This window comes from Mustela nivalis (genome assembly GCF_964662115.1).
Source record: "Mustela nivalis genome assembly, chromosome: 8".
Lineage (NCBI taxonomy): Eukaryota > Metazoa > Chordata > Mammalia > Carnivora > Mustelidae > Mustela > Mustela nivalis.
In genome coordinates, this window is record NC_139027.1 from 1940521 (window position 1) to 2084699 (window position 144179).

Below are 144179 nucleotides of genomic sequence, written 5' to 3' on the forward strand. Positions count from 1 at the left end.
AACGGCTGGCTCTCCCTTCGCATTCTGGGAAACTATAGCAAGTTTCTTACTACAGTCAGATGGCCAAATATCTCAGAGCTTCGGCTTGAAGTCAAGCCTTCAAACTCTAGTTTCTGTGTGCTCTCGGCGATAGCAGGAGCGATCTGTGGGCAAGGCTGAAACCCAATGAGCACGAAGGTCTTAGCAGGGGTGTCCGCAAACCACATCAGCAAATAGAGTCAGAGGCAGAGCTTTCAGCAGCGAATGTCTCACTGATGGCCACCGTCATGTTATTTCTGCTTTCGGAAACGTGTATCACTCTTACTTCATCTTTCCCAATAACTGGGTTTATTTATTCCGTAGGTGGAAATGAGAGAAACCAGCCCAAGTGACAGTCATGTTGGAGAACCTCTGGGGTAGAGAGACCGTCTGGAACCCCATAGGGAAGGGGTAAGAGGTTAGACAGGCTCATTCTACGTATGTCACTTCCCAGTGCTGAGAAATTGCATCAAGAGGTTGCACATAAATGCCGAACGGCCAGGGAGATAAGAGAGGCCCCTGGGGTATTCTGCATATTAAACCCCTCGTCAACGACAACCGTTTACTGATGTGTGTGAAATGTGTTGGAGCTGGAAAGGGCTGTTAAAGTTAGTGTCAAGTCTTATTATTATAAAATTCCAGGAGGGCTTTGCCAGAACATGTGCCTGTGACATTCCATTTTTTCTTCAGTGAATACTGTATTTTTAATAAAAAATTTTAACTCCCCTCAATAAGGATAATATTATTACTACTTAGCAAAAACATTGGAGAACAGCTTCCTTTGAGCCAATTGTGTCAGTGCAGACACTTGAGGGATCTGCATCTCAAACGGGGGGAGCTCAGCTGGTCTTCCCTGCCATCACTCACCTAATAACACAAACGCTTTACTTGTGAACTGAGGTATAACTTGGAATTGGCCAGTATTTCATACAACATGCAATGATCCCATCAGTTCACACTCTGGATATAATTTGCTGTTTGAAAAGGAAATATTCTTGTGTGGCTCACCTCCTGCCTCACCAAACAGTGCACCCATCTCATGCAATTCTTAACATTTTGAATTTTATTGTCTACATTGATTATTACAAACTTCAAAAGAAGTTGCATGTAGAGAAAGGAGACCTCTCCTACACTGTTGGTGGGAATGCAAGCTGGGGCAGCCACTCTGCAAAACAGCATGGACATTCCTCAAAATGTTGAAAATAGAGCTACCCTATGAGCCAGCAATTGTACGACTTGGTATTTACACTAAAGATACAAATGTAGTGATCCAAAGGGGCATTTGCACCCGAATGTTTATAGCAACAATGTCCACAATAGCCAAACTACGGAAAGAACCTAGATGCCCATCCACAGATGAATGGATAAAGAAGATGTGGTGTAGATACACAATGGAATACTATGCAGCCATCAAAAGAAATGAAATCTTGCCATTTGTGACAGTGTGGATGGAACTAGAGGGTATCATGCTTAGCGAAATAAGTCAAGCAGAGAAAGACAACTATCATATGATCTCCCTGATATGAGGAAGGGGAGATGCAATGTGGAGGGCTTGGGGGTAGGAAAAGAATAAATGAAGCAAGATGGGATCAGGAGGGAGACAAACCATAAGAGACTCTTAATCTCAGGAAACAAACTGAGGGCTGCTGGGGGGAGGGGTAGGGAGGGGGTGATTGGGTTATGGACATTGGGGAGGAGGGTATGTGCTATGGTGAGTGCTGTGAAGTGTGTAAACCTGGTGATTCACAGACCTGTACCCCTGGGGCTAATAATACATTATATGTTTATAAAAAATAAAAAAAAATAAAAAAATAAATAAAATGTAAAAGTTCAAAAAAAAAAAAGTCACATGTAAAGTCTGGCTCTCAGGATAAACACTGAGTTCATCATGTTGAGATCCAGCGGCAGGTCCCTAAAAGCCCAGAATAGATCCGCCTTTGGAATGTTTCACAGATCGAAGGCAGGTGGGTATCGAGGAACAGGTCGGAGAGATGTGCATTTGTGTCCCCTGACAAGTGACTTCTCACAGAGTTATGGAGTTTCACCATTTTCTGGGACAGTCACAGCGATGCTGGCTTCTGAGTTGACCTGAGCATGTTGCTGAAGTCACGGTGGATGACTGAGGAAGGGAGCGGGCTGGCCGCGTTGTTCCCCGTCGCCTCTAGGAAACCCAGGAGCTATGCTGGCCGGGACCTTTCTGAGCGTTTGTCTTCAGCTCTGGGTCTCCTGGACCCACTTTCGCTGGTCCTCTGCCACATCCCTCTAGGTTTTCTAATGGCAAAGGGGCACCTGCATCTCCTCTGAATGCCTCGTGATACAAACACACAACCTGGGCAGTGACCAAGTGGACAACGTTGCTGGATGCTTCCGTTGTTTATACAGTTCCCGGCTGGACTCACAACCATGGGTTCACGGTCCCAGAGCTGAGCAAAGATAAACTCCTCTTAGGAAATCACAGAAATATTTTATTTGATTCCCTTTATCAATTTGTTTTCCGTTCTAGTCTGCCAAGAGGCTAAGGGTGCTTCCGAAGTCCACATGTAATTGTGTTATAAGAACCCAAGGAGGAAATGAGCGCGGGGGGGTGGGGGTGGGGAGAGAATTGCAGCGAAGTCACCGTAAGGGCAGCGTCTACGTGACGGGGCTTTTCCATCCCCAGGCTGTCATCATTGTTTTTAAGTCCATGTTAGTCACAGAGGAGGAAAGCCATGGCCACACAGTCACACTTCTTAATGGCAGGTGCTGGTGTCAGACACAGCAAAGAGGACGCTGACAAGCGCTCTGGACGGCCTGCTTCTCTCTTCCCACGAGTCAGCTCCTGTGAACTGCCTCTCTTGTCCTTTCCTCTTCTTGTTTTGGCTTTTAAGCAAGCCTCTCATCTAGTTGCATCCCCTTTCCAGTGCAAGGACATCCACTCTACCCGTTCAGCGCTAAGGTAAGCTCACTCCTTGCACGGAGCCCTCCGCTGTGGGCAATACGGTGCTCCCAGTACAGGAGCTGGGCCAGAAAGGGGCTCTTAGACTCTTCGTGTTTTGGTCCTTGCAGTGCACCCATCTTTCTGGCCTTGGTGGCTAGGGTTTCATCCTCAAGTGAAGACAGTAGACCGTAAGGGTGAGTCTATGTCCAGCACATTATCTATATCTGAGCTCATCTAGGGTGGGCGAACAGTAGACTCGAAAATGTGTCATGGCACCAACACAATAGAAGCTTGTTTCTTGCTCGTAAATGCCGCGTGCTGTCATCTAGGAGCCGCCGTGGACGGAGGGTTTCCCATCTTCAATGTGGGGCTTCCCTGTTTGCTCTGGGTCATCTGCCTTCCACCTTCCCTAGAGGACAAACGAGCGTGTCAAGGGAGGGTTCTGGGCTGTTCTTAGAGGCTACGTTCAGAAGACAGGCACACGCACCACTTTCACACGCAGTCTGGGGCTCGGAGTGAGTCACGTGGCTTACCGAGCCGGTAGACAGATGGGGACAGAGCCTGCCTGCGGCCAGAAGGAGGGGGAGGGCACGGCCCTGCCGAGGGCTGGGGGTCTCCGCCACCGAGGGCTGGGGGTCTCCGCCACCGAGGGCTGGGGGTCTCCGCCACCGAGGGCTGGGGGTCTCCGCCACCGAGGGCTGGAGGTCTCCGCCACCGTGTTTCCCAGGTTTGTGATGAAGAGTCGCTGAGTCAACAGTGGCAACACTTAGAAACACTCTGGTAGAAGTAGAAACACTTGGAAACACTCCGAAACACTCCGGTAAAGGTAGGACTCGGTAAAGGTTCGCTCTCACTCTGTTAGTAGGAGAGTGATGTGCCCAGTGTTTGAAGATAAAAATTTTCTTCTGGCAGATGAGGAAACGGGCTCTGAGAGATCGAAACCCTCATTTCAGGCACTGGTAAGAGACGGACTTGGGGCTGGGCCCATGGTCTTTTTCACAAAGCAGAGGATGACTGTGGAGTTGACCTTTCAGTAGTGCTTGCTATGAAGTTACTCCTTTCAGAGCCTGGAGGACCACGAAGAAGAAAAAATCAAACCGCCACCTGCTGTGAAAAGTAAATCTCAGAATATTTTTATTTACTTTCCAGTAAAAGGGGGGGAATATTTATTTATGGGAACACGGAAGGAGGCTTAGAGACCTATTGTCTGTCTCCGAGTTTGAGGGGAAGAGCCATGTTCTGACATCGCAGCGCACGGGCCGAGCACTCTGACCCTTGGCCGCCGCTCTCGGCTCTGTAATGTGGGTTGTGCCGACCCTGAGCGTCTCAACAAAAACACAGCGAACATTTCTCTGATCTTGGACACGCAGCCCTGCTTTCCTCCCACTTTAGGGTGACCTCCGTGTTCACGCGCACATGCCCTGGGGCCCGGTTCCTCAGGACCCTGCGCGGGCTGCCCCGGTGCGGAGAGTGCGCAGGCCGCGGCGCGGGGTACCGGCTCCTCCCGGTCAGGCCCTCGGGTACACTCCTCTCATAGTCTGGTTTTTTTTTTCCTAACCCTTTTTTTAGGAACAACTGTCTCTATTGCATTTTAGATGTGTATTATCATACCAAGTTCTCGGGGTGTTCGCTTGTTGGCGAGGAGACGCGTGTCACCCGATCCAGCTGACCACGGGCGAGGCCTGCTTGGCCTGGTCTTTCGGGCACGTGGGGTTTGGCCGCGCTCTGCTTGGCGGGGCCGCCGGCTTCCTGTCGGGCAGCCCGGTCCGCGAGGCTGTGACTCGGAGGGGCGGCGGAGCAGCCAGGTCTGCCGTGGCCCAGGGGCCCGGCCCCCGCGAGCCGAGGGGAGGTCGCCGGCCCCGTTCGCGGGACACCAGGGCCCCAACACGGGTCAGGAGCGCTGTGCGGCCTCTTCGTCTGTGGCGTTTCTCCGTGGCCCTTGCCGGGGGGGCTCGGCGACCTGCTGTGACCCTGCGGACACTGGGGGTCACGGATCGGTGGCGTCCCTCGCGCCGCTCTGTGAGAGCCGAGGCCGGGCCGGTCCAGGGAATTTATTTGAATCAGGGAAGACTGAGTTCGGAGCCTCCCAGAAAGCACGTTTCCTTTCCTAGAGTCGGTTTTAAAGAAAGAAAACGAAGTCTTGCTCGGGTCGGGGTGAACGCTGGACCTTCCCCGGTGGGCCGGGCTGTCTCCCGCGCCACACGCGAGGTCAGGGGAGGTCGGCGCGGAGCGCGGGGCCACGGGGCGGGCTGTCCCGCGTCCGGCTTCCCCTCCGGGCCGCCGGTCAGGCCCAGCTCCAGCCCCCGACGGTGAGCAGGCTGCAGGGCGCGCGGCCAGACGCGGCCCTGGGTCGTGCCCGCTGCGGAGCCCCGGCTAGAGCGCCGCCGGGTCTGCGGGTCGTGACAGCTCCGGGGCCTTTCCCTGCGGTTTTTAGTCCCACGGTTCATTATTGGAAGATACATTTATCAAGCATCGTTTACGTGATTCCCTGATTATACGCACCAATAGAGCATATTTGTAAGTAGCAAATAGAATCATAATCTGATAAATTTGATCAGAAAAAGTTTACCCTTAAAGATACTTATGTAAAAAAAAAAGAGGCAGAAATTTAAAAAAAAAAAAAAAAAAAAAAAGAATTCCTTCTACAGGCCCGAAAACTAAGCTGCTTGTGGAGAAATTATACCCACTTTACAGATGAGGAAACTGAGGCTCAGTGCAGTTTGCTGACCTGGTCATGACCACACAGGAAAGGAGCCAGACCCAAACACGTGTGCGTGTGACGCCCACGTGAGTCCCGGGTCCCCCTCCCCAGCACACATCCCTCCCGCTCCCGGACAGCCCGCGATCCCCTGTTGCCGCTGCCCCCACCCCCACGGAGCTGGACCCTCAGCTTCTCCGGCCTGGTCTTCGGAAACAAGTCAGGGGCTGATTCAGCGGACAGTCTCGTTGGGAACGCAGCTGCACTCAGAGCACTAAGCACAGGCAGTTTAGTTGCCCAGAGACGTGGATTTTTGGCCAGTGGGTATCATGAGAATTTTTGCCCTGTAGCATGTCATACAGTAGGAGATGTGCATGCTGGGGTAATACATAATACCTGATTTCAGGTTTTTTCCAACGTAGTAACAATCACTGACTACATTGTCCCCACACCTAAGTCCGCCTGTGGGTGTACATGTGTCCGTTCACCATCCGGCTTCCTGTCTCCTGCTCCTTTTTAGCTCCCTCTCTACCCGGGTGTCTGTCTGTCTGCCTGCCTGTCTGCCTAATCATCTACCGATCCATCATCATCTCTCTACCTATTGTCTATCTGTCCCTCGTGTGTCTCTCATCTCTCTGATGCTTTAAGCCTCCCAAGGGCAGTATTGCCAAGAGAGACGGGATAGACCTGTTGTCACTGCCGCTGCCTTGCCCCCTTCACTCAGGCTCCGGGCTTTTAACCAGCCCCGACATTATGAGAACTGATTTTGCCATTGATTGGACCATAAGTGCTTAAAGACCAGGGTTTCACTCAACATTGAATTGCTTGGGTTCTAGGGCACCTGGGTGGCTCCGTGGGTGAAGTGTCTGCCTTCGGCTCAGGTCATGATCTCAGGGTCCTGGGATGGAGCCCTGCACTGGGCTCCCTGCTCTGTGGGGAGCTGATTCTGCTTCTCCCTTTGTGCCCCCCCCCACTTGTGCTCTTTCTCTCTCTCATATAAATAGATAAAGAAACAAAATCTTAAAAAAAAAAAAGCTTGGGTGCTTCTCCACATCCACATAGACAACAGTGAAGGAAATGGAAAGCGTATTTTTTTTTTTAAAAGATTTTATTTATTTATTTGACAGAGAGAGATCACAAGTAGGCAGAGAGGCAGGCAGAGAGAGAGGGGGAAGCAGGCTTCCCACCAAGCAGAGAGCCTGATGTGGGGCTCGATCCCAGGACCCTGAGATCATGACCTGAGCCGAAGGCAGAGGCTTTAACCCACTGAGCCACCCAGATACCCTTGGAAAATGTATTTTTAAACAGATCGCTGGGCTTTGAAATTGCTCGCTTGAGGAGCTGCTCCCAGTAAGTCTGGGTCTCTGACGATTAGGCAAGGAGGCCCAAGTGCATCCCAATTCCAGCTGAGCCCAACCTCACGCACTAAGGCCGCACTCCTCCTATTGGTTTTCAAGGCCTCGAATTTCACGGCCCCAAGCTTCTAGTCAGGCTTGATTTCGCAGCGACCGAGTTCATTTGGCAGAGGCCCACAGCCCCTCCGTTAAGAGCCTCCCCCAGCGAGACAGCGCAGGTGTCCAGAGCCTCACCTCCTCGACCAGACGTCCGCACAGGCACCTGGTCTCTGGTTTAAGCATGATTGGCGGCCGTCTGAGGTCCACACTCAGACACCAGGGGCCCCCCAGCCCCAGGAGGAAGCCCTGGTGGAGAGTCAGAGCCAGAGACGGGCGATCGTGCTCTGTGAGAAGCCTCACCAGACGGCTGCACAGTCTCGGAAGATGATGGAAAACCAAGCCCCTGACGCCGGGCTGGGCGGTCAGCCTCTCAAGGCAGATGGCCTGTGAGTCGGGTCCTGGAGGACGGAGGAGTGTGTGAGACGGGGGACAGCAAGCTGCCGGCTGGGGTGGTAGGGTCCGAGCTCGTGAGGTCCTGCGGTTCTGGGGCCGGGGCGCGGGCGGTGGAGGTGTGTGAGACGGGCAGGTGTGGGGCGCCAGACCAGGGGCCCAGCTGGGGTCTCCCCCGGGACGAAGGAGTTGGGAGTTTTCTGTGTGATGGGCTATCTAGAGGTGTCAGGAAGCCACGTGATAAAATGTATTTTGAAAGACATCTCGGGCGTTCGTCTGAGGATGAATTCAGAAACTAAACATTGTGGGCGGTTGGGATGGGGAGGAAGAGGTGAGACGATGAAGCGGTGGTGAGCGCGCAACGGAGGGGACCAGGGGACGCCCCTGAAGGACAGAGACCGGGCTGATGCTCGGGTGTGGGACGGGGCCCAGGAGCGGCGCTGGCCTTCCTCGCGGGGCGCCGGTGGGAGGCAGTTGCTCTTGGGCTTTGAGTATGGGGTTTGGAGAAGGCAGTTTGGGAGGACGTGGAGAGGTTGTCTCGTGTGGACGAGTTGAGCTTGAGGGACTGGCAGGCCCTTCCCATGACACCGCCCTGAGCGCCGTGATGGGAGCCCAGGGGAGGCTCGGCTGCCCGCTGAGAGACAGGGTCGTCCGTGTGAGACAGCAGACATGCCTCCATATGAAGTCGCAGCTGCCCTGCTCTGCCCCCCTGCTCACACCCCTGCCTCCCTTGGACCCTGGCCTCACCTCCCTTGCTCTGGCTTCCCCGCCCCACCTTGCCTGGTCAGTGTGCCTCTGCCTGCATCCGTGTGAGGCTTCTTCAGGTCTCCACACCCGGGATACCTTCCCAGACTCCAGCCCATCCCAAGGGCTCCTTAATCTTCCGTGTTGACATTGCTAATGTGCACTATCGTGATGGCCCCTTCATTCTCTCTTGAAAGCCTTGGGATTTAGGCTCAAACCCCAGAGCCAAAGCCTGGGTTTCTTCTCTTCTGTGTTAGGATTCGTCACGGCTGGTTCCCGAGCCTCTTCTACCTGTAGGTTGCTTGTCAGCCAAGTGGGGACAGGCAGCCCCTTCTCTTCTCAGTTGTTATGGGAACCAAGGGGAGCAGCGGTCACATGCGCTGCCCAATGGCAAGTACATGGTGAGCCCGTATTTAGTATTAGCTCGTATTTGTATTTTCCCCAATACTTAGACGTTCGTATTCTCAAGGATTAAAAAGAACATAGTCCAGATGATAACCGAAAGATTCCTGGTGCCTTTTATGTTGGGATGTTTTCTTCATAGAGATAAGCATTTCCCGAGTGCGCTCTGGTCTCAACTGGAATCTAAGGACATGTCCTCACATCGAGCTTTTCCCCGAAAAGTTGACTGTCTTTGGGGATTGAGGGCATGGAGATGCCACACGGCAACAGTATAACAACCCGTGATTAAAATACCTTCAGCCGCTCTGGGAGGGTGGCTTGTCCTCGAGCCCGTGTGCTGAGTTTTCTACCCTCCTGGGGGAGGAAGGGCGATGCCACTGTGCCGTGGGGTCGGTGACAGCGGGCGCGACACACGGTCGGCCGTGGTACCTGTCCAGCCCACTCTTAGTTCCGGCTGTAGGAGAGTGGCCGGGTGCAGAGGAACTACGGGGACCTCCATGATTTCACTTATGATGGTTAAACTGAGGAGCATTCTTTGAGTTCCTCACAACTGCAAGTCTCATCTTGCAGATAAATAAGGCTTCTTGTTGCTTTAGGAAGGCTCCGGGAGACACGTGTGGTCTCTTGCTTGGGGCCCAGCATCCATCCGGCGAGGCCAGGCACAGAGAGGTGGTCAGTCAGAGCCAGCGATGGGGCACAGGGAGCCAGGACGCCAGGAGCCCACACAGAGCAGCTGCTGCTGTGTTCATGGGTTATTAAAACCCTAATAGCATGCAGCATGGCCCGTTTTACTTGGAGGAGGCTGTACTTTCATCCAGCGACATTAATGCAATTATGCCTTTACAAAAGGGCTGTTCACTTAGGAGCTGTAGCAGCCCATGTTGCAAAGAAGGGGACTTATTCTGACACGCAGGCATGGTGTTATCTTGAACCGAATAAAAAAAAAAAATCAATGCAATTTGTGCTTAGGCTAGGCGATCTCTCCCGTTGTCATGGCTACACCTTAAGGTATCGATTGATCCTAAGAGATCCTTGACTCTGAAGGGGCCTGGCAAAGGTGGGAGTATTCTGTTCAGCAGAAGATAAACAGTCCCCAGGATGCAGCTGACTCTAAGAACAGAGTAAATTCTATGAACCCATGGTCCCCTGCCCACCGCTACTACACCCTTCCTGAGTGACGACTTGGAACAGGTGTCAGACCATCTTCAGGCCCAGGGGAGCCTGCAACAGGCTTCGTCGTGTGACAGCAGCGTGAGCTTGGGGAACACCCTAGAAAGGAATCAGAGACAAATACATAAATGGAATCGTGTTCACTGTGAGTCAGGAAGGAAATGGGCAACCATCACGTCTTACCTCCATGGGGGAAGCCAGCAGCTCAGAAGATGAACTGACAAAAAGGAAACGTTCTTAGAGTTTTTAAAAATACACGTGTAGAAACAGCGGTAGCTGTGGGATCTGTGAATTCTGATTTGTTTTTAATGTAGGTGTCCTCAAACTGATGCTTCTTGCCGGGATGCTTTTCAGCTGGTTGAATGCAGTGTAACGTTTCCATCAATAAAGGCCCTGCTAGTCTGATTGCCCAGAGTTTAGGATGCCACCGACATTGGTTGTTTCCAGTCCGTTATTAGCACGGATTCAGATGCGGTTGCAGACCGGAGACCAAGGGAAATGAACGTGATTTCAGGGGAAACTGATCCTGACTGAGAGGAGCTGGAATGACAGGGAATCTCGTGGAAAGCTGGCAGGAAACCTCTCTCCAACCTTGGCTCTGCAGCAAGGGTCTGACCCCTCCCCAAGTCCCACGGCTTCTAGAGCATTCTGTGCCTTTTAGAAAGCAGTTTCTGCCCCATGGTTTGCAAATTTTGCAAAGTAAAATTTCAAGGGAACAACAGACAAGACAGAAGACAGACCCCCCACCCCTCATTTGAAATAAAGAGTAGGGCTCATTCTGAGTCTTTAACAGATCTTACCTAACTATCATCAATATAGGCAAGTTCACACAAACTTGGGTTAGCCTTTTGGCTGGGTTCAGCTGCCTGCAGTGAGGAGTTTCAGTTTTCAATAAGAAATATTTGTGCAAAAGTCGCTTTAGACTCAACATCGGACGCCAGTAGAAAGTACAGGAGCTGGGGTCTTTCCATCTTCTGCTTAGTGCCCTGCGCCCGGTTTTTACCATGTGAGGTTGAAGGGTTTTTGTGTCCATTTTACAGATGTGGTGCTAGGGACTGACTGTTTCTCCCCCAAATTTCTAACACAATGGGAAGATATTAGGACGTGGGGCCTGTGGAGTTGATTAGGTTTACGTGGGGTCGTGAGGGTGCAGCCCCGAGGTGGGTTAGTGCCCTTGTAAGACGCTACGGGACAGACGGCTTTCTCTGTGGCATGCAAGGACAGCCGAATCAGTCAGCACCTTGATCTTGGAGTTCCAGCCTCCAGTCTGTGGGAAAGAAGCATCTGCACATCTAGCCCTTCTCGTAGGCTGCTGAGAGACCCAAGTCCCAGAGAACTAGTATGACTCTGTCTTTCACTGGCCCCCAGATGGTTGCCTTGGCTCCCATTAAATTCCGAGTCCATACTCTCTCACCATGATTACAGAAACCCTTACAGACCTAGGGGGCCACCCTAATTATTAATTGTGCAGCAAATACTGTTTCACACCAACCATCTAGATACACACGTCATGACTAGAAGGTCACATTTGTATTTCTGTGGTCCTGGAGAACCCGCAGAGTCCTACACCAGGCACATTGCCCTGCGGCTGAGTGTGCTGTGGTCACTGAGGAAAGCTGGCGGTTGGGGTTCAGCTGGTTGCAGAGATCCAGACAGGAGGGCATTCCTGGTGTCTCCCAGGCCACGTGTTCCACAGGAGAAAGTAGAGTCTGTAGTTCAAGCTCCTTTTTAGAGAAATGTGAGTGGGGTCTAGAACTTTAATGGAGCTGGTATGACCGGGAAGTTGCCAGTTGATGGGCAAAACAGAGACAGCCACTCTTTGTTTTTACTCTTGAATATAAATAAAAATCACTCTTGAAACCAGGTGGCTCACACAGTCTGGTTCCTAAAAGCAGACTGTTTTCTCCAGTGGCTCCAACAGTCTACGTCCTGGGAGTAAATATTTTATATTTGGTTTCAGTTTTTTTTTTTTTTTTTTTTTAAAGGCTGCCTCAGCATTGACGGGCAGCTTCTTTAAAATCCAGACAGCAAGCAAACAAAGCTAAGAAGCCCATCTCGGAATGCTGCCCGTGTCCTGGGCACGGCACAGGCAGGCGGCACCTGCTCCCGGGCACTGGTGGTTACAGGACACGTGAGCCAAGATGCTGCACGTTAGTCGGGAAGCCCTAGGAGGGGTCCAAGCGCCAGCGTAGGAGCACACGCACATCTTCGTGACCTGCCGGGAGTCTGTCTGATGTCGCTGTGTGTTCTCTTCTCTGTGCCTTTGACTGTTTCTGCGTCTCTAGACTCCTGCCGGGAAATTACGCTGCTCCTGGTCCGGGAGGCCCTGGCAGGCTCCTCTGGCTCTCAGGCAGCCCAGTCATCATCATTCTTACCTTATAACAGTACCAGCCTTACTGTTTTCCAAGATTTGTCCCATTCACGAATTCACTGGGGCTTCACTCTTTCAAGAAGGGCCAGAGTGAGTGGAATGGTCATTGTTTTAGCGACCAAGCAGCTGGAGCTCAGAAGGTGCACACGGACTCACCCAGGTTAATTTGGGTTTGTAGGGGGTGGATTGAGGACTGGAATCCAGGTGTTCTGCCTGGTGCAGCGTGTTTTTGCTGCTGTGTCACCGCCACTGTGGCTAAGAATGGAGATTTCACTTTGTGGCCTAATTTCTGTTGGGTCTGTAGAACTTTCCCTGATTGTGGGTGGGGCTTGCATAGAGGGGTCTATGTGCCGGCTGAGAAACAGGAGATTTGGAATTGGTTGAAACTGGACATCTATGTGATTCTTTTCTTGGGGGATATGCTCAAATTTCTATGTGCTTTACTTCATAGTCTATAAGAAGTGAACACTTCTTCGTGCGCTTATACCGAGGACCCTAAATGAGGGAAATCCTGCCAAATACTCACCCTTGTGCTTGGGATGAAGTTAAAGGTCAGGGCATTGTGAAATGCACCTTTGAGCCTCAACCTTGGTCCTGAGGCTTCCTGAGTGTGACCAGACCCTCTCCCAGGACACGGAGCAGGTAGAGTCCCAGGTCCCCTGAATCAGTTCAACACATGCAAAGAAAATAATTAACATGTTTTTATTTACCTCAAATAGAAATCTCTGGTGTGGTTCCTTGTGGCTAACTCTTCATCTCTCTATCCTAAATGTTGCCTTAATTAAGCTCGCTGCAGAACTTTTGCACTTTTCTATGAAATTAGAATGAACAAATAAAAGTGCAGATTCTAATGAGCACTTCCTGCAAATTAAAGAGATCCCTCTTCCCCTTGCTGAAAGAAAGGCTGGGAAAAAAAACAAGGATCTTTGAAATGTAGTTTTCCTTTTCAGCGTGGAGTGATATTCTTGGCAAGCGTGTTGCTGCAGACGACAGACACAGCCATAGGCCAACGTGTCCTGCATCCGTCGGCGTGATGGAGGGACCCCTTGGAGGAGTAGCTATAGTCACTGAAAGCAAAGAAAAAATTCTTGCAATAAACATTTTTTATAGGAAGTTATGCATGGGTACATTTGTTAAGCTGTTTTAAATAACTCTGGCACTTCATAAAAATGGGATTTGAGGGAACGCTGAAGTTTCATTTCAGGGGATGGTAACATCTGCATTTGTTGAATGATTTATGTCTGTGACATTAACTGCGCATTATCGAGAAAACGCTGTTTGACCTCAGGCAAGCTGGCGTGAGACATGGGCTTGTTCCAGGTTGAAATTTCTCTCTTAAATTTTTCATGAAATTCTCCCGGCAGGGTCACTGTGGGGTTCTGAAATATCCTCGGCCTCAGAAGGGCTCCCACTCAGCCCTCAGAAAAGTGTTTTTTTTTTTTTTTATTAACACCCCTCCCCCACGCTCTCATGCCTTGGAATAATATAGAATGGGGTTAGGTCCATCCATTGTAAAATTGTCATTTTCCCACCAAAGCAACATTATATGAAACACTTAATTATTCATCACTAATGCCTGTCCTGGTGTAATATTGGCCTCACTCATTTTGAAAGCAGCGACCCAGCTTTTCCTCCTTGAAGGCTGATGGCCCTTCTCATGAGATTTCTTAAGTGCGACACAGTTCACGCGTCCTTGGGCCCCCTCCCCCCAATACTTCGGCAAGTAAAATCCACGCTGTGCACGCTGGGCTCTCGTGTGGCCGTGCTCTGTGGGGACAAGAAACCCTTCCAGTGGCTGTGGGAGGGAAGGCAGACTTCGGGAACGAAGAGTTTTTTGAAAGACAGTCAACTTGGTGATGCTGCAAGCCATGTATTTTTAAATGGGACAAGCGTCTTGATTTTAAATAAATATTGTACTTGTGTATGCACCTGTTTATGGACTTGGAATGATGGCCGTGGCCCGCAGCAGGGGTCGCCCGCCTGCACGGGGACACAGTACTCTGGAGGCCAGCCCTGTGGTCCCCAGTATTTGCAGTCCAGGGCTCCCAGTGGGAGCACGGGACCTCGCTGGCACCCTTCTGAACGCGACACTGACTCTCATGCTGCTCACAGAGGGGCCTTACGCGCCCTCTTACAGCTTGGAAGACATGGCTGAGCCCGCATGGAACGGATCAGGTGTCCGGAGAATGGCTTTCCTACCCCAGCCGAGGCCACGCTCCAATCTGGGGGGCAGAGCCGCTGGAGGGAGTGTGTGGATCCACTTGGGGAGAAATCAAGAACCTCCATTACCACGAGCTCCGTGATTCTGGGGGCGCCGTCCCGGAGGACCCACAGCCCCTCCGGGCGGACTCCGGTCCCGGCCTCACTGCTGTCCTGGCTGTCCCTCTGCCGCGCCCAAGCCCACCTCTGTCAGCTTCCCGGGCAGAAGCAAGTGTCCCCGCAGCCCTCACACCCGCTTCTGGGAAGCTCGTCACCAGGGTCAGAAGGATCCATGTGGGTTTTGGAAAATTCTTGTGGCTCCCCAGATTACCGGAAAACAAAACAGAAAACCTCCTATGAGGGAAAAATGTTTATGTTTGGGTTCATTTTAAAGGAATGTTTCCCCAGTTTCTGTTTAACTTGGGTTGTTTTCTTTTAAGCCACGCATCATAGTGATTTGCGTGGGTTTAGTTGGATGATTACCAAGTCCCCCTTTTTTGGATTCTGACTGGATTATGATTTAGGTGCTCTGTGTTTTGGGTTGAATTGTGTTGCTCCCAAATTCATACATTGAAGTTCTAACCTGCAGAGTCTCAGATGTGACTATCTTTGAGAATAGGGTCTGTAAAGAGGCGATTAAGACAAGATGAGTCACTGGGAGAGCCTGGCGTCCTCTGCGGAGAGGAGCTGAGCACACACACGCGCAGCGGGACGACCCTGTGAGGACACTGGGAGAAGGCGGCCATCTCCACATGGAGGAGGAGGCCTCAGCGGACACCAGCCCTGTGGACAGCTTGATCTTGGACATCCAGACCCCAGAGCTAAGGGCAGGTAAACCCCCGCCGTTCAAGTCTCCTGTCCGTGGCGTTCGTGATGGTACCCATACTTTGTTACCTAACACCTTCTATTCTTTTCCTTTTCATCATAAAAAGTCAAATGTGTGCTTTGATGAGTTCTGACAAATACCTACACGCATATCCATGTAATCAGATATAACTACGGAACACTTCGCGACCCCAGGATGTTCCCTCGCGCCCCTTCCGGCCTCTTCCCACCCCTCAGCCGACCGTGGGATCATGGACCAGCCTCGTCGTCGTGAGCTTCGGAGGGCAGAGAAGTGCAAGAATCAGCTGGGATGCTGGTCGCCCTCCTGTCCCCGTCAGCTCGGGTAGGTCCGCTTCGGGCACTTTGTGGCTCTGTTATCAGGGACAGTCACCTTTGGGAACATTTGTCTTCCTTGAGAATCAACCTTTTATTCACTGTGATTTTTCTCTCCTTACCTCTGTGTCCTTGCCTTGAGTCTCTTCTGACGGACGGAGACGCGCGTCCCTGAGATTTCTCTGGACACAATTTGCTTGTCCATGTTCCCTTCTTCACTTTTAGCCCGTCTGTTCCTTGGCGCTGACGGTGGGTCACTTAGAGCTGCCCGTGGTTGGTTCTTGCTTTTTGAGCGTGTGAAAGTTGATGCCTTTTCACTGGGATTAGTCCGTTTACACGTTAGATAATGATCTGTATAGTTTGTGGTAAATCTACCAGTGTGCTGCTTGTTATGGATTTTCCCCACCTCTTCTTTTGTGTGTGTTTTATTTTGCTTCTCTATTCCTTCTGTCTCCCTTTTCTTGGGTCATACATTTATTTTTGATATCTTGTGCTAAGTCAGCTACTGCTCTCAGACTATAATTCCTTGCGCTGTATTTTTAGTGTTGCTCTAAGAAATGTAATATTCATCTTTTTAAAAAAAATATTTTATTTATTTATTTAGAGAGAATGCAAGTGGGGGGAGGGGTAGAGAGCGAAAAGGAGAGAGATTGGATCTCAAGCTGGCTGCACTGAGGGCCCAGAGCTTGATGCAGGGCTCCATCCCACGACCCTGAGATCAAGACCTGAGCCAAAATCAAGAACCAGATGTTTAACTGACTGAGCCATCCAGGTTCCCCCGGTATTTGTCTCTAAGTTCTTACGTCTGTTTAGCTTCTATATTGTACTACAAGGTGTGAGGACTGACACTACCCGACTTCAAGACTTAATGAAGAGTAACCCTCATGAAACCCTTATGACCCATCACAGTCATCAGGACATGTCGTGTCGCTGAGAGAGGAGACAACAGATCCGTGCAGCAGCATACAGAGCCCAAAACGCACTCATTTCTTGAGGCAACGGGTCTCTGAGAAAGGAGCAAAGACAGTGTTTTCAGCGAAGAGTGCCGGACCAACTGGGCGTCCGCCAGAAGGAAAACACATTAAACACCGACCTTACCGCCCCCACGGGCGTTAACGCAGCATAGAGCACAGACCCAAATGTCAATGCAAAACAGCGAAGCTCTTAGAAGACAACATACAGAAATCCTAGACGATTTGGGGTGTGGCGACAACTTTTCAGATGTAACACCAAAGGCACGATCCATGAGAGAAATACCGGGTGAGCTGTTCTTCATAAAAATCAAAATATTCTGCTCTGCAAAAGCACCGTCAGGTGAGTAAGCAGACAGGCCATGGGCTGGTAGGAAGTACGAGCAAAAGACACACCTGAGAAAGGACTGTTCTCTAACACACGCAAAGAACACCCAACTCTTGGCAGTGAGAAGGCAAACCCCTTTAAAGAGACCTGAGCAGACGCCTCACCACAGAAGATGGACAGATGGCGAGTGAGCCCAGGAAAAAGTCTCGTCAAAGGTCATTGGGGAGATGGGAATTAGAACGTTAATGACGTATCACTACGCATCTATTGGAATGGCCAAAATCCAAAACACGGACGACAGCAGATGTTGGCAAGGATGCGGAGCCACAGGAAACTTCATCCGCCGCTGGGGGAGTGCAACGCTGGCGGCCACTGTGGAAGACAGTTTGACGACCTTTTGGAAAACCAAATATACTCTTATCCCATGTCCCAGCAACCATGCTCCTTGGTGTTTGCCAAAAAGAGGAGAAAACTTATGTCTGTGCAAAAACCTGCACACAAATGTGTACAGCAGCTTTATTCATCATTGCCGAAGCTTGGAAGCAACCATGATGTCCTGGGGTGGGTGATGGATGAACAAACCTGGTCCATCCGACAGTGGACTGTTACACAGGACTGAAAAGGCAGGAGCAATAAGCCATGGGAAGATGCAGAGAAGTCTTGAACGCACACTGCTAAGTGAGGGAAGCCAATCTGAAAAGGCTACAAAGTGTATGATTCCAACCCTACGATGTTCTGAAAAAGGAGACTGTGGAGTTCATGGGGGGGACGGGGTGGGGGAGTGGGTGGGGGCAGTGACCCGTTGTGCATGATGTCATCGTGGTGGACACACATCGTGTTCATGGGCCCAACCCCAGAATGGGCAAAGCTGGAAATGGCCGCTATCATCAGCTCTGGAGTCTGGATGATTACGGTGCCTCAAGCTAGGTTCGTGATGTAACAATGTCCCACTCGGGGCGCTGCTGATGGGGAGAGGCCGGGACACATGGGGGCAGTGGGTATGTGGGAACTCTCTGGACCTTCCTCTCAATTTTGCTGTGACCCTAAAACTGTCCTAAAAATATAGCATCTTTAAAAAAGAAGAGTGTGTGGTCTTCTGCGAAGTTTGCCCTATTGTAGGAAATGAGGCTCCCTTGTCCTGTGCCCGTTTCCTCTCCTGCCTCTGATGTTATCCTTTATGCAGCTCACCTGGATCTCAACTCTGGTCCATCCCCCTCTCCACTGAGTGCGTGTGTGAGTGTGTGTGTGTACTCTGCGGACAACAAAACCTTCTTTGCTCCAAGCTCCTATCCTGCTGAGAAGAGCACTCATGTTTCTCACAGTCCTACTGGAGACCAGGCACTTAGTAATCTTCACAATAATCTTATAAAGTGGGTGCATGAGTGAACTGGGACTCAGAGGACCTCAGTCTTCCTGCAGGGTACACAGCAGGAGGCTGGTAGGCTGTGAATTAGAGCCCAGTCCTGCATCATGCAGGAGGACACGCTGTCTCTAGTACCCAAGGCTCTACTCCCCGGAGTGGGGGCAGGACTGGCTTGGAGGAAACACAATACCTCTCGTAATTCAGCATTTGTAGCAGAAATTATTTCCATTAGTGCTCCGAGTTGGTGAGTGACGTTCATACGTGATTAAAGACTGATCCTGCCACAGCAGGAAAGGTCAGTCAGGACACCGGTGGTTGCGTCCCTTAGTCGAGCATTGGGCCCTTAGTGGCGTTTTTCAGGGAAAGCACCACCAGGCTGGGTGGGCAGGGCAAGAGCCTGTTCTTCCCCTGGCAGGCCAGAGGGGCTGTCCGCTGGTGGGGAGGAGCATACCTCCTCCTTCAACAGGACCATCTGTCCATGCCCAGGGAATCTAGGGGTGCTCATCGGGACTGTTCTGAGCACCTTCAGGGACTGAGGCATTTTATGCAGATTCTCTCATTTTTGTGTAACCCTTATGACCCATCGTTGAAGTGACGGAGTCATCGACTTACCCGGTAAAGGAAGACAGGGAGGCTGTGAGGGTCGGAGCCTGGACTCAAGCCCATCTAGATGCGATACCCAGTGCCGGACCACGGCTCTGTCATCAACAGGAGTGTCCCCGGCGTTTTGTCCTGAACAACTCTGCCCTGAGGTTCCGAGAGGAGTTCCTGTAACTGAATAGCCCCGACTGTGACACCGTGGGAAGCTCTGGGATGATTTCTGCCATGTCCTGCCACGACCTAACAATCCACTGTTGGAGACACGTCCACGGCAGGAAGATACGTGTCGTCCAAACTGCACGGGGTGTGCGGGGCTGTCCTGGGAACGCAGGGACCAGCGCAGAGGAAGGACAGACCCCGCCTCCAGGTCAGGCCTCTGAAACCTAACCGGTTTGTCACACAGTGTGAAGAGAGAGGGACGCCCTTGCTTCGCAGGGGGAGCCCTGGGTTCAGAGCAACACCCTCCTCCCGCCCTGGCCTTCAAGCCTCCATCCTCAGGAATGACATGTGAGTCCTGGCCGCGTGCCCAGACTTCCTGGCCGGACGCCTCCGCCTGCCCCTCCCCATCCGCACGGACGTGCTACACTCTGGGGCGAGTCAGGATGGTCCGATCGTACCCGTTTCCCTGTCTACGAGCCACCGAGAACGCTGTGAGCGCCAGGGTCACCTTTCATCCCATGAGCCAGGACCTCTGGGGCCAGGAACAGGGCTGGCTCGTGGGCATGTGCCCTGCGTGGTCCTCGGATAGGGCTGTGCTCACACAACTCTAGTTGGTTTAGTGCCCCAAGGTCGCCCTCTTGAGCTTCTTAATGACTCCTGGTCAGGAGCGGGCGTTGCCATTCTGTGCCAGAATCCAGGTAGCCCGTCCTTGGCAGACCCTCAACTCTGAACCATGTCTTGCCCCCAACTTCGCACGTCTCTCCGACGTGCCCTCTGGAACCCAGAACTGTCTGAAGAAGCTCTTACGGCTTCACCCTTTCTCTGACTGTCCTCCTGTGTGCCCTGCCTTCTCTTCGAAGACCCTGCTTCCCTCCTTCTTAGCTGATTTCTCTTCCAGGCTCTTCCATGTTTACTTGGAAGCATAGTCCCTCCCAGCCTACACTGGCCTGTCCCCAGGCAACACGGAAGGCCGTGCCCAACAGGGAACGTGGCTCCTGGAAAGCAAGCCGCCGTGCTGGTAACGTGTGCTGTAAATCCAAGACCACTAGCTTCGGTGGGCTCTCCGTGCGGCCCGGCAAAGCGCTCTGTTGTTCGTTTGGGAGCTTACCTCTCTTCTGCGCGGGGCTCCCGGTCAGTCCTTTCCCTTCCTGCTCCAGCCGCTCACTCTCAGCTGGTGACCGAGCTTTCCACGGCGATGACAGCACCGCGAGTGGAGGGGACTCCCTTAGTCTTAACCACCAGAGCTGCACGCCCGCCAGCACCGGTGTCCACGCTGCCTGCCTTCCCACAGTCGACGCCTCTGCTCTCCGTGCTGACCCCTCCTCTCCCTGGACCTCTCCTCTGCCCTCCCGTGCGGTCCAGGACTCGGCTGCAGTGTGTTCTCCATCCTTCGCCTCGTGGGCGCTTCCCTCCGCACGGGGTCCCCTCGGCCGACGTGGCGTCATTTCTCCCATCCTCCTCTCCTGCCTCCTCGTCCTCCTCCTCCTTCCACAACACCACACGCGGACACGCCTGTCCGTGCGCTCCTTGTCCGTCTCATCTCCGAAGCTCTGTCTGGACCACCAACACCCTTCGTGCTGCTGATCCTTGGGTCAGCCCCGAGCCTTGACTTGGGCGGTTCTTCTTCCTTCCCTGAAGCTCTCTCTTCACCCGCTGTGAGGGTTCTCCTTCAACGTCACCGCCACTGCCGCTCCGACCCTGCTGGCTGTCGTCTCCCAGAAGTCCCAGGGCAGGAGCCCGCAGGACCCCACCAGGTGGCCTCTGCCCCTGCATGTTTCCCAGGGCTTTGGCTTTCCATGCTGTTTTGGGCCCCGCACAGCAGACAGGCGGCAGAGGGGTGTGACCCTGAGTGCTTCGGGAGATGGAGGCTATAGGGCTGCTGGCATGTTGAGTGTGGGCCCAGAGAGAAAGGGGAACAGAGCACAGCAGTGGGTCACGGTCACTGACAGCACTCAGTGGTCATCTGCTGAGTGGACACGCGGGGCCCGACCACACCCCTCCTCTGGCTGCTGTCTAGACGCCTGCTCTTCTACCAGGCGGCCCAAGGGGCCCTTTCAAGCTGTGTCCCTCCTCTGTGCACAACTCTGCGAATGCCCCCATGTCCTTCCCGTGAACGCTGGTGCTTGGCATCGCCTGCAGGAGCCCGAGCAGCCCCGGCCTCTCGTGGCCTCCTGCTCTGTGCGCTGGGGCTCCCGGTCTGCACGCCGAGGGGCTCCCTGCTCTCCTCAAACAGGCGGTCCCCAGGGCCGGGCCAGGTGTGTCTGTGCGCAGGCGTCTGCTGGCTCCTGCCTCCGTTGCCGCGGCTCTCGGTGCCGCCGACACAACGCCGGAGGCTCGTGACGGTCCCTGCTTCTCCTCCATGGTTTGTCGCCTCCGCGGCCCTTGCCACCATCCGAGACTCTGCATTCTGTTAATTGGTGTTGTCCGTCCCCGCACTAGAACGTGAGCTGCTCTTAAGGGTGAGGGGTCTTCATCCCTACGGTCTACGATAGAGCCTGGTCTATCCATATTTACTTAAAAAAACGGGAAAAAAGCCCAAAGGCTCTTGGGTATGCACGATCCATGCCAAGCCCATGTGCCAAATGTACGTGCTTAGCTCCTAGGGAAGCTGCTTTTGGCCTCTGCTCTAATGTAAAGGTTTTTGAATCTTGAATGAACGTAATGGTTCGATTTCTGGCCTCGGCAGCCCAAAGCTCACTGGATGAGGCGGGACCGCGCGGGCCTCGGTGCACCGGCGAATGCCCTCCCCCACCCATGGCCCGGTGCTGGGGGCGCCAAGCGCTCCAGGAGCCATGCCCAGCAGTGCCACCGGCCGAGCTGTGGCCGGGCACGAGCCGCCCATGCGGCCCGCCAGCAAGTGTGGGGACGAGGGCGCTGACCTGTGGTGGTGGCTCTGAGGAGGGCAGCCGGGGTCCGCAGGAGAGGAGCGCACGGATCCCAAGTGTTCCCTCGGAGGAGGCGATCCCGTGCGGAACACGTGCGGAGAGATTTCCGTCATGGTTAATCAAAAACACTATTTTATTCATTTCTCTGAGAGCAAGAGTGGGGAGGGGCAGTGGGAGAGGGAGAAGCAGGCTCTCCTCTGAGCAGGGAGCCCAGGTGGGACTCGACCCCAGGACCCCAAGATTGTTACCTGAGCTGAAGGCAGACACTCAGCCGACCGAGCCCCGCAGGCGCCCCCGGAAGGGGATTTTGTAAGTCCCTTTGCTTTTGTCACGTGTGAGCTGCGTGGCAGTAAGTGAGCTAACGGCTCGCAGTGACGCAGCCCTCGCTGGCCTCAGCGCATCCCGGGAGCCCCGCGGGCTGCCCGCCACGTGGGTTCACCCAGGCGCCCCTCGAAGGCTTCCTGCTGGAGCCTGAGCCCCCCGGCCTCCTCCTCCTCCCTGCTGGCTGCCGGGGCAGCTGTTGGAAACGGGTCAGGCCTCGACCCCAGCGCAGCTTTGCTCCCAGCCCAAGGCCGTAGCTCCTTCCGTGCGTCTGTTCCAGCCACTCCCTTTCCTCCAGCACGCGGGGCCGGGCCCGGGGAGCTTCCAGACTCCACGTCAGGGGGAGCTGGAGTCGGCGCGGACCCTCCCTCCCCGCGCCTGCCCGTTCTAGCAGCGCAGACCCTGGACACCTCGCAGGGCAAGCGGGAGCCCCGCCCTGGGGGCCTTCGGAAACTCCGTCCTCACGTCCGTCCACCGGCTTCTCGTGTTCGTCCTTCAGACACGGATCGGGTCCCTCCTCTGCGTGGCTGAGCAGAGGGCGGCCGCCGGGGTCGAAGCTTCACGAGTGGGCACGTGGGGCCCGGTCTTCACGCGTGTGCAGGGGAGCCGGGCAGGGAGGCCGGCCGTGATGCTTCCCGGGGAAGAAAGAGGCCCGTGGGGCTCTGGGTGAGGAAGGCTGGGCCCCGCTTGGAAGGAGGCGACGTAGAACACGCTCGGGGGTTACTCCCGTCGGTGGAGTCGGGGACACTTGTCCCTTTGAGGCGCAGCATCAGCTTTTCCTCCTTTCGCACGGGAACGGGTTCGTCACGGGCCGACACGCGTTAGGCTGTGATGGGGATGGTCCTGCCTCACTCCCGTGGGGGCATCAGCAGCTGGTGAAGTTCCTGCTGTTTTCTGGAGGCTCACTTGCACTGGGAGCCCCGAGCCACCACTTCAAAAGCTCAGCTCCCCCAAAGTTGCCATGCTGTGAGGGAGCTCAGGCCCAGGAGAGGGGCCACACGCGGGGGCTCTGGCCCAGCGCCGGCTGAGGTCCCGGCCCACAGCAGCATTCGTGGCCTCTGGGCTTTCCCAGCTCCAGGTGTGGCCACCCCCCAGGCCCGAGTGTCCGTAGCCGAGGCCCCACGCATCACGGAGCAGACAGCGGCCCCCTCCCACGGCCTCCTGTAACCCTTGACCGAAGCACCCCCGAGCAGCAGACAGTGGCTGTCGTAGTTCTGACATCTGGGGCTCCCCTGCACAGGGTAGTAACTTGGTCACACGGCTCTGATGGGGGAGGAGGAGGAGGAAGGAGCTGGACAAGTACACTGACATCGCTTAGGAGGTCTCTTGGGTGCCAAGACCAGAAATTTGGATTTTATTCTGTCGACCAACGGTTGGCAAACATTTTCTGTGAAGGGCCATACGGTAAATATTGTAAGCTTTGTGGGCCATATCCAGCCTCTGTTGCATTTTCTTCTTCTTCTTTTTATTTATTTTTTTACAATCCTACAAAAATGTAAAACCATTTTTAGCTCAGGATCATATAAACACAGGCAGCTGGCCAGATCCGGGCTTCAGACTATAGTGTGCCAGCCCTGCACAGGCAATGAGCAGCCAAAGGGGTTTTCAAATGAACGAGTAAATGAATCTGACTTTAAACATAACATCAACCACCGTGGACGCACTAATTCCAGATGTTATAAGAGAAATACATGGATGCATCAGTGTGTTTGCAGACGCCAGAGCTGGATACAAGCTGATCTCTGCTGTGTTCAGAACTGAGGCACGGATGCATCCCAAGAAGCAGGTGAAGGATCCTGGACACGAGCAGCGGTTTCTTGTGGCGAGAGGACCCTGGGACACGTGTGGGAAGATTCTGAAATCCTACTATCTGAATAATTGATGTGTTTATAATGATTTCTCAAATAGCCTTTATCAGAAGCTTTATGTGAGATTAAGAATCTTGGATGCTGGCATTCTCTTTCTGCTCTAGGACATTCTGAAGATGGAGATGTGTCATCTCTCTGTTGTTTTTCAACTGAAATATTTTGAAATAAACAATGATCCCAGCAGTTTTATATCATGCCATCTGTGCACGATAAAACCTTGTCAGGAGCTGCGAACTACACCGGGCAGTGGTTTTGGGATCCTTTGTCATGTCCTGCAGTGGAGGAAGGGGGCCGAGTGCACTTCCAGAAGTCAACAATACGACACATGCGACGTTTCTTCTCAGGAAACACCAAGGGTGCATTCACTACCTGCCTGTCCATGAAAGGTGCGTGTCAAGGCTGCCAAAATGCACCCAACACAACCGTCCTTTGTGATCTCAGTTTTATTCTGGGAAGGAGTTTTTGCTTTGTAGATGTTCATTCCACTTAATTTTACCTCCACCCACCTGAGACACACAGCACTCAAATGTGAGGTAGGAATTTCAGGTCACATGGTCGCTCCAGGGAGATGCAGCAAAAGACAGATTAAAAAATACATATGGCGGCTTCGGCAAGTCGTTCACACATCTAAGCCTTAGAGGCTCTGTCTGTACTCTGGGAGCCGCTACACGCACAGTTAGCGGGTAGCAGAGAAACCGTGTTCGGCTCCTCCATTAGCATCGCTCTTTCCTGGTTCCAGGAGTTTTGTGACACAGGATACTATTTACACGCTGTTGGTGGCCACGCGGAATCTCAGCATCCCGGCTTTGTGTCGTGCCGAACTACAAGAAAAGGTAAAGCAGGTGGGAACAACATAGTGAGAGACATCAAGAGAAATATCCTTTACAACTGTACAAAAACGATTCACTTCACAGCTCATGAGAAGCGGTGGTTAATTTCTCACAGAAGTTAAGTTTCTTTTGGCCAAGTCGATTAAAATAATACTTTTCTTGGTAGAATTTTCTGGTTGTAATTATAAGTTTCTTAAGTACCTTCTTCTGAATTGAGCCAAAGCCAAGCAGATCCCAAGTCTCATAAGACATTTTACTTGGTTTTGTAGAACCATATTATTTGCTGATGGGAGGACTTGGGATGCTCATTTTCAGCCTTAAATGGAGCCGAAGCCGCTGGGGTTCATTTTGCCGACCTCTGTGCCTTCTGTTCTTTCCCTGTGTGTCCTAGCTTCTCTCCAGTGAGGGACTATCCTGCCGCCTCCGGACAGCACAGAGATTTTTACCTCACGCCTGGCTTTCTCCAATGCCGTTGGTCCTTTCATAAGACCAGAGGATCTGTGATTGAGCCAACAGATGGAATCAGGCTCATCTCTTAAATTATTTATAATTCCTATTAATTCTCTGTCTCTCTTTCTCTAGAATGAGTGATAGAGTTAAAAGACTCAGTCGGATGGCACAGATCAAACAGGCACCAGCATGTGGAGGTCAACACTTCAACCTCCATTCTGGTTTGCCTGGCTTTCGAGCACACCCTACCAATCTTTAGTGTGTGCGAGGTGAGCGCTCAACCTCTCTGTGGTTCTGTTTCCTTATGGTTAAGACAAGGATGTTGACAGCCATCCAAAATCCCAGAGCGCTGCATCCAGAGTCAAGTTAAGGAAAATGCCACTGCCTCAGAGCCATACCTGACACGTGAAAGACACTTGCCATGTTTACCACAATCCTACAAAGGATTCTAGTAAGTGGCACTCAGTATATTATGAGCCTCGGTGGACAATATTTCTAGATCCATCAGAGGAGAGACAACATAAAAATGTTCATTATAAAGTTTTAAAATTGCAGAACATTCTCATGGATATTTTCCTTTGCTTCAAATTAAAAAAATATAAACCTGTAATGACTGGAAATCTGGTACATGTTTGGATTGTAAATCTAGATATTTGCGTTGATCTACTAGACAGTTTAAGAGAGTAATCTGTATGAGTTAGGAACACAAAGTGATTATTAGAACTGTTGTGCATTCTTCACAATAACATGTGACTGACTTGTTAGTCACATGTCAGTCAGCCCAGTGACTGACTTTCCAAGACAGTGGTAGAGTCCTCAGTACCTATTTCATTTTTCCAAGTCTTCACCACACTATGTTTTCTTTAACAAGAATTATGTTTCTCACTGTAAAATGTGTGTTGAGAAAGTTAGAAAGTATTAAGTGTCTGGTCTCAGCAGCCTGCTTGTGAGGTTCTAGTGTAATGCTAAGATAGCCAGCACAGTTTTGAGTTAAGAAGTACCCCTCTCGAGGGGCACTTGGGTGGCTCAGTTGTTAAGCATCTGCCTTTGGCTCAGGTCATGATCCCGGGGTCCTGGGATCGAGCCCTGCATCGGGCTCCCTGCTCAGTGGGAGGCCTGCTTCTCTTTCTCCCACTCCTCCAGCTTGTGTTCCTTCTCTTGCTGTGTCTCTCTCTCAAATAAATAAATAGAATCTTTAAAAAAATGAAGTACCACTTTCGAGATGTTACAGTTGTAGAGAATGATTACAGACAGTTTGCAGAAAGGTCCATGATTGTGTCCAGGTTGTGTGTGTGTGTGTGTGTGTGTGTGCGCGCGCGCGCATAGGGAACAGTAAAAAGATGAAAAAGTGCTGGAAAATAGGGAAGATCCCGAACAGAGAAAGAGAATCTGTTCATTGCAGACCCGATCCAACCATGGAGGAGTCCGCAGGTAAACGGTCTGTCCATCCGTCACCCTGGGCTAGGGTGATGCAGGCAGCTCGGGACGCAGAGAGGGAAGGCTAATCCTATAGAGCACGAAGCATTTACAGCGGCCAGGACAATGGCAGCACAGTGAGAAGGAAGGAGTCCTCTGAGGGGTAGGTGAAGAGGGGCCGGCATTTTTTGAGCATCACTGAAGAGAAGCAAACTCTCCTTGGTAATTCCATCGGCGTAGACTCAGCACACACGATGAGACTTATTTTCTGGAAATAAAAGTCAGTCCTGACACAGGAAAGGCGCAAGAAAAGCCTGGGGTGGTGGTGATGGCCACACAGAGCTGCAGCGGCACAGAGAGAAAGCGATTCAGGGAGGACCAGAGCAGAGACCGTTATCACACCTGAGTGTTTTTTTAAAAAACAGTTCCCTATCGGGGATGGGATTGAAAGTTAATCTTGAAACCCAGCTGAGTACCACTCGTCATGCGCATGCTGTCGTGCCGAACGTACCGAGTATGTTCCTTATGTAGGTTCAGCCGTTTTTATCTTTCCATCTCCACGAAACCCCAGCTTACACCGTAACTCAAGGAACCGGAGTTAGGTAAGCTGACGGTTACCTACTGCTGTGTCACAAAGTGCCCCCAGTTTAGGGACTTGAAACAGCACATATATTGTCCCAGTTTCTGTGGGCCTTTTGCTTCACAATCTCCCACAAGTCTGCCATCAGGACGTTGGCCAGGGACTCACCGGGAGCTCGGCTAGGGAAGGATCTGCACGTGCTCACTCCTTACCTTCCCCAGGGCCGTGGGACCGGGGCCGCGGCTCCTCTCCTTGCTGGCTGTGTTTCTTGTTATGGGACCTCCCAGCATGGCAGGGGCCTCGTGAAAGCCAGTGTGGGGGAGGGGAGAGAGAGGTCTGTGGACAAGGCAGAAGTCACCGTCTTTTGTAACCTTGGCATGGGACCACGCCCCCTCAGCAGTGCTGGTTCTCCGTGGCAATGGCTGTGTGGGAGGTGGGCATCATGGGGCCGTCATAGGACCAGCTGAGCCGCACCATTTAACCTTGGCAGTCAAAGTGTCATGAGAGAGAGTAAGACCAGGAGGGGCGTCCTGCCCAGAGTGTCACTCTGAAGGTGAAGCTCTTGCCTGTGGGAAGACGGTCCCTGCACGCCTGCTTGGGCTCCTGGATTCCAGGAGACAGAGGAACTTTGTGCAAAGAGTGTGAGAGTCTCAGGAGGGCTGCCGAAATCATAGATGCTTCCTTTTTAACCTCAAGGATTTTTGTGACGGTAGCAGCCACCCTTGAACCAAGGGCAGCTGTTAGCATGGCTGCAAAGTCCGCCAAGGCCCGGGCTTGCCCTCTGTTCCCCGGACTCCTGAGGTGCTCCCTCGGGGGGTGGCCGCTCTGGACAGTCCTCAGGTCCTAGGATGGGTCCTGCAGCGCCTTCCTCTCCCACCGACACTTCACTTGCTCGGCAAATCGCACTCACGTCCCAGTCATCAGCTTCAAGGTTGCTTCCTCCGGAAGATCGTCCCTCCACTGCAGCCGGGGGTCTGGGCGTCTCCTCTGTGGGCTTCCAGTGCCTTGGGCCTCACCCATATGCTCCAGCTTCTCCTCCTCCTTCCTCCTCTTACTGTTGCTAAGCCTGGTGCCATTGCTACTACTCTTCTTACCGCTGTTGCTGCTCCTGCCACGACGGCGTCCCCGAGCCGAGTGACCCCCACCTCGGAGAACGCAGCCCCGAGGCCCCTGGGAAGCTTGGGGAGAAGAAGAAAGTAGGAGCGAGAGGACAAAGATGAAGGGGACCTCGCAGACCGCACCCTTCAGGTCCAGTGACCAGCAACTCTAGCGGTGGCCACGAGAGGGCAGTGCCAGCCCACATACTGCTGCTGCGGCGGCCGGTGCTCCTGCGGCCGTTACTCCTCCTCCTCCCACTGCTGTTACTCGGGTATTACCACCGCTACTGCTGGTGCTCCTGCTGTTCCTGGGCGGCCACTACGGTCACTGTTGCCACCACGCCTATGACTAGGCTGCCACTGCTATCATTATTGCGACTCGACTAGCAGTACCACTGCTGGCGCTGCTGTGCCAGGGCTACAGCTGTGGCTCCTGTTGCTCTTGCCACTACTCCTGTTTCCACCGGGGCTGCTGCTCTCACTACTGGCTATTCCTACTACCACTGCGGCCACCACTATTACTACTCCTTACCACGGCTGCTGCTACTATTACTGCCTTACCACGGCTGCTGCTACTATCACTCCTCCTCCTCCTATTACCACTGATACTACTCCTATTACTATTCCTACTCTCCTGTTCCATGGCTGCTGCTGCTATCACTATGACTACTACTCCTGTTACCGCTGCTGCCGCTAGTATCACTCTTGCTACTGCTCCTGTTACCACTGCTGCTACTACTATTACTTTTACGTTGCTACTCCTCCTATTTCTCGTACTGCTATCACTATTACTTTGCAACTGCTACTGCTACTGCTTTGGCCGTGGGTCCTGTTCACCACCTCACTATTACCACTATCTTCTAGTATTTACGGAACATCAAAGGAAGGTGCTTGGTTGGTACTTTACATATTGGCTTACTTAACCTTCTTTCAAATTTCAAAGGTAGTCATTAATATTTAAAAACATTTTTTCCTTTCCAGAGAGGAAGGAAAGAAGCACAGAGACACTGAAAAGTGGTCTTATGTCCTGCAGCAAGTGTTTGTTTGCCTTCTATGTTCTCTTCTGGATTGGAAGCTCCAGGAGTTCAAGCCCCTTATTTGTTTGTTTGGGTACATCTCGAATCGAACGCAGTGCTCGACATAGACACGGTGATTATTGTTGAACAAATCAGAGGGAAAAATCAGAGTCCCTTGTGCACAAGTCTTCCCCACTTGGTGGCTCAGTGTCTGGTTTCCAAAAGACAATAACTCCATCTGTGCCTGGTGCGTGACCTGTGCATCGAGTGGCTGTGAGGACTCCTGATGCACCAGGCATGCTCATTCAGGGCTGCCATCTTTATTCTATGAACTGGACTGTGCGGTTTTGAGAGGCGTGCCCTCCGGATGCTCCCGAGCACAGCAACCCTGGTGACACAGGGAAATGGAGGTGGAAGGTCTCGGACACCTAGTGAGCGCAGCACTCAGCAACACAGGACTTCAGTGCAGTCTGACAGATGACCCCTTGTCTTGTCATGTGCAAGTCCGAGTGAAGCTCGCTGTGCTGGTGGGAGGGAGAGAGGAGATTGTAGGTGTAGGGGGTGGTGGAAGCCTGGAGAGCCCTCTTGTGGAAGACGCAGTGGTGTTCAGGACTTGGGGGCAGAACGGATCTTCCAGGCTCTTTACTAGCCCGGAGTCCGCAGACTTCCCTGGGCAGTTTCCAGTCCCTGGAGAACCAGGCTTTCCTTTGAATGCAGGAGGACTCGGTGCTTGTCGGTTGCCTTCTCTCTGCATTCCGTGATCTTTACCTTGAACGAGCAATGGTAGGCCACCAGGAAGTGTTTCTGGCTCTCACCTATGTTTCTGGCTTTATAATAAACCTGAAAAGTATCCATGTTCCCCCAAATTCAAGTTACGGGGACTTGAAGCATGTTTCCTGTGGTTACCCTTTAGACCCCAAAACTTGTCATTTGTCTGATCACGTACTGCTCACCTTGGAGTCGGTGAAGTAGGGCATTGTCGAGTGCTGCTTGGAAAGGCAGTGTTTTCATTCTTTGCAACAATAGTGGCTTCAAAGGCTCCTCCAGGCTCTCTCAGCATGACCCTCCTGCCCCACTGCCTGAATCCAACGTTGCTTTACAAGGGCTCCCCCACCACCTCCTGTCACAGATGTCCCCAGGTTCTCTGCCGTCTATTGTTGAACTCGCTGGCTGGAGGCCCTTGGTTGGTGACTTTGCCCTTTTACAAATAATGGAGCCATGTTTTCAGCTCTCCGGTCCCACATGAGTCTACTGAACTTTTCAAAATGTCAGAGAGAAAGAGAGGGAGGGAGAGAGTCCGTCACTGGCTAACTTTCCCCTTCTTTAACATTCGGATGCTCACTATCAGCACTGAAAGTTTGTCTTCTCCAAACTGACTAGTCTTTACGATGCTGGAGTAGACTTGTCTCATGGTGTATCTGCCTTCTTCTAGGTCTTCTTTCTCCTGCCCAAGATGGGTAACAGCCTCTCTGACTTAATGGGAGGTCAGCAACAGGGTGGGCCCCTGTCCCTGTGGTTACACTAACCCCATGCTCCCGAGGCCGACTTGGCGCTGGCCTCACCTGCACCTGGGATTTAGGATTGCGAGTGAAGTGGGAGAGTGCAGACCTTTCCTATGCTGTGTTGTCAGTAAGCAATGGACTGGACCCCCAGCGAACACCCCAGATCCCAAATGTTTGTCTGGAATTTGCAAGTTACTGTGTTATTTATGCTTTTTAATAAAACTGTCTTTGCCATGTTGAGGCTACACAAAATAATTTTGGCACATGAAATTCTGTGTTGACTTCATTTTTAGAGTGTGGGTTAATTGGGGGCTGGATTTAATCATAAACTTTGTTTCATTCACTTCTATCCTCCTTTGATTTTATTTGCGGTGCTGTACACGTCTACATCTAGTGTGATTATTGATATGGTTTGATTTGTTCCATCTTATTATCACTTGTTTTTTATTTTGGGGGGGTTTCATCTGATTTTCATCCCACTGCTAGCCTTTTCCTACTAACTTTTGGGTTAATCAAATATATTTTGTATTCCATATAAAATTCATTTAAATCTGTGGGTTTTTTGGGGCATTGTTTTAGTGTTTGCTGTATGGGTTACAATATGTATCTTCAGCACTGTCTCCTTCGATTTAATATCAAATTACTTGATTTAAATTTAGAAAACTAGCTCATTTTTGTCAAATTTATATTTAAGAATTTTATTATTTTAAGTCTACTGTAAATGATTTTTTCACATTTTATTTTCCCCTTTTTGTTGAGAGAATGAAAAATAATATTTCTTTTTGCAGAGGAACTTCATACCTGTGGTCTTATTCGTTCTTGTAGCTGTTCTGGAGATTCTTTTCCTACACAGATGATTGCGGCAGCTATGAATAAAGACTGTCAGTCCTCTCTTTCCATGGGTTACTTTTTCTTGTCTTATTTCACTAGCCAGGAATCCTCAATACAACTTTGGCATTAGTGTTAGAATACATCGTGTGGCTACAAGCATTATTACCCTCAAAACACTGTTTTAATTTTTGCCTTTAGCAGTAATATGCCTTCTAAATAAATTATGAGAAAAGAAAACATATTTACAGTCTTCTGTATGTGTTGAAATATCTGCCGGTTCTGGCTGAAACTCTTTATTCCTTTGTGTAGGTTCATCCAGCCGTTGATCTGGCATTATTTCCTTGAGGCTTGACAAACTTCCCTTTAGTATTTTTATAGTTTAGGTCTGTTGGTGAAAAATCTCACTTTTCTTTTTTACCTGATATGTCTTTTTAAAATTCTCATTTTTTTTAAAATCTTTTTTTTTTTTTTAAGATTTTATTTATTTGTCAGAGAGAGAGAGCGAGCACAGGCAGACAGAGAGGCAGGCAGAGGCAGAGGGAGAAGCAGGCTCCCTGCGGAGCAAGGAGCCCGATGTGGGACTCGATCCCAGGATGCTGGGATCATGACCTGAGCTGAAGGTAGCTGCTTAACCAACTGAGCCACCCAGGCGTCCCTAAAATTCTCATTTTTAAAGGATATTTTCTACTGGGTATAGATTTCTCGGTTGCTTTTTTCCTTTTAGCACCTAATATATACAGTTTTTATGGACTCCCTGGCTCCTTCCATTTCTGATGAGATGGCAGCTGTCATCTCTCTCATCCTCCCCCCCCTCCGTGTGTGATGGGTTGTTTTCAGCTAAGTCCATCTGAGATTTTCTCTTTAACTTCAGGTTTTTGCAAGTTTATGGTTTAGCAGGATTTATGATAGGCTTAATTGTGGTTTTCTTCTTGTTTATCCTGTTTGGGTTTTATTGAGTTTCTTGGATCTATGATTGATCCTTATCACCATATTTGGAAATTCTTTAAATACTTTATTTTCTGCCCCCTTCTCTTTTCTTCCCATTCTTGGACTGCAATTACACATACGTTCACTACTTGGCATTCTCTCACACTTTACTAAGACTGCTAATCTCTAATTTGATATTAACCCTGTTTCTCTCTCTTGCGTTCAGATTGTATTCTACCTGTTGGCCTTTTTCCTGCTGCCTCCAGCCTGCTCATTAATGTCTCATTTCAGAGATTCTGTTCTTCACTTTAGAGATTCAGTTTCATTTCCACATTCATTTATTCCTTATGAGCATATTTTCCTTTAAGTCCTTCAGTGTATTTATAAGAGCAGCTCTGGAGTTCCTCTCTGCTCTTTTCAACAGCTGGGGCATCTTCCGTGTCGTTTCTGTTGAACTTTTTTTGGTCTTGAGTTTTGGGTCTCATTTTTCTTTCTTTCTTTTTTTTTTGGTTTGTTTGTTTTTCAGACAAGAACAAGCGATTTTGTTCATTGCAACCTGAATGTTAAGAAAGACATGAGGTAGATACTCTGTATTTATGTTCCATGGAAGCATTATGAATTTGTCCCGGGAGGCAGTGACCATGTCTGAATCCGAGCTAACTTGTGTCTCTCCTGTAGTTGAGTTTCACACTCAGTTCCTTCTGCTTGTAGCTGCTATGTCTTCTGTGGGGGCCTTCAGGGACATCCTCCTTCCTGTGTGAATCTAGCAGTCCACGGACAATTTGGGCAGAATTTATATGCAGATTTTGGTCTTCACTCTCCATGGCTCTCTCTCTTCCAGGAGTCACTTAAACTTTCCGGACTCTCTGCCCTGGCCACATGTAGATGGGAGAGCTGCAAATTCATGATGTCATCATTGCTTTCCTGTGTTTCAAGAATAGACCTCCTGCCTGCTTCTGAAGTATTTTGCCTAGGTTTTATAGTTGTTCTCTGTGGTTTAGTCCAACGAATCTACTCTTCTCTGCTATTGGAAGCTGAGATGCTTCAAAGATTAAGTTCTTGGTATTACATTATTCATATTACACTGTTCCAAAGGTATAATTATCACCGTTGACATCATTATCATCAACTTTATTATTTAATTAAACTTGGAAAGGACTGTTTGATGCCTCTATATTTAACACATCAATGAGCTGTAGCAATACTAGTGTCACTTACTTGACTCATTGTGGTCAGCTGAATGGGGCCTTCCAGAGATGTCCATGTCAAAACCCCCAGAACTTATGAATCTATCACCTTACATGATGGAAGACACTTCCTAGCTGTGATTAAGTTAAGGGTCATGAGATGGGGACGTTTTCTTGGACTATCCTGGTGCACCCAGTGTGGTTACAAGTGTCCTTATAAGAGAGGCAGGGGGGTCAGAGTGGGGAATGTGACAATTAACTCAAGGGAAACAGGATTGGAAACAGAACATGCTCTTTCTGGTTCTGAAGATGGAGGAAGGAGCTCTGAGCCAGCGAAAGCAGGCAGCCTTTAGAAGCTAGAAAATACAAGGAAGCAGATCTCTCCTAGACCCTCCAGAAGGAACACAGCCTTGCAGACACACTGATTTTAGCCAAGTGAGGCCTATTTTTAACTTTTGACTTCCCAAACCATAAGATAACAAGTCTGTGTTGTTTTAAGCCACAAAATATGTCTTAATTTGTTATGACAGCTCTAGCAAACTAGAGACGTGAGATGGAACCCTGCCTCAGGCTCTGCACTGGGTATGGAATCTGCTTGAGATTCTCCCTCTCCCCCTCTCCCTCTGCCCCTCTCCGCCACCCATGTGCATGTCCTCTCTCAATCATTCTTTCTACCCCTCTTCCCTAAAAACAAAACAAAACAAAACAAAACAAAAAAACCCAAACCAAAAACAAACAAACAACTTTCAGAGTTAGGGACTGCTATAGTAATCTGGTTCAAGCTCCTCTTACAGAAGACCATGAGAAGTAAATAGCAGCAGATGAACTTTTAATCTCATGCACTAGTTAGTTCTTAATGGGGCGAGGAGGCATTTGGGAGCATCTGGAGGGGTTTTTGGTGGTCACTTTGGAGCAGGTGCAGCTGATGTCTGGTGAGCGGAGGCCAGGGACACTGCTGAATGTGCTACCGTGCCAAGACAGCCTCCGTGTGAAAGAGCAATCCAGCCCAGGTGTCACTGGTGTTGAGGCTGCTCTAAGGGCTGTCCAACCGCTAAGCAGCAGGGGAAGGATTTGAGTCTGTAGTAACACTGCTGCATAGTGACTTTCTAAGGAGGTTAATTACCATGGCCAGGGAACTTGGGTTCAGAGTTTCTAGTGACTACATGGGAAGCCCACGCGATACGTAACGGAATCATCTAACACTTCGTTTTTGCTAGGCTGTGAGCCCTGGGGGTGGGCGGTCAAAGCCGCATGGTGCTGGCTTTCCAGCACCTGGCATCCAGCACAGCACAGAGTCGGTCCTTTTCTGACTGTTTATTGAGTTAATACGGGAGTCATTGAGTGATTCTTCTGTCCCCCTAAAGTTGGTACTAAGGACAACCCTTGGTCTAATATCCGGAGGAAACTACTTGGTCAAGCACACAGCTTCTCCCTGGATGACCAAATGTGCACCCTCCCCTGTCCTCCGAGGATCCAGGGCTGTAAGATAAGTGCACAGCTTTGCTCTTTGCAGAGCAGGTCCCGTGTGCTCTTCAGCTCGGACGGCTGTTTCCTCCCGAGCAGTACACTCACCTCGGCCACCTCACGTCTTCTGAGTCTTGTAATTCCTGGCAGCTGTTTCAAAGGACAGCCACCGCGCCAGTGGCCATTTCTCTGTGCACTGGGCCTTTTGATGACCTTCCCTGGTGCTCCGCAGTGGGGTCTGCGTTGTCATTGTCCTATCTCCATCTGGTAAAGAATCTCTTGTGCAGAGGTGTTTCCTTAATTGGCATTTTTGCACCGGGGTGGGGGGGGCTTGGGAAGTGGGTGGCCCCGCCCCCTTGTTCACTACTGTTTCCTCCTGACCCCTGGCTGCCCGTCCAAGGCTCTTCACCCCTCTGCTGTTGGCGTTTGTCTGATTCAGAGCCCTTGGAGCTCACAGTTCTCTGAGAAACAGTTTTTACCACCCGGGAGCCCACATATTATCCAAGCTGTAGCTGAGGCATTTTAGCCCATTAGACAAATAAATGCTTTTGTGGACAAGGAGGAGAATGAGATCATACACGAGCCCCCCCCCTCCAGATGCTCTCTCATTAGGAAAAAAAACCCTCAGGAGTGTGGAGCCCCACACTGGCCTGGCAGAGCTGGCCACGACGTTGGACAGAAAGTGATTTTCTTGCTGGACTCTGGGTTCGTTCACCCATCGACACCCATTGCTGTGTGGGCCGTGATGAGAACCGGCGTGGTCGAGCTGGTCAAGGGAAAGGATTCGTAAACTGCAGCTGTTTCTTTCGGGGGAAACCTCTTGGTGTTTAGATCCTGTTGTTTCCTCAAGAGCTGCTGTCTGCACCACAGAAGCTCCCACCCTGGAGCCCAGGTGCCGTGTTACAAGTGGATCCCACACCTCCCCAGGGGCGGCGGGAAGCGCCCCTTCTCCTCCCTTGCCCGGCCTGGAGCAGTTCAGACTCCGGTATGTGTGCAAGCCCCGTGGAGGGAGCAGGGCGAGGTATGCGCTTGTTTCGGAAGGATCCAAATGCGGTAGAAAAGTTTCCGGTGGGCGAGCCCCTTCCTTCTGGTACGGGGTCCAGCACCACTGCTCTGTCTCCCCCCGGCTCCCACGCCCCCGGACTGGCTCGCACCCCTTCCTGTGGGGATCACTGAAGCACGGGTAGCTTGCTCCCCTGCACCCCGTCTGAGCTCCTGCTCTGCTGGAGTGTAGGCTGCTCCCTGCTTCAGCACGGTCAGAGTTGCAACCTCTGGGTCAACCTGTTTTGGGGGCACTGAGTTAAGATTTAACATAAAAACTATAGATGTAAATGCAGATATCCCTTCCGGCTGCGTAAGTGTCTTTATCTCTTGGAAAGCAGGGAGGAGACTAGGATGCGAGACCCTTTAAGGGGACAGACAGGGGACTCCACAAACAGAGCTTGTGAGGCATGTGCGGGGACCTGACCTGCCCACGCTCGCTCGGGAACGATCCGCTGCTGAACGTGTCCGATTGCGGGTTCCCGTGCCTACTCCTGGCGTGGAGGCGGTGGGTAGGATTCCCGGCCGTCCGCGCGACACTGCTGATGGGGAGACTGTGCTGGAGTCTATGTGGAGCCGGTGCCCGTGGAGGAGAGAGGCAGCGGGAGGACAGTGCAGCTGCGGAGAAGGGAGACCCTGGTGGGGCCGGTCCAAGATGCTTCGTAAGCTTCCTGTCTTGGTGATGAAGATAACTTGGAATGTTTGGCAGAACTCATGGCATAGCATAGGCATCAATGCTATTTGCTGAACCAGGAATGGGAAATACCTGGTGTGTGCATTGCCGCTTCTATTTCTTGGTACTTTTAAAGCATTTGTTTTTGAGTTTCTTTCTTTTAAACTACTTAACTCATTGTCTATACCCTCTTTGGTGGGTGTTCATCTCCTGGGTCATTTCTTGTCCAGTACAGGAGGTCTCATCTTCCCAGAGGAGTTTTAGAAGCTCTTCTCTCCTGGAATGGCCATGCAATGGATTTTGGAAGCAAAAATCATGGACAGACTGCAGGCGGTGACTCTAGCTTTGATACACTTATACCGGGAATATTATTGACACAGTCACCAAGCTCTGAGAGTGACTGTCCAGGCAGATTCTGAAGTTAGATCCATTATTGGTTTAGTAAATTTTGTTGAGATCTAAGCCACCTTAGGCATTCTAGAAAGAAGAGGAAGATTCTTTTGGATAAAAGGAGCTTTGAAGAGACTGTAGGAGAAAAGGATTTTTCCCCCAAAGGAAATGCTGGACGTATGAAAGGAGGAGTTGGTGCCAGTAGGAAAATGTAAAAAAAAAAAAAAGTATATAACAAAATTAAAGCAAAGCATGAGGAAGAACAGAATAGAAAATGCAAAAGAAATTGTTCGAGGTGATGTAGGATGGAAGTGTTGGGCTCTGCTCTCATAGGAAGAGCAGGAACACCGTACGTGACCCCACGAGCACCTCTGTCTACAGAGATGCCAAAGGGACATGCCTGTTTGGGAAGCACGTGCTCCAGGAGGCAGAAATCACTCATTCATTCTTTTCCTTTTAAAAATTTTAATTATTAAATTTTTCCTATATCTATAAAGTATTTTTATCCCCAGGGGTTCAGGTCTGTGAGTCGCCCGGTTTACCCATTTCACAGCATCACCGTAGCACACTCCGTCCCCGCAGTCATTCACTCTTCTCTTCCCCTCACTCTTCCTTCACGCGCCCTGTCAGCCTGCTCGCTGTCAGCCTGCTCTCGTTTTCGCCCATAGAGCTCTTCACTTTTTCTTCTTCTTCTTCTTTTTTTTTTTAGATTTATTTATTTGTATTTGGGGGGGGCAGGGACAGAGGGAGAGAATCTCAGGCAGACTCCCCTCTGAGCTCAGCCCAGTGCAGGGCTGCCTTCCACACCCTGAGATCGTGACCGGAGCAGAGACCACGTGGCTGACGCTCCGGCAACGAGTCCCCAGGCGCCCCTGGGCTTTTCACTACTAAGAAGACTTATAGAACCCGTTCGTTTACTGTGGCTGCTGTCAGGCTCTCCCCAAGCAGAGACAAGAGGACAGTCCCCCCTCCTGTCTTACTAGTGAGTATACCTGCTTCTTCTAGGACAGAAACACGGAGTGAATGCGTGAGCACCCTTCACATCCAGGAAAGAACTAGAAACACGGGTGTGGATCTCTGACCTGGAGCTTCTCTGCTTTAGGGGCATCCAGTAAACACGCCAACCTGAACAACACTGGGGGTACCCTCCAAGGGTTGCAGACCAAAGCTCTGGGGTCAGACGGGTGCAATTTCAAATCTAACCCCAGCTCCAACACTTACAAACTGGGTGAACTTGGTCGAGTGCACAGGCTGCTTAAAGCTCAGGCACAGGTCCGAAGGATGGGGCTATAGTTTCTACTTTGGAGGGGGAGGGGGGGTGTAAGGATAGAGCAATGTAAGATTAACAGTGTAAAAAAGCGACGATAGGACAGGCAGATAGCAGCACTGCCCAGGTGACCCGAGCTTTGACCTGGCTGATAAAGGGACGCGTGAACACGGCGCAGGCACACGCACTGACCGTGGCTGGCCGCACCCGCGTCCTTGCTGCATTCTGAGAGCATCTCCAAATGGTTCCGTTCAGAGGAAGCCCCATTTTGCAGACTGATGTAAAGTGGGAGTGGAAATAGCGTGTACCCTCACGCACGGGATCCGTCTTGTCTGGGGTGTGCGGACCCTTGAGCAAACTTCTCTGTGGCACCTCGAACAAGCCACGTGCCCTGATGACAGAGCTATGATTAGTTTTCCTTCAGTGATGTATTACCTCGTCGCCTGCTGGCACGCTGCCAGGCTGGCTGACGTTATCTGGGCAGAGAGGGCAGCTCTGCTGTCGGCAGACGCTGGTCGGCAGATGCTGGCTGGGCTCACACCGCCTGCCCACCAGGGCCGTGCTGGTTCCCGATGAGGGAGCCGGGTGTCAGAGCTGTTCCATCTCCAACAGCAAGCTGGTCTTTCAACAAATTAGATGTGAGGATGGAGGACCTGAGCTTTGGGAATAGTGGGGTTCTGCGGCTGATTTGGTCTATAACTGCACTTTCTTGTGTTTCCACCTAGAAGCTGCTGTGATAGACACATTTTCTTTTTTGAAATTCAAAATAAAACCAAAATGTGTTCTACCCAAGACATTTTTAGTTTCTTAGAATGCATATGCATTTTAGGAGAAATCACATCCATTTTAGATTCATGTACCCTGAAATCACTACTGTTTTTTGAGAGTTCCCTTTATAGCCTTAAGAGCGGTGAGTTTATAACCTTCTCCTTTCCTTCCTGTAAACACAGTACCACCATTGTCCAGCGAGCCCCATCCAGGAGGGAACTTCGGGCCGTGTGTTCTGACTAGAGACACATCCAGTCTACCCGGAGAGCAACCCCGAGGACACTGTGCCCCAGCTCGGCCACTTCCGCGCGCACGGCTCCAGCCACCTCGCTGTCCGCACAGCGCAGGCCCACAGGGCCGTCCACTCCTCTCCTGGGACACGTTCACAGCTTCTCCTTCAGATCCCTAGTCCTCAGATGTCCTCAGCTGTCCTCCTGCTGGACTCCGAGCTCGCTTCTGTCACTTCGTTCCCTTCCCTTTCCCTCAGTTCCTCTTCCTACCCACCCCCGCCCCCACAAAGCTGCTCTGGCTCTGGTTCTCCAGGTCTGATGGGGGATCTGTAAAGGCCACTAGGAGCCTCCGGGGGGAGAGGTCACGGCCCACTACAGCGACTGTGCACAGGAGGGATGGGGACCACGTGTTCCACATTTAAACTAAAACATCAGCGGAGGTCTGCAGTGCGGACCCTCGCTGTTCACCTTTGATGGACGTGACGTGCCTCTTTCATGTCTGCAAGGTGACGATGTACAAACAGAAGCCCCTTGCATAAATGGGCACTTTCACACTTTCCTAATTAGAGTGTAACTTGGTTATTGTTGTAAAGCCGTTTAGTGGTATGTTTCAGGAGCAGTAATTTGACTTCTGGGAACGCACCCTGAGGGCATCATCTAAATTCTTCCAATTCGCTAGCTGTCTGAGCCCAGGACTGGTCAGGACCCACTCTCCAAGGCCAGCCTTCATTCAAGTCGCAGCTCCAGCAAGGGTGAGGTGTGCAACCCTGGAAAGTCATTAATGAACTCCTGCCTCCGTTTCCTCCTCCGTAGAACGGGCACAGCCGTAATGGGGATCGTGTCCCGGAGCAGGTGAGAGCACGCGGACACGTCGCGTGGGGATGGCACGCAGAGGTGCTCAGGGACTGTGGGCTGCCACTCTCGGCCATCTGTCTTTGCTTCAGTTTCCGTATCTGGAGAATAGGAGGAGCAACAGTTTTTCCCCAGCAAGACTGCTGTGGAGGTTCAGTCAGATGCTGGGAGGAAAGCGTGCTGTGCAGCACGGAGCAAACACGGTCCGTGGGCTTAGCTCTGACGTCTGGCAAAAGGTTTGATGAACAAAAGCACTTATCGCTGTCCTGATAGTGCACTTCTTTGTTTTTTTTTTTTTTTTAATATTTTATTTATTTATTTGAGAGAGAGAGCGAGCACGAGAGGGGAGCAGGTCAGAGGGAGACGCAGACCCCCGCTGAGCAGGGAGCCCGATGCGGGGCTCGATCCCGGGACTCTGGGACCATGGCCTGAGCCGAAGGCAGACGCTTAACCCACTGAGCCACCCAGGTGCCCGGATAATGTACTTCTGAAGGCAGAAACAAAACAAAAGACATGTCGTGAAATCTGACCATTTTATTTGCTTGTCATTTAGAAGGTAAAATGCTGTTTGAAAGGAGTTTTTGATCGGGAAAAGGTATTCTGAGTTATGAGGCTGCCTGCGTGGCTTCGTCCCTCAAGCCTCCGAACCTTCCTCTCGCCGCAGGTCATGAGTGGGATCGAGGCTGCGTCCAGCTTGACGCTCAGCACAAGGTCTGTTTGCGACTCTCGCCCTCCCCTTGCCTCCCCCTGCTATCTCTCTTTCTAAAACAAACACGTAAATCTTAAAGAAAAAAAAAGACAAGTCTGAAGTCATCATCTGAAGAAAGTCTATCCACAGGGGCCCCAGGTCTGGAAAAATACGGCAGTGGGTTTATGAGAGCTTGCCTTCCTGTGGTGGGATCAAGCATCTAATTTTTATTTTTTATATTTTAATATTTTTAAATAAAATTTTTATAATGAGAAAGTATCAGTTTTGGATACCAGGGGTGGGGTAACTCCTTGACAAAAGATATTTAAAAATTTGTTAAGCCTAGGTTTTTAAAAAAATATTTCTCTTCCGTAGAGGTCATTTGACAGCAGTACGGTAATGGGAAGAACCAGGGGTTAGTCGTTTTATGACGACTGCCTGGTCAAGTTCAGTAGCACCTGAGGGCGTTGTCGGACCCCCGGGTGCGGCACACTTGCCCACGCGCACACGATGGAAATTTGATAATTTATTAAGCACAAAGACTGGCACGCATACACGCAACACTTATTTATTAAATAAGTAATTGTGTTAAAAATGAGATTTGTCATTGAAATGAGGTTTAAGCGCCATAACGTTACCCAAGACCGTGAGAGAAAGGACGCCCACAAGTCCGGTCAGAGCCCAGGCATCCTGGGGTCTGCGACTCCTGGAAACGAGGCTTCTCTACGTCGTGTCGCACGTGTATGCTGAGTGTACGCAGGGAGTATTTCAGTGTGTCCTCTCTCTCTCTCTCGAATTCCAAGCAGTATGCATGAAGGACAGTGAGGATTCGCACCAGCCGAATGTGGGTGTGCAGGTAGTTAGAAAGGCTTATGTACTTATTTTTATTTGAGAGAGAGACAGAGAGAGAGAGTGCAAGTGGAGAGGGGGCGGACCGAGAGAGAATCACAAGCAGCCTCCGTGGGAGCCCAGAGCCCGACGCGGGGCTCTACTTCACAAGCCTGAGGTCATGACCTGAGCCGAAATCAAGTCGGATGCTTCACTGACTGAGCCCCCAGGAGACCCTAGTTCGTACATCCGACAGGGAGGGAATCTCTTTTTCCCCTGTTGTGGCCAGAATGAAGATCGGAGCCTCTACGAGACCCGAGTGGCAGACAGCCCTGCCTCGCTCTCCGTCTCACCTCTCCTGCCCGTCGGCCCCTCTCACCCCCGCAGCTGTGGTCCTGGCCTGTAACAGTTCCAGACAGAGCCCTGCCCTCTCCTGCCGCACCTGCGGGCCCATCCAGGTGCCTCTGCGCAACTCTCCTTCCCCTGCGCCCAGTCCTGTCCCTGCTCCTCTGATGGCCACGCCCACACTCAGAACTCGGCTCAGGTGTTACCTTCTTGGAGTCCAGGCCCCATGGCCTGGTCTGGGCCTGCTTCCCATCTCATGTGCTCTTGGAGAACTGGGTGTTCTTCCTTTTGGGATGTTCATCTCCCTTTGTAGTGAAGAGTCAACGAGACTGATTCACGATGAATGCCTTTGTGTCCCACTGTGGTCTGTCTCCTCCATGGGAGCACACAGAATCATTTATTTTTGGTGCCTTGAACATTGTGGATGCTCACCACGTATTTGTTGAATAAATGAAGAGCTGCTGAAGAAATCGATTCAAGAGTCAACATGCATTCACCGACAGAAGAAGAGGCGACAAGGATGTCTGCGTAATACTTAAAAGTTTTCCCTTCACTGAGGTTCCACCCTCTGGGATAACTGAGGAGAGCAGTGATGATGAATTTGAGGTTTGATGACCAAGGCAGGACAAGGTAGGGAAGGTGAGTAACTTTCCCAAGTGCTCTTCAGCCATGGAGCTCACCGGAGAACCTGGAGCTGTGGAGGGGACGTGTCTGAGAGAGCAGGTCTAAGCCCTGGGTGGGCCTGGCACACAAGAGGCCATGCGGTTTAGGGGGTCCGCGTTTATTTTCTTTCATCCCATGTAGCTTAATCAGTGAACTCTCTGGCACTGCCTTACTTCTGATCTTCCCACGAGAAGACCAGCCAAAAGCTGGAGTAAGAGGAAGGACTTGGCCTTCAGAAAGAGAAGCCCCAGGCGCCCATCAGTCTGTAGGCTCCTGTCCAGCAAACCAGAACTCAACGTGGGGTCTTCATCAAAGACCCCACCTGATCATAACACAGTATTTTACTTTCTATTGTCACTGTCTTTTGTGGGTGTTTCTTTCCTTTGGAGTCTTAGGTACAGACTGTTGTCCTGTTAGGGAAGATTTGGGTGTTCCTGTGTCTGGAGGCAACTGTCATCTCCAGGCTGTTGTAACAGTGCTCTGCGCTATGGTTCTTTCCAGCACAAGCTCTTCACAGTAATGGTCTCTTCTGAGCGTACGGGATTTTCCAGTTCCTCAGGACTTTTCCTCAGGCTTCCTGGTTGTATCTCTAGCTCCTTGCAGAGTGACTGATACACGTAGTGGGTGTTTGCTGGATGGACTAACTCAATGAAGGGACGAATAAGCCTTTGCAGTAAGTCCCGTGGTTGCTACGTCTGTTGGACAGGCATCTGGGGAAACAAGTTTCCAAAATACCAAACGACGTTCTCGAAGATACATTCTAGGTAAAGGAAAGACTTCTGGTTCCTGGTTCAATGTTATTTCCGTAAGTGTGCTATTATGAGAGTCATACCTGAGTAGCTTTTTTGGTAACAATGACTTACGTTAATTTTTTAAACAGCTTCGAGGTATAATTTACATGTGCAGCCTTACAATTCAAAGATTTTTTTGTGAATTTATAGAGATGTGCAACAACCATCATCACCACCCAGTTTTGGAACAGTTCCGTGGCACTGTGAAGGTGCCTGCCATCCTGCTGCCACTAAACCCCCAACTCCCAGTCCAGGCAATCATTCACCCTCTGTCTCAGGAGACTTGCTTTTCATCATACACATGGAACTGTGCAATATGCAGTACTCGGTGTCTAGCCTCTTCTTAGGCTCATCCATACCGTTGTTCGTTACTCTTTATTGTTGAGTACTTTTCACTGACAAGCTGCATCATGTTCACTATTCACGAATTACTGGGTGTTTGGCTGGATTCCAGTTTTCGGCTGTATGGGCAAGCTACTGTGAATATTTGCATACGTGTCATTTTGTGGATGTGTGTTTTCATGTCTCTTGGTTAAGTATGTAGGAGTGAATTACTGTGCTATGATAAATTTATGTTTATTTTGTTAAGAAATTGATGCACTGTTTTTCAAAGTTGCTGTACCATTTTGTGCTCTCAATAATAATTAAAGCCATTCTGGTGAATGTGTTGTGGTACTGTGTGCGTGTGTGTGTGTGTGTGTGTGTGTGTGTGTGTGTGGTGTTTCTTTTTGTAGTCTTTTGCTTCTTTGGAAGAAGACAGAACAATTATTTAAATCTTATTTATGTATTTATTATATATTTGTTCACTTATTTTCTCTGCTTACTATCATTCACAATTTTATAGACAGTAATACATTTACACCATGTTGGATTTAACTACAGTTAAATCTGTTAAGTCCTCTGAAAAGTTATTTAACAGATTTTCAGGAAATTAAATCTTAGGCTTTTGAAAACAAGTCTGGTTTAATATACTCCATTTTCATGGAGCTTTTTTTTTAATGGCAGTGTAATTAATATACAGTGTTATATTAGTTTCAGGTCTACAATATAAAGAGTCGGCATTTCTGTACATTTCTCAGTGCTCATGACGATAAGGATACTCTTAGTCCCCTTTATTTATTTCTTCCCTCCCCTCTGGCAATCGCCAGTTTGTTCTCTGTATTTAAGAGCTGATTTTTGTTTGTCTTTTTTATCTTTGTTTGTTCTGTTTCTTAAATTCCACATTCAAGTGAAATCATATGGTATTTTTCTTTCTCTGAATGGCTTACTTCACTGTGCATTTACACACTTACTCCATCCACGTTGTTGAAAATGGCAAGATCTCATTCTTTTTTACGGCCGAGTAATACTCCATTACATATTTTTATACACAGATATATACTTCTAAGCATTTGTGATATAGGTTTCTAAGCATTTGGGATATATACCTATCACATCTTCTTTACCCATTCACTTATCGATGGACACTTGAACTGCTTCCATAATTTGGCTATTGTAAATAATGCTCAGTAAACATAGGGGTACATATCTCATTTTGGATTAGTGTTTTCATTTCCTTTGCATAAGTATCCAGTAGTGCAATTGTTGTATCACATGGTGGTTCTATGTTTGGATTTTGAGGATGCTTCAGACTGTCTTCCATGGTGGCTGCACCAGTCTACCAACCTTGCATGAGTCTTCCTTTTTCTCTACGCTCTTGTCAATACTTGTTAATTGTCTTGTTGATTCCAGTCATTCTGACAGGTATAAGATAATACCTCATTGTGCTTTTGATTTGCATTTCCCTCATGATTAATGATGTTGAGCACCTTTGATGTGAATATCTGTTGGCCGTTTGTGGATCTTCACTATGGTTTTAATGTGTTTCTCTCATGACTAATAATGTTGATGCTCTATTTTTGTACTTATTCACCAGTCTTTGATTGTCTTTGTTGAACTGTTTACCCAAATATTTTGACTTTTTTTATTGGGTTGTTTTATTATTATTTTTTAATTTTATTTTTGGATTGTTTTATTATTGACTTAAAGTGTTCATTATATATTCTGAGTCCAAATGTTTTTTTAAAGATTTTATTTTTTATTTGAGAAAGTGAGAGAGAGCAAGAGCATGAGCAGTGGTGAGGGGCAGAGGGAGAAGCAGACTCCCCACTGAGCAGGGAGTCCAATGTGGGGATCAATCCCAGGACCTCAGGACCATGTCTTGAGCCAAAGGCAGACACTTAACCAACTGAGCCACCCAGGTGTCCTTGGGTACAAATCTTTTATCAGATATATGATTTGCAGTCATTTTCTCCCAGGTTTCTCCCACAATTTTTAAAATTGTGTCTTCAAAAGTAGTTAGCCTAGTTAGAGATTTACATATTTTAATCTTTCCTAAAAGCCAATTTGTTCAACGTATTTTTTTAAATTGTTTTCTTTTTTAAAGATTTTATTTATTTACTTGACACAGAGAAAGAGAGATCACAAGTAGGAAGAGAGGCAGGTGCGGGGGGGAGCAGGCTCCCCATGGAGCAGAGAGCCTGATGTGGGGCTTGATCCCAGAACCCTGAGATCATGATCTGAGCCGAAGGCAGCCAGGTGCCCCAGTTTGCCCCAGTTTTCTTCTTTTTCACTTTGCATAATTTTTCACTTGATATTTTTAATTTATCTTTTGCTTGATTTGGGTTTAATTTTCTCTTATTTTGCTTGTTTCTCAAGGTTGAAGCTTAGAATATTGATTTGAGACCTTATTATCTAAATAGGTATTTAAAGACATGAATCTCCCTTTAATTACTGCTTTGAAATTATCTTGTAGATTTTGATATGTTGTGTTTTTGCTTTCATCAATTGAACATCTTTTTTAAGTTTCCTTTTAAATTTCTTTTTAAATGCATGTTGCTTAATTTCTAAACATTTGGGATGCCCCAAATTTCTTTCTTTTTGTAGATTTCTAATTTAACTTTGCTGTGGTCTCAGAACACTAATTGAATGATTTTAGTTCTCTTAAATTTACTGACAATTTTAATTAAATTAGCATATGATTTGTCCTGGAGAACATTCCGCATGCTCTTGCAAAGTATGTGTATTCTGTTGTTCTTGAGTAGAGTGTTTTCTAAATTTCAGTTTAATGGAGTTGGTTGATAGTGTAAGTCACCCTCTGTCTCCTTGCTGATTTTTTTCTATAGTTCTTCTTTCAGTTATTTAGGAAGAGGTATAAACTCCAACTATAATTGTTGAGTTGTTCAATGCTTCATTCAGTTTTTCCAATTTTGGTTTAATGTATTTTGGTGGTGTATTGTTAGATGCATAGACATTGATAATTTTTATGTCTTTTAATATACTGATTCTATCATTAAGAACTTTCCTTTTTTCTCTCGTGATGTTTCTTGTCTTAAATTCTGTCTGATATTATCTCTTATGATTAAGGTTTACATGAAACATATAACATATATTTTTCCATCTTTTTACTTTCAACCTCTTTGTGTCTTTGAAATCAACATTTGCCTCTTATAGTTAACGTATAGTTACATTTTGTTTTTTAAATGAGTCTGCCAATCTCTGCCTTTCGGTTGAAGTGTTTAGTCCATTTATGTTTTTTGTAACTATTGATAGGATTATATTTATGTCTGCTGTTTGCACTTTCTTTTCAGGTTTTATTTATTTATTTTTTTTGGGTTCCTCTGATCCTCATTTACTGCCATCTTATTTTGTGTTAAGCACATACTTTTTAGTTTACCATTTTGATTCATTTCTTTGTTATGTTTTAAAGTTGTATTTCTAATGATTGCTTTAGGAATATAATATACATCATATAGTAGAACAATTCAGATTAATGGGGCCTTAAATCCAGAACTCTGCTTTAATGTAGCTACATTCTTTGTCCCTCCTTTGTGCTATTATTGCCATATATATTTTATCTGAATACATTATATAAGTAATACCACACTGTTATAATTATATGACCAATCTGATGTCTTTAAAAGAAGTTAAGAGAAGATAGGTATTTATAGAGACTTTTATACAAAACTTCTCATTTATCATTTCTAATTCTTTTAATTTTTTTTTCCCAATGGATTCAAGTTACCATCTTATGTCATTTCTTTTCAGCCTGGAAGGCTGTCTTTAATGTTTCTTACAAGGCATGTCTGCTGTCACATGGGAACTTTAATTGGGAACGTCTTTATTTCACTTTCACTTTTGAAGGATAACTTCACACAATATAGAATTATTGGTTAATATTTGTCTTTAAGCACTTTGAGATGTAACCCCATAATGTTCTGCCTTCCCTTGTCTCAGTTGAGAAATTAGTCTTTCATTGTATCAGTATTTCTGTGGCTGTGATGAAGCATTTTTCCCTGTATGCTTTTGAAATTTTTCTTTTTGTTTTGGCTCTCCACAGTTAGTGATGTGTCTAGATGTGGATGTCTTTGTGTTTTACTACACGGAATTCAGTGAAACTCTCGGATCTGCATATGAGTGTTTTCCACCAAATATGGAATGATTCCAGCCCTATTTCATTATATTTCTTCTTTTTTCCCACTGTTGACTCCTACTGGATCTCTCTGTTACATATGCTGGTGGGCTTGGTGTTGCCCCACAGGCATCTTTCTTCATTTTCTTCAAACCTTTACCTTTACTCTATTGTTCAGATTGGATTCTTTCTATTGATCCTTCTTTATTCATGGATTTTTTCTTTTACCAACTTCTGTCCACTAGTTGAGCTACCAGCAAAATTTCTATTTCAGTTATTGTATTTTATGATTTCAGAATTTCTGTTGGTTATTTTTTATTGTTCCTCTGTCTTTATTGAGGTTCCCATTTGTGGAAACCATTTTTGTCATATTTTTATTTAAGTCTTCAAACACAGTTTCCATCATTCTTTGGATATTTTTAACCACTTTGAGTTTTTGTCTGCTAAATTCAACATCTGGGCCCACTCACAGTTTCTACTGACTCCTTCCTCCTCTACTCCTGAATATGGGTCATGCTTCCTTGTTTTTGCAAGTCTTGTAATTTTTTATTGAAAACTGCACATTTTAGATGATAAATTGTTGCAACTCTAAATTTGTCCCCCCAGGATTATTTTTGTTGTTGCTCATTTTGCTTTTGATTGATTTATAGTAACTTGCCTCCACTCAATCTCCCGTATCTCTCTTTCCTATGACGGGGAGCTGGTGAGAACTTTGCTTATTTTGTTTTCAATTCTGATTTTTATTTTTGGTCTGGCTTACCAGAAATCACTCCTGAGTCTCCATAGTTTATTTTTCAGCTGGTAATTTCTTGAAGTTTGTGCTCAAAATCTTTGTGTGCCAATGAAGTTTCTTCCCTCTGTGTGCTGTGCATAGTCTGAAGAGCACATATAATGCTTAGGTGAGCTTTTTCCTTCTGAGATCTCCTGGGCTCCACTGAGCTAGTAGGTGGGGTGAACGCAGCCTCAGGTAGGCAAAACAGGCTCCCATGGCTGTAGTTCAAAATTCAGTCATTTTTTAATAAGTAAACCATTTGCCATGTGTTACTTGTTTTTGGTCAGTATTGAGAGATCTCAAAATGGTTGGTTTTGATATTTTTGTCCATTTTAATATTTGTTTTACTGGGAAGAGGATTTTCTGACCTTTTGACTTTGACAGAACTTCAAGTCCATTCCTAAATTTTATCTATTTTTATAAGGTATATTAGTATGGGTATTGTAGACAGAAAAAAAGTCAAAATTAATAAGTTACTCTAGAGAAAAGAATATATTTTATTTTATCCAGTGTCTTCTAATTGTCTTTAGCTTCACTCTATGTCATTTTTCTTTTTATAGGAGGGACACTCCAGTGCAGATGCTTTTTTCCTTAGGAATGCTCTGAGTCCTAGAACATATATGACAAGAAAAGAGCTGGGGCGCCTGGGTGGCTCAGTGGGTTAAGCCGCTGCCTTTGGCTCAGGTCGTGATCTCAGGGTCCTGGGATCGAGTCCCACATCGGGCTCTCTGTTCAGCAGAGGGCCTGCTTCCCTTCCTCTCTCTGCCTGCCTCTCTGCCTACTTGTGATCTCTCTCTGTCAAATAAATAAATAAAATCTTAAAAAAAAAAAGAAAAGAGCTGAAGTAATGTGCTAATATGCTGTGGGAGCTCCTTACATTCCATCAGCATAAACCACTCTTAACTTCCTTTAGGCGTGAACAAGAAATCAACAGGAATTTGACACAAAAGAAACCTTATTATACTTTCTGCTTCAGTGTCATCAGAGCTCTGATGGCAAAGCTAAAGCTGTGAGTATCTTTTCCTTTAGTTTTAATCTTAATTTACACCGCTATATGAGAGGTTTATGAGCAAATCATCTTGAAGTGCTTGAAAAGTGTGCAGGCTGAACGTTCTAAGACACAGGTTTTCTCACTGTTACCCCTTCCCCGTCTCAGCTCATGAGAGGTGTTCAACTGGTGAACTACTGGGAGAAGTGTGTGGGTGTGGGACCGCAGACACATGCACACAAAATGAACGGCATTTCACAAACAAGGGGTCTCATTAAACAGTCATCTTTGCAACACTCACTTTCTAAGGTAATCTAATTTTCTGATGAAAGGGGGATCATTTAAATTGACCTGATCTGTCTTTCAACTCCTTGTCAGAATCCATCCTGGGGACCCAATTTCCTGGTTCAGCAGGGTGCATTTGTGCATGGCCAATGCCACAGCAGCCCTGGACAAAGGACGGCGACAAGAGACGCGCAGGTGGTTATAATAGCTTCAATTAGAGCAAACAGGGGCGGCTGGGCAGTTCACAAGCTCACATCAGCTCAGCCAAGTTCTGGCTCTCAGTCTCTTTTACTTGACAGTAAGAATATTGAGAGCTCATGTAGGGGCCATTTAGGTAAAGGGAAGTTTATGCCCACTGTTGAGGTTTTTAACATCTGAGCTGTGCTGGCATTCACTCCTCCGAGAAACCAGAGGGTCTGAGTGCACCTTCTAATCAAATAAACAATTGTTCTGGTCTGAATGCACGTTCTAATCCAATAAACAGTTGTTCTTTCTCACTCCCTCTGCCACTCTCCCTTCCCCTCTTTCTCATTTCTTTTTTCCTTCTTTCCTTCCTTCCTTCCTTTCTTCCTTCCTTCCTCTTGGAATATTCTTTTCTTTACAAACAATTAGCTTTTGATGATTGTGATTGCAGACTGTCTTTTGTCAGTGACTCATTATTGCCATTGGGTGACATTTTTATTCCCTTGTTGAGAAAACCTGGGGAAAAAGCGGTTCCTTTCTGCTATACAAATCTTTGTAGCATAGGTATTAAAAATAAAAAAGAGACCAGAAAGGAACTGTGGTGAGCAGGAAGCTAGGATTCTGTCTAATCCGCAAGAATTGCAGCAGTCATTTGCCAATTAAAGTCAAATGTAAGTTTCAGATATATAAAATGTTGAGCAATGGGGAAAAAGAGCATTTTATTTCAAGCAACTTTTATTCCTTTCTTAATGTTTTTTTTCCACATTAAAACTGTCTTAAAAAAACTTGTAGGGAAACCTTTTATTTCAGCATGTTTAATAAGGAAGAAAAGAGCTTGAGAATGAAGCATTCATTCATGGAGGTTTAGTTAATTAAGCAGAACAAAGCAGTCACAGTTGGCGGGGGAAAAAGGACTTAATGGGTGAACTAGCAGTGCATGAGCAAGAGCATTTTGCCCAAAGTCAGAGATATAGGTGCTGTTTTGCAAACCCCACGCTAGGAAGTGCATCTTGAGTGTGCGTACATGTGAACAGGTGAGCTGGGTTTGTAGCAGGCACTGTGTAAATTGAGTCTTGTTAATCTTAGCAATACTCAGGGGGAGGCAGGTAGTTGGTAAACACCCTTATCCCTCCCCCTGATGGTGGGAGCACCACATGCAGGGAGGGGTCAAGAGATTTGCCCAAGGTCACACAGGAAGTTAATTAGCAAGCTCAAAATAGTACCTGTGTCCCAGTCCAGCTTTCTTTCAAGCAGACCTTGTTGTTCTGTCTCTCCTCTCGGGTGTCTCAGCTTTTAACGGTGTTCCAGTGCTTGCTGCTAATTAGTAATTTCAGGAGCCCCTTCTCTACAGGAGGCTTAGATACTGAATAGGCATGGGAGCCAGTTAGGGTTTTTATTACCTCGGAAGCCTTCTAGCCTCTGAACAAGTATGTAGAAAGGTATTTGGCAGCCTGATGAAGATATATTGGTTTACATTGTTTTTCAGAGATAATTTCGAAGCAGATGCTTCCCTCCAAGCTAGGGGGTAGGTGGGGAGGGGCTTGGTAAAGGACGTGCAGAAGGATCAACAATCACTGTGTTTTAAAGAGAGGGCTGCAGACTCGCTGATTATTTCTGGGTATCCTGGGGACCGACCCAGGATTTATTCATTCCTACGCACATGGGATTCTTTTACCTGTGGTGGTGGGTGCCTGAGCCCTTTCAGATGAAGATGAGGTGTAAGGGAGATAAATATGTCTGTGCAAAACCCAACACAAGCCCTTTGCAAATCATTACCTCATTTTAATTTCTGTGAATGGCACCAGATTTCTTTCAATCCCCCAGGCCTAAAACCCCAGGAACCAGATGTCCTGCATCTACAAAGTGTTGCACAGTCTTTTCTGGTCTCCTTGGCTGCCCCAGCAGGGCCCAGGCTATTGTGGCCTCCTGCCTGGGCTGCTGCTGGCTCTCTCCTCCAGCCGTCCTGCTGGGCCCTGACCCACCATGTCCTGGAAGCCCAGTGTGCTTATGCCTCAGCCCGGCTCATATGCTGTGCATGCTGCCCTTTGATGACTAACTCCAGAACAATGCATTCCACTGACTGACAAAACCTTGAACGTGCCTCCACCTGTTTTTCTGTTTCTGTACCTTAATTATAGGACACTTGGTCCTCAAACATCATTGTCATCACCAGCATCCTTGTAACAGCTATGTTTTTTTTTTTTTAAAAGCTATTCATTTGTGCAAATCACTGTTTTTAGCTCTAAAGTATATAATCCTATTTAATCTTTGCAGTGGGTGCCATCTGAGACTCCACTTCCTTGATCAGACTTTGTGCTGTAAACTAGCCATTAGTAACTTTGCCTCTTTCATGCCATCATGGCACTTTTTGGTAATTCTAATGAGGCAATTATAATCTCTGTTGTAACTTTTTGTATTCTTTTTTTAAAAAATAAAGATTTTATTTATATTTGACAGGGAGAGAGAAAGCACAAGCAGGGGGAGCATTAAAGGGAGATGCAGGCTCACTGTTGAGCAGGGAGCCAGGTGCGGGGCTCGATCCCAGGACCCTGAGATCAGGACCTAAGCTGAAGTCAGACGCTTAACCTACTGAGCCACTCAGGTACCCCCAACTTCTTGTATTCTTATCCATTTCCTGCTTATGAGCTGTGAACACCCTCATTCACTGAGAAAGAAAATATTGCAAAGTAGAGGGTAGCATGGATGCAGCTGGGAATGCAGACACTGTACAAAAAGTTGTTCTTTTACCACATTTTCAGTGTTTTTATTTTTTTCTATGAACAACTCAGCTAAAAGCTTTGCTAAAGTCAAAGAGATTATATTTGTTGATTTTCTTGTGTTAATCCAACTCCTTTTACATAGAAGATTAAATTGGTATCAGGAGTCTTGCTAAATAATTTTGTTGAGTTAGAGAGTTTCTGAGTTCTCAGAAGTAGACTTTAAAATATCATATTCTTTTTTTTAAGTTTTTTAGTTTTATTTTAGGTTTTTTAAAAAATTTATTTTCAGCGTAACAGTATTCATTGTTTTTGCACCACACCCAGTGCTCTATGCAATCTGTGCCCTCCATAATACCCACCAAGTGGTTCCTCCAACCTCCCACACCCCGCCCCTTCAAAACCCTCAGATTGTTTTTCAGAGTCCATAGTCTCTCATGGTTCACCTCCCCTTCCAATTTCCCTCAACTCTGTTCTCCTCTCCATCTCCCCTTGTCCTCTATGCTATTTGTTATGCTCCACAAATAAGTGAAACCATATGATAATTGACTCTCTCTGCTTGACTTATTCCACTCAGCATAATCTCCTCCAGTCCCGTCCATGTTGCTACAAAAGTTGGGTATTTGTCCTTTCTGATGGAGGCATCATACTCCATAGTGTGTATGGACCACATCTTCCTTATCCATTCATCCATTGAAGGGCATCTTGGTTCTTTCCACAGTTTGGTGACCGTGGCCATTGCTGCTAAGAACATTGGGGTACAGATGACCGTTCTTTTCATGGCATCTGTATCTTTGGGGTAAATACCCAGGAGTGCAATTGCAGGGTCATAGGGAAGCTCTATTTTTAATTTCTTGAGGAATCTCTACACTGTTCTTCAAAGAGGCTGCACCAACTTGCATTCCCACCAACAGTGGAAGAGGGTTCCCCTTTCTCCATATCCCCTTCAACACATGTTGTTTCCTGTCTTGCTAATTTTGGCCATTCTAACTGGTGTGAGGTGGTATCTCAATGTGGTTTTAATTTGAATCTCCCTGATGGCTAGTGATGATGAACATTTTTTCATGTGTCTGATAGCTATTTGTAGAGCTAAAGGATCTGTACTAGAGAAACTATAGAACACTCATGAAAGAAATTGAAGAAGACACAAAGAGATGGAAGACCATTCCATGCTCTTGGATCGGCAGAATAAACATTGTTAAAATGTCTATACTGCCTAGGGCAATCTATGCTTTTAACGCCATTCCGATCAAAAGTCCACTGGTATTTTTCAAAGAACTGGAGCAAATAATCCAAAAATTTGTATGGAATCAGAAGAGACCCAGAATCGCTAAGGATATGTTGAAAAACAAAAATAAAACTTGGGGGCATCATGTTACCTGATTTCAAGCTTTATTAGAAAGCCGTGATCACCAAGACAGCATGGTACTGGCATAAAAACAGACACATAGACCAGCGGAGCAAAGTAGAGAGCCCAGATATAGACCCTCAACTCTATGGTCAAATAATCTTCAACAAAATAGGAAAAAATATACAGTGGAAAAAAGACAGTCTCTTCAATAAATGGTGCTGGGAAAACTGGACAGCTATATGTAGAAGAATGAAACTCGACCATTCTCTTACACTGTACACAAAGATAAACCCAAAATGGATAAAAGACCTCAACATGAGACAGGAATCCATCAGAATCCTAGGGGAGACAGTAATCTCTTCAATATCAGCCACAGCAACTTCTTTCAAGATATGTCTCCAAAGGCAAAGGAAACAAAAGCGAAAATGAACTTTTGAGACTTCATCAAAATCAAAAGCTTCTGCACAGCAAAGGAAACAGTCAAGAAAACAAAGAGGCAACCCACAGAATGGGAGAAGATATTTGTAAATGACAGTACAGACAAAAGGTTGATATCCAGGATCTATAAAGAACTCAAACTCAACACACACAAAATAGTTAATCATATCAAAACATGGGCAGAAGATATGAACAGACACTTCTCCAATGAAAATATCATATTCTTAATATCTATTACATGGCTTTTTTTTTTTTTTTTTGCAATAGTAGTTGATGTTCCTTGTCATGATGTTGAAGTTTTGCAAGATTTTAAAATAGATGAAGTTATATGTGGTGGAGTTGAAGACACATTTTGCATTATTTTTCTTTGATAACCATCTAAAATAACTTTTTTTTTTCCTAGAGAGAGAGATAGTGCAAGCAGGGAGGAGGGAGTGGGAGAGAATCCCAGTCAGACTCCATGCTGAGCATGGAGCCCAAGGTGGGGCTCAATCTAACAACACTCAGATCATGTCCTGAGCTGAAATCAAGAGTCAATCACCTAATGGACTGAGCCCCCCAGCTGGCCCCTAAAATAACTTTTGTGTGCCTCGGCCCTGCTAGTCTCCAGGATTATAGCACGGAATGACCAAAGATCCCAGACCTGCCCTCATGGAGCTGGTATTATATTCACCTACATTTACCACTACCCCAGAATAGGTGAGTAGAGAATGTTGAGACTTTTCAGAGAGTCTACTAAGACAGACTTGACCATATCTTGTGCTTATAATTTTACCAGTCAGAAGCCAATGGGTGAGCCCCAAGGTAACGAGTCCTTTCATCTACTGCTCCCTACCTCATCCCCTGGCCCAAATGTAAAGGGCTCCCTAGTGCCAGGTGGTCCCTCTATGACCTATAAATGCTCCTCAATCAGCAAACTCCTTGTCATCTTCAACCTCTTTACCAATGCCCCTCCACCTCTTTGCCTTAAACAAATCCTGGTCTCCCCTTAGGATTCCCTCTGTGCCTCCAAGATACTAGCTGTTGTTTCATACCTGCACACCTCAGGATGGGAAGTGGGGGTTAAATCGTCTTTGCTCCCATTATAGAATTTCTTGGTAGACCTGCTTTCCATTCTGTGCAATGACTTTGTTGACAGTCCCTTCAAAAGTCCCATCCTCCTGGCAACCTATGCTTTCAGCATGTAACTTGCAATGTTTCAGAGAAAATCCAGGCCACTAACTGCCAGCTCCTACAACTTACTGTCATATGCAACCGTTCTTTCTTCATTTTCCTGCTGATGTACTACTAAAGGAAGTAATTCTACTCTGAATATTCAGAGTTATTCCCTTCATCTCTACATTAGATCATGTTCCTTTTGGCTTCTGAAGAACATTACACTGGTGTCCTCTACCTTGGGAATAATCAGCTTTCTCTGTCAAGGGTGTCTATTTATTAATATTTGAGTGTGCTCATGTTACCTTGACCTCCCAATCCTCAGACTCACTCTTTTTCTCTTACTGCCCCTTCTCTGCAGCCTGCCTCTCTGACCATATTGCTAGGTCTAGTAGATACACATATATTTTCTCCCCATGTTCTTTGATAAACTAGTGGCATTGGACAATGCTTGGCTACTCCATCACCTTTCCACCTGGTTCGCTGACTGTCCTCCCACCTTTATGCCATATTTTTGCAGGGTCCTTTTCAGGGTCAGCCTACTCGGTGAGGCCACTACAGGTGAAAATCCTCAAGGCTTGTCTTAAGCCCTTCCATCTTTGATTACACAGTATCTTCTTTGGCAAATTCATGTATGCTAAAACTACACTTAAACTTTATATATCTTTGACTCCTAATTTATGTCCTTCTGGATTTCCTCTTTGAGCTGGAGAGATGTGGCTATCCACTGGACCTCTCTGTCCAGATTTATCAAAGTGAAAGTGTCCAAGCCCGTGCTCATTGTTCACTGCCCAGAGAGCAGAGTAATGTTTACCCAGAGCCCTACAATGAAGGAGTACATATAGCTTCTGCTTCCCCGCTCCACGAGTTCACCCTCCACCTTTACTCTCTTCTGTGCCCAGGGAGTGGGTTCCATATATTCTGCATGATCATACTTTCCTGCTACCTGCTGTCCAGTTATGTGACGGTAACAGGAACTCCAGATGGGAGGTCAGAGAGCAGAAGGTAAGTGAGGTAGGATAATTCACTCACCTGGGTCCACTTCTGCAGATTGTCTCTACTCCTTTGAGGCTGCACCTTCATACAGCTGCCTTCTGCAGGGTCCCTCGGGCTTACAGACAGTCATCACTTTCTGCTGTTGTTAGCTGTCAGGCACTGTGGTCCTTTTTATCACAGGTGCTAACCCTTCATTTACCTGTGAAATGGTCCTTTCATGAAACTCTCCTCAGAGTAGTGGGTGTGTCATGTATTTCACAGTGAGAACTTGATAGATGTAGAACTCTAATTTTTAAACTAAATGAATAGTTCCTTTTCATGGTATAGTTGTCACATTATATTCTAAGAAACATATGGCCAATGTCACTTGAAAGCCTGTGACCCACTGTAAGAGTAACTAGTCTGTAGAAAAGCTTCAAAATAAGGTCATGTGGAAGATGTTTGTGAAAACCGAACATACTGATTCTGTAACAGAGAAGACGTAGGAAGGGCTTACGGTCTTCCAGCATCTGAAAGGATGTCACTGTGAATGGGGTTCAGTCGTACGGCTTTGGGGTGTGGAAGTGAGAGGACGGAGTGAAGGTTACAGGGAGTAAAACCGGCTCAGTAGAAGAGATGCTTTCGATCATCTAGAGTTGTCTAAAGATGGACTTCTAGGCCAGTCCATCCGAGAACTCCTTGTTTATGAAGATAGTCAAGCAGAGGTTCAAGAACTTCATGGGGAGATATTATAGGTGCAGGAGATGGGGTTGAACTTGGGCTAAGGTTATGGGTTAGAGGGAAGTAATTGTTTCTATTAAAAGGAAAGGTTTTGATGTCGTGGAACTTAGGTGTTCAGATAGAGATACCAGGGACAAGTTATCTAATCTCCCTCATCTATCCATCCCTCCATCCATACCTCTCTCTGTCTCTCTGTCATTCACCCATCTATTGATCTAGTCATCTGAGTATGGGACTTCAGGAATAGGGGACCTTCTGGTATACTGAGGTACATTTCCTGCCTCAGAGAGTTTAAATATGAACATTTAGAAACACTGTTTCAGTACCTTGACTGTGTCTTGGGAAGACACGCCTATCATTCTCCTTTGTGGCCTGGTTCCAGTTCCAGATCCGTCTGCTCAGTCTCTTCCTCCAGCAACCCTCGCCTGTAAATGAGGGAGCAAGTGGGGCTGGGGTTTTGCCTTGGATTTCTAAGGATCCCTTTTAACTCAAAAGTTTGCTCCTGAGATATGCGCGTGTATGTGTGTGTGTGTGTATGCAGAGCAATTCATTTTTATGTTAGAAATTCTATATACATTAATTCAGCTACACATGGCTTATAATAATTATCTCAAAATGGAGCTCTTTCTTGCCATTTTATGATTTATTAACTACACAAAAGCAGAGTGATCCTTTAAAACACGAGATATATCATATCGTTGCTTGTGACTCTGCACTGGCTTCGTGTCTCATTCTGAAAGTAACCCAAAGCCCTCCGTGTGGCCTACAAAGTCTTCTATAAGCATGTACCTCAGCTTCCACCTCACCCTCTGCCAACTGTCTTCTTCACCCAGGTACCTCTAACCACATGGGTCTTCTGTTCCTCAAGCATGCCAAACATAGATGACCTCACACCTTCCCTCAGCCTGTGATTCTCTTTCCTAAGGATTCTTTAGTGTCGTACTATTGTCACCATAACTGAGAGGGCTTTCCCAGACAAGAAGGGAAGGAAGAAAAAAGCAGATACAAGAGTCTAGCATTTTCATGGAAATTTCCAAGAGTGTCGCTCAATGGCCTCTGCTTCCACTTCATTGTCCAGCTTCAGTTGTAAGAGTGGCGTGGAAGTGTCATCTTTTAGCTGGGCAGGTTATACCCCAAGTACAGTCTGTGCTCTTTGAAATGGAGAAGAGATAATGTGGATGGGAAGCCAACATTATCTGCAATGGGTACGCTTTAGGGGGTCAGTGAATTCTCATATGTTGTTGGTAAAATATTTTCAGTATGTGCAGAGATGTTCATTTTTTCTGGTTAGCATCTGTATTTTCCATGAGATGCTCAAGCTGGTCCACGACACCAAACATCTTACTAAACAGTAGACTCTTGTTATTTGTGCTGCCCACCAAGGTTTTCTGGATCTGATTTGTATCTAGGTCACTACAGCAGAAGGAGGTCAGGTGGTCAAGTACCTGTTTCAGGATCATTATCTCTTCTTTCGTTTTCCAATGTCAACTGGACTGTGGTGATGTCCATGGTATCATAGGGCATGTATCAGGGCGCAAATGCACATGAGCCATGCGCAATTGCTGGAGGGAACAAAATGAAAGTCACGCTCTCATGGAGGCTTTGTGGTCGCCCAGACGTCTTTCCTTCATTGGCCATGTTGCTCTTAGACCATGGTAGACTGGGCTTTGGAGAGTAAAGAGATTTCAGTTTATGGAAGTTCATTGCTAGCTATCATGAAGGCTCCTGGCATCAAGCAGAACAGCATTGGGAACTCACTAATGGACCCAAGGTCTTCAAACCTTTCAAAAGAAAAAGGAGGAAACTTGGAGCATTACATTTGTCAGATGATGAAATGTTAGGTACCCAGGACAGTACTGCCTATTAAAACTCAATGAATGTCAATTTCTTTCCTGATTTTCTTTTTGTGTGTGCATATTTCTGCCTTCCTGATACCTTACTTCTTTTTCTCCAGAAGCTCAATTCTTTCATCTTTCATCAGTAGATTTTGAGATGTGTGTAGATATAATGTGTTTCAGTCAATTCCATTTATTATAGAAAAAAATATATTTACTAGCTTCATTTGAAAGTATGCATATGGTAAGGTCACTTTTCCTATTAATAATGGTCTTCCCTCTCTAGTTGTTTTTTTTTTTTTTTTAACGCTGCTTGTTTGCAAAGTTGAGTAAGACGTTGAAGCTAGAATAGTGCTAAGTAATGTAGCAAGTGGTCTAATACATGACAACGATCGTAATTCTAGTTGTTAATAATTTTCTTGTAGAGTGCTTTGTACTTGTGAAATGCTTTCCTTTCCCTCTCCTTAATCATTTTTCATATATTCCTGACAGATAGAAATGGTTGATTTAATAATTTCCTTACAATGATGAGAAATCAAAGAATCCGTGTTTATGAAATGGCCCCAGGTCACATGGCTAATTTGTCACGGAGTGTTAGAGAAGCACATTTTACTGTCACCAAATATGTTTCCCTCATGAATAAAAGGAATGGCAGCGTGCTTAGCATGGAACTTGACGTGTAAGATATGCTTAGTCATTAAATTTTCCTCCCTCAGTGGATAGAGGTTTTTATTCATGAATGTCATAGATTTTTTTGGGTAATTATTTCTATTCAATCTGACAAAAAATACCCTTCACTATTCTTACTAATAATATGGTATTATCAATCCTGGCTGAATATGAGAATCACCTAAGGAGTCTAGAACACCATCTGGTCTGCCAAGGGTTCTGGGCATGGGTGAATTTTAAATGCTCTGTGGAGAGTTCTTATGAGCAGCTCAGGATAAGCATCTTAGTGTAAAAAGAAAACTGAAATTCGATCTTTAGGTTATTTCCCCTTCAAATACCCTGCACTTCAGAAAGTCCATTTAAGGTGTCTGTGGTTCTAGGGCATGGTGTGTGCCTGCATGTGTGCACGTGCGTGTGTGTGTATGTGTGCATGTAGGTATGTGCACGTGTGTGTATGCACATGTGTTTCCCAAGTAAAGAAGGTTTTTTCAGGGGGAAGGCTGTGCTGCATGTTGTCGTCATTGAGAAGCTGGTCTTTATTACGTATTTTCAATTTGCTTCTCCACCTAAACTAACCCTAAATTTTTTGGATAACATGCTCTGATTATCAATCCTTTCATCTGGTGAATACTAGTACTTATCTTTAAGATTGATCTGAGGATTAGAAGTCATTTGTTATGAGCTGAATTTTGTCTCACCCTCCATAACCTCAAAAATGTGACCTTCTTTGGAGATATGTAATCAAGTTAAGATGAGGTCATTGGGGTGGGTCTTAATCTAATATGATTTATATGATGTTCATATAATTCAGTGTGTCCTTATAAAAAGGGGGGAGTTTGGACACAGAGACAGCCATGTATGTGGGAAGATGATGGGAAGAAAGGGAGAAGATGGTCATCGTCACTCCAAGGACAGAGGTGAGAACAAATTCTTCCTCATAGCCTCAGAAAGACCCAAGCCTGAGACCTTGATCTTGGGCATCCAGTCTCCAGAGCTGTGAGAATAAAATTTTGTTATTTCAGCCACCTGGGTTTGGTGCTTTGTTATGACAATCTTAGCAAACTAATAGGACACTATACAGCAGGCTTACATGTGGTGCCCAGTACATAGTATAAGCTCAAAAAAATAAAAACCTACAGTAAAGGAAATAAAAAGCAGAACATATGACCAATGCTATTAAAAACAAATAGATTATTTGAGATGGCCATAAATCATGATTTCCATGGGAATTCATAAAATTCATATGAACAATAAATATGTTGAACATTTTATTCTATTTTAAATCCTATAAATTATATCATTAGCTAATCCCTTGATATAGCGCCAAAGCCACATTTTAAAAACATGGGTCTAGTTGACCATTTTGGCTCCTTTTCCCCCTCTAACTACACTCATATATGTTGTTTGTGATAGCCAGTGATTTTCCTTTAAAGCGGAATAAGAAATTACAGAAATTTGGGAGGGAAAATCTGAGTTTTCCCTTTGGATGTCCCAATTTACAGTGATTTATTTTTCCCCTTGCTTTTCCAAATTGAGGCTTTAGGAAGCAGCCACTGATTTTTCAAGTAAATAATTCTTTTTGGTTCTAGTTCTTTGGGTTGTTGCAGTTTTATGAATTACATAATTAGAATAAGAAATACAATGGACATAAACAGGTAGAGAACAGAAACAGCTGACCACATGGATGGAAGCTAAGTTGGTGAGACTTGGAGGCAGGACAGGGGGCAGGGTAGATGGATGGTACATCTTTTTTCTATTTGACACTAGTTCATTCCAGAGTTTTATTGTTATTTTGTCTTTTGTGCAGAAATACCTGTTTCCTTTGTTAACTTCCACCATTTTCAGTGGATCTGAAACTGAGGAATGTCCCTGTTCTCTAATTTGTTGCGTATATAAGTTATGCTTTCGAGAATGCTTGCAATTATCCTCATGCTAGTTTTGGATGATGTAGTCAACATACGTATGAATTATTCACATGTGCACAACACATGCCTATGTGTACATGTATATATATGAGTGTACACATTAGAATTAGAGATAATATTGCAGACATTCTGAAATATAATAGACAGTAAATCATTTTCTTCATTGAATTTAGTGTCACATTGGTTGGACCAAAAAGGTTATAGCTATCTTTGTTATAATTCATTTTAACATTAAAAAATATTCAATTTTCACTGATCACTCTATGTTTTAGAATTATTATTGTTAATTCCCTCTAAAACAACAGATAATGAAATAAAAGCTTTTATGGGAAGCTCATTAGTAATATTTTACATATGTCATTTAATTTGGAAAAATGCATATGATTTTGTAGAAACTATTGTAACTCTCAATATTCATCATCTTACTATGAATCCACTAATTTGGTTATGTAGTTTTATATGAGCTCACATCCTTTTAATTAAGGTTATTCCTAAACCTTCATGTGTGTGTGTGTATGTGTGGGTATATATATGTATATTCAGATATGTCCATATATATGTACATATATGTTTATATGCAAATGTCCATTATGACTTTTTAGTCTCATATGCATGTGTGTGTGTATATATCTATACAAATACTTCCCATATACATACAGGTTTGTGCAAACACATATATTGATAAATAGCACGAATGGAAGCCATGCAAGTATTTTCCATTCAGTTATAGCTGAAACAAAGAAAAAAGTGTGTATGTGTTTCATAACTGACTATTTTATCAAACTTTATGCTTCTATAAATTTTTAAAACTTTTTAAATTTTTTATTAACATATAACATATTATTAGCCCCAGGGGTACAGGTCTGTGAATCGCCAGGTTTACACACTTCACAGGACTCACCATAGCACATACCTTCCCCAATGTCCGTAACCCCCAAACCCTCTCCTTACCTCACTGCCCACCCCCGGCAACCCTCAGTTTGTTTTGTGAGATTAAGAGTCTCTTATGACTTGTCTCCCTGCTGATCCCGTCTTGTTTCATTTTTCCCTTCCCTACTCACCCCCCCATTCCCCACTTTGCCTCTCAACTTCCTCATATCAGGGAGAGAATAGGATAATGGTCTTTCTCTGATGGACTTATTTTGACGAGCATAATAACCTCTAGTTCCATACATGTTGTCACAAATGACAAGATTTCATTTCTTTTGATGGCGGCATTATATATATATATATAATGGTATATATAAATGGTATATATATATATATATATATATATATATATGTATGTATATATATATATATATATATATATACCACATCTTCTTTATTTCTTTATCCAGTCATCCGTTGATGGACATCTAGGTTCTTTCTATAGCTGGGCTATTGTGGACATTGCTGCTATAAACATTCAGGTGCACGTGCCCCTTTGGATCACTACATTTGTATCTTTAGGATAAATACCCAATAGTGCAATTCCTGAGCAATAGGATAGCTCTATTTTCAACTTTTTGAGGAACCTCCATCCTGTTTTCCAGAGGGGTTGCACCAGCTTGCATTCTCACCAACAGTGTAGAAGGGTTCTCCTTTTTCTGCATCCTCGCCAGCATCTGTCATTTCCTGACTTGTTAATTTTAGCCCTTCTGACTGGCAGTCAGGTGGTATCTCATTGTGGTTTTGATTTGTATTTCCCTGATGCTGAGTGATGTGGAGCACTTTCTCATGTGTCTGTTGGCCATCTGGATGTCTTCTTTGCAGAAAAGTCTGTTCATGTCCTCTGCCCATTTCTTGATTGGATTATTTGTTTTTTGGGTGTTGAGTTTGATAAGTTCTATAGATTTTGGACACTAGCCCTTTATCTGATATGTTGTTTGCAAATATCTTCTCCCATTCTGTAAGTTGTCTTTTGGTTTTGTTGACTGCTTCCTTTGCTGTGCAGACTCTTTTGATCTTTATGAAGTCCCAACAGTTCATTTTTTTTCCCTTGCTTCCCTTGCCTTTGGTGATGTTTCTAGGAAGAAGTTGTTGTGGCTGAGGTCGAAGAGGTTGCTGCCTGTGTTCTCCTCAAGGATTTTGATGGATTCCTTTCTCACATTGAGGTCCGTTATCCATTTTGAGTCTATTTTTGTGTGTGGTATAAGGAAATTGTCCAGTTTCATTTTTCTGCATGTGGCTGTCCAATTTTCCAACACCATTTTTGAAGAGGCTGTCTTGTTTCCATTGGATATGCTTTCCTGCTTTGTTGGAGATATGTTCACCATAGAATTGAGGGTCTATTTCTGGGCTCTCTATTCTGTTCCCTTGATCTATATGTCTGTTTTTGTGCCAATACCATACTGTCTTGATGATGACAGCTTTATAATAGAGGTTGAAGTCTGGAATTGAGAGTATCATATGGGTTTTTTTTTTTTTTTTAGATTTTATTTATTTATTTGGCAGAGAAATCACAAATAGGCAGAGAGTCAGGCAGGGGACAGGGAAGCAGGCTCTCCACTGAGCAGAGAGCCTGACGTGGTGCTCGATCCCAGGACCCTGGGATCATGACCTGAGCCGAAGGCAGAGGCCTAACCAACTGAGCCACTCAGGCACCCCTCTTGTTCTTTCTTTTATTATTGTATTGTATCACATTGTTTGATTTGTAGATGTTGAACCAACATGGCAGCCCTGGAATAAATCCCACCGTGTCGTGGTGAATAATCCTTTTAATGTACTGTTGGATCCTATTAGTATTTTGGTGAGAATTTTCACATCTGTGTTCATCAAGGATATTGATTTGTAATCCCCCCCCTTTTTTAAAGATCTTATTTGTCAGAGAGAGAGGGAGAGAGAGAAAGCACAGGCAGACAGAATGGCAGGCAGAGGCAGAGGGAGAAGCAGGCTTCCTGCCGAGCAAGGAGCCCGATGTGGGACTCGATCCCAGGATGCTGGATCATGACCTGAGCCAAAGGCAGCAGCTTAACCAACTGAGCCACCCAGGCATCCCTGTAATTCCCTTTTTTGATGGGGTCTTTGTCTGGTTTTGGGATCAAGGAAATGCTGACCTCATAAAATGAGTTTGGAAGTTTTCTTTCCACTTCTATTTTTTGGAATAGTTTCAGAATAGGAATTAATTATTCTTTAAATGTTTGAGGGAATTCCCTTGGGAAGCTGTCTGGCTCTGAGCTTTTGTTTCTTGGGACATTTTGATGACAGCTTCAATCTCCTTACTGGTTATGAGTCTGTTCCAGTTTTCTGTTTCTTCATGGGTCAGTTGTGCTAGTTTATATGTCTCTAGGAATGCATCCACTTCTTTCAGATTGTCAAATTTGCTGGCATATAGTTGCTCATAATATGTTCTTATAATTGTTTGTATTTCTTTGGGTTGTTTGTAATCTCTTCTCTTTTATTCATGATTTTATTTATTAGGGGCCTTTCTCTTTTCTTTTTCATAATTCTGGCCAGGACTTTATCAATCTTATTAATTCTTTCAAAGAACCAGCTCCTGGTTTTGTTTATTTGTTCTATTATATTTTTTGGTTCCTATTTCATTGATTTCTGCTTTGATCTTTGTTATTTCTCTTCTCCTGCTGGGTTTAGGCTTTCTTCATTGTTCTTTCTCCAGTTCCTTTAGGTGTAGAGTTAGGCTGTGTACTTGACACCTTTCTGATTTCTTGAGAAAGTCTTGTATTGCTGTATATATTCCTCTCAAGACTCCCTAAGATTTTGAACCATTGTGTTTTCATTATCATTTGTTTCCATGAATTTTTTCAATTCTTCTTTAATTTCCTGGTTGACCCATTCATTCTTTAGTAAGATGCTCTTTTTTTTTTTTTTTAAAGATTTTATTTATTTATTTGACAGGCAGAGATCACAAGTAGGCAGAGAGGCAGGCAGAGAGAGAGAAGGGGAAGCAGGCTCTCCGCTGAGCAGGGAGCCCGATGCGGGGCTCAATCTCAGGACCCTGGGATCATGACCTGAGCTGAAGGCAGAGGCTTTAACCCACTGAGCCACCCAGGCACCCCTAGTAGGATGCTCTTTAGCCTCAATGTATTTGGGCTCTTTCCAAATTTCTTCTTGTGATTGAGTTCTAGCTTCAGACCATTGTGGTCTGAAAATATGCAGGGAATGATCCCATTCTTTTGGTACTGGTTGAGACCTGATTTATGATCCAGAATGTTGTCTATTCTGGAGAATGTTCCATGTGCACTAGAGAAGAATGTGTATTCTGTTGCTTTGGGTTGGAGTGTTTTGAATATATCTTTGATGTTTGTCTGGTCCATTGAGTCATTTAAGGCCTTTATTTCCTTGTTGATCTTTTGCTTGGATGATCTGTCCACTTCCGTAAGGGGGGTGTTAAAGTCCCCTACTATTATTGTATTCTTGTCAATGTGTTTCTTTGATTTTGTTATTAATCGGTATATGTAGTTGGCTGCTCCCAAGTTAGGGGCATAGATATTTAAAATTGTTAGACCTTCTTGTTGGGTAGACCCTTTGAGTATGATATAGTGTCCTTCCTCATCTCTTATTAGAGCCTTTGGATTAAAATCTAATTGATCTGGTATAAGAATAGCCACCCCAGATCCCCAGATTTCTTTTGATGTCCTTTAGCATGGTAAATTGTTTTCCACCCCCTCACTTTAAATCTGGAGGTGTCTTTGGGTCTAAAATGAGTTTTTTGTAGACAGCTTATTGATGGTTTTTTGTTTTGTTTTGGTCCATTCTGATACCCTGTGTCTTTTGATTGGGGCATTGAGCCCATTTACATTCAGGATAACTATTGAGAGATATGAATTTAGGGCCATTGTATTGCCTGTAAGGTGACTATTACTGTATATTGTCTCTGTTCCTTTCTGGTCTAGTACTTTTAGGCTCTCTCTTTGCTTAGAGGACCCCTTTCAATATTTCCCGTAGAGCTGGTTTGGTGTCTACAAATTCTTTTAGTTTTTGTTTGTCCTGGAAGCTTTTTATCTCTCCTTCTATTTTCAATGATAACCTAGCTGGATATAGTATTCTTGAATGCATGTTTTTCTCATTTACTGCTCTGAAAATATCATGCCAGTTCTTTCTGGCCTGCCAGGTTTCTGTGGATAAGTCTGTTGCCAATAATATTTTTACCATTGTATGTTACAGACTTCTTGTCCCAGACTGCTTTCAGGATTTTCTCTTTGTCACTAAGACTTGTAAGTTTTACTATTAGATGACAGGGTGTCGACCCATTCTTATTGATTTTTTGGGGGGGGGTTCTCTGCACCTCCTGGATTTTGATGCTTGTTCCCTTTGCCATATTAGGAAAATTCTCCACAATAATTTACTCCAATATACCTTTTGCTCCCCTCTATTTCTTTTTCTTCTGGAATCCCAATTATTCTTATAGTATCACTTATCTCTTGAATTCTCCCCTTGTGGTCCAGTAGTTGTTTGACTTTCTTTTGCTCAGCTTCTTTATTCTCTGTCATTTGGTCTTCTGTATCACTGATTCTCTCTTCTGTCTCGTTTATCCTAGCAGTATGAGCCTCCATGTTCGATTGCACCTCATTAATAGCTTTTTTGATTTCAGCTTGGTTAGATTTTAGTTCCTTTATTTCTCCAGAAAGGGCTTTTATTTCTCCAGATAGGGTTTCTCTAATATCTTCCATGCCTTTTTCTAGCCCAGCTAGCACCTTGAGAATCGTCATTCTGAACTCTAGATCTGACATATTACCAATGGCTGTATTGGTTACGTCCCTAGCCTTCTGTACTGCCTCCTGTTCCTTTTTTTTTTCCCTTTCCCCATGGTGAGTTTTTCTGCCTTGTCATTTTATCTAGATAAGAATATTTGAAGGAGGAAAAAAAAAAAAGAATATATGAAGGAGAGAATAAAATACTGAAAGGGTGGGAAAGACCCCAGAAAATATGCATCAACCAAATCAGAAGAGACCCCAAATTGTGGGGGGGAAGAGAGGGGATAAAAACAAGTTCAAAAAAATAAAAAAAAAGAAAAGAAAAAAGAAAATATATATATAAGACTGGTGAATAGAGCAGAGCCACTCACTTTACTTTGGGAGTATTTTGGTCTCTTAGAAGAAACTACCTCCCAAAATTTTAAAGAAAGAAAAATATATATATATATATATATATATATATATATATATATATATATATGTAATGCATATATGTAATGCATATATGTTGTATGTATATACACACACACACAAATAAGGGTAAACACGATGAAGGGATGGAATATTACTATAAAGATGAAAATTTAAAAAAAAATTTAAAAAAATCTAAAAAAGGAGTTGATAAGTTGGTTGGGAAAAGAAGGAAAAAGGAAGTGGAGAGAATTTGCTCAGGCTGTAGACTAGAACAAATGCTGTGCTAGATTTAGGATATATTTTGATCTATTAGAATAATTTTTTCTAGAGAATTTTTAGAAGAAAAAAGCCTTTCAGAGAGTGGTCGATTTTCTGTTTCTAGAATTGTTGCTCTTCTTCTCTTCAATCTCCTGTTGGATTTGTAGGTGTTCAGAATAGTTTTATAACTATCTAGCTGAACTTCTGCTACCTGATGTCATCTCAGCCTGCTACTCCTCCCCCTACATTTTTTTTTTTTTTTAAAGAGAGAGAGAGAGAGGCAGAGGGAGAGATAGAAGCAGACTCCCTGCTGAACAGGAAGCCTGATGAAGGGACGATATCCCAGGACTCAGGGATCATAACCTGAGCTGAAGGCAGACATTCAACAGAATGAGCCATCCAGGTGTCCCTATGATTATTTAGCTTTTGGCAACTTTATTTTTTAGATGTTGAGCTTATAACTTCAAAATTACATTCTATTATTTATTTTCCTTATTTCTTATCTCACTAGGGGGAATATACACAAGAAGGTTGGGAAGTGTGGCATTATAAAAAATATTTACTTTAGAGAACATCATGAGGGGTGCCTGGGTGGCTCAGTTGGTTGAACATCTGCCTTCCACTCAGGTCATGGTCTCAGGGTCCTGGGACTGAGCTTCACTTTGGGTTCCCTGGCCATTGGGGCCTCTGCTTCTCCATCTCCCTCTGCTTTTTCCCCCTACTCATGCTCTCTCTTTCAAATGAATAAATAAAAAATCTTTAAAAAAAGGAAAATAAAGAATAGAGTTTGTGTATATCTTTTTAAAAAACCCAGTATCAATTTATTTACTTTTAAAATAGTACTTCATTAGTTTTTGATGTAGAGTTCATGATTCATTATTTGCATATAACACCCAGAGCACATTGCAATATGTGCCTTCCTTAATAATCATGAGAGATTATGGACTCCAGGAAACAAACTGAGGGCTTCAGAGGGAAAGGTGTTAGGAGTATGGGTTATCCCAATGATGGCTATTAAGGAGGGCATACATCTTTGATTTAAACTTAGGTTTGCATTTATATTAAGACTACAGAATGAAAGAACAATTTATCTTCATGTAAATTCTCAATTTGGGAATCATCACAAAATGCCATGATTGTTATTATCATTTTACCCATTTGAGTCTTACCCCCTATTTGTTTTGGTTTAGATCAATATTTTATAACATTATGTTCTATTTTTAAATGGCCTGTTCTAGACACAAATAATTAGTGTTCTCTATTAAGAAAAAAAGTTGTCCATAAATTGGATGTATGACTGTATTTTTAAAACATTTTTTTCTATTAATCTGTATTTAGTTCTATTTGAAATGCTCAGTGTTTTTCCCCACATCATTTGAAAAGTGTCTTTCATAATCCTAAGATGTAAGTTTACCCTTGGAGAATTGATTTCTTCTTCTTTTTATAGTTTTACTTTTTGAGTAAGTTAATCCTCAATGGCACTTGAGTTTAAAATCTAATATAATTAAATATCTGTATTACTAAGTGATTCAAAATTACATACAAAGAGCACCTTTAAGTGTAATGGATTCTACATTGAGTATCAGAATTATAATGGATTGAGTATCAGATTGTAATGGATTCTACATTGAGTATCAGAATTTTCAGCTATTGTGTAAGTAAGGGGAAGAGTTTCTTGATTTGCGCTCTCTTCATTTTGACTGAATTTCTTTTGCAGAAATTTTTTTTTTAAAGATTTTTAATTTATTTGACAGAGAGGGGAGAGAGAGAGTACAAGCAGGTAGAGCAGCAGTCAGGGGGAGAGGGAGAAGCAGGCTCCCCACTAGCAGTGAGCCCCATGTGGGACTTGATCCCAGGACCCTGGGATCATGAGCTGACCAGAAGGCAGATGCTTAACCCACTGAGTCACCCAGGTGCCCCTCTTTTGCAGAAATTTCTTAGCTTTGTTTTCTACCACAATCTTATAAAGTCTAACGTTATGGAGATTATTCACACATTATTCACACATTATGGAGATGTTAGCCATAAAGTATATAGAAGTAAGTCTCATATTTTAGGGCTTGCCTCATCACAGCATTAGACTAAGATTCATCCCAGTGGATGTACTGTACATGCATGCATATCACAGAAAACACACATGCTAATACTTTCCTTATAAGCCAAACGTTGCCCCAGAACCCATGGGTGTGGGGCCCAGTGTGAGGCTTGAACTTACACCCTTAGGATCACGACCTGAGTTGAGATCAAGAGTCAGATGCTTTACTGACTGAGCCACCTAGGTGTCCCAGGACTGCTGAATTTTTAATTAAGTGTGGGTGATTCATCCAGAGCCTAAGTTGGGGAATGTTCAAAAGAAAGAAGGGCATGATATAAAGAGCCTTGGTGGCCAAGATGTGTTCCCAGAGCTCAAGTTCCCAGAGCTCAATAGAAAATTACCTGAAAGCCAAGAGTTTCAAGGGAGATAAACCAATGCCTGGGTCCAGCCGTGTGTGGACCTATGGCTGGGAGAGAAGAGTGTTTTTAATTCATCATATATTTTTGGATTTTAGAAAATTCATTCATTTCTTTATCTTAGAAAGATATTAGAGATAATTCATGGCCTCAAGTTGCCATCGAAATTACAATCTTGTGGCCCCTGGGTGACTCGGTTGGGCAACCGAGTACTAATTCAGCTGTAATTCAGCTTGGGTCATGATCCCAGTCTCCTGGGATCAAGTCCCCTGTGGGTCTCCCTGCTAGGCTGGAAGTCTGCTTCTTCCTCCACCTGCCCTTCCTCCCTCTTCTGTGTGTGTGCTCTGTCTCTCTCTCTCAAATAAATAAATAAAATCTTAAAAAATAAAAAATTACAGTCTTTTGTGATCTGATTAACAATTTTCCCTTCATATCTTTCAGAAAGTGAATTAGTCCCATTTACATTATTTATACTGATGTACTCACATTTGATTCATGTCTGTCATATTATGTTGAATATGTGCAAAGTATATTTTTATTCATATATTTGGCCACAATAGGCTCTTCTTGTGTCTTTTTTTCTATCCCTTTTCCATCTTTTTTTCCTGTGTGCATTTACTATTTAAATATATTTGCATTTTCCCCCAAATATTATCTTTACAGTAATACCTTTATGTACTACTCTGGGTCCCTCTTATTTGTCTATTTTTTTTTCTTTAAATTTGCTTCCATCTGTGAATGATAATGCATTCACCTCCTTGTTTCTTCTCCCTCTCTGCTTGTATCCACCATCCACCATGCCCTCAAATCCCCCATTTCTTCGCTAACATCCACTTTACCACCTGTCCTCTGCCACCCAGTTAACTTACACAACACTCTGTGTGACAGAAGTCAATGTTTATTTATTTATTTATTTATCTTCCAGTTTTGGATAGCTGCTATATCCTTCTTGTCAGAGAATAAAACCCTTAAATGCTCTCCCCGGTAATGTATGACCATCATTTAATCTCCGTACAACTGGTAGCTGCACAGGCACTGCCTGCTGTGCGTCCTCCGGCAGTGGCCGCTGTCCCCTCGTGTTGCTCCTGGCCCATCCTCTAGATTACAGGAAGCTCATGGCCATGGTAGTTTGGACTTCGTGTGAGTTCATGACAGTTTTTCTACCTCTTGCATGTGAAGTCCAAATGTCAGGATATAAACTCTGGCTTTTACATTCTTTTCTTGGGTTTGTTGACTATCTTACTCCATTGCCTTCTGTCATTAAGGGTTTCTGTTGAAAAGTCTGATTACAATTTTGTTTTTCCTCTTACATATGACTTGGTCCATTCCTTAGATGTCCTGAGGATTTCCCTCTCATTAAAACATAACAGCTTTACTGGAATATTGCTCTGCAATATCCCTGATGGCTTGATTTTCCCAGGTCCATGAAGGTGCCCTTGTAATATGTAGTTTTGTCCTAAAAAACCCTTTAGAAACACTTGGTCTTATCTCTTCTGTCTATTGCTTTGGTTTCCTTCACTGACTCACTGCAAGCATGTGGTAGCTTCTTTGCTTCTCTTCTATAGATGTCACTTCCTGTAAACTTAAAAAAATAACCTTAACTTCTTTAGACCATAAATTTTTCTCTCATCTTCCAAATTATAATGCATATCAGATATGTTTATTTATTCTTGTGTTATTTCTATTTTATCCTGTTTCTGACAAAATCCCATTTTATTCTTTCCTCAGTTCTCTACTTTTCTTCTCAAACCCTTTCCCTCCAATCATCTCATTTCTGTTTTTTTCTAAATATCATTTATAAAATTTTTATAGATTCTGTTTAAAAATGTCTTTCAGGACAATTACTATATGATCTCTCTGATATCAGGAATTTGAGAGGGAGGGCAGAGGGTCGTGGGGGCTAGGGAGGGAAAAGAGTGAAACCAGTTGGGATCGGGAGGGAGACAAACCATAAGTGACTGTTAATCTCAGGAAACAGCTGAGGGTTCCGGGGGGTGGGGGAGGAGGGGGTGTTGAGAGGGTGGCTGGGTGATGGACATTGGGGAGGGTGTGTGCTATGGTCAGTGCTGTGAATTATGTAAGCCTGATGATTCACATACCTGCACCCCGAGACAAATAATACATTATATGTTAGTTAAAAAAAAAAAAAGAATAAAATAAAAAAGCTTGCAGGAGTAAAGGAAAAAATGTCTTTTAGTTCAGTTAGAAACATGAAGTTAGTATTTTCATCTATTTTGTGGACATGCCTTTACAGTGTGTTGTAGGGGCTTTTTCTACTCCTTTTTCTATGTTTTTATATCATTAAGCTTCTAGAAGTGAAATATGTCATTTTTAAGCGGGAGAGGTTGGTAAAAGGTGCCTTGTCTAGCTTCGTAGTGCCGGAGATCACTCTTCTTTTGCTTTTGTGAAGTGACAAAAGTATGTCACCATTTTGGGTGGCTTCCATTTTTTAGTTGTAGGGAATAATGCTGTTATGAACATGGATGTCCAAATATCTAGTTAAGATCCTGCTTGCAATTCTTTTGGGTATCTACCCAGAAATGGAATTGGGGGGGACTTATGGTTTGGTTGAATGGGTAAACAGAATATGGCATGTATATACAAAGCCTTATTATTTAGCCTTAAAAAGGGAAGGAAATTCTGACCCTGATAACACAATGAACGGACCTGGAGGACATCAGGCTGCTTGAAAGAAGTCAGTCACGGAAGAACACACGCTGTATGTTCTCACCCTCACCCTTATGAGTCTGTAAAGCAGTGAAGTCCACAGACAGAGAAAGCATAACGGTGCGTGTCAGGGGCGTGGGGAGGGAGGGACGTGAGTTAGAATTTAATGGGGACAGAGTCAGTTCTGCAAGATGAAAAATGTTCTGTGGTTGGATGGTGGTGATGACTGTACACTGGTGTGCAAGTACTTACTGTTATTGAACTTCATTTTTAAAAATGGCAAAAATGGTCAACTTGGGTATATTTTACAACAACTTAAAAAATAAATGTATAAAGTACAGTGGCATACGTTCTGGGATCTGCCCCTCTGACTTCAACTTTCCTTCATTCGACTTGCTCCTTTGGATCGTCTGTGTTCGGGGCCGTTTGGAGTCCGTGCTCAGGAATGCCTTCACCGAGCAGGCTTTTCCCCCCATGAGACGGAGTCTGGAAAGCCCCCTCTCGGTCCCCTCTGCTACTCCTGGCGGACAGCTGGCTTTGCCCTCCTCTGCCTCTGGCTGTGGCGCATGACCGCACGGGTGAGGGGCTGTTCCGACTTGCCCCACCGGCTGCTACTGACGGTTTCACAGGGGTGCCTGGTTACCCAGTCCTAGTGTACATGCTGTCTCGGATTTTATTATCCCAGTACTTGTCTGCATTCATGTGACGGTTTGGGGAGATTGAGGAATATTCCACGACTGTCTTCGTCGAGAACTCTTAACTAAGCGTCTGGTTTCTTAACCAACTGAGCCACCCAGGCGTCCCTAAGCGTCTGGTTTCTTTGTCATCATTTTCTCTTCCTTCCACTTTCCCCCATTCCGTTCTTCTTCTTAAACAGACAGAACAGACACGACACTTCCTAATCAGGAAACAAACCCTAGAGTCATGTATTGGTAACAGATTTCTTTCAAAGCTCTCCTTATAGGATGTGCCCTAGATGTGTTTAATCTAACACTTTCTATATTCTAGAATAAAAGCATTTGATGTGAGAGATGATGATCTTCACGTATCAGATATACATGAGTTTTTAAAATTATATTTGGTCAGGAAAACTGATCAATGCACATCTTTTCCTTCATTAGTATGAGTTAAACTAATACTTAAAGATCTCTTTCTAAATAAAGAGAAAATTGGAAAAAATTGCTTAAATGTTCCAGTGAGATTTTTACTGTATGTTTAATCTGATGAGAGTGAGCAGCTATTCTATGCTGTTAACGCATAGTCACCTTCAAAACTCCATTTCTCTGTCATCGATAGGCTCGCCTCCGTCACTGGACTCTGCTCAGCTCCCCTCTGTGCTGAGAACTACCCTCCCCCACGGGGCGCCTGCCACAGCTACTGGCTCGCATAGGTGCAGAAGACAGTTTTGTTTTGTTTTCGAAATGAAATCACTTTTTATTTTCCAGTGCTTTTTCTAATAAATGGATGAGACACTGGCCTGATAAAATGTCAGTTCTCTTACAGAAGAAATTCTAATGATGAAAACCACATTTAACAATTATGAGAGGTTTTTGTCTTCTCGGTGTTTCCAGCTGGTTCAACTTTATTCACTGTGAAATCATAATGTAAATTAACATGTCTGTTCCTCTTTGTTTTAGTGGACTAATGCTATCCACAATTGTCTTCAGATATTCAGAAATAATAGCACTTTTGCACATCATTTATGGAAGCATTTAATGCAAAGTAACATAGCTATTATCAGTAGCTGTAGGCTAGTGAATTCTGTGGATCTTTAAAAAAAAAAAAGAACTGGCAAATCTCTCTTATTAATGTAGAAGGACTTCGAGCAAAGAGACAGACATTAAGATTCATAGGATTCCTGCCCCTATTTCACTGAACCTAGTCCACATCCCATCCAAAAGTTAAATTATTTAGACACATGTTAAAGAACGGGCTTCAGGAACAAAAGGGACAACAAAATGATGGCATTAGCCTAATTGCTCTATAGTCTAGAGACAGCTCAAAATTGCTATGAATACAGCCAAGAATATTCAAAAGGACCTCTTCAAAGAATATTCTCTTGCTTTTGATTTTCTTCACCGGGGAACATACACACACACCCACCCACACACACACTCTTTCTCACATGCACACATGCATGCAAACCCCTCCTTCCCACTGCATTTCAAAATGTTCTAGATGATACTTTTGAGTGTCTTCTGTTCTAAAAACAGCTGACTTTTGAGGGAGAGTAATGAAGAGGAAAGAAAAGGGAAGGTATATGTAGTGCAAAAGTTTACCAGACAGATCTTATGAAACCAAATTTTGCCTGTTTCTTTTTGACACGTTTAAATATCTTTAGCTTCACGGCATAAAGTCACATAATCAAGATCTATAGTTTTTCTACCAACAAATCAACACTGAATTATCCTGTTTATGGTCTTTGAGGTGCTGTTGCCTGAGAAAGCCTGCTGTATTTTATTTGTTTTTATTTTTCCCTTTTTGGCACCAGGATTTATACCATAAATCTGGGAATAGTTCTGGATAGTGATTGATGAAGAAGACATTGTTTATACTGGTATCCTTTTTTTTTTAACCTGTAGTGAATATCATGATGCTTACTATTTGGAGTTCCCTCTCATCTATAAAAATCAAGAACTCCAGGGCACCTGGGTGGCTCAGAGTTTTAACCCTCTGCTTTCAGCTCAGGTCATGGTTTCAGGATCCTGGGATCGAGCCCCACATCAGGCTCTCTGAATAAATAAATAAATATTTTAAATGTTTTTTTCTAAACCATATTTGTAGTAGTAGACTTTTTATTTCACATAGGAAATGTCTTTCCTGGTCACCAATAATTTCCTCGGTCTTGTACGCAGTCTGAGCAAACGGGGCACCCGTGTCCCTCTCTCCATGCTAGTACCTGTTCCCAGAAACGCTGAGCTTCAGAAGACGGACGAAATATCCTATTGGGGCGCCTGGGTGGCTCAGTGGGTTAAGCCGCTGCCTTCAGCTCAGGTCATGATTTCAGGGTCCTGGGATCAAGCCCCGAATCAGGCTCTCTGCTCAGCAGGGAGCCTGCTTCTCCCCCCCCCCTCTGTCTGCCTCTCTGCCTGCTTGTGATCTCTCTCTGTCAAATAAATAAATAAAATCTTAAAAAAAAAAGAAATATCCTATTAAAGACTGCGATTATCTGTGTGTGGAAGAAGCCGGTGTCTGTGGTAACTAAAGGAGCCTACTCAAAACGTGTCTCTGTCAGCCTCCCGAAGTGGCTGGACTGCCCAATATTTATCATTCCTTTTGGTTCAGATATAATATTAGTCCACTACGGGGGCAAAGAAACCCTGCATACATTGATTTATCTGCAGCGTGTTTCCCAAATATAGGAGATGGCTAGTCTTGCACATACAGGGCAGACAATTCAAACAAAACGTCCAGGGACTTAAGGAAAGAAACACCACCCGACTCCACTCATATGCCTCCGAGATCAGTCCCTGATCTCTCTCCTGTGGTGTGGCTTCCCCCATGGACTTGGAGTTGGTCTGGGCTGTCTGTGGGTAGCGAGATCTATGAGAATCTCACTGCTCTGTGCCTGCAGTGGACATTGTCTCTGGGGGACAGAGTCTTGTCTCCGTTGTCTTCTCCTTTCATTAGATGCACACGGGTATTGTTATAATTAAAAAAATATAAAGCCATACAGCATTATTACACTTGATGATCTTAAACTCTATTATCTATTTTCTCAGTCAATAAGTGCCAATAATGTAGGTATGATGCAGAAGCTGTGAAAATTTTTGATGCTTCAATGGTGCCCTCATGTTGAGAAAGTCTAGGAATTTAGGTCTAAGATAGGAGCATTGAGAGCTTGCTGGGAGCCTTGCGTCCCTTTGGGCTCCAAGGTCTCCATCACCTTCTGACTGGCGCTTGTTGGGTTACTGGAAGGAAGGAGGAGGAGGGGCACCTTCAGGCTCACTGAGCACAGCCAGCGCTACGTGCCCACTTCTTTTTCCTGGCTAGCAAGAGCGCTTAGGGAGTGATTTCTAAAACAAGTGTTCTTGTTGGTGAGCTTGGAACTTTGTATTGCTGGGAGCAAGTTAATGATCCAGGGCATTTGGAGATTTGTATAAATCCCCTTTTCTTGCTTGAAAGAGATGAAAATGTTCTCTTACCTCCAGCTGAAATTAGTGAATATTAACTTATCACAATTTCCTGTTAGAAGATAGTTTAATGTCTGTACATAACAACTGATGGAAGTATTTCCTGTGTGGAAATGGATGATATCTTTACAATGGCTCCACTTGCACACACCTGAACTTACAATGCCCTAATTAAGTACGGACTTTTACCCTAATTAAATATGGGCTATACAAATCCATACCAGGTATTTCAGCTGTTTTTCATAAATTAGCTCTTTCAAATAATAACAAAACTTCCTCTCTCTTTAATAGAAAAAATGTGGATGCTCTCAGGGAGCTCTGGGAAGTGCCTCCGGCCTGAGCCCGTTTTGTATTTCCTGTCCTTGCGGTGGGGTCCGCAGAAGAATGTCGACGCAGATGCCGCACTGTCTTTCAACGACATGACCGGGAGCACTTCTATGTTTAAACAGTGCAGTCTACAGAAAGCCGACACGTTGATCTAGAAACAGGAGAACTACCTGTGTCTGTTTATCTTCCATTAAACGGTACCGTGCTCTTTGTGTTGGCCTGTTCGGTACGCCATCTGGATCTTCTTCTAATTTTTTTCTTAAAGCCATAAACAGGTAGTTCTGTGGTGCTGTGATCGCAGTGTCTCCACATCTGGCCCATTGCCTGTTGGCCATAAACCTGCTAATCCATGCAGGAAGCCCTGGGCTGGTTGATCTGCGTGGCGGGGATCAGGCACTCGCCGGCGCTGTTCCAAGCCCAGCCCTGAGATCCTCCCTTATATTAACTCAGCGACTCCATTCAGGGAGTGCTTATGGATGCTAAGACACGGATGCTTTCTTATTTGTTTTTGGCTGAAATTAAAAAGAAAGGAGTCAGAGGAAGCCTGAATTCCTCTCTCCCGCAAATTTCGGCTCTGTTGCTCTCCCTCAGAGCGCTGGGCCTGGGTAGGAAGCGCTTTCTGAGCTCAGCAGAGGCAGAGACCCTGTTGGGACCTCTTTTCTGTTTTGTGACGGAGTAGCCATGTGTGTTGGGGGGCAACATATCTTACTCTCTGGGTTCAGCTTTTCTGTCTACAAAATGTTTCTTCTGACTGTGCCTATCCCATTAGATTGCCTACGAATTCAGGGGGTAATTTATGAAAAGTACTTTTATTTCTTTACCCAGCAAATAGTTATTATGCACCTGCTGTATGCTGATGCATTTCTAGGCACTTGGAACACATCAGTGAAGCAAATGTGTATTTTCTGTGGAGAAAGGGGATGGGAAGGAAAATAAAATAATATATATAAGTATATGAATAAGCGACTTTTCTGGGGGGTCATGAGCGTTGGGGAAATAAAAGGAAAGTAGAGTGGAGTAGATGGTTTGGGAATACGGGGGGAGCCAAGAGCGATAGTCAGTACGGTCCTGTGCGTCCTCGTCAGGAGGCTGGTGTCTGAGCACAGACCAGAGGGGGTGAGAGTGTTGGCTCGTGGACAGCTGAGGGACACCAGTGTTCCCGAGGGTCTCAGGGCAGGAACCGAGAAAGTCCAGTGTGGCTGGAGGGGGAGAGAAGCCATGAAGAGACCCGAAAGCAGTGGGTGTGGGGTTTGGTCAGGACCGTGGCACAGGACCGTGGCACTTGGTGGCTGCCGTGCGTGCCCCGGCAGGGCTTGGAGTCCAGGAGTGAGGTGACCTGGCTCCTGCCTGCAGGGCTGGCTCTGGGGGCGGTTTGGAGAACGAACATTCCAGAGTCAAGGGCAGAAACGGGACTGTCCCAGGGATGCAGGGGAGAGGGCAGGTATTAGGCGGCAGTTCGAGAGCCTTAGCTGCCGTCGGGAAGGACTGTGGGGCTGACCCGGTGAGTTCAGGACAGGATGGAGGGAGGAAGGGCAGCGCAGTGGAGGAAGCGAGGGCCACTCGCACGCTCGGCCTCGGCCCCCGGAAGGGACAGCACGGCCCACCTGTGCACCTGGCCACGCTGGAGGCCACGGGAGGGCAGGCTTGGGGACGGACAGAGCAGCCTGGCTTCTGGAATGTGCGGGCGGACTTCATACGGAGCCGGATATTGGACTAGAATTCAAAACATAGTATAAAATCAATAGTTTGTCTCTACTATGTAATGATCGGTGTGGAGGCTGCTGGTGGCGGGCAGCGAGGCCAAGGGCGGGCTGGCGGGAGATGCCGGTGTGTGTCTCTACGAACCAACAGGGCCACGTCTCGGGCTCCCAGCCTGCGCCTCCCTGGCGGCCTCTGGCTTGCGTGGCACCGCCAGACCCGCCACAGAAAGTGCGCAGTGCTTTTCCTTCTTCTTGTCAAGTGCTTGCGCAGTGAGCAGAGAACTCAGCCGGCCCTGCCCGGCCTTCAGGCCCGTGGAAGCCGCAAGAATCACGGTTGTCTGGAGGCACCGGGTTTGGGGCCGTTGGTCATGCAGCGGCAGACCCCACCGAAGCCGTCCCTGGGGTCTCCACCTTCCCGGCGCCTGCCTCTGTGTCCCATTCCTGGGTCCCCCAGCCCTCTGCCGTGGTGCGCCGCACCCCGTGGGTCCCGGAACCCCGTGTCCTTTGCAGCGTCTCCTGGTTTACTCCCCGCGCCGCACCAGCTCTCCTTCTCAGACGCATTCACGTTACTCACACAGCATCTTGGCTAATTTTCTTCATCCCAGGTCTCCCTACCACCCAGCAAGCCTTCCCAGAGCTGATGGAAAGATGGGAATTCTCTTTTTAAAGGTAGGAGCGTTTTATCCTCTCACCACTCCGTTGGGTAAATAGTTTTTAGAAAGCCCACCGAGACTCATTATTGGGCTGGAATTTGTGTGGGGCGGACAGGTCTTGGACGGCATCAGGCACGAGTGGAAAAATAGTCTGGAAGTAAACCACGCACGAGCCACTGGGAAGGAGGCTTGTCAGAAGCGTGTGGAAGATACGGGCAGTTTATATCGAGAGGGCCCGACACACTGTCCCTGGTCGGTGGCATTTCCCAATGCACGTGTCCCAGCCGGGCCTGGGTCTGCTGTGTCCCAGGGGTCCTCCCTCCTGTCCAGTCCCCTCCTCTCCCTCCGGCTTCTGCTTCTCTGGGGCACGTCCTTGGCCCCATCTGGCACCGTCTGGTCTGGTCATCCTTGGACACGACGGTGTTTTTTTAAATTTTTATTTTTCCAGGAAGTTCCTAATGTTCTGAGTACTTGGTGCTTCTTTGTCATTAAAAACCCCCTTTTTCTTCTTAACTCCCGAGCACCCGGCCCAGCAGGGGTCGCACACCTGCTCATCCTCCGTGTCTCCCAAGTGCTTTACCTGGGGCAGGTGCCAGGAAAGGCTGGGGGGCCTGATCCGATTTGCTTCACTGTAGTCATAAAATATGTTATTTTATGAAATAAAGTAGGAAATTTTAATTGAATAAATTCGTTCTTTCAAATGAAGTACAAGTACCTTGTACAGTTTGACGGCCCTTCTGAGCCCTCGGGGGGCAGGCGCCAGCGTGTGCACAGAACTGTGTGGATTTCTCAGGGAAATGGTGTGTGTTTTTCCTTTTAAATTTCACACAGACCAACAACATCATGTTAAGCGTATATCTGAAATGTGCACGCATTTCCTGAAACAAGTATTTCTGGTTTCACATGGTCAAATACTGCTTTAGATATATATGTATATTTTAAACCAAACCTCTTATTGAAAGAACTAGAAATTAGAAATGTTTAGGACTTAAGGGTACCCCAGAAGTCATCAATTTTAGTGAAAGCCTGAAAAATTGTACCTATAAAGAAAACTTACAGAATTTTACATTTATTTTAGAAATTCCAGAATGACTGGACATTACAGATTTGCTTATGTGTTCATTATTTTCAAAAGACAATCTTAACAAGTTCTTAATAAAATGAAATGGGTCCAACACATCATGTTTATTCATTTTTCTTAAAGCCTATACGAAGCTTCATAATTAATGGGGACATTTTAGATCCATCCAGTTAAAGTCAGAAATAATATAAGGATGACCATTGTCAACCACTGTGTCTACTAAAGTTTAACGAAAAGGAAAAAAAAGAATTATAAAAACCAGAGATGGAGAGATTACGATGACTTTGTTTGCAGGTGATAAGATTGCTACAGACTAATTCAAAATAATTGTAACAAAGATCCCATTCACAATTTCAACAATATTTCTAGAGCTCTGGTAATCAACCCACTAAATATGTGTAAAATCTTTACAGGGAAAATTATGAAGCAGTACTGGATATTTGAATGAATGGAAATCCATCTTGCTTTCATGCTAGAAAACCCTTTATCTTAAATATATGAATACTTCCTAAATCGGTCTTCTAATTTCATTAAATTCCAGTCAACATCTAAGGTGGGTTTTTCACAGATCGGCGTTAACTTATCCTGGAATTCATATGGAAGAGCAGGAGATCCGGGGTAGCTAGAAAAGACCAAAGAATTACAAGGTTGTGGAATCTGCCCTTCCAAATATCAGGATTCATTACAAATCCATAGGAATTAAGGAAGTGTCTAGTGCTACAGAAAGAGATGCGTAGAGTGAGAACTCACAATCGGACTGTATCGGTTTCCCGAGACTGTTGTGACAAAGCACCGCAGACTAGGAGCCTGAACGAACAAATGCATTCTCTCCTCGTCCTGGTGTCCAGAGGTCCACAACCAAGGTGTGTGTAGGGCCGTGCTTTCTCTCAAGCTTCCTTGGATTGGGTTCCACCCTAATCCAGTATGATTTCATCTGAATGTGATGATACCCATGAGGACCCTATTTCCAAACAAGTCATACACACAGCTTCTGGGGACTAGGAGCCTATCCCAGCTTCTGGAACCTATTTTGGGGAGAAACATGACTCAGCCTACAACAGAGACAAACACATAGATGGAATATTGACACTACAAAGGTTGCCACATTCAGTGAACTAAATGCTGCTGGGAAAGTTGGCTGTTTATGTGCCTCAGGAAGGTGAGGATCCGTTACCTGGAAAACAAGTCCTTGTAAATATCAAGCAGAATGGCTCGGGGCGTCTGCAGGCATCCATTAGTGGCTTGGTTCTGAAGGTGTCATCCACGCTTCTGGAACTCGGGTTTTCCTCCATTTTAGTTGAGGACCAGAGCACCGGGACCGCTGCGTTACTGGGAGAACGGTGTCTGACGCAGCAGAGAAGCAGTGTGTGTGGTGCTACTGCCGCCAAGGCCCGCAGCCCTGGTGAGTTTTCCATCCTGCTCTTTCAGTGTCTGTATTTCCAGATGCCCAGGTGATCCTGGCCAGACACCATAACTTACAGAGTGGTTTTTGTTCACAAAGGTAGATTTTTTAAAATCTTTTCTTTCTTTCTTTATTTTTTTTTTTCAAAGATTTTGTTTATTTATTTGACAGAGAGGGGGGTCACAAGTAGGCAGAGAGAGAGAAGGAGAAGCAGGTTCCCTGCCGAGCAGAGAGCCCGATGCCAGGACCCTGAGATCATGACCTGAGCTGAAGGCAGAAGCTTAACCCACTGAGCCACCCAGGCGCCCCTAAAATCTTCTCTTATTAAAAAGAATTTCCTGTGTTGTAGAGGACAGAAGGTGAGCCGTCCCCCTGACAAGGATAGAAGAGGCTGTTGGGCGTGAGGACACTCACAGGGGCGAGGCATTGTCACCTACCTGGGGGCCCCTGAGATCACCTTTTGCTTGTGCAACAGCGTGTTCTGGGGACAGACGGGAGCTTAGCCGGCGGTGGGCTCTAGCCGACTGTCCAGAGAAACGATATTGCTCCGTCCTACCCCCGAAACCAATGTAACAGTGTGTGTCCACCACACCTCCAAAAGAGTCTTCTTCCCATTTGCCTGTCAGTTGGGCTAATCCCAAACTTACAGGACGTCGCTTCCTGAAGGTCTCAGGACTTCCGTCATGCGCAGTTCCCACCAAACTTGACCTGCAACATTTCAAGAGACCGTCCTCCTAGACTTTGTTGTGCCCTCTATTTGGATTTTAGTATTGGAAAATTTGCCGGCTGTATTCCTTTTTGCCTTCAAATGGGAACTAACCACCCGATAAATTAAACCATACACTGCAGAAACCAAACCCACCAAACTGAACAAAGAACCCAAAAAAGATCATTCCTAATACAGAAGAGAATATTGCGTGCAAACTGGCAGAGCTGGATTTATGGTTCCAGACGATAAATTTGGGTCAATTTCGACTTTCTAGACCTAGTTGGATGACCCTCCATTACCAGCTGTCTCTTGTAAAAGCTTCAGGTAAATGTTTATTGATGAATACGTGTGAGTTGTGTTAGCATGCAAATCCCTTTCCATATAGTTTGTAAAAGTTCTGTATCACAGATAAAGCCAAGAAAAAATATTTTTTTCTTCCTATCTTAAAGTAGGAAAATGAACTATTACCTTGAAATGGCTTTTACTTAGAGATAAATAATACACATTTTTTTCCCTTTAGCTGGAACTTATAAATAAAGTTAGTAATTACCACATACAGAATTCTGGTTTAATTATCACAGGATTGTGTTCAGTTTATGTTGAAAGATAAGAAAATAGTAAAAGAGTGTAATTGGTTTCAAAAAAAAAAAGAGAGAGAGAGAGAGAGATCTGTACTGCATTCTTTATTGCAATTAGGTATTTTAAAAAGCCTATAAAGCCACGAGGCTATATGAAATTTTTTTGTTCCTTGCAGATGTGTGATGTGTGTGTGGATAATTTCTGACTTTGATGGATGCAGAACCACACATAATGACCATCAGTCCTAATGACCAGTTTTCATTAGACTGGTCTTTGCATGAGTTTTTTTTTTTTTTTTTTCACCAGGAAATAAGTGCCTTCTAGCATGATTGTAACTGACTACTCTTCAGACTTTATTAGTCTTTTCTTTTATAAAACTAGGTCCAAAAATGTAGCTCTAAGCAGCTATCAATGCTAACTACATCTAGCTTGACTGAAATGCTGAGCTCATAGTCCAAACCGATGTGGAAATAAAATTTTAGAAGCCTCTGTTGCAGACCTTGCCTGATAGTGTCTTTGGTCATAAGCAGACACCATATATAAAGCATTAACTAATATTTAACATGCTTTATACGGTGTCTGTAAATCTTTATGCAATGCTTTTTGAAGTTATCCATCTAAAAATTATTTTAAGGCTATTTCTACTTTTCCACCTTCTCTCCTGCATTTATAGAAAAGTCACTAGTGTCATCCCTGGACCGGGAGATTAATGCATCCTGTTTCATTTTCATCCGAGCTCTGTAAGATAGGGGTATTATCCTCGCTGCCGTGGCCTTTATTGTTGGTATCTTGTGTTTTACAAGTGAGAAAACTAAAGATTGAAAGGGGTTAAATAATGGGTTTGGGATCCCCAAAATAGTGAGTGTTGAGTGAACGGAGTGTAAGACAAATGAAAAAAACCTCTTGGAAAAAATGTGTGGGGTTTTCTTAACGATTCAGAAAATGTGAGTTATTAAAACAGTGAAAGAAAATAAAAGAAAGGAGAATGAAGGCGAAAAGAAAAAGAAAAGAGAGAGAGAGAGAGAGAGGGAGGAGGGAGGAAAGCAAGCGAGGGAGACTACGTGGAAGCTGTTGCCGGGTGAGGGTGATGCTGCGAGGTCCCATCCCGTCGCCCGAGCTCGTTGCAGAGTTGTGGCCGGGTGAGGGATTCCCATGCGAGAGAGCCATCATTTTCACTTCCCTGCCTTCGTAGACGGCATGATAGACGCGGTACTCACGGCCTTACTTTTCTCACATTGGAACATTCTCATTTTCTTTTCCTTCTTTTCTCTTTTGGTTTGTTCACTTGTCACAGAGAAAGGTCACTGAAATACTATCATTTTCCTAATAGTCAGTGATGATTACCTTAGAGCACCAGAGACCATGGAGAGCACCAGGCTGCGCCGTCTGGGTGGGGGCTGGGGGCTCACCTGGACCCCTCTGAGCGGCCTGTCTGCTCAGAGGCCAGCTGGGGTGGACGAGACACAGGACGGTACTGATGGGGAACCTGCCAGATTGTTCCATTTTCTAGGCTGCCCCCCCCCGGGTCCCTCCGTCCCCCCCCACCTCTCCCTCCCTCTCTGTCGGTCTGTCTCGCTCTCTCCCTCCCCTCGGTCTCCCTCTCCCCCCACTTTCTATAACTGCACATTTAGAAACAAGTTTCCACAGTGAGAAGAAATACAGGCTTTGGAGTCAGAATACGCAGAATCTGCCAAAGACATTCAGCCTTGGGCAAAGCACTTCCCATTTTGAACTTTTGTCTCCCATATGTGGAAAGGACATGATACCATATATGTCAATTTTCTAATAAACACTGTATGATACAGCATAGGCACAGACCTGTTCAGTGTTTGGGGTGTAAACTAGACACTAAATGCTACTTCCATTTCTTTCTCAATATAATTTTATTACTTGTCTCTGACAAAGCATTTTGTTGGACATATACACGCCAGTTTTAAAATACGAGCCCATAAGCACAGTCTAAAGTAAAAGTGTGAATTATTTTCAATGAAATTAAGTTCATTAAATAAAAATGCTTGTTATTTTTAAGGTGCCGTATTTGGCACGACAGAGAATGAGGCTGAGTGAAGCCTGGTCTCTATTTCTAAAGTATTACCATCTACTTGAATCTTAAGGAGAAAAGTTAAAAAATTACTCGGTGAGTTGGTAGGTTGGATCTTACATTAATGATGGATAATCTAAATGGTAAATAGTGGCTTAAATTATTAAAGCAGTGATCTGAGACATAAGGCTTCGGTAGAAGGAAGTACTGTGGTTCTCAGGGGCATCAGGGACCTTCATACGATACCAAATAGGACAAAGAAACATTGATGAATTATTTAAAGATGAAACAAGATAAATATAGACATCCTTAAATTTAATTACAGACTGGAATCTGGCAGCAAATTTTAAAGTGTATTCTTTTCAGAATGTCCCACTTAAAAGGTTGTTGCTGGTGTTCCTAGTGTTTGGGACCTTTGTGGTTTTCTGTGTTTCTCACTATCAAACCTCTAACTGCTGCAATAATTTTATGTAGTCCCCTCCCATCAATATATAAAATCTTTTCTTCACAGGAAAATATTTTTCCTTTTGGGATCTTGAATGCTGTTTTTTTCATAGAATCAGCATTAATAATGTCGGGACCCTTCCAGAGCGCAGTAGGACTCACAAAATGTACAACACGTGGTCATTAAAAAGAAAAAAATGGAACCCGAGACTAAACCTGAGGAAGAATTAGTCTTAGAGCGTGATTAAATGCCAGCCATTTCAGGTGTGCTAGAAAGAATATCGACAACAACCGTTTTGAAAAGCTGCAGACCCCCAGAGAAGTGGAGAACTGGGAAGCTTCATACCTGTTTCTCTTCATTAACTTAGAAGTGTAGAAACACATCTTTTATAATTGACATGACAAGAGAAATAATTTATTAACATGTAGAAGAGAGTCCGAGCTTCCGGAGAAGGGACGGTGAGCTACAGCAGTAATCAAATTGGAGTCATACGACTTTCCATTTTTTACTGAGCGGATCAGTTGCTTTCTTAAATGATTTCCTGTATCATTTGGAGGAGGAAATAATTTTCCTGACTTTAAGCCTGAACCACTTTTGCGATAGCATTCTTGTTTTAAGCTTATGATCCACTCCTTAAATAGATGGTTCTTTTTTAAGCCACTGTTCTAAGGTGCCAGTATGGGGTAAGCAAAGCTGCGGTAAGCTGATTTACACATGCTGCAAACATCATTTTAGCACCTGGGCGCTTGCTGGTAAAAAGGACTCTCTCCCTCTGAAGATTATTATAATAACCTTAGCTATAAGCATAACTAGTGAATATTCTCAATGTATCTTCCTTGAAATTCTCCACCATCAGCAGATTATCTCTGGATCCTGTCCTGCCTCCTCATGCAAGCGAAGAATACTTCAAGGTAGCACCAGACAGGAAAAGCTTCCTTAAGTGGCAAATGATTAAAATACCATAATCATCTCTGATTGTTTTTGTTACTTGAAGGTATTTTTCTGTGCATGACAACAGCTTTATGAAATATTGGTGAGGGTTTTAATAACTCCATTGCTCAGATGCCTGACAGGTAAGACAGAAAGAGGTCTACGTGTCTCCAGATATTTAATTCATAATAGTAACTCTTGTGAGCATTCACGATAAATATCACTATGTTGCCGCAACCGGAGAAAGATCACGATGGTGAATGTGTCCCGTGTTTCTGTTACAGCCTCTGCCTGTGCTTCCTCTGTCCCCTGCAACGTCCTTGTGAGTGAGCAGGGCGCTTGCTACTGACCTGCCTTGTTTCTCTTACGGCATTTCCTATACTTTTACGTCGTTCACTGAGGTAAACTTCATGGCTTGTATGTATTAGATCTAGAGGATCATTTAGGCACTTTTTTATAGATTCTAATGATATGGTAACAATTTAGTGTCTGTTACATCTTTGGCTCATCTTTTGAAATATTTTCGAATATACTGCTCACAGTTCTTCCTTTCTATGAATTCCAGTATCTTGACCATGTTGGGGTCTGTTGTCTCTCTTTCCTCCTTCCTTTCTCCCCCTTTTCTCTCTCCCTCACTCCCCCCTTCAAAGGGCAGGATAGGGAGGGGTAGAGGAGAGAGTTCCAAGCAGCGTCCATGCTCAGGGTGAGGCCCGACTCAGGGGCTCGATCTCACGACCTTGAGATCATGACCTGAGCCAAAATCAAGAGTTGGACGCTCAACCGATGGAGCTGCCCAGACATCCCTGGGTCTGTTGTTTCTTTTTACTTTTCTTTCTCAGTTTTATTTATCATATAGTCTTGCCTCTTCGCATGCTTGGTCATTTCTAGTTACATTCTGGACGATGTGTTGAAGACTTGCCGAGACTCTGGTGATGCTTGTCTTCAGACAGTTTCTAATTTGATAACCTGCCAGGAAGACACATCCATTTTCAAAGGACGTTTCGCCTGTATTCCCCGTCTTCCAGAAATGCCCTTTCCCAGCACCCAACCCGAATCCCCATGGGCTGGTCATCCGTGCTCAGCAGGTGCCCCAGCTCCGTCTTCGCTGCTGATCTCCAGTGTTGCTCTGCCCCCTCTGGATGTTTTACCTCATGCTCAGTTTATTTTCAGGACTCTTCCTGGGATGTCATAGGGTCCTGGGCATCGTGAGAGAGCAGGAGATTTCAGGGTGTTTTAGAACCTCTCAACCAGCCTCAGGATTTTGCAAATGCCTTTACTGAAACCTTGAGGCGTTCCAGTTTGTCGTTCTAGACTTGCAACTGTTCACTGGATTCTCTTTCCACCCGTGACAGACATCTCTTTGGGTCCAACCCACACGCATGCTCAAAATTCGCAAGTATCTCCCAGAGGAAAGAGCTGGTTTTCATGAGCTCGTTTATGAATGGGTCCCCCTCCCTGGGAATTTTAAGCCACCAATTCCTCACTGTTTTCATAGTCCTCTAAGTGACTTGAAAATGTTATTTTGTGAAATATAATTTATTACCTTTTTCCCCACTGTATTAGTGGGAATATTTGCCTACTTCAGCTTCCCAACACCCAACAAGAAAGCATGCATTCCACGTCATTATTTTTTTAAGTGAGATACACAAAATTGTTCAGGGAGAAATGACAAAGGGTACAAGGGATTTCTCTGAGAGAATGAAGAGCCGCCTGCCGGCAGCAGCAATACGGACTGTGCGCGAGGTAACTCAGGGCCTGAGGCCGTCTGCTGGCCAGTAGTTGAGAGATTTTCCTGTGGAAGAGAGATTAGATGTTTTGGGCGTGTAGTGCCTCAGATGATCGGAAGATGTTAAAAGGAGACAGATTTGAGGTCTAAGAGGGAAGCACATTCTCCAAGATCTCCGGTCTATGAGAAAACCAACTGTGGTCTCTCGGGAGAGGAAGCATTTTCTCTTGCTGCAGTTGTGCCAGCAGTTTGGGGGGTCTTTGTGAGTATGAAGCGGCTCGTAGGCGGCTGCGCCCTTATGCGTCCTTCTGACCATGCGGTCCCATGCATGGCTTCTGTGCCGTCTCCCAGTCTCCCGGCTCACTTGTGCTTACGCGGGGGTAACAGGGGTGATTAAACACCTCCCATGGGATACAGGAAGCTTTCCTGGACTCCGTACCCTCAGCTTCTTGAAATTATTTATGTCAAAGCTCTGAGTTCTTTCTCTGGCAAGTTACTTCTGTAGTTCTCTTTCTGTCTGAGTCTTGAATTAAAAAGAATTATGACTGCCTGGACATAGTTAGTAGTAATGCATCATGTGAACATTCTTATTCTATGAAAACACGCGTTTAGAACTAAAGTCCACTCTCCATAGTTAAGTACCTGTTCAGAGGAGAGAAAAGTGGTGATATATTTTCCCACGAGTTAAAGTCCTTGATACGGCAATTATGCGGTTTCTGGTATAGGCCGTGGGGTCCGTCCTAATCACCGCACGCAGATTCCATCATTGTTAGGATGACATGCGCCCGGCCAAGCTGCTCATCTGCTGAATTCTAGAATAATACGCATGTGACCTCTGTGCCAATGTAAGAGCTGCTGCTTGCCCTGGACCTGATCGCCGTCTCCATGTGCTATTGTGACATGTGCTCATTTATTACAGACACAACGATGGTAGCCTTAATAGTGGTAACAACTGTACCTTTAAAATTTTCCAAAGGTTTTTTCGTGTATAATATTAGGTCATTAGCAGATAAGTCTCTGTCTGCAGCAGACAGGGAAGTCACCAGAATTCCCTGTTTATATATGAGGAACTGAGGTCCCCGATTGTTAGCGGGCTTGCTCAGGGTCACAGGGTTGGGGTGTGGTATCGGGACTCGGGGACCTCTGCCCCTGCTCTCGTCTTTAACAGCAGGATGTCTCCCAGGACCCCTGATGTGAAATCCTCAGAACTGAGCTGGCTTTTTGTAGATTGGCCCTTCTGCAGGGTGATGTCACCTCTGGGCTCCCACATTAGCATCCCAGGCCCTGTCTCAGACTCACTTGAAGAGGCAGAGGCCCTCTTGAAAGAACTGCTCCTGCTGGTGAAGAAAGTGTGACCAGAGCAGGATAGCGCCCTCAGTGGGGCGCCTCTGTGAGCTCACTTTCATGCGAAGTAGAAACATTTAGGGAGTTTCAATGACCAGTGAAAGACACTTTGACTTCTTTTCTGGAAAATTTGGGCTTTTAAGAATGTTATGACCCTAATGTGAGAATTCTGTACACACAAAAGCTCTCCCTCCCTGTTTTAGGTCTGTGTACAGTCTCTCTAGGAATTTTGAACCTGGTGAGGGGCTAACAGTAGAGAAACTATTTGTAGAGTTGCTGTGAAAATGGCCTGATATCCCATTCTGGGGGGCATTCCACAGCAGCACTGAAACAGGGAGGAAGTGAAACGCTGAGAGACATTCCTGTTCTGTCTCAGGAGCCCTCCTATTCTGCCCTCCACCCATGCTGTCTACACTCCGTGTGGCCCAGGTTTCCACCCATATTCAGCCTGGCTGGTCCTGACAGCATGGAGAAGACTGGGAAGTTATCTCAAAGATGGTGTTACCAAGTCCTTCAATTCTAAGATAACGAAGGGGTTCAGATCTCTTGGCAGAAAATTAGTCATGCAAACAGTGGCCAATTTTCAGATAAGGGTGAAATGTCTTTTTTTTTTTTTCCCTAAGCGTCTAATAAACGAATCTTAAGTACACGTTGGAGATGTTTTTCAAAAAGAGCAGATTTTATTTGTGGCATTTCCAACTTTATTGAGAGCTCTTCCCAAGATCTTTGAGACTGGTCTATGAGGTAGTTGGATGTCTCTACTACCACCAGGCAATCATGGGAGGAACTCAAACTTGGGTTAAGTGCAAAAGCTGAGTGGGAGAAATATTAGGGAGTCGAGGGACAGTGAGCTCTAAGGCCAACGTAAATTTGCCGTGGGGAGAAGCCCCAAGTGGAGGTAAGGTCAGTTAGAGGGACAGGTCAAAGACGCTCTGCCCATCGCTTTCCGTATCATTTCGTGTCCATGTGAGGCGTGTCTCGTTGTTTCTCAGTCCGCGGACAGCAGCACGCGCTCCAGAACAATCCATGCCGGCGGCACAGCTCCCGACGCTGAGGAGTGTTAATCTGAACACAAGTTCTTCTTCCGGACCGTCAGGTACTTCAACACACTGCGTTCCAAAGAGATTCCCCCACCAGGGACCACCAGTTTGTACCGACAGAAACAGCATCTTATCCAAGCTCTAGGTCCGACAGCCCGCAGGACATCTGTGTCCAGAGACACAGGACACAATGCTTGCCAATCAGTTTACACTTACAAAACACACCCCTGCTAGGAGTAGCCTAGTACGGAGCGCGGGGTCCCATAGCCTCTGCCAGAACCGTTTGCTAACGGCAATAATACGGAGTCAGGCAAGGGTCGGCCTGGCCGCCTTCCAGAGCTCCTCGTGGGTCCTTCACACACCTTGGCTACTCTCAGGGATAGAAAATGAACGCTTTGTCTGGGAGGAGCAGCCGCCGTGATAATATTTGAGGTATTTTGGTGGTGTCAAAGCACAAACCCCACTTCTTTTATTGTTACCTACTTGAAATTCTGCACGGGTTATTTTACTAATAGAAAATGGGTAGACATTTTAACGGGAATGGCTTAGATTTGAACGCAAGCTTGTCACTCACCATGACTGTGTGACCCAAGGCCAGGATGATGACTTCTCGAAGCCAGTTACCTCCTGTGTAAAATGAGATTAAAATTGGAAGTTAAATAGACCTCTGACCTTGAAACAAGGAATATTTATACTCCTACTAATAATGATAGTCTATGCAAGAGCATAGGATTGTGTTTCTGGAATTCAGTAAATAGTTATAAGTGCAATTTCTCCATCCCCCCAATACGACCAAAGCTAAAGGGATCTTGTAAACTGTGTGTGTTCGCAGACTGAATGAAAAATCAGTGGTTAAGTCTGAGACCCTCGAGGGCTCTTTGTGCCGTGATCTCGGTTCCCAGCACGGAGGGGGATACTTTGGAGCTTCCCGTTTGGCCTTGTATGACGTGGAGAGACAGTGAGCTAAGCATTGGTGTTAGCTCGGGCCTTATGACAGACAAGTTAAAGGTCCATCCTGGGGTTTAGGAGCTCTTTCTGTCAGATGCTACTTAACAGTGAGCTGTGAAATCCCCCTAAGTCTTGGGTATTATACTGGGCTATGTTTCGATACCTCCCTTTGGCTGATTTCTTTTTTACCTCCAGGCCTTTGAAAAATACAAGTCAGTTCTTCACTGACCAGAACAATAGGACATGTATTTGCAAAGTAATGAATACCGAGTCACATGTATTTCAAGAATATTTTATAACCATAGTTTTGGATTCTTTTTTTTTTTTTTTTAATTCCTCAGGGTTTTGTGGCTGAAAGTTTTTCTTGAAGTCAAAAACCGGCCTGTGGGTGACTCCTATGTCTTCTTGGTTCATTATGTGATCGTGTTCTGGGCCACATTCCGCAGCACAGAGATTAACTAGTCCAATCGGGCTGAGTTTGAACCAGTGCTTATTTTAATTACAGACTGTGAGATGTACCTGGCTCCTCGCGGAGAATGAAGAGGGTCATCTGCTGAGGATTTCAGAAAAAAACGGCATTCTGTAGTTTGACCTCCTGAACCTGTTTAGCTCTCCAAAAGTTTGAAATAATAATGCTAGATGTATTTATTTTTCTATATGTGAGATGTATTTATTTTCTCTAATTTGTATTTATTTTTATATCTATGAGAAATATAGGCTTGCACAGTTGCTTATGAATTATTTTTACATCTTTATGCAATTTGGAATTTCTATGCCTGTCTTTTTCTTTGTTTTGCATTTTAAACTGGAAAGAACCAAAGGCATCATTTCTTTATACCTCGGCCTTGCAGAGTGCAAACATCTAAAAAGATATCTGTTGATCTGAAAAAAGGTAAGCTTTCTGTCCTGACTCAGATAAGCTTTCTGCAGTGTCGATCGAGATAAAATGTTGGGCTGTTAAAAAAAAAAAATAGGTCTTTACAACATTGTGAATCTTGAGCTTCTGTTTTTGAAGCAAGAAGAAATCTTTGAGATCCTGAAGAGTTTCCAACACTTTCTGTCCACGTGGCCTCCTTGAGATTTCCATACCCCGGGGGGGAAAGGGGGAGTGGTTCCGGTTCTGCATATGACAGGGCAGGGGCTAGGGCGGGTGAAGCTCAGGCGTCACTGGGGGTGCAGACTCCGGAGCCCCTGCTGGGTCCCACCCGCTCGCTTCCCAGGCAAGGATGCACTAGACGCAGGGCTGGAGGCATCCTCCGTGAGCACCAGCCAGTCTCACAGGTGCCACGGGCCTTTTCACCCGGTTGTGCAAAGTGGTTCGTAAGTCCCCTGACCTGGATGAGCTCTTCCAGCCCAATTCCCAGCACTTTCCTCCAATCTGCTCGAGGGATTGCTGTCCCTCAGAGAAGGTGGGCTGGAACCCTTCAGAAACAGAATTGGGGGGCTGGAATATGCTCTGGTGCTTCTGTGAATTCTACCATTCACCAGCGAATGTGATACTGAGAAGAGCTTTGCAGAAAATAACAGTAATTAGAAAAAATGTCTTGCTTGACTTTTGGCATGATATCATTAGGAGTCCCTTATCATCAAATGCCGTGTGGCTTTTTTTTTTTTTTTTTTTCCTTTGCTTTTGCTCTAAAGTCACTTAAGAACTTGGACACTTGGGGCACCTGGGTGGCTCAGTGGGTTAAGCCTCTGCCTTCGGCTCAGGTCATCATCTCAGGGACCTGGGATCGAGCCCCATATTGGGCTCTCTGCTCAGCGGGGAGCCTGCTTCCTCATCTCTCTCTGCCGGCTTCTCTGCCTACTTGTGATGTCTCTCAAATAAAGAAACATCCAGGAAGTAACAGAACTGGCATTATCACGTGGTCCCTGCTCTGGCATAGACATGCTGGTATATACATTATCTAATCTGATATTTGCTGGGGTTGTATGAAGTTACTTTTCTTCTTTTTTTTTAAAATAGATTTTATTTATTCATTTGAGAGATAGAGAGAGAATGAGCAGGGGGTCCGGCAGAGGGAGAGGGAGAAGCAGACTCCCCGCTGAGCCAGGAGCCTGACATGGGGCTTGATCTCAGGACCTGGAGATCAGAGCCTGATCGAAAGGCAGATGCTTAACCATCTGAGCCTCCCAGGCACCCCTCTTCTTCCCCTTTTGAAAATTTCACACCCTTAGATTTTCTCTCTATGGGGCTCATGCCCGACCCTTGTCCCAGAAAGGCGACCTCCATGGAGAGCCTCCTGCAGGTCCCCTCAGCCTGCTGAGCCCTCACCCTCTCCTTGTCCTGCCTGATTCTGCAGTCCGGGTAGGCCCGGGTGCCTAACTGTACTTGTTCCTGAGCCCATGCCGTAGCTCAGTGCCTGGTCCCTCTATCGAAGATTTTCCTCCAGTGGTTTCCTCGTTATTGTGGAGATGCCCCTGTGGGAACCATCTGTTGTCTTCAGAATCCCAACCGATCCAGCACGGCCATTTCAGTTTTATAGACGACGATCCAACGATTTGCCATGAAAGCTAAGCTTCAGGACCCCTCATTTAATTGGAACCCTTCCAAGGCTCTCATAAGGACCTTTTATGGCTTTTTACTGTCACATGTTCTCAGGAAATTTGCAAAGACACTATTCCTTTCACATGGCTTGTCTCTGCGCTCACACTTCCCTGTGTCACCCTTCTCCATGGCTTGTCTGTGTTCAGATGGCTACGGACTATGGACGTTTCTGAGATTTGGCTCAGGAGAGGTGGAGTTGGAGATACATCTCACTGGAGTTTAGTGAGACATGCTATGTGCTGGCCTTCACTGCCGTGGGTAAGAATTGGGAATTAAGTTAATTGTTATTAGGGGTAAGAATGAATCATAATTAAGTTGTTCCTAGCCATCCCAGGATAGCAGAATCTTCCAGAAAGCCCCTTGACACCTCGTTGCAACTCATACAGTGGTTTTCTTGAAATCGTATGTCCCAAGCCACATGGCCCCAGACCCAGGAGGCTGGTGGAGGGCAAACAGGGTTGAAATGAACAAACTCAGAAGTGTGTCTGTGGAAACTTCTAAGAATCAGTTATGAAAACTGTAAGAAGCTTTGCTGCTTAACGGCTCCTAGATAAAATGGAAGTCCTTAGAAATGTCCTTTATAACACACTGTATACAACTTAAAATCATATTGGTCTAATGAAAATTGTGTAAAACAGAATTTGTCAGAATTCTTATGCTTATAGGGCATAAGCATGTACTGGTAATACACATGGAAAGAATTTGGATATGTCTTCTAGATTGGACTAAAATCCTAAAACTTCGCAGGCATTAAGAAAAATGAAATGTGAATCAGGAGAAAGTGTTACTAAACTATCAACCAAATATTCACCCCATCAACCCAGGTAACGTGGGCAGAATCGTCTCTTCATTCATTCTGTGTAACATTGCTATAGGAAACGTTATAAGCTTACTTCCATATGAAAAGGCATTCAAAAACTACCCAGCCAAAATATACAGGGGTAGAAATATTATAGAGGTGAGCCAGGTACTTAATACAAAAAATTATTTTTCTCTCTGCATTGTATTTGTATTGTCAACTTTTGGAGATTTGTAATTTGTTATGATTTCTTTTTTCATTTGAAATCAATATTCATATTTGTACTGAACTTAGCATTTTGAGTATTTTCTTCAGTGACGATCTCTACAGCTCTATAAGGAGTCCCTGTCTTGTGAGCCCGCCGTGAGTGTGGACAAACCAGTCCCTGTCATTACTCATGGGTAGTAGCTGAGCCAGGTTGAGCAATTAGATCTTTACGCTGAAGTGGGTGACTTTCCTGTCTCGGGCTGGGTGCCTTCAGGAGTAGACGCTGATACAAGGGTTCCAGCACCCTGAAGATTCGGAGGTCACGGAGGAAGCACTGGTTCTAGAGTAGGGAGGAAAGGAAAGACAGCAGGTCACTGTGGGTGGCTCTATCCTGTTTGGGGCCTGCAGGACAGTGAGGAGAACGTCCAACCGCTCTCCCATCCAAGGACAGCCAGGGCGGCCATATTTGCCTCCAGCCACCTTCGTCAGTTGTCAACCACGGCTGCTCCCAGAGGCACGGACCTCCAGCCTTTCCAGACTACCTCGCCCTGACCCAGCAGGCCCCAGTGGCCAACACAGCCCTTGGCTTGCATTGGAAGCAGCAGGAATGGGGTGAACTCAAGGGAGTATGGGCAAAGCATTGATAACATTCACACACTTCCCACAGAGGATGCCTGTCCCTTTGTGGACTCTCATTTTACTTCTATAATGGACCATGATGATGCACTCCGTTAGGTAGCAGCTGCCACTTGACAAAGCATCGTCATCATGCCATATGGTGTAACACACAGAAGGGCCTTATTTCAGCCTCAAGACAATCTTTCCAAATCCATTTTTTCAAAAATGTGTTGGTTTTTTTGGTTTGTTACAGACAACCAAATTGAATTTAGCTGATGATCCCCATTCAAGGGCTCTGCTCCTGAATTCCATCACAATCTACAAAAGAATAAAAATATTGGACACAGGTAGGCCTGGAATGCAAATAATCAATATTTTCTTGCTGCAAAATGGAGAGAAAATTACATGGCCGTGGCCTTCAGGGGCGGCCAGGCTTTCTCATTCTTCATGCAACTTTGCTATTTTCATGACTTTGAACACATTTGTTTTAGCCATTATCTCTGCCATTTGAGATAAACAGATATATTTTATCTGCAACAGAAATCCCAGTATGTCATGTTTGAGTTGCTTTGGAGTCCATCAAGATAGCCATCATTTCTGTAATCAGCAATACACGATTATTTGATAACTTGTTACTTTAAGATAAATATTTTAACTGGCTATCTGAAAAGAAGCTCGAATACACGCTGGAAATTGATTTTATTTTATTTTATTTTTTTAACTCGGATTCAACAGAAATGGAGTGAGTTGCTCTCTTAAGTTGATGAGATAACCATCACTCCATCCACACGGTGTTCACGGTAGGCTAGGTAACTATTAAAACAAATTTTAATGTCTATCATCACTGCTTGAAATGCTTCCTCTTACCTTAAAAAAAAGAAAAAAAATATTCCCATGATAATTACTAGGACCCATGCTTTGGAAAGCTGCTGAATGAAACACTTTCTTCATCGAAAACTACCCGTGACCTCCCGGAGACCTTGCAGATGTGTATACTCCAGGGCTTTGGGTGTTCCCTTGTTCCTGAATTACCTGACTTGATGGGAGAGGCCAGGGGCTTGTGACCAGGGGGGAAGAGAGTAAGTTGAGCGCCTGATCCTGACTTTTCTTTTTTTAACTTCAAAATGGCTGAGAAAAAAGGCCAATCAATGTCAATGATCCAAAATGCCTGCCAAACGCAGTGATGCTTTCACATTAATGAACTTGACTCACACTCCCGCATTTTGTCGAAGGGCAGGGCATGGATTAACACCGGACGGTGTGGGAGAGGAGTCCACGCTCACTGTTACTTCGCATATTCAGAGAGAGAACAGCTTGCTATTATGTATTTTTTTCTTTCTTTCTTTCTTTTTTTTTCTTGGTAACTCCCTTACTTTGGACTGCAGATATTCGTCTGGGACTGTCTTTTCTTGTCCTTAAAAGGAGAATATTTTATTCTTTCCATACCCTGGGAATAGTGGTTGGCACCTAGGAAGTCCTCCGAGTTTTTGTTAAATAAGTGATAAGTTGTTATTAAAATATAATGCAGCGTGGAAATCAGAAATGACCTCAAATTCAAGAGACGGAAAACAGTGCAGTTTAATAGTCATGTAAAATCCTAATGGGAAAACGCAGTACCTGACCCACTATCGGATTTCTCCAGCCAAGGACGCGCTGCTTCAGTCACTGTGTGGCTGGGTGCAGTCTCTCCAGGCCAAAATGGTGGACCCACATTTCTTACGTGGAATACAGCAGAGTCTCACCATCAAAACCAACGGTGTGAATCTCTGATACCTTCACTGAGACATGTGGTGCTTACCAGCAAGGGATGGTTTTCTTGGAATTTAATTTGTTCTTAAACAGTGAGAGGGAACCTGGTGGAGCCACTCACTTGTCTGCGCTGCGAATGCAAACCATCTGGGAGCCGGGGTCTGCTAAGACCATCATCTGCCGGAGGTGTCACTCTGATCGACTGAAGCACCGGCCGGCAGAGCTCATGACCGGCCCTCCAGTGCGTTCCTGGTGTCTCAGGTTAGAGCGGAGCTCTCGCGAACCAGCTGGGAGTTGCTCACGTTGTGCTTTCGAGAGCCAGACCCTCGGGGAGCACCGCCTGGAGCACGGTTTATTATTCCTCACAAGAGAAGGACAAGCAGACACGTGCAGAGCCCTTTCACAGATAAGTACCTACCGGAAAGGCAACGTTTATATCAGTATTTAGAAAAGTGAGAGCAACATGCTCATTTAATAAACGCCAACAGACATTCATTAAAAAATCGGTCTAATATTGCTATGCTATATTGCTGGTGTGTAAGCACGTGTGTGTGATCCCCTGGGGTGAATGGTTAGCCTGAGTCACAGAGCATCTCTATCCTTATATGGAGATCACGGTGAGTAAGAGATAGAAGGTAGGGACAGACATGGGACCCAGCTGTCAGCCTGGCCCCAGGTGTTGGAATTATAATGTCTCAACCTCCTCATCCTTTATCCTCACTGTGGGCTCCCGCTCAACAAGCAGGCTTTCTCTAGTGACACCACCAGAACAGAAAATGGTCTGTCTCCTACAACATTCTTTCCATCCAAAGCAACGCTGTCAGTGTAGAAGACAATTATATGTATTTAAAGGTTTAAACAGTCTGAGATGTTGGAAGCTGAAACACTGACTGCTGTATGTCCGCCTACTCAATCTAACCCAGAATTCACAGTAAAGCGGCACTCCGCTCTGAGAGTGCGTGCCAGGCCTGTCAGTAAATCAAGCGAAGATTACATGGAATTAACAGGCTTCATGGATGCACGGAAACATGACCGACTCTTTCAGAAGTTTAAACCAAATGATAGCGTGTGCTGTGCCTCTTCTCTATTCAAATAAATTAAATTTTGATTTGTATTTATTTTTCCAAATTACTGGAATCCTCTGGAACTATCAAGAATTATGAAGGTCTGCTGAGGTCAGGCTTGGAAGAACTTATTTAACCTCTGGGAGTGTGCAGGAGCTCTTTGCTCTACAAAAACCAGAGACAACTTCTCAGGGTTAATAACACAATCTGGCTGCTTATTTTTATCCCAAGTTCCCTCTTTTCTCTCTTGGTATTATGTTTCAATGACTTTTTCCCTCTGTATAAAATATTTCAACTATTATGTAGTAAATTGCAATTATCTTTGAGCAAATACACTCACGTACACAAAAGAGAGAAGTGAACGGAATAACTTTTTGTATAGAAATCTACAGTTGACCCTTGAAGAACATGGGTTTGAATGGATTTGAACATATTTTTTTCCATAAATACAGTACAGTATTATAAGTGCACTTTTTCCTCCTATGACTTTTCTTAATACTTTCTTTTCTCCACGTTACTTTACTGTAAGAATACAGTTAATAATCTAACATTCAATATATGTGTTAATCAACTCTTTATGGGGACACCTGGGTGGCTCAGTGGGTTAAGCCTCTGCCTTCGGCTCAGGTCATGGTCTCAGGGTCCTGGGATCGAGCCCCGCATCGGGCTCTCTGCTTGGCAGGAGTCTGCTTCCTCCTCTCTGCCTGCCTCTCTGCCTACTTGTGATCTTTCTCTCTCTGTCAAGTAAATAAATAAAATTAAAAAAAAAATCAACTCTTCATGTTACCAGTAAGGTTTTCGGTCTATGGTAGGCTACTAGTAGTTAACTGTTTGGGGAATCAGAGTTATATATGGATTTTTGACTGACCCCTGACCTCTGCATTGTTCAAATGCCCAACTCCATGTGGTACCGTTCGGATAAGAACACGCCTGGACCGGCATTTCAAGGAAGCAGGCGGTGCAGTGGGTGTGAAGAGCGTGTGGAGCTCTTCCTCACTTCTCCGCGTCCACCTCAACAGCAGCAAGAAAGCGTCCACAGCTTGGGTGACTTTTGACCAATGACATCGTTCTTTGGCCTGAATCCTTACGGGTTATCAGCATCTGCTTCATCGCCCTTTCCACTCGTTCAAAATTATAGTTGTACCAGGGAGCCACGTGGCTATGGGGTCCCTAGGGGTTTTGTGTGTGTGTGTGTGTGTGTGTGTCTCATAAATCCCAGACAACATGCGGGGAAAGTCAGCAACCCAGAAACACCAATGGGCTCCCACCAAAAAAATAAAAACAAAATTACAATGTCCCACAAAGCCCCTGCTCTCTACGGTCAGAGGATGAGAAAATCGGAAGTGAGTAAGACAGAAAACTTAAGCAATAATTACCCTATTCTAGACACAGGTCCCAGCAAATGCTGCGGCCCCTTCTGCACCCCCAAAGCAAAGGCTGAGTGGGGATCCCAGACTCCAAGCTCCCCTGCCCTAATAGTGTGTTTCCTTTGTCTCAGGGTTCTGTCGGAGAAGACCAGGGGTGGTTGGTGGGTGCCCCCTCCACGATGGCAGTGGAGACCACGTGGGGAGCAGTAATGAGGTGCCCCTCTCCCCCAGGTGGCAACAGAGGCTGCGTGGGGAACCTGGACCTTCCCAACCCGGCAGGTATTGAAGCAGCATCCCTCCTTCTGCCAGTGACGTACCCCAGGAAACCGGCCAAGACAGAGATTTAAATGAGTCCCAGAATTTCTTTATGTAAATATCTGAAATGCCCAGGATGTAAGTGAATATCACTCATCAAACCACAAACCAGGAAAATGAATGAGAAACATGAATGAGAAAAGACAATCAGCGCACGTCAATAAGGAGATGACATGGATGTTGGAATTATCGGAAAAGGATTTAAAATCAGCCTTGAGGCACGCCTGGGTGGCTTAGTCGTTCAGCATCTGCCTTTGGCTCAGGTCATGATCCCAGGGTCCTGAGATGGAGCCCCGCATGGGGCTCCCTGCTCCCCGGGAAGCCTGCTTCTCCCTCTCCCACTCCCCGCATGAGTTCGCTCTTTTGCTCTCTCCTTCTCTGTCAAATAAATAAATAAACTCTTTAAAAAATAAAATAAAATCACCCTTAGAAATTAAAAAGTTTCAGCAAAGAAATAGAAGATATGAAGAAAAGCCAAACGGAGAATTTGGAACTGAAAAGGGCAATTAATAAAAGAAGAGACTCACGGAATGTGGTCATTTTTCTTTTTCTTTTCTTTTCTCTTTCTTTTTGCATGCTCCTTGCAAGGGTGTGTTTCTTCTAGTCTACCATGGCTTCAGTTAGGAAGTCTATGCATCGCCTCACGTTTGAGAGGCATTAGGTCACTTCAGCAGCCAATTGTAATATTTAATAATTTATTGTCTGTGACTTTTTTGTGTGCACATCCTGAACCTTCCACATATGTGAGTCACACACAGCCCTAAAGACCCATTTCGCCTCCTACCTGTGCTGTGTTTATGCGCTGTTCCTGCTCCGTCCTGGTGACCCTGCCTCTGGGAGTCAGGTTTGCCCATCCATCAGCTGGTGGAGGGGTTTGGAGGGCACTCCCTCCCCCTGGCTGTGGTACCTCTACCTTGGGATCTAAGAATGCCTGAACCTGGAAGGACACACCTTAGCAATGTCCTCCTAAGTGTATTTTTCTGTGACTCCGTAAAGTCTTTATGTAAACATGAACAAAGCGATGATTACATAATAATTAGTAGAGGCCCCCAAATAAAAATGACAACCAAGAATGGAAACAACCGTGACGGGGATGTGTAAGAAGCAAAGAATATATTCAAAGTAACTGTATTTACCTACTGGGAAATAAATGTCTGGGATATTTTCCCCATGTAGACTTGGGTTTTGATGAAACATTTGGATGGGGACTAAGGTATGGCATGGTGACTGACACTCTGTCTTTATGAAATGATCATGGGGTACCCTAGTTCTGATTCTATCAGATCTGAAGAACTATATGAAATAGGCAGGAGTGTGTCATGAAGATGCCTAGGTTTTAATTGTCATTCCAAGAGCTATTTGGCATAACAAGTGAGAGAACTGAGTGGTTGGCACACAGCAAAGATAGTTTAATTGTGCATTTGCTTTGTGGTCCTCATGACGCACAGAAACGTTCGTATATCCCTAGTATTAACTCAATCGAGAGAACCTCCATTAAGTAAGGTAAACCGCTCACAGCCCCCTCAGATGATTTTTGAGTGCCCTCCACTCTGAGGGGGCAATACAAATTATTAAGAAACCAGTCTTTTCTTCAGGGATCCCTTTAAAACAACAACAACAACAACAAAGTAAGAAAGAAAGAGATTAAGAAAAGACAACGCCAAGGTTTCTTTTGTTTAGTAAAAATCACCTGTTTGGTATCACCTTCTGAAAACTTTAGAATAAAAATGCCGAAGCAGGACTAGGTATTCTGCAGGAAGTCCAAAATTCAATCCTGTTCTCCCCCCGTGGGAAAGTGGAGAGTTTCACTTAAAAAAAAAATTAGTTTCACTAAAATAACAAGGAAGATAGAAAAAATATTTTTGGCGCTTAAGTTAAGATTTTGTTAGCTTAGTTCTGTAAATAAGAATCACCTTTTCCCCTCCTTTTACATTAACATTTTACTGGTATCTGAGCGCACTGTGATTAGTTAGTTCAGCGAAGTTACATGAGTCTTACCCTTCTTGGCCAAGCTGAACAGTAAAGCAGCAAGCAGGGCCAAGCAATTCTGCGGGGTACACATACATCCTGTAGGAAAAGACAGCTTGAGGGAGAGTTGTCCCTGGTGCCCACTCTCTTGTAGGACACCCCCCTGCGTCCTGCTAGAGGAGTCCTCCAGAGGCTGGGAGCACAGCTGCTCCCCGCACGCGCAGGCTCCCGCCTCTGAGGCCCCCTGTACTGGGCAGGTGCACTTGGCCCACTGTCGCCACAGCCCGGACAGAGCAGCTGTGGTGTGAACCCATCGGGGATGGAGACTGGCTGAACCGGGCTCAGGGCTCTCTCCGGAAGCTTTTCCCGTTCTGGCAGGGGCAGACCCGGCTGGCCTCGGGGTGCCCAGGACTAGTCTGCAAGTCCGTGCCCTCGCCGGCGACCTGTCCCTCTGCAGCAGCTGCCCCTTCATGGGCCTCTCTCTGCCCTCCCCGGGGGGGCTTTCAGATGTCATCCCGGGACTCCCCGCCTGGACACCAGTGTATTCTAAGCCCGTTACTTGAGCACCTTCATCTGTAAATTAGAGTATCTGTGATCACTCGCGCGTCCAGAATAATCCCAGTATATTCACAGTCTTACCTATGAGAAACCAGACTTTCTGGGCCATTTAAGACTTTTTTTTTTTTTTTTTTTTTTTTTTTTTTTTTTTTTGGGCACTGTGCAGAAAACAGAGCTGCCTTGAAAGAGAACCCCTGACTGAAGGAGTTTTGGGGAACAATGCTTTGTTTTTTTCACTGACAGGTTTCGGCTACCTTACATATTTCTGTGTGTTCACACCAACCTTGTTATTTTTGCTTTCCGAGAAAACGAACAGCAGCACATCGCTGCGCAGATGAGTCCATGCGCTCTTGCTTTCAGAGGCCTCCAGGAGGACGGGGCCAGGGAGGCCGCGGTGGTGGGGGCGGGGGCGGGGGGTGGGGCAAAGGTTGGGGGCAGAGTTGGTGGAGCAGAGGTTGGGGGGTGGGGCAGGGGATGGGGGCGGGGCATGCGGGGCGAGGGGTGCAGGGAGCAGCGGTGGGGGGGTAGGGGTTGGGGGCGGCGGGAGGCGAGGGTTGCTGGGGAGGAGTGTGGGGCGGCGGGGTAGGCGGCCTGGCCCCGAGCCCGCTTCCCCGACCCGGGGTCAGCCGCGCGGCCGCCGTAAGGCCGAAGCCCTCTGGGAGCGGGTCCGGCGCGCTGGGGACAGCGGCCGGAGACGCGAGGGGCGGCCGGCGATGGGGCGGCGCCCGGGAGCCCGCCGCGGCGTCCGGGGCAGCCCGAGGGCGAACTGCCGCTTCGGCGAAGGCCGGAGCCCTGCCCTCGCCCCGCTGCGCGCGGGCCTCCCTGGGGCCGTGCGGGGCGCCGAGGCGGAGGCCGCCGCCCTCCCCGCGGCCGTGGTGCGCCCGTCCCGGCCGTCGGCTCACGGTCGCGCCTTCGCCTCGGACAGGCGCCTGCCGTCGTGCGGGGTGTGCGGGCGGCCGACGGCCCAGCCCCAGCCCCGCAGAGCCGGCCGCGGCGAGCGCGCGCAGGAGGGGCTCCGTCGGGGCGCGCGGGGCCCGCACAGCCCCTTCCCGGCGTCCGGCTGCCCCCGGCCCCCGCGCGCTCGCCGCGGCCGGTCCCGCTCGCGCGTCTCCTCCGTGTCCCGCCCGCGGCCGGCTCAGGCCAGCCCGTCCCTCGCTGGTGGCGGAGCGGGGGCGGGGACCCCGCTGCCCGGGCAGCGCCGTGTCCTCCGAGCTCGTCCTGGGGCGCAGGCGACGGGGCGCGGCCTCCCCGTGGCCATTTCCTGCCCGGGAGCAGGCCCGGGAGCCGCGCGCGTGGGAGGCCGCTCGCGTGTGGTTGTGTCTAGTGTGTGTGTTTGGCAAAATGCTAAGCGTCGTCACAGGTAGACTGTGGGTTTGCTGGTGCACAAAGTAGTGTTCTTACATCTTATTATGTGTTTGACATTAAAAATACGGGAGAAGAACATCTTTCCTACTCTATGGCTTTTGATTTTGTTATTTGTTAATGAACAGTATCCACGTCTCAGGGTCAGTGCCATGGAACTTACGCATTTTAAGATTCTTCTTTAAGACATCCTTCCTTTCTTCGGGGCGCCTGGGTGGTTCAGTCGGTTCAGCATCTGCCTTTGGCTCAGGTCATGATCCCAGGCCCTGGGACGGAGTTGGGCTCGCTACTGAGCAGGGCTCTGCTTCTCCCTCTCCCCCTGCCGCCCCCCTTCTGGTCTCAGTCTCTCTCCAAATAAATAAAAATCTTAAAAAGACATTCTTCCCTCAATTCGTGAAATTATTCTTTTTAATCTTCTAAAATACTCACAGTTTTTTCCTTAATGTGTGTTTTGATTTTTGGACCCTGCATTTGTGTGTGTGTCTGAAAATTTTTTCCAGTATCATGTGATTAAAATTGATTTCTTCTTCATGGAGTGCCATGCTCACTTGCTCACTGTCTCCCTTGTGAAGTGCGCACAGATGTGCGGGGCTCGGTCTGGCCCTCCGTGCACCAGGAGAGGAGAGGCGTTGTTCTTACAGCTTGATGACGAATCCGGAGACCCCGCTCTCGATGTCCTCCCCCCTTCCGCTCTCATCGCCCTGCTCCTCCTCTCCCCGGAGAGTCCTGCTTCTGTGGCGCTGCGCACCGCACTGGGCACCCCAGAGTCGCTGGGCGGAGGCCACACAAATCTTTCACGTGCGGGACTCATGAGAAAAAGAGACATGGCTACAGTGGTTTTATTTGCACTTTTCAAGATCTTTGAGATCTTAATAAATAAAATTCTACAGTTTCTCCATGGAGGTCTTAAGTAACTCCCATTACATTTGTCTCGAGGCATTTTATTTCTGATTTTATTTCCTAAAGTAATTTTTTCACATTTTTAATTGTGCCTCTTCCGGGTAAATAAGATGTCTGCATATCAATTTAATGTCAAGGAAAATAGATCTATTTGCTGATTAGTTCTTTCACAATTACTGGTGAGACTTTTGCATTTTTTTGTGCACGTTCTTACTTTCACAAATAATGAAAATTTTGTTTCTCTCCAATCCTCATATCTATACTTCCTTTCCTGATTGTGCCATGTGTTTTAGATATCTTTGGCAATGGTGACTATATACACTGGCAGTGTCTGACTATTAAGAATGTTTCTCAGAAATCATCTCTATCCAAATAGGACATTGTCTTCTTTCCCCAGTTTTGCAAGAGTTTTTTTTTAATTAAGATTTTATTTATTTATTAGAGAGAGAGTGTGAGCATGAGCAGGGATAAGGGTAGAGGGAGAAGCAGACTCTCTACTGAGCAGGGAGCCTGATGTGGAACTTGATCCCAGGATCCTTGGATCATGACCTGAGCCGAATGCAGACACTTAACTAACTAAGCCCCCCAAGCATCCCAACTTATTTTTAAATATATAATTAGCAGTTATTAGGTACCTATACATTTGAAGCTATTTTATCTACTTAATGAGTTTTCCCTCATTATTCTGATGTTCCCCTTGTTATCTTCAGTAAGAATTTTCTCTTTAAAGTCTATTTTTGAGGCACCTGGGTGGCTCAGTCATTGGGCATCTGCCTTCGGCTCAGGTCATGATCCTGGAGTCCTGGGATAGAGCCACACCCACCTCAGGCTCCCTGCTTGGCAGGAAGCCTGCTTCTCTCTCTCCCACTCCCCCTGCTCGTGTTTCCTCCCTGTCTGTCTCTCTCTGTCAAATAAATAGATAAATAAATAAATGAAAAAAAGTCTTTTTTAAATGTCAAAATAGCCACATAAACTGTATTTGCTTTGTATACTTATTTGTCAATCTTATTATTTCAATTTTTTTTAAAGATTTACTTATTTATTTATTTGACAGAGAGAGATCACAAGTAGACAGAGAGGCAGCCAGAGAGAGAGAGAGAGAGGGGGAAGCAGGTTCCCTGCTGAGCAGAGAGCCCGACGCGGGACTCGATCCCAGGATGCTGAGATCATGACCTGAGCCGAAGGCAGCGGCTTAATCCACTGAGCCACCCAGGCGCCCCTAATTTCAATTTTTCTACATTCTTAATTTTAGGTAATATATTTGTTCCTGGAATATGGCTAGATATATATATTCATTCTAACAATCTTTTTCCATTTTAGTGTAGCATTTTATCTGCTGATACTTCATACTTTATCCTGCTTTAAACAGGCATTGGATTTGGGTTTCTCTTTAGCCTTCTTGTTCTAGGTTTTGTCAATTTCCCTTCTATTTTTTCCAGCGGATAAAGAATTTGTATTCTCATTTTCTCCCTTTCCTGGTTTGGATGTTTATATTCTGTTTCTCTTCTTCTGGTGAGTATTCTAAAATCGTAACACATTTACGTAACGTAGGAAAGCACAAGGTTATTCACTCTTTTCCACACAGCCTCCCATGTGAGAACTCGGGAACCTTTGGACAGCACGGAATCGGGGGGAGGGGGGGTTGCTCCCGCGTGTTGTGCTCCCTGCTCGCTCTAGTCCCTCCTTCCATCCCAGCCCCCCAGCAGGTGTCCTTCCGGGGAAGGGGCCCATCTCCTCCAGGAAGCCCCCGCCAGGAGGAGCTCTTCCAGTTCCTGTTGGTCTGAAAATGTGTCATTGTGTCCTCATTCTGCAAAGATCGTCTTCCCGGGCAGAGCTGTACGTGAGCATCCCTTTTCCTACTGAAGACCTCATTTCACTATCCGTGGCTTCTCATGTTGGAACTGAGAAACCATTTGTCAACCGATTTCCCACCTTTTTGAAGGCAATTGTTTTTCTTTGCTATTTTAGGATTTTTCTTGTTGCTAGTCTATCTCTGAAAAAAATGAGTAGCTAGACTAATATATATATATATATATATATATATATGTATATATATAATATATATGTATGTTTTTATTTGCTTAATATACATTTGCTTTTTTAACACATGTATGCATTGTGTCTTTCAACATATCCCTTCAAGTACTATATCTGTCCGTACACTTCCTCTCTTTCCGGTATGCTGAACACACACGCTAACTTTCTCTCCTCCAAGTCTTTAACTGGTATCTTTCTCATCGGCTTAAAAGAAATCCTTCTGTCCAACAATCTGGACCATTTCTTTTGCCCTTTCAAAAGCTTATTTATATTCTTCACAGGTATTTCTTACTAGCTGTTAAAGACATTCATTGATTTATTCTGGCCATTGCTATATTCATTTCAAGAAGTTTTATTTGTTCTTTCATCAAATTTTCTAAAGTCCCTGAGTACCTGAAGGTATTTTCTATCTTGCATTTCCTTTAAACCAGTAAACATAATTGTTTTTTGCTTATTTATTTTTTAAAGATGTAGATGTTATTTATTTATTTTAGAGTGAAGGAGAAAGAGAGAGAGTGAATTGGGGGGGAGGAGCAGAGAGAGAGGGAGAGGCAGACTCTGCGCTGAGTGCGGAGCCCAAGGAGGGATTCGATCTCTCAACACAGGGGTCACGATCTGAGCCCAAACCAAGAGCTGGACGCTCAACCAACTGCTCCACGCAGGTGCCCCAAACATCATTATTTCTAAATGTGTGCTTATTGATGCTTCCAAAACCTGAAGTTTCTGATGATACATTTCTGCATGTTTACTTGTTTATTTTTGAGTATTTTATAGCTTATGGTCTTTGAAAAAAGTATTTTTTAAAAGATTTTATTTATTTGACACAGAGAGATCACAAGTAGGCAGACAGGCAGGGAGAGAGGTAGGGGGAAGCAGACTCCTTGATGAACAGAGAGCCCGATGCGGGGCTCGATCCCAGGACCCTGAGATCATGACCTGAGCCGAAGGCAGAGGCTTAACTAACCATTGAGCCACCCAGACGCCCCTGAAAAAAACTGTGAGTGTTCATGGAGGCCTAGGATAAATACTCTTTTCCAGAGAAGATCTGCATCAATTTCCGCCAAGTGCCTTGGTTGCACCATCATCTCAGTACCGAAGACCCAGCAAGGTCTCAGCTTGAAATTCTCTAGACCACACAAACTGCAAAATTCCTCTGCAAATCCATACTATAGTGGTCAGGGTCCCACGTTCCTTTTTTTAATTTTTTCTCTTTCCTTTTCTGCCAAGGCACCTTTCCAGGGGGTCTGCTGGGGACAAAGGATCTACTTTGGGTTTTCACTTCACTCGGGAATTTCCTTCAGGCTCGCACCGTCGTGGAGGAGCACCTCTCCTGCAGGCCTCCGCCCTGAGCAGGGCCTGTACCCCGACTCCTGCAGTCGCTGCCCGACAAGGACGTCAACATGAATGCCACGAATGCATCGGACATGCAAATAGTGTCAGGAGACAAGCGTGTGTTCTTGCACTGGTCTGCTTACCTGAGTCGGCCTTCCCCGCGGATTGGCTCTTAACTGTCTCCCCAGCCGTTTTAGATTTCAAGGCCGTGTTGAACGTATTTTGTGCAGTATGGTTATTTATTATGAGAAGGAGGGTTGGCTGGAATGACAGAGCTCATCAGAACCGGAGGTGGAGCCTCCTCCACCTTCCAGAAAGCCGAAAGCTTTCCCACACCACACGCAAACTTACTAGATACTCTCTCCACACGAGACGCCCTGCCAAGGGGACGTCAGCACGTGGCACGTGACCTTCAGAAATTCATCATTAAAGACAGATTTTCTGAAAGCAATTCCATCAGATCGAACACCCAACCCTAACCTCTCCTCCGCAGGTAACGCATGCGAGCCCGCCTCAGGTTTAGGGCTTGTTTCTCTCCCCACGTCCACAGAACTCACCACACAGCGAATCACTCTGGGGTCCCAACTCTTCTTTGTTGTTTGGCAATATTATTTTCTAAGATTTTTGTCCCTCCAAACAGTACCTATCTGTATGTTCCTCAGAACCGCTGTACTCTTCAATAAACGGATTATTGAAATAAAGGTCGGATTTGCTCACACACACACACACACACACACACACACACACACATTTATGCCTTCAACAGGCATATTGGTTTAAACTGTATGAAAGTCACGTTATGTTCATTTTTCCCTCTGGGACTTAGAGAGGCATCGCTTCCTAACCAGTGACACTCACACAGAGGGTGGCATTTCTTGCTCCGTGGACGGGAAGTCTCACCCCTTACATGGCAGAGCGCACCTTCGCTGCTGGGAGCCGGACCCCGTCACGCGCTCCCTTCACCGTGTCACTGGGGCTCCCATCTGCCTAAATCCGGGTGGGCGGCTCACGGGTTCTACCTTAGTATGTGGAGTGCGTTGTAATCCCAGAAATACATGCTTGTCACGCTATGGACACATAGGGAGTATCAAATTATAATGGTGATCATAAAAAGTATTTTTTATTTAATTATACTTTCTGGAGAAGTCACAATTTTGATATCTAATGGAGACACTTTGTAAAAGCTGAGTCTGTCTTGTTGCCCTCATAATCACACTAAATTGAATATAATTGGATTTTTGTTTGGGAACTGAGGCGACGAGGGGCTTCAGGTCCCAATGAAATCATACTCCGTCTGAGGTAGGCACTAGGAATGTGGCTGTTTCTCATGGCATATGTTTTTTGTTGAGAGACGAGGTTTACGTTAACGTGAGGTCCTCTTCCCTTGGTCCGCTTCCTTGCGACTGGGGCCTTATCCCGCCAAGGCAGCTCTTCCCGCTGCTTCCCTCTCTGACATTTTGTGTTGCAGAGATCTTTTTCTTACTCTTTCCCTCCACTCCTTCTCTAGGTTAGCTCAGTCATTCTTCATTGAAATACTGTGCACAGAAACGAACCCAGTAACACTTGTCTCGGGACAGAGTTTCAAGAAGATGGGACCCGTTGTCACCAACGCCCTGAGAGCTGTCAACACTTTTGATAGGCATAAACACTATATTTTAAACTCGAGTTTTCCTAATTCGAAATTTATTGAAAACATATTAAAAGCTACAAATGGATTTTCTTTGAGAATATAAAAATATATGCAAATGACTTTAGGAGACAAAATGTGGAACACAGAAAAGGTCTTTTCTGAAATCACTGCTCTCGGACACTCCCATATGGTTAAGTTTGAGCTGCATTTCTAAATGCCACATAAGGAGAAACTTCCAAAAACACAAAGGTAATTTGCCTAGGGGCTTGGAGCTTTAGAACTGGGTACTTCTGTCAGACACAGGGCTGTGAGTATGGCTTGAAAGGGGATCGAGGTGCATACGGCTGAGAGAAGATGCCCCACGAATCTGGTGTTGCTGCCTGTCTTCTCAGTACTGAGCGCTGTGTTCGGGTGTTCGCACAACAGGCAGCATTATAAAGAGAAAAATGGCGTCTGTCTCAAGAGAGGAGGAGAGACATCTCTGCCCAGAGACAGTCCCGGGCAATGAAGCTAGAGACTTCTCCACTCTCCCTGGGGAAGTCTTGGGAGTAAAGAAGATGCGTCCCTCTGGAGGCGGGAGGGGCCGGGTCGTAGGCAGCCCCCTTCCCCCGCAAAGAGCAGGGTCTTCTCATCAGAAATTGCTTCAGCATCCATCTGGACTGTCTCTGCTTCGCCCCTGCAGACCCCGGGGCAGGAGTGGGGCGGGAAGGGGAACCTGTGTGAACACAAAGCTCTTTGTTTCCAGGTCCGCCCCATGCGTGAAGCTGTGATCAGCTTCCTAGGCATTGCTTGATCCCCAGGCTTGTGCCTGATTCATCTTAAGAGAAAGAGGTCATAAATATTTAAACAGAAATTCCTGCAACTCTCTTATTTAGCTGTGGATTGAGATTTTCAGGTGCTTATAAGAATCAGAAAACATCTGAAAATCCATAGAACATCCTGTATTTCAAGCACATCCTTTAAATCTAACATGCATTTTGTAAACCTGCCATGTTTGGGCAGCTCCGGACCGTCTTACCGTCTGAACAGAAGGAGCGGCATTGGGTGGAGGGTTTGACAGTGTTCGGAGGACGGAGGTGGCTGCCTGGCTGCGAATCACTGCTGCATCTGGCTGGTGTCGTCATGCCCGGGAGCGGAGGGTTCACCCTTGTCAGTTCTCTCTACCCACGAGTATCACATTCAACGTGAACTTCAATTTACCAAACTTTGGTCCCAAGACATCGGCCCTCTTTGGGATCTCCCTCCACAGTTTCTAAGCATCAGTGGGCTTAACATGGAACCAGATAGCAAGACTTCAGGGTCTGGAGTGTCTTTTTTTAGTATACTTCAAATGGAAATAGACTAATCACTACATGACTGGAGCTTTACGCACCTGGCCGTAGTCGGAGGTGTCAACAGATGGGGAGAGAAGTACAGGGTCTCCAGCCTCGAGCTTGTCTGAAAGCAGTTCTGTGCACCAGCGGACATCACACGAGGGAGCCCCAATGGGCTGCCTCCACGGCAAGCTATACTCAGGCAGACGGTCACTAGTTACCTGTTCCCCGAGAGCCCACAAGCAGGGAGCTAGCGCTGTGCAAGGGCTCTGCGTCCTGATGGGACAGTGTTGGTTTTACCCAATGCCTCTGTATTGTATGGAGCCAAACAGTGGCATTTAATAACTCAATTTCTGATATTCAGAGCTTAGACATGGGCTCCAATTTGCATGTTTTTAGATCTGTTTCTGGCTTCGTGAATATTGGCCAATTCCTGAACATTTCACAATAATTGCAGGTGATTTCCCCACTTCACTCTGCGGCATTCCTGTTTGCCTGTGCAATTAAGGGAACTGGAAATGATTTTCTGCTAAAGAAAGATGCTGTCAACGGAGTTTTGCCATTTTATATATATATAAAATTTCTTTAAAGGTGTTCTGAAACAGGTAATTGGATTGAAATTTTATTTTCTTTTCAAAAAGCAAAATATATTGATCTGTAAAAGGCTGTTTTATTTAAAACATGTTCTTTACAATCAACCCGATTTGCGCTGTCTTACTGTAAAAGGTAATTGAGCTCTTGGGAATTGCAAAGCCAGAGACAGAGTCTATTAGGGGACATTTGGAAATTGTATAGTTTTCCTGGAAATGACAATATTTCTGAAAACAGGCAGGAGGATGGGGCCCTCAGAAGTTCTGGGAGTGCCCGTAGCTGTCCATCATTCCTCCTGGTAGCAATCTCCTTGTTGCGAACGCTGGGAGAAATGTCTGGGGGCGGGGGGGGGGCAGGACATGTGAGGACAGCAAGGATGGCCGAGTCACCCCAGCAGAGCCACCTCGTAGCTCAGAAGCTGAGGCGGTTAGAAGGCGCGTGCGTGTGTGTCTGAGGCCGCAGGGCTCCAGGTCCGGGCGCTCCGGCGAACGCCCGCCTCTGCTCCTGGCTTGTGTGCGGCAATTTCTGAATGCAGGTTCAACCAGTCACTCCCAGGCCGTTCTTTGCGTGTATAGACTTGGTTGGATACATGACTGTTTAATGGTTTTCAAAGCTGAGAGTTCAGAACAAATGAATAAGAATGAAACGAGTCATCCTCCTTAGAAATGAAGACAAAGTCGAATCACCTCTCATGTATAGAATTTAAAACGTTGAGCATTCATTTTTAAGACCCAGAGAAGAGTGACAGGATTCATCCAAGTTGGTCCATGAGGCTTGGAAGGGGGAGCATCTACCTGCCCGAGGACCAAAGCCCCTGCTCTCTCCCGGGCCGTGGATACAGTGTACTCTCCTCCTGCTGGGAGCCCTGCCTAGTGTGGGAGCCAGGCGGCCTGGGCACATCGCTAATGTCCGCTCTGTCAGCCGCAGGGGCCATGTGGCCCCGGGCTTGAGCTGGTTCTGAAGGGGCTCTGAGTGTTTTCCCTCACGTCTGCTCCCTGACGCTGGGCTGAGCCAGTGTTGTGCCCGATGCGGGCTCCGGCCACAGTCTCAGGCAGGCCGGTCTGTCTCTGTGGCAGCCCAAGTGTTTCCTTTCCTCTTTCTCTTGTGTGTGTGTGTGTGTGTATTTTAATTTAAATTTCCCCTTTCTTTCTCTTGTGTATGTTTCTTCTTCTTTTAAAATTTAGATGCAGTTAGCCAGCATACAGGACATCATTAGTTTCAGCCCTAGAGCCCTAGACTCCCAGAGCTCGGCCCGTCGTGTGTCCCCTTAATGCCCATCCCCCCCCCAGTTACCGCATCCACCCCCATCTCTCCCCTGCAGCCGCCCTCCGTTTGCTCCCTAGAGTTACACACTTAGTTTGCCTAAATCTGCCAAAAGGGTAAAAATGACCCATCCGTAAGGAATGATGGAGAAGTGCCCAGGAGCTTGGTTATTTCTGTTTTAACCGTGTCTCTCGTACAAGTACGGGCCGTGAGAGCTCGGCCGGACAGAGCCGAGGCTCCAGGTCAAGGACTGTGCCGTCGTGGCTTCTGACACCCCCACCGCAATATCGACAACGTTGCACCGACTGAATGTTTTGGACGTAGAGGGTTTTAAGCGATGCAACCTCTTCTCTCTGACCGTCCACACCTGTTGGGAGCCTGACCTGCTGGCAGTCGCTGCCTCTCGGTTGCACACCTATGGAGAGAGGAGGCTTCTAGAGAGCGTTCATTAGTTTAAAACTGTTTACTGAGCCTCTCCTACGTGAAGGGCACGGAGCACCGTTCTTGGTGCGGGGATGGAAGGACCATGCTGCACCAGCCGAATCCTGGCTCCCAGCGTGCTTCTGTCCCAGAGGGCGAGAGGCGGCAGCCCGGCGTCCAGCCCGCTCACTTGCTGCCACCAGCCCCCCGCACTGGTGACATCAGGACGTTGTCCTGTCCTTGGAGGGCAGGCTGGGTGCGTGTGCGAGGACTCCCGTCCTGGGCTTGCAGCAGCACATGGTATAAAGGGCGTCTCAAAGTCGTCGGTGTAGGGGCCGGCTTGGCCAGAGCGAGCCGCTTTGTTGTAAGCTTGGATTGACCCTGCCCGTCCCGGAGGAACTGACTTGCAAACCCCGGATATAGGGGCGGCCGGCTGGATGGAGACGTCCAGTCAGTGGGGCGCGCTTACATTTACTGTGCTGAATTGGGATTCACTTGGCCGCCCGTATGCGACCGAGCCAGACTGTGCCTTCTCCCTGTGTGTTGCAGCCTCATCCGCCCGCGTGTGTGCGCCGGGCTCAGCCGCCTCTAGAAAGGTTCGTCTGTGAGGCGGCAGCGAAGTCGTTGGGAGCGTCGGGGTCGTGGGGTCCAGCGTCGGGGTCGTGGGGTCCCGGGATCCTCTGCAGCAGCGTCGTTGGGTCTCGGGGAAGCAGCCTCGTCCGGAGCAGCGCGAGCCGCGTCGTCGGGGAGCGGCGGGGTCCGGAGCCGTGCGGGTCGGGGTTCTGGTCATCCTCACCTCTTAGTAAGACGCCCCGACTGGTCGGTGTGATTTTCGATGCTTGCTTTTCGCTTTGTGTCGGTCTCGTTCCTTGGATCGCGGAGCCTGGCGGCCGGCTGGCTCTCATGAAGATCTCGGGGAGAGCTTCCCTCTCACTGCAGAACCCCGCAAGTGGTGCTTCCCGAGCACATGCGTGCGTTCCTACCTCACGGAGTCCGTGGATGTCTTTCTTGGGCCTGTGCTCCCCTTTGTTTCGGTTGTTGGAAGGTTTGGGCTGCATCTGTGTGGCCCACGTTCACCCACCACGAGCACCACGTGCCATTGATTTCCACGAACCTGTCACACCAGATCTGACACCTTTTCTGCTCTCCTTTCCCGGTACTTGGCTCCACGCATTCGTATCTTTGTCCCACGTGTTACAACATGCCACCCTCAGTGTTTCTCTCTTTCCCAGTGAGAGGGGCTGTTGCTTCAGCCTCAGGCTGCATTCGGAGTGCGGCGGGGGGTGGGGACCGACAGCAAATCCAAAAGGAACGGTTTCAAGAAGCTAATGTAATGGACTGCCTTCCTCTGACGGTCTCTGTGGGGATCCCGGAGGTTGGTCCAGGGGTCCAAGAATGCCCTGGAAGAGTTTTCTGTGCTTTGCTTGGAGTTTCCTCCTCGGGCATCTGTGGCTACAGCCACGGGGAGCATTGGACCTGCTTCCAGCCACGAAGAAGCAGAGTGGACAGCACAGGAAGAGCTCCCCTGTCGCATCACCCGTTGGAGAGTTTTTAATGGGACCTCTCAGAAGCCCCAGCCAGTGGCTCACTCCCAGGTGATTAGCAAGAACGGTTTCAGGACCATTTCGAACTGACTGTCTGTGTGTTTGTTTGTGATAGACACGTAGTCGCCCCAATAAGATCAGTCTCCTGTTAGTCAGCAAGGAGGGGGAACAGAGACAGAGCCGAGGACCAGCAGTCTCTGACCCAGGTGTGAATAGATAACCCTCGTGCTCCTTGTGCCGTCACAATGTTTCATAATAAAAAATTTAGCATTTACATAGCACGTTAAGCCTTTGCAAGTGATTTTCTGTCTGTTTCCACAGTTTTACATTAGTTTGCTCTACAACTCTACTGAATCACTGGAAATATTTGTCGCGTCCTCTAAGAACTGGGAATTTTCATTCACATGATTAATGATATGGTTTTTTATGTATTTCTCTTTGTTATTTATATAAGTTCTTTAACCCAATTTCCTTCTGATAGTTTTTCTATTGCTAGACTAGATGTTAATTCGACAAAATTTGCTAAAACCTTTTTGAATGCCATAAATCCCATTAGGAATTCATTATTCAAGATACAAAATAGAATGCGTTTTATGGAGCTCTTCACAGAGTCGGTGAGCCTGAGGCGATGGCTTTGAGATTTTGCTGAAAGAGAGGGCAGGCCGCTCTTGCCTTGGCCCCCACCACTCCGGGCAACTGCCAGCACAGTTTATTGCCAAGGCGGGAAGTATTTGTCGTGGGGAAGGGGTACGAAGTGGAAAAAAGAGGAGGGTGCCCTGCTCCTTCATGTCTTTAGAGTGAAAACCTCAAGGCGGCATCTGGGTGTGTTTTTCTCTCCTTCTCCCTGTCCTCCTGTGTCCCTCCTTTCTAGTAAGCCGTCAGCATTGGACAAGCACAGGAGAAGCCCGGGCCCCGGTCTCAGACGCTTCCTCTGTGTGTCCACAGCCATCACCCTCCTTGGGTGCCGGGTCACTGCTGTACCTGCCGGCGTGAGCTCCCCACGCGGACCCTCTGCCCCGTCTGGGTGGGTGCCGGCAGGCTCCCCAGTCTGGACGCCATCCTTCTTCAGGGGACACGACCACATCGGCACGTCATCGATGCAGGACAGCCCTCACGATTTAAATCTAATGTTTCTCTCAATCTGAGGCTCTCTTTGCAAACTCTTAATACTACTAGTTGCTATGATTTCATTGTATTTTTGTAGCCTGTGTCTTTTACTGAAAACGAGGGGAATTTTTTATCCTTTACTTTCTCTGGTTTCTTGGGTTCTTGTTTCCCTCTGAATGCTGACTTAAAGATTATTATTGTTTAAGTAAGTTTTGTGTATTTATTAAAACACTTAATAAATTATTATGTGTATTTTGTGGGTGGTTTCACATTTTTAAAGATTTGATTTATTTATTTGTTGGAGAGAGAGGGGAGAGAGAGAGAATGATCGGGAGGAGGAGCAGGGGAGAGGGAGAAGCAGACCCCCGCTGAGCAGGGAGCCCAGCACAGGCCTCGATGCCAGGACCCCGAGATCATCACCCGAGCTCAAGGCAGACGCTTAACCAGCTGAGCTACACAGATGTCCCAGTTTCACTTTTAATATTGCATTTTACACATTAGGATATTGACTCCATTTTTATGACAAATTTCACATTAAAAAAAGAAGGCTGGGAGTGTGTCTACCCAGGAAGGGAAGTGGCTGGAGCTGTGTACCCAATCCACTGCCTAACCGGCCAACTGGCCTGTTCCTTGCCGTGCCTCAGAAGTGGGTCAAGAGAACATCAGAAAACAAAACCTGAACCCAAATCAAACCCACATTGCACCACTACACTTTTTTCAACTTCCGGATTAGAAGATTTTGTTGATTTTTACCTCCCTTGCACGTAACTACGTATGACTTGGATTGGCTTCCTCTGCACGTACAAACTCAAGCAGACACAAGAGGCATTTGGCAGATGAACTCTGGTTCCCTCTGTTTCTGCCCACCAGGCTCAGCAGACTTGTCCTCCTTGATCAGAGAGAACACAGCAGGAGATTAAGAAGTGGGTGTTGGGTAAGGACTGGGTGCGGAGCAGGAGCACTAGGGACCCAGCTCGCCAAGCCGTCACCCAGGCAGGAACTCTCCATCCTCTGCTTCACACCCCACGCAGCCCTATTTGTTTTCTTTCTAACACTCCAGAAGTTCATTCCGTTGATCAGATTATGTCTTGGTTTATTGTGCTGTGATGATTTTGGGGTCAGGAACTGTATTTTACTTTCTATGTCACTTGGGCATGGTACTTGGCCAACAATAATAGGAATTATTAACTGAACTAGTCAGCAGCAATTATTCGTTGAATTAGTATGATATTCAAATGAGAACCAGAGGTTGTAAAATGTGACTCCACATAGCAAAGGTCACTTCCCTTTGTTCTGTGTTATTAGATTATAGACTTTGTTTGGTAACACATATATTTGTTCCTGGAAATACTATTTTTTCTAAAGACGCTCGTCCAAACTTCCAGGATTTGTGTGATCTCAATAAATCATGCCCTTTCTTCCTCTGTAGTGTGCAAAGAATTGAAAGGCAGTTAAAAGGGTCAGGAAGCTAGAATTCAGCAACCCCCTTCATGCCTGGGGGTCTGTCTTGGAGGGTCCTTTGGAAGGGCAGTCGCATTGGGCAGACACGCCGTGCCAGCATTGGTTTGCTGTCTACACAGGCGACAGCAGGAGCCCAGTGGAACACTCGTGTCTGGCAGTGTTCTGGGGCAATAGTCTCCGAGGGCATCCCCGTGAATTACCAGTCAGATAAGCTCTTGTCAGGTGGTCCTCGAAGTCTTCCAAGTCATACTAAAAACATTCATGTCCCCCACCAGACATTTTAAGTCAACATCTAAAATTTTTCATTGTAATTTTAAATAGCTATAATACATGTAATTTCTGTCGCCATGGAGCTAACAATATTGTAATAAAATTGATACAGAACTCTTTAAAATACATCTGGTGGATTCTAAATGTAGCAAGCTTATGTTCACCATTATCCATTTAAAAGTACATGATCTGGCATGTGTCTAAGGGTACAGTTAAGTGTTAAGCATGTATATTCATACTTGTGCAAGTATTCTTTTTTTGTGCAAGTATTCTTCTATGTGTATATGTGAGTGTGTACATATATACACCAACAAATTCTGCTTTAACATTGGGACATTTTAAAATCCTTTCTTTTTTTCCCTTGACTTATCATTTCAATTCTACTTCCATAGAATTTAATCCTGTTATATTTATGTTTGAAAATGATCAATTACTACATAACACACACATGCTTCTCCATATAGAATTTGGCAAGCGTGTAACAAAATACAAAGTGTTATTGGAAAACCATTTCTTAATGAGATAGATGGGACTTTCATCAGTTCATTTTATACGTCCATGGAATAAAATTACTTTCTGTTCCAATTAGTCAGGGTTCAAATAAAGTGTATTCAATATTTTTTAACTTTCATAGATGCAAGACCTAAGGTTCCTTGCTTTCATAGCTGTCATGAATAAGAGGAGTTGTGAGGTACTCGTGATTGTGATGTCCTCTTTCCTCAGAACCTTTAAAGATTCCAACATGTTGTGTTATCATCAGAATTTATTGTGAATGATGCAAGTCAGGTGACAAAGGCATTCAATATCCTACTGATTTTACTGAAAGAAAAGAATGAAATCTGGCTGTGGCTTAGTGAAAACATGCATCACTCATTCATAAAACTTCCTTCCTTTTTCAAAACCCGAATGGTATAATACGAAAAAGCATTTTTCCCAAGATTAATAAAACAACTTTTGTTATTGTTATATAGTTAAAGGCACCTTACTTAATGTGAAGTTGTGTAAGGGAGTTACAAACACCGAACTATGGGCCTGGTGGGCTATTGCTGTGACAGTGTCAAGTGCTGCATTGGTCTGGTACCCAAGTCCTCGGGTCACCACCTCCTGTATGCTGACCCCGAGCTTGGCAAGTGGTTTGTCTTAGCCAACAGAACAATGGCAAATGTGACAAAAGAGAGACTTGGAATTTGCTTCCTGGGGGACATGCTCTCCCCAGTGCTCTAGGAACCCCACTGCCATGGGACTGAAGGTTAGCCTCACCTGCTGGGTGGTGAGATGCATGGCCCATTCACACCCACAGCAGAGAAATGGCCACGCAAGAGAGTGTGGCTCGCCAAACCCAGCCAGCACAGCCAGCCGGACATGGGTACGTCAACATGCGTAGATGGGACAGACCCATCCCGGCTCGAGTCCCAGGACCATCCGACGGCCAGTCAGCTGGTGAACAGCAAGACATGGGTATTGATTTAAGTCCCTGAAATTTGGGTTGGGTTGTCACACACAACAACTGGTAACTGATAAAAGTGTTAGTTTCAATATATCATTGTCATTTTCTTCACAATGTCCCCCTGTACTGTTCATATTAGCTACTGCGATCAGCTGTCCCTGTCTTCCACATAATCTGTTAGTAAAGTCTGTCTTCATTTCCATATCAATCAGCAACATCAGTGTTATCTTCTGTGAACAAAAGTCTGATACCCATTTTCCAACTTAAGAAAAGATGTTAGTACATATTATCAAATAAGTATGTTAGATAATTACAAAATAAACCAATATTTAAATTTTCTAGAATTAATGATTGATTTATGTTTAAATAAGTCTGAAAACTAAGAATACATTCATATGCAGTTACACTTTGTTTAATTTCTAATTTTAATTGAAATACACAATGCAGCTGTAATTTCAACTTAATAAAAGGAAAGAATGATATAAGAGCATGATATTCTTTGATAAGTGTGTGTGTGTGTATGTGTGTCTGGAATAATGGTATTCAGATTTTAGGTATTCTTAAATGACCTTACATTTTTTAAAATTCATAAGTAACTCTAGAGATTTCATGAGACATCATGATAAAACTTTTCTTATATCTTCAGTATAAAAGGGAGAGGAGAAGTAGAAAAAGTTAACTGGTCCTCCACCTAGCATACGATTTTATTTTGTATTAGGAGGCAGAAAATTACAGTTTTTATGGATAATGTAAGGTGAGGATTGACTGCATTAGATTATGTATTTCATGATCTGATTTACTAAAATAGATTTTAACTAATTTTTTTGAATAAACATACATATTCTGAAAGAAGTTGTATAAAATTTTTATCCATAGAATTTTTTTTCCCTGTATAATTGGAAAAGGAAAATCAAAGAAAAATAAAACCCAGGATAGTATTTCTGGTCTTTGAGAATAGTCATTTTGCTGACCAATATTGATTGGCTATTTGATGATAATCTTTTCCCCCTGAGGGTACATATTGAGAACAGCTGGAAAGAATTCTTTATGTTAAAGTAGAGGGAAAAAAAAAAAAAAGAACAATATTTAAGGGGCTCTCAGGAGTTTCAGTGGGAAATTTGAGACTGTTTCCATGAACATAAGATCTTTTATCCAATTTTAAGTTTGAAGTGGCTACTGCCAGTTTTCTGATCAAGACTTCCAATGATCTCTTCATAGTTTTGGAAGTCACGTCCGTGTGAAGCTTTGCTCACACAGGAGGGTAAAGAAAACCTCTAAGAACTGTTTGTGGCATTACAAACTTTATAATTTTTTTTAATTAAAGATTTTTATTTATTTATTTGAGAGAGAGAGAGAGAGCATGAGAGAGGAGAAGGTCAGAGGGACAAGCAGACTCCCCATGGAGCTGGTAGCCCGATACGGGACTCGATCCCGGGACTCCGGGATCATGACCTGAGCCAAAGGCAGTCCCTTAACCAACTGAGCCACCCAGGCGCCCGACAAATTTTACAATATTTTTAAACTAACAAACAAAATGTTGAATTTTCTTAGGTCATTGCTCTGCCAACTCTTAAAATACTGTCATACTATTGTCACTCACTGCATATCATCTTAGGTTATAGCTTTGCTTTCAGTGTATGTCTCTCTTTCTAGAGAATCTAGGGAAGATTCTTACTAACTTTGGGCTTTTAAAGTCTATCATGAAATACATATTCAGCAGATAATTACTGTGTATAGGTTAAATTGTTATAAAACCCTAAGCTAGCAAGATGAAACCAGAGAGGGAGACAAACTGTAAGAGACTCTTAATCTCAGGAAACAACCTGAGGGTTGCAGGGGGCAGGGGAGGGATGGGGTAGTTGGGTGATGGATGTTGGGGAGGGTATGTGCTATGGTGAGTGCTGTGAATTCTGTAAGACTGACGAACACAGACCTGTATCCCTGAAACAAATAATACATTACATGTTAAAATTAAAAAACCCATAAGCTAGAAAAATTGAGTATTTTAAAACACTTATTTTCAGTTCTACATGCCAATTTATATCCCATATTAAATGTTTTGAAACCATTGAGAAATAAGATACAATATGCTCATCGATATACATCATGGTTATTGCACCTGTACCATGTTTTTCTTTTTCCTTTTTTTTTTTTAAGAATTTTATTTATTTGCTTGAGAGAGAATGACAGAAAGAGCACAGAGGGAGAAGCATTGGGAGCCCAATGCAGGATCTCAGGACTCTGGAACCATGACCTGAGCCGAAGGCAGATACTTACCGACTGAGCCACCCAGAAGCCCCTGTACTATGTTGTTCTTCAGAAGCATCTATCAAGACTCAAGCTTTGATCTTGGTAATATATTAAGTGCCAGAGATGTCCTTCTCCTTTATAATTATTTGCCATATTCTGTGGGCACCATTTATAAAAAATCGCATCCCCTCCACTGAGGAAACGTCCCACAGTGTAGACACAATTACAACCTAAAGGACACTATTCAGTGCAACGGGAGCAGGGCTGTTATTAGCACAAAAGGTTCCAGTCCTGCCTCTCCTGGTTACCGGTGTCCAACCTTCTCGTGTGGTACGACGTCTCCGAGCGCCAGCTTCTTCACTCGTAATAACCAGTGATCACAATATAGACCCCGCAGGGTGCTGTCACTTTTATTTAAAAATAGAGCTGAGGAGTTTTGCATCAGGTAGTTGTCAGAATTAAATACCAAAAGAGTGTGCTCTGTGTGTGTGGATTGTGTATGTGTGTGGGTGTGGATGGTGTGTGTAAGTGTGTGATGTGCGTGGGTGTGAGCAGAAGCTCATGTATGTGTGTGAGTGTGTGCTGGGTGTTTGTGTGTGTGCTGTATGCATGTGGTGTGTGTGTTATGTGGTATGTGTGCGAATGGTGTGCATCGTGTGTGTGTACGTGTGTTGTGTGTATGTGGTGTGTGATTGTGTATGTGGTGTACGTGTGCGTGTGTTGTGTGTGTTATGTGGTATGTGTGTGCAAATGGTGTGCGTGATGTGTATGTGCATGTGTGCTGTGCATATGTGGTGTGCGGTTATGTATGTGGTGCATGTGTGTGCAAATGGTGTGCGTGATGTGTGTGTACATGTGTGCTGTGCGTATGTGGTGTGCGGTTATGTATGTGGTGCACGTGTGCGTGTGGTGTGTGTGTGTGATGTGGTGTGTGTGTGAATGGTGTGTGTCATGTGTATGTGCACGTCTGCTGTGCGTATGTGGTGTGTGGTTGTGTCTGTGGCGTTTGTGTATTTGAGAAACAAAAACAGCCTGACACTGCACCTCCTCCTCAGGCTGGTACAGTTTTCCGTCCTCAGACGCGTCGGCCCCCGGGAAGCGGCGCCGTGGGCTGCGGGAGCCGTGCTCGTCGGGAGACTCGGCCGCAAGTCCGGCTGCGGTCGTCTCCGCCGGGACCGCAGAGCCACCGGGGCCCAGGAAGCCTCGTGCTCTGTGGGAGGCCGAGATCCTCACGTCCGGGGACGGCGGGCACCGGACCGGAGCGAGAGGCAGCCCCGAGGAAGCGCTGCTCCCGTACTCGCGGACGGACCGGGGCGGCCAGCTCCGCACACAGACCGGCGCGGGAGGAGCCGCTTTGCGCGAGGGCCCGCGTGGCTGCGGGCTGCAGCAGTCTGCGTGCCTGCTACTGTGCCTGGGAAGGCCGTCCCCGAGGGCGGGGGCTGCTGGAAAACACGCTGCGCCGGACCTTGCGCCCAGGTCAGTGATTTCGCGGAAAGGAAATCAGGCCGCAGCGGCGCTCACGCTGGACGTGGGCTTCTCGCTTCTGCAGCTCTTTGCGGACCCATTTCAAGATGCATCATGAGTAAAATCTTCACAGTTTAGAAGGCTCACTGGTGGTCTCAGATCAACTTGAAATCGAGAAGAGCTATATCACAAAATAATTTTCAGGGCGATTATCTTTAATGCGCAGCCCTGTCCAGCTTTCTGCTACAGACACAGCAGAGAGTGGATGCGACGGCGGGATTCCGCGGGGGCAGGAAGCCTGTCCCCGCCCCGGGCTCCCCGCGGGCTGGGCTGATCAGTGGGATCCAGCACCCAGAAGCCCATCCTGCTGGGGGCTCGCGTTAGTCCTGCGGCAGCCGGTGAGTCTGCGCCCCTGGGGGCTCCCGTTAGTCCTGCGGCAGCCGGTGAGTCTGCGCCCCTGGGGGCTCCCGTTAGTCCTGCGGCAGCCGGTGAGTCTGCGCCCCTCCAGGAGCTCATCCTGTTGCACGGCCCGGCTCCCAATTCCTGCCCAGACCCAGTCCCAAGGAGCCCTCACCCTGTAGGCCATGGACGACCGCCTGTAACTGCCAGTTCCTGCACATGCCTGGGAACTTTCTCGAAGACGTGGTGCAAGGAAATCATAGAGCCCATGGTGGACGCATGTGGGCGTGGATTCCGAGCAGTGGCACTCCGTGGACCTCTCTCTGTGTCTTTCATCACATGCCATCTGCGTTCGGGCTCCCTCTCTTCTGTCATTCTACAACAAAGACCATCGGCAGCTTCTCCCTTCCTTTGTCTTTACCTCTCAGTACACTTTCTCCAACTTGAATTTGTCTCTGGATTTTCTTCTTAATGTCTTTATTTCCATTTGGTTTCTTTTCCTTATCCACTAGATCTTCTCAGTCACATTATTGCTCAGTTATACATATCGATACTTTGTACAAACTCACCACCATAAAATGTATCTGCTTATATGTAAGCCTGTCTGCAGCTCTTCCTAGACAAATGTCTTGCATCTGTTTTTTTTTTTAAGATTTTATTTATTTATTTGAGAGAGAGAGAGAGAGAGAGAGAGAACATGGGGGGAAGGGAGAAACAGACTCCCTGCTGAGCAGGGAGCACCCTGAGGGTCTCCATCCCAGAACCGCGATCATGAGGTAAGCCAAAGGTAGACACTTAAGTAACTGAATCACCCAGGCATTCTATGTTCTGCATCTTGAAATTTTAAAGATTTTTAAAAAAATTTATTGGACAGACAGAGATCACAAGTAGGCAGAGAGGCAGGCAGAGAGAGAGAGAGGGGGAGGGCTAAGCAGGCTCCCCGCTGAGCAGAGAGCCTGATGTGGGGCTCGATCCCAGGACCCTGGGATCATAACCTGAGCTGAAGGCAGAGGCTTTAACCCACTGAGCCACCCAGGTGCCCCACATCTTTGAATTTTAATGCTAGTGATTCTTGAAATAAACTAAGGAGATCAATAAATGTTTGTTGAATGAATGCTAGATTATATATTATTTTTTTTTGTTCTTTTTCATCTCAAATCTTAAGTAGGACAGTCTGGGATAAGACAGTTTCTTTGAAACTCTCTGCAAAGCTGTTCTTTATTATGCAGTAAATATAAACAACATTGTATGCATTAGTAGACAGAATGCCATGTCTATTCAGTCTAGATTTTGAAATTCTCTTGTTCATGATTCTGCACTGTGCCCCAACACACATTTTTCTTTGGTCATTAAATCATTAAATTATTTCTACTTTTAGCTTCTTCTAATGCAAATAGCACACTCATTTATTATTCTAGTGGTTTATCGTTTCTTCACTGTGTGCAGGCCACGTCCAGCTCTGTGTGGCCCTCTGTTGTCCATCTTGAGGAGGAAACTTCTAGAAATGTGCTGTCCGGATGACTTTCGGCAGTAAGCTACGTGACGCATACTGGTGCTGTCCAGTACAATGGCTACAGAGCACTTCACATGTGGCTAGTTTGACTGGAAAACTGCACTTTAATTTTTACTATATGAAATAAAAATATAAATTCACACAGCCACTCACAGCTGGGGTTTATCCCATTGGACAACACCATTCTAGAAGGCAGTAACTTCCCATCAACCGTGTCCACTGCTTTGTATGTTTGTCTCTCAGGGGCCTTTATTTATCCTCCAAAAGCTAGGGCTTTCTGCAGAAATGGCTTTGATATTTTTGATTAATGCAAAGGTCACTTCTTTCTAATTTCTGACAATTTTTCAGGCTTTCTTGTATATTAATGACAAAGGAAGTGATGGAAGAAAAAATCCAGAGCATAAAGACAAAATAATTTTATTTGAGTTTATTTAAATTAGAAATCAGAGCATAAAGACAAAATAATTTTATTTGAGTTTATTTAAATTAGAAATCAGACAGAAAATTAACTAGTTGATTTATATTTATTGTGTTCTAAGTTATAGCTTGATTTCTTTTCTGTTAATTTTCCACATTTATTAACAAGAACATCAGGAAGGGCTTTTAAATGGGTTCCAAAGTTAGTCAGGGTTTTTTTTTTTTTTTTTTTTTTTTTTTTTGTTTTGTTTTGTTTTTTAATTGTTTTAGTTCTCTGGCCAATTTTTTTTTTAAGCTAAAATAAAAACTTATTTAATTTTCCTGGACCTGACCTCTCTTCTGGCAACCATCTATATAGGAAGAAAAAGCAGAGAGGGAGAGCACCGTGTGAAGCGTGGTGTGTCTTTGTGCACTCTCTGTTAGAAAAGCAGGAATAAATTACAGGACGGGCAACATGCTTTTATTATCATGTTAAAAACCCAAATGGATAATGCTGGGTTACTATACAGTCAAGGATCACTATCTGTCTCATTTTTAACACAGACATTTTGCTTTTAATAATGTGTTAATGGGAAGAAACATGAGCACCATTTGTGTAATTCTTTGTTCTTGCTGAGGAATAACTGATATTATCTAATGAATATGCAAATAACTCAAGGCTCCTTATTAATTGTGTCTAACCATCTGTTCCTGTAAAGAGCACTTGAATATTTGCTGCATCACACTATATGAATGTGTGCAGAGAACTGTAAAGGAAACTTGGAGCAGTCAATCTATATATTTTAACAAATCTGTGGTTTTATTACCATCAATAAATGAGGCAGCCTTCCTCAACTGAAATTATTTGTTCAAATGAGATTATTTGGGGCTGATATTTTAAAAGCAAAATGCTAAGAAGTATATTAGTATTTTAAATTGCACCCCCTGAATTTTAGGGTCCTAAAACTCTGAAAAGAACCCAGTTTATACCGTCTGAATCCATCCAGTTCAGTTCTGAAATAGAACTGTGTTGCTCCTGTGTATGCACGATTAATGTAACCTACTCACATTTATTCAGGAAATTTGCAAAATGAAATATTTTCTGTTGGTATCTTATAAGAGGTAAACAATAGCTGTGATTGTTTTTAAAGAAAGGGTGAGAGAAAGAACAAACCCAATCCCGTGGTAGAGCACTTCGATGCTGAAATTTCAGAACGCACAGTTGCATTGGAAAACGTGCTCCTATGTTTTACCTCCCTTCTCCTCAAACTGGAGATCCTTAACTCTATTTTGAATAGCGGTTGACTATTTTTCATAAATCGTGCTTTGCAATCTGAATTGACTGCTGGCTACCATAATTAATACAGTATTTTTATCTTTTGTCCATGGGGGAACATTAAGCCAAGAGCAAACTGTGACTTTGTGTTTATCTCTATGTAAGGATGTGTGTTTTCCATCTTTTTAGATTATAGTTCTTTATAAATAAAAAGTAATTTTATTTTATATCTGGTGCTCATTTATGCTTAGACTAGTGAGCATGTTAATGCCTTCTATCACAAGTAAAACTTCTTCTTTACGTAAGTGAACACATCGCTGGACTAGTGCTTTGTGACTGATGACCTGGCTAACTCCATTTTCCCCTAGGCTCATTGAAGTATAATTGACAAATAAATTACTTCCTCCATTTGCAGCATCTTGGGATCAGGAACAATAAATAGCTTCAAAGATGGCCCAATTTTCATCTTACCTCTCTTCTGCTACCCTGGACTTTCTAACTTATATCAAAGTAAAATGTTCCTCTCCAGAAGTGGGTAAGATTATTCCCTTTAGGGTAATCTTTATTGGTCAGTTTTTGAGGTAGCCAGTCATGACAATATTGTCTTATTTTTCCAGAAATATAAAAGTCGGGCTGGATGTGATGCTCACGTCTGTGCTTCATGGGCCCCTTGCTTCATTCATGTTCCGTCTTTGTCCGACTCTCAAGGTTTCCGTATTGTTCAGTCAGTTAATGCGGAGACAGATTCGACTCTTCATTACTTTCTTGGTAATGACGCCCATTACACCAATCCTTTGGCTTCTCAATTACATGATGAAATTGCTTTTTTTGAAAGTTGTTTTAGATATTCACTGGATTTTCTGTTATTGAATTTCTCCGAATAGTATTAGAAATGTTGGCCATCACATCTGAACAAGTCCCTCATGTGTTCTGCCTTTTGTTGTAATTGCACCGTCTCTGTTCCTGATTTCATTCCCTCTTGCCAGGGTTCCACAATGCTTCCTTACTCTATCTCTCTCGGCCCCGATGCTGTCACCTCTCCGGTCTCTCCTGAACAGCACACACCCTTCTCTGTAAATCGGTATTTTTGTCTTTAAAAATCTTCCAGAAATTCCCATTGCCTCTAGACTTTTTCAGCATGGTGTTTGGTGTCTTCTGTTCTATGACTCCCACCTGCCCAAGGGAAAAGAGAGAGACCCCTTGGCATTCTTCAACCCACAATCATCTCCCTTTCCTCTCCTCCTCCTCTGTGCTTCTGGGTGTGGGTTTACACGGTGACCACATGGTGACCACTCCCTCTCTGCAGTTTGAGGTAGTAACGAACTGGCAGACTACTTACACATTTCAAAGTTATTTTGTTTTTTAATTTTTGTACTGTATTTGAGTTTCTTTTTCTCTTGTGTGATGGTGAGTCTCTGAAAGTGAGAAATGGTGTCTTGTCACCAGCTAATGCTACTCTGTTGTCTCCCACGAGGGATGTTCTAGGGAAACTTTCTAAATTGAAGTAATTGGTCAAAGTTTTTATAACTAAAAGAAAGTGAAGGCATAACTAGTAGTTTTTTAGTCCTTTAATTGTGAATTCTGAATTTTACATATGGACTCCCCCCCCCCCCTTTTTTAGAAGGGTTGAGGGGCAGAGGAAGAGGGAGAGAGAATCCCAAGCAGGCTCCACACCCAGCATGGAGCCCCACACAGGCTTGATCTCATGACCTTGAGATTGTGACCTGAGCTGAAACCAAGAGTGAGCTGCTTAACTGGCTCAACCACCCAGGTGTCCTTCCCACATGCACATTTTCAATTCAGAGGCATAAATAAAAATATCAGCATCATCTTCCAGTATAGTAGGTCATCTCTTCAAGACAAAAATACAGTGCAACCTACTGAAATGCCTTCAAATGTGCCTGGGAATCTGGTCACCCTGTGTATGTAATACTGGAATACCAGTGGTCATCAAGTTGATTCAAGCATCAGGGGCCACACTAAGGGCTCCTCATCATTGTGTGGTCCTTGCAGCTACCACACAAGGCAGGCTGTTTTCACAAGCAAGGGTTTGGGGGCTCATGAAAGTTGAGTGAATTCCAAAAAGCTATAAGAACTTTGGGGGAAAATGGGTGTTGTTTGTGTTCTTTGTGCTTCTTTCTTGGCTCTTGGATGCTGTCTTCTGGGAAGACATCCAAGTACTGACTGTCTCCTGGTGCATGTTTGTAGGATCCTCACAGATCTTTGGTAAGACCTCCCCACTCAATCTTCCTCCGGTTTAAGTGATGTCTGTTCTGGCTGGCCTCTTGCAAACTCCCATCAGCTTCTGCCCCTGGCACTATATCCCTCTCTGGAATCCCCTTACCTTGGAAGGCCTACTTCTGGAAATGTCTCCTTCAATGCTACTGACACTGAACTTTTCCCCATGAGATAACCTCAAGTCTCAGAGAGTTGATGCCTCCTTGTCCTCTGAGAACTATGGATTGTTTTGGCTGCTCCTTTCCTCACTCTGATGCTGTGGGATGCTCTTGAAAGTCGCCTGTTGTACTTCCAAACTTCAGGAGACAGAGGTCAGGATGGCCTAAGAATTCCCTTCTATAGCACCAGCTGCAGTTATACATTTTTACAACCCTGCCAAGAGTTTATGTTACTAGAAGACATCGCTGAACATCTATGAGTCTCAATTTACCCAGCTTTAAAATGGGGAAAATAATAAAATCCCCTTCATAAAGTTGTGAAGATTGAAGCAGCTCATGTAAAACACTTAGAACATCAGGAACATGACAAATGTTTAAAATTGATGATGACAACGGGTGAGGTGTTTCTTCAGTTTTCCTCATTTGGATCAAAGGAGCAACCCCTTCCTTCCCTTCCCCCTACAACATAGCATCCTCTATCCCAGGAAGTTCCTTTCTAGTAAATCTTTTCAGCATAATACCAGAAGTCATGATACAAGGCAAACCCCAGAGAACTAGGTTTCCTGTTCAGTCTGGCTACCTTACAACATATCCTCTAGGATTTTAAAGGTTCCTCTCCTGAAAAGAAAAGGCACCTATGACCCATTATTCTCAGCTCTGAGATCTCAGCTAAAATTCCAAAACCTCAATGTTTTCAAGAGTTCTTTCACATTGTTTTATAAGGGAAACCACAGCTTCTCCTAGAACTTAGCCAGAGTGGTGCTGTGGGGGACTGAACAAGCTCTAGCATCTGGGGAGAATTTGTCGTTAAATCCAACTAGGGAAAAATGCGCAACTTCTTCTGTTTGGGATTAATACATTGCTCATACCCATTCAGATCGGTACATGTGTGGAAATAGGAGGAATTACGCCGTTTTCTGGAATAATGATACTAGGTTCTCAAGGACAACGAGAAGTCTGAAAATGTTCTATCTGCCAACAAACAGAATATCCAATCAAGGTATGGAAGGGAGGTGTTCACTAATCAGGAGAGAATTGTTAAGTAATTCTAAGTGTGTTCTATTATTAAACAATATTAGAAATACTGCAGAAAGTATAGTAGAATAATGGAAGCTCACAGATACCCACAGCGCAGTCCCTGAAAACTGTGAGTATGTGAGCCTTTGTGGAAAAATGAACTTGGGGGGTGTGATTAGGATTATGACCTTGAGATGGGGACACTGTCCTGGATTATCTAAATGAGTCTAGTCTATTACATGAGCTCTTTACTAGCTGAGGTTGGGGTCAGAAGGCGATGTGACCTGGAAGAATGACAAGAGAAACACATATTGTTGGCTTTACAGATAGAGGGAAAATGTGTGGGCCCAGGGAAATGGTGGGAAGAGGTTGGAAGGAGCATGTGGATGGATGGGTTGTCCCCGAGAGCTTCTAGAACGTAACACAGCCCTGTCGACACTTTGATTTTAGCCCAGTGGGATTTATGTGGGGCTGCTAAGCTACAGAATTGTAAGAAAATAAACCTTTGTTTCATTAAGCTAACACATCTGTGGTAATTTGTTACAAAAGCAGTAAAAAAAAAAAAATCCAATTTTCGATACCTGTAGGTGGGATGCTGCTGTAACGGATGCCTAAAAACGGGGAAGCGTCTCTGCGACTGGCCGGTCTACAGGGTTTGGGAGAATTTTGAGGAGAATGTTAGAAAAAGCCTAGATTGCCTTGAACAGATTGTTAGTAGAAACACGGCCTTTCAAGATTCTCGGTGGAGAGGGAGGGGAAGGAGGTGAGGAGGGTGGCAAACAGCCTCGTTGTAGGAGCACCTTCATTGTGGCAGACAGATGGGGGGTCGTAATAGGGGTGGGAAGGGCCATGCTCGTGAAGGCGGACTTCCTGTATCCTAGCATTTGGTTACTCATCACATAAACATTTATAATTTTTATATCTTCTGATGATATGACTCCTTTTCACTAGGAAGCAATATCCTCTGCTGTATTCTGCTCTGACACCCACTGCCTTGGGTACAGTGCAGCTGTAGAGTGCGGCTCCTCCTGCAGCAGCTTTCCCACAGTGTGGCGTGGTGTATCCTCTCATCCCAGCAGAGAGCGGGGGCAAGCCTAAGGCTCACCATGTGCTGTCCCTTCTCTCTTTGACCACCGTGCTCACTGCCTGATGGCTCCGATCTTGAAGACAATTAATTCATACGTTGTGTCTGAATTTTTAATTGTTCAAGGCATAAGAGTAAATTGAACCCTTATCATGACCTTCTAACCAGAAGTTGGTGTTTTATAGCCTTTTTAGGTAAGAGTTTTGACAGCTAATCCTATAAAGATAAATATATAGTTAACAAATGACTCATCACTCCCACTTCTCGATGTTTGGGGGAAATAAAAACCTATGTTCACAGACAGACTGATATGCAAATGTTTATAACAGCTTCATTCGTTAACTTCAATATTTGGAAATGACCTAATTTTCTTCATCAGGAAACCGATAGTAAATACATAATACAATGCACACTCCAGAGTCATAGCAAGGAAACGCGGTAAGCCTTACACTAGATCTACCGAGTAAGAGGAGTCAGAGCTATGCAAAACTCTGCAGTCTATATGATTTCATTCATGCCACATTCTGGAAAAGGAAAAACTAGAAATGGAAAGCATATCAGGAGAGGTTCAGTGTAGAAGAGCATGGGGTAATTGTTTTGGTGCCCTGGAACTCATGTGTATCTTGATTATGATGGTCACATTATTATATTCCTTTGTCAAAATTCACAGAAAAATATGCTAAACATCATGCCATGATTTTAAGCAGTAGAAAAAGAGCCTTCTGACAAATATGTAACAAATTAGAACATACATAGAGAAATTCTAGGCAAGACAAATATAAAAATCCAACCTGCTTTGTATTAGAGGTCAAGAAGTAAGTGAGCCCCACAAAGAAATAGCAGTATTATCAGACATATATGATGATCAGTCTTCACACACTCTGCCTCCTGCCCCCAGAGAAAAAGTACCTATGAATTTGTCCACATTCATTGGTAATTTATTTCACGCTTGGATGAAATAGTTATTCAAATGGTGTTTTTGATGTTACAGGATAACAATTAACATGTGTGTAGCATTAAACTGGTGTGCTCCAAGTATCCCAGGCTCCTTATCCCAGAAAGAAAACAGTTCTGAGAGCAAGTAAGAAAAAAACATGGCACAAAAAGGAAATAATGGACAAATTGCACTTATGAATAAAAGACATTATCAAATACAATCCAAGAGGACACTCACAGAGAAAGTAACTAAGGACATCAAGAAGTCAATTAAGAAAAGTCGAAAGCGCATTTCTATACATATTGAAAAGCACTTCCAAAAGTTTGAAAACTCCTTGTTTATTGTGTTAGAAAAAAAATACGCTTCTTTACTATAATAAAACACACCTATCTCAAACTGAGAGTCTCCATTATACCCAACTGCAGTGCAACCTAAACATGGCTGGCAGGAATTAACAAAAAGTTAGGTCCATATTACCACAATTTTTATTCCATGTTGATTGGAAATGCTGCCCAATTTGTCAAAAAACTTTAAAAATGGCTTTAAGTGGCTAAAATGGCTAAATGGTTAAAAATGATTCAGTCATTATGTTTCCACAAGGAACTTTATTCCAAGGAAATGATCTCAAATTTAGAAACAAGTTTAGATAGCACTCCATGGTAGAGTCCCTTTGGCTCTGATCCCAGGTTTTTGGCACTTTGTATCCAAATGATTCATTTGAGTATTTGTCTCCCCAGGACAGCAAGCTCAGGTAACTATGGGTAACTGAGGGTAACTATGTGTCTATTTCCAGTGGTGAGTGGTTACATATCACATCCTCCAGCCACTTGTATTGAGTAAAATTATAAATGCTAAACAATGCAAAATTACTTACAATTACGAAAATCTGGACATTGACCAATTATCCAAATACTGGAAATGTAGTATAAACTATGGTGCATCTCCTTGAAAATTGAAGGCCATTAAAATTACATTTAAGACAAAATGCCCATTGATAAAATATTGTACTAAATGGGCAGGCCAAACAGACACATAAAAAAATGCTCAACATAACCTGGCATCAGGGAAATACAAATCAAAACCACAATGAGATACCACCTCACACCAGCCAGAATGGCTAAAATGAACAAGTCAGGAAACAACAGGTGTTGGCGAGGATGCAGAGAAAGGGGAACCCTCCTACACTGTTGGTGGGAATGCAAGCTGGTGCAACCACTCTGGAAAACAGTATGGAGATTCTTCAAAGAGCTGAAAATAGAGCTACCCTATGACCTAGTAATTATACTACTTGGTATTTACCCCAAAGATACAAATGTAGTGATTCAAAGGGGCACATGCACTCCAATGTTTATAACAGCAATGTCCACCATAGCCAATCTATGGAAAAAGCCCAGATGTCCATCAAAAGAGGAATAGATAAAGAAGATGTGAAAGAGAGATATATATGTCTCTCTTACATCATATATATATATATACATATATATACATATACATATATATATATACATAATATTCATATATATATATATATATGAATATTATGCAGTCATCAAAAAATGAAACCTTGCCATTTGCAAGGACATAGATGGAACTAGAGGGTATTATGCTAAGTGAAAAATGTCAAGCAGAGAAAGACAATTATCATATGATCTCACCGATATGAGGGATTTGAGAACCATGACAGAGGATCATAGGGGAAGGGAGGGGAAAATGAGGTAAGATGAAACCAGAGAGAGGGAGACAAACCGTAAGAGACTCTTAATCTTAGGAAACAGACTGAGGGTTGCTGGAGGGGAGGGGGGTCGGATGGATGGGGTGGCTGGGTGATGGGCATTGGGAGGGTGTGTGCTATGGTGAGTGCTGTGAATTGTGTAAGACTGATGATTCACAGACCTGCACCCCTGAAACAAATAATACATTATATGTTAATAAGAAAATAAATAAATGGGCAGGCCGTGTGTAAAGCTGGAAGAATATGCATTGAAATGTTGAGTGGTCATACTTGTTTGCTGTGATAAAGGTAACTTCTTTCTACTGACTCTCTATGCTTTCCAACTATACTTTGATGAAAAAGTTTGCATTGCTTAGATAGGGAAAGAATAAGCATTTATAAATAAAAATAGCAATTCACGTCTTTTTCCTATTTACTCTTAAATACTGCATAGCACAAACAGATTAAAGAAATGTTCTATATAATTAAAATGCAGCAATGTTAATATATGTGAATGTTTAAGACACAAATGGGTAATTTGCTACATTAACTAAGAAGAATTTAACTTGTGGTGTAATTTTGTGCATGTTACAAAAATAAAATATGAAATTTTTGTTTGTTGCAATGAAGGGACTGATTATATACATATAAGAAAAGCAATGGCCACACAAATACTAATTTACAAAATGAATGTGATATTCATGTGAAGCTTTAAGAATGGAATATGTAGGTGGGTTAACAGCAGACTGAGGTCTGTGCTGTAGTTTTATGTCAATGTAATCTTGATCTCTCATTGAATCCAGGGAAAATCCAAAGGATTTATTTATAACTTATGTTTTTAAGATACAGGACATGTACATTGTGTGGAATATTTTTCTGCAGAGTTTCTGTAAAGCAGATTTCTATTTTTGAACTTCCGAGGTCATGTGACTTTTGTAAGAATGTAAAATATGCTCCTCTAGAGAGAAATTTGACCCTAAGACATTATGATATTTTAAAATCAACTTCCAAAACGATCTTCTTGGAAGAAAAAAAAATGGGATTTTCTTCTAGTTACCAGCTGAAAATATTATTGCAAAATGCAAGGTTCTTTAATATTTAATATAGTAACTTTCGAGAATTGAAAGCCCCCAAATCTGATAATTTAAATAGATCTCATCTTAGGAAAAGAAAAAAAAAACTAGTTTTTTCAATGGGGATGCATTTTTACAACTTGAAGGGGGAAATTGCAATATTTTCTGAAGAAATAGCCAGGGCAATCATTCAAAAAATGAAAATTAATGATGTGCCTGGTATCAATATACAGTTGCCTGTCTTGTATGGCTTCTCCCCATCTAGGAAATAAATCCCTCGAATAATGTATCAACTCTGCCCCATTTCGCCTTGTGCTCAGAGCACCTGCAGCCATGAGAGCAAGCTGACGTTCAGCATGTCAGAGAAGAAAGACCGAAGAAAGCTGGGTCCCTGCAGGGCGTGGAGCTGCATATTGGCTTTGGGTCCAGGACACACATACTGTGTTCATGTGAGAGGGAAGTAACGCTCACCTGTTTAATTAGTAATGAAAACTTTGGAGGAAGGAAATACATTGAACCTAAAATGTGGCAATTTGCATAGGGGAGGAGGGAGGGTTTTGTTACTCATTATGTGATTGACTGGAAGCAAATGAATTGGAAGGTTATTTTGAGAAAAATCTGCTACCACATAAAATCTAAGTCTGATCTTTAATAGCCTGTGAAACCTGTTTTCTCCGGAGTCTGTGGGCGAAAGGACACGGGCTGCAAAGCTGCACAGCCCCACGAAGGGCCACTTGCTCTGAGCCCCGCTCCAAGCTCCAAAGGGCCCCCTGGGGGGAAGTTGTGATTACTAGTCCACGGAGGAGAACCTCGGGCTTCGGGAGGAGCTCATCCTGAGTGCTGGGCCATCTCTTGGGCAGGATTTGCTCATTTCTAGGGACCAGTGATGCCAGGTATGTTCCCTACCCAAAATGCCAGTTTTCTTGCCCTTCTCCTGCTCCTTCTCTGCTGTGGTACCTTGGATGCATGGAGGGAAGATGACTTGTCTGTGGGTTTGTTTATCACACAGCTGCAAGGAGCGGCATCTGAACTTAACTCTCCACAATATGATGAGTATTCAAACGATCATCTTTCCATTAAACATAGCACAGAAGAAACGTCCTAGAAGCTCTTCAAAGTGGTTTTTCAGGAAATGAACAAGAAGGTGCACTTTACTTTTGAAGTGAAATATTTAACTACCTTTTTGGAGAAGATGTATATAATAGTAGTAAAATACCCAGGTCTGTTCCTTGGCATGTTAATTAAGTCATCTTAGTATCAGCTGTAGCATGGTAGGGGCAGCAGAGCCATATGCTGAGAGTCCGCCTTGCTCCTCGACTTTAAGCATCACTTAGGCTGATCCCATGGACGTCCTCACCCCCACTGGAGATAAGATAGGAAGTGAGCTGCCCTGTCCAAGGTATTTCTGCTATTATGGGACTTAAGGGAAATCCAGCTCCTATCTCCTTGGCTCCGAACCCTCTTCCGTACTGTGCACATAACTACAATATCTTTTCCCTTCCTAAATATAACAACGTGAGAGACATCAATCTTAGCTGATCTAAATGTGCTTCAAAATGTCTAGAATAGGGAAAAGTGTTTCATTTTCCCTAGCTATAATGGCACCAAATCTCCACCGTATCTTGTTGAATGTTGAATCTTGGCTGGACCAGAATCACCTTATTTTGTCTGATTATTCACCGTGTTAGACATTTTACAGAATATAGAGTGCACAAAGGCTGTGCCTTTTTATGAGCTTATATTGTTTTGGAAAGAACACAAACGTAGCTCATTAACTCCTAATGGCTGCTTTAAAACACAGCTCTCCCCTAATTGTCCAGCAATAGGTAGTTTGTTACATGAATTATGTATATTTTACAGTATGTAGCCATTAAAAAATACATTTCATGAGAATACTCAGTAGCATTAAAATTCACTTATGATCATCTGGAAGATGAAACATTGAAGTCATTATAAATAGGTGCACAATTTTCACCTTTTTATTTAAAAGCATGTAGGTGGATAAGTGACAGAAAGAGGTGGCTCTCTTGGGGTGGTAGGATTTATGGATTTCTAATTTTTCTCCCTTCAGCTTGATTTATTTTCTAAAATTTTTACTAAGAATGTATATTTCCAATGAGAAAACACTATTTATTTATTATGATTGCTTTTTGTTTTGGAGAAGTAATATGTACTCTTTGAAAAATGTAAAATGATCAGGAAAATATTAAGAAAGAAAAAAAAATCTAAAATCACAAGATCACCTGGAGAAAAACTTAGTCACATTTTGATGACCAAATCTAGATTCCCAAAGAATATTCTCACTAACATCTTATAAGTGAGGTTGTACCATGATTTCTCTTCCTTAGCTCTTTTCATCCAACAACAAACGGAGGAACTCTGCATTTGAAATAAAATAATGACATCACCAGTTTTATTAGAATGTAGGGCGTATGACATGAACGCATCTCAGCTTTCTTCACTAATTCTTTATTAATGGAAATTTATTTATTCTCACTTATAAGCAATACTTACCAAATATTTGTCTATACATTTAAAAATTATATTGCATACCTTACATTTAGAATTGTAAAATTGTATGAAAAAAGGGGTGTGTGTTATATTTTAACACAAAGTTGTGAAAATCCCCACTTCCCTACACTCTGGCCATTGCTGTTGCTATGTGGAGACCCATCGGTCTGGTATACTAAGATCGTGTCTCTTCTCTCTTAAATACATATTTATATATTGAATTCATATATATTTTACATATCATAATATATATATATATATATCTAGATGTAGATATAGATATTAGAGTGGGAGAGAGCAGGCTGGGGAGAGGGGCAGAGGGAGTGGTAGAGAGAGAGAGAATCTTTTTCTTTAAAGATTTATTTGAGAGAGAGAGAGAGCATGGGGGGAGGGGCAGAAGGAGAGGAAGAAGCAGAGTCCACACTGAGCACAGAGTAGCACGGCCATGCAGCTTGATGCCATGACCCAGAGACTGTGACCTGAGCTCCAGTCAGGAGTCAGATGCTTAACTGACTGAGCCACCCAGGCACCCCATGCATATATGCAGTTTCAAATTTTTAGAAACATTCTAGAAAACTTTCTTACATGTCCCTAAGTTGCTTGTCCACTACTTGGCTGAGGAAAATGGGGTCTCTCCGTTGAAAGCCATACCAAGAGCCATGTGAGAGGGACGGTCGTTTCATGGAAAGAAAGCACAGTGTTGCCATGGAAATTCAGAAGAATGAGTGTTGAGTGCACAAAGATACACATTTTCACGTAAGGTTCTGTCCGCTTCCCCGGTTCAAAGGAGGACGGCGTGGTATGCGGGGGCCTGGGGGGGGGGGACGGGCAACATAGACTCTGCTCTGAGACCAGGTCCCCAGGAGCCCTGTGCACTCAGGGGGTGAGAAGGGCTGCTCTGAAGACGAGTCAAGCCATCCGACTCCAAAGCACGGGCATGCGGCACAGGGCCGCGGGCTGTGGGCAGTGGGAGCCGCCGCCCGCACGAGCCTTCATTGGTCCCCTGTGTGTCCTCCTCCCTCTGCTGTGCTATTCGCGCTGAGCTTCCCCGAGGGGGGCTTCCACTCAGACCCTCTCTAACGGCCTCGGGCTGACCAAAACAAAACCCTCGCTCCCCGTCTGAACTTGTCCAGAGGTAAGGGCAGTTCTCAGGGTGCGGAGGGCCCTGCGGCCTTCCCATGCCCCTTCATGGAGGCCTCCCTGTGGCCACGGTGGGCATTCCTATTCCACAGCTGCCTGGCTGGCTATGTAGGACAAGCTCCATCTCAGGGGTTGGCTCTGGAGCCGTAGACTCGCCTTGACCACCTGCACATGCCCGTCACACCTTCATGTCCGGCTCTCCGTTCTCAGACCCGACAGCTAAGTGGGTTTCTAAGTCACATGTTTTCTCTCCTTTAACAGAAGCCATGGTGTGGCTCTGAGCCCCCTGACATGTTTTACTTAAACGTGCATGTGAGATTTAAAATGACAGCTTTTCCCCAAACAAGCCTCAGAGATGCCCGGAAGCTCTTCTCCCTGCAGAGCTGGCCCTTCTACCTGTGCTTGAAAACAGGGAGGCCGGGTAAGAGCAGACTGAAAACCCAGGGCCTCTGTCTTGTGGGCTGCATCTTGGGTCTGAGCTTCCATAGAAATGAAATGGAATTCTTACATGAATATCTGCTTTTACCTGACTTGTTTGGATAAATAAGGCAAAATTTTGAGGTAAGCTTTCTACCCATTCCTTGGTGTCCCAGTTGGTCTGTTCTTGTGGTTTAATGGACATCACGTTCTAGAGCAGTTTTAGGTTCACAGCAAAATTTAGTGGAAGGTACCGTAATTTCCCCTAATTTTTCTTACTTTGGATTTAATTTGATTTTCTTTTCCTAGTTTCATAATGCAGAGACTGAGATTATTGATTTTAGATTTAGATTTTAGATTTTTCTTCTTTTCAAACACATACATCCAATGCTATAAATTTCCCTCAACCCACTGCTTTTGCTGCATCCTACAAATCTTGATATTGTCTTTTTTGTTTCATTTGGTTCCAAGTATTTGTATCTTCTCTTGAGATTTCCTTCTTGACCCATGTGTTATTTAGAACTCTGTTGCTTCACATCTACATATTTTGGGCTTTTCTAGCTATCTTCCTGTCACTGACTTCTAGTTTGATTTCATTGTGGTCTGAGAGCAGATGGGATATGATTTGTACTCTATTAAATTTACTAAGGTGTGCTTTATGACCCGGAATGTGGTCTGTCTTGTTGAATGTTCTGTGTAGTTTGGGATATGTGTTTACCCTACTGCTGTTGGATGCAGGAGTCTAGAGATGTCTGTTGTCACCAGCTGATGGGTGGTGTTGCTGCCTGCCTCCTTCCCAACTTTTTGTGGGCTGGGTCTGTCCATTTCACGGAGAGGTGACCAAGTGAAAAGCACACAGTGGTGGCTACATGCTTTCTTCCTTGCAATTTCATCAGTTTTCCTTGAGTAGTTTGATGCTCTGTTGTCAGGTGCATTTAAGCGTTGTTATGCCCTCTTAAAGAACTGACATTACACCAGTTAGAATGGCCAAAATTAGCAAGACAGGAACCAACATGTGTTGGAGAGGATGTGGAGAAAGGGGAACCCTCTTCCACTGTTGGTGGGAATGCAAGTTGGTGCAGCCTCTTTGGAGAACAGTGTGGAGATTCCTCAAGAAATTAAAAATAGAACTTCCCTATGACCCTGCCATTGCACTCCTGGGTATTTACCCCAAAGATACAGATGTCGTGAAAAGAAGGGCCATCTGTACCCCAATGTTTATAGCAGCAATGGCCATGGTCACCAAACTGTGGAAAGAACCAAGATGCCCTTCAAAGGATGAATGGATAAGGAAGATGTGGTCCACATACAGTATTATGCCTCCATCAGAAAGGACGAATACCCGACTTTTGTAGCAACATGGACAGGACTGGAAGAGATGATGCTGAGTGAAATCAGTCAAGCAGAGAGAGTCAATTATCAAATGGTTTCACTTATTTGTGGAGCATAACAAATAGCATGGAGGACATGGGGAGTTAGAGAGGAGAAGGGAGTTGGGGGAAATTGGAAGGGGAGGTGAACCATGAGAGACTATGGATTCTGAAAAACAATCTGAGGGTTTTGAAGGGGCAGGGGGTGGGAGGTCGGGGTACCAGGTGGTGGGTATTATAGAGGGCATGGATTGCATGGAACACTGGGTTTGGTGCAAAAATAATGAATACTGTTATGCTGAAAATAAAAAATAAATTAAAAAAAAGAAGCCATACCACACAAGTACCCCCCCCAAAATAACTGACATTACATTACATATCCTCCTTTTTAAAAAATTTAATTTTATTTTTTCAGTGTTCCAAGATTCATTATTTATGCACTGCAGTGAGTGCTCCATGCAAGACGTGCCCTCCTTAATACCCACCACCAGGAATGCCCTTCCTTATCCCTGATAACTCTCCCTACTTTGAAGTCAGCTTGGTCTGAAATTCATACAGCTAGTACTGCTTTCCTTTAGTTAGTGCTAGCATGGCATAGCTTTCTCTATTCAATTACTTTTTTTTTTTTTTGATATATATGTGTCTTTATATTTAAAGTACGCTTCTTGCAGACAACAGACAGCTATATCTTGTCTCTTATCCACACTGACAATCCAGACCATTGGCATTCAAGACAATTAATTAATATCTACTGTGTTTATTACTGTTTTCTATTTGTTTTCTTTGTTCTTTGTTCCTATTTTTGTCTTCTACTTTTTTACTATCTTTCATGGTAAAGATATGATTTTATATGATCCTATTTCTTTCTTTTTTAACTTATTTTTAACTTTTTTTTTGACTGGTTGCTCTAGAATTTGTAGTATATATTCATATCTAATCCAAAGTCACTTTTAAATAGCTTGAACCACTTCTCGGGTAATGTGAATATCCCATAATGATAAAATAATCTTGGTCCTTCTCTCCTGCGCTATGTCATTTCTGCCATTCATTTCACATACACGTAAGCATGCATGAGCACATATATGTACTTATCACACACATAAGATATGAAAGCATTTGTAATCAAATACATTGTAGCTTTTATTGTTTTGAACAACTCGTTACTTGCTAGATCAAGTAAGAATAAAAAATTAAAGTTTTATTAACTTTACATTCACTTATTCCTTTTTGATGCCCTGCCTTTATGTAGATCTGAATTTCAGACCTAAATTTTTTTCTTCTCTCTAGAGAACTTCTCTTAACATTTTTTTGCAAGGCAGAGCTACTGGCAACAAATTCCCTTAGGTTTGTCTGAGAAAGCTTTTATTTTTCTTTCACTTTTGAAGGATAATTTTGTATGGAAAAGAATCCTAGGTTGGTGATTTTTTTTCTCTCAATACTTGAAATAGTTCAGTCCACTGTCTTTTCACTTGTATGGTTTCTGAGGAGTGGTTGAATATAATTCTTATCTTTGTTCCTCTACAGGTAAAGTTTTTTTTTTTTTTTTTTTTTTTTTTTCCCTCACTCCAGCTTCTTTCAGGATTTTACTTTTTTTTTTCCTGTACTTTGAAAATGATGTACTTAGGTGTAGTTTTGTTTTGTTTGCATTTAACCTGCTTGACATTCTCTTTGCTTTTTGGATCTGTGGTTTGTGTCTGACACTAATTTGGAGGAAGACTTGAAGTCACTTCTGTTCTAATTATTTCTTCTGTTGCTTTCTCTCTCCATTTCCATTACACACATGTCTGCCTTGTGTAGTTGTCTCACAAACCTTGGAAACATTTTCTGTTTTAGTTGGCTATTGTGCTCTTTGCTTGTCAATAATGGAAGTTTCTAATGAGATAAGCTCAAGCTCAGAGATGCTTTCCTGAGCGCTGTCCAGTCTACTGACTATGCCTTCAAAGGCATTCTTCATTTCTGTTACTGTGTGTTTGGTCTCTAGCATTTCTTTTTGTTCTTTCCTAGAACGTCCATCTCTCTGCTCACATTGCCTATCTGCTTGCTCCCACTGTCTGCTTCCTCGATCACAACTCTGAGCATATATTCATCCGGTTGCTCTGAATTCCTGTCTGATGATTCCAACATCCTTTCCATATCTGCTTCTGATGTCCTGTCTCTTCAAGTTGAATTTTTTGTTAGTATACATGGTGGTGTTTGTTTGTTTGTTTGTTTTGTTTGTAGCCAAATATAATGTTCTGGTAAAGATTCTGCTCTAAACAGGCCTTTAGTAATGTGGAGGTAAAATATGAGAATGGGCTCTACCGTCCTGTGATCAGGTCTCAGTTTCCCAGAGAGACTGTGCCTCTGGACTATGAGATTTACAAGTGCTTCTCAGTGTTTTCTTCCATGCAGGTGGAACAAAGTGGCTAGAAGGGGCTGGTATGGGGTATTTCAAATCAGGTCAGTTAGACCTTTTTTTTTTTTTTAAGATTTTATTTATTTATTTGACAGAGATCACAAGTAGACAGAGAGGCAGGCAGAGAGAGGGGGAGGAAG